Source organism: Mercenaria mercenaria, chromosome 10 (assembly GCF_021730395.1).
Source record: "Mercenaria mercenaria strain notata chromosome 10, MADL_Memer_1, whole genome shotgun sequence".
NCBI lineage: Eukaryota > Metazoa > Mollusca > Bivalvia > Venerida > Veneridae > Mercenaria > Mercenaria mercenaria.
Window position 1 is genome coordinate 33623141 of NC_069370.1, and position 120901 is coordinate 33744041.

The window sequence follows — 120901 nt, forward strand, 5'->3', positions numbered from 1 at the left end:
GGTTGTGACAGATACGCCCTTCTAAAATTCTATAGAAATAACAGAAGAGCGACCTTTCTAGTACTACATTTAAGTGCAGATACGCCCTTCTATTACTATGATTCTGAACAACATTTTACTTACGGCCTTTTATTATTGGTGAATTTGGTCAACACAGCAGTTTGTGACAAACATTAATAGGATTATGTCCCTTGGTATGAAGTTTCAAAAAATGTATAATTCATACAAGAGGGCCTTGATGGCCCTATATCGCTCACCTGAGTAGAGTTGCTTGCTTGAACAAATTTCTTAGCTAAAGCTTTAAGATCTAGGCCTTCTGAGCTTTATTTAGCAAATTTATGAAGATTTCCCTATGCACAATCAAGTAACCCTGTGGCTGGGTTAATTTGACCCTGGGGGGGGGGTCAAGATTTGAACAAATTTTGTAGAGATCCACTAGGCAATGTTACATGTCAAATATCTAAGCTCTAGGCCTTCTGGCGGTTTTTTTTAGAAAATTTTGAAGATTTTTCTATGTACAATCAAGTAACCCCATGGGGCGGAGCCAATTTGACTCCGGGGGTCATGATTTGAACACATTTTGTAGAAGTCTACTAGGCAATGTTACCTGTCAAATATCTAAGATCTAGGCCTTCTGGTTTATTTTTAGACAATTTTTGAAGATTTCCATATGTAAAATCAAGTGACCCCTGGGGCGGGGTCAATTTTGATCCCGGGGGTCATGATGTGAATAAATGTTGTAGAGGTCCACTAGGCCATGCTACATGTGAAATATCTAAGCTCTAGGCCTTCTGGTTTTTTTGTTTTTCTTTTAAATGAAGATTTTCATATGTAAAATCAAGTGACCCATAGGGCGGGGTCAATTTTGACCCCGAGGTCATGATTTGAACAATTTTAGTAGAGGTCCACTAGGAAATGCTACATGTCAAATATCTAAGCTCTAGGTCTTCTGCTTTTTGAGAAGGTGATTTTTTAAGATTTTCCTATGTAAAATCAAGTGACCCCTGGGGCGGGGTCAGTTTTGACCACGGGGTCATGATTTGAACGAACTTGGTAGAGGTCTACTAGGCAATGCTTCACACCAAATATCTAAGCTCTAGGGCTTCTGGTTTTTGAGGAGAAGATTTTTAAAATATTTCCTTTCGGTTGCCATGGCAACCAGAGTTCTCCATGGAATTCAATTATTTGAATAATTTTGAAAGGGGGCTACCCGAGGATCATTCCTGCGAAGTTTGGTTTAATTCTGTTCTGTGGTTTTCAAGAAGAAGATTTTTTTACAAATTGTTGACGGATGACGCACGACGCACGACGGACGACGCACGACGCACGAGGGAAATCAAGCGGTCACAATAGCTCACCTTCTCACTTCGTGACAGATGAGCTTAAAAGGGCGTAACTAACATTAACGCCCTTCTTATTATGGGTCGTCGATATCTTTGAGCCAAACATATATCTTAATTAAGTTCCGTAAGTTCTTTTCATCTAAGGTCTATTTCGCTGTCTTAGACAATATATTCAATTCAACATAAATTATATATGTTTCATTTTATGTTAAGGCATATTAATGTTACATCGTCAACACGGTGGCAAACCCACGTGACTTATGAGCTAAGGTTGCGAGTAAAATCGAATAAAAACTGACTTGATTCAGGTAACATTTTTTTGTCGTTTATTTTCTTAATACTAGATGGGTTCTAAAAAACTAAAGACGAACGTCTGTTCCATGCAAAGATACACCCTAGACAGCCGGAAATATCCTTGGAAATGTTGAGATTTATTTAAAGCAAATAGGTTTTCTGAGTGGAAGATGCCGTGGTATGGTTGGGTGTATTTTCAGGGATAATGCGTAAATATGCCACATCTTGCAACTGGCAACTTGAATTGCACATAATTTCCTTATTATATCTCAGTTATGGCCCAAAGGAAAATATGTAAATGCTAGACTCGTTTCTGGAGAACACAGCTTTGCTATTGTTCGGAGCATTTTCAGAGTGCTATAGCCGAAAGCAATCAAAACTTTTGTGTCGTTGAATTGACATTTTTGAAAGTGAAACTGACGTTTGAGCAGCGTTTGTCACTAATTTAACTCTAGTTAGCATATCTCATGACCGGACTGAGTCTCAGTGCAATGCCAAAGTTGGTTTTTATAAAGGTTGTAATGGTATAATTATGTTTATTTCTCGTAAAACTGATCCAAAGTATGTTTAATATAAATAGTACGTTCTTCTTTCTAATTTCAGTTTAACATATAGTCAGTCAGCAAGTAAACCCATATTCAAGGTAAAACTTTAGAGTACTGCTTAAGCCGGTGCTAGGGGGCGTGAGAAGTGTTGCATTTTCCATTACTGCTCATGAGCAGACTCAATCAAACCGAGTCTGCAATTTTCACTGTTTGCATTGTTCTCGGTGCTTCCGAGGGATCTACTTTCCAGATTTTATTTAGTACTTAAAGAGACATCTTCTACTGAGTCTCATTCATATTTTAATGTTATATGTTCACTTCGAAAAGAGAGAAAAAAAATAAATACACTGGAGAAAATATGTCGGGGGCCTTTAACAGCCTCTAAACAACCATATTACATATGCTATATATAATAACATTGCTGTATACAGTGTTGCCTACTATTATTCGAAAAACTTATTTTATCATTCTGGCGATTCAACCAATACAATTTTTCACTATCTTAACGTGAATTTTAACGCTTCGAGAAATTTTGTCTACTACAATTTTCAGGATATTTTATTTACTAAAATTTCCAAAGGTTTATATCTTCAGTTCGAGGGTTCAAAGGTAAAAGGTGCTAACTTTCATTGTTAACGTTTTGAGAAAATCGCAAAAAAATGGATATTTTGAAATTCCACCTTTTTTCCGAAAGTAATAAGCTTTTATTTTGTTTTGCCTGTATGTAATGACCATTAAATATTCTGTTGTGAAATTACTGAGTTCAAGAAGATTGTATAAACAATTTTATTTGCAGTTTGAAAACGGCCATTTACACAAAGTTAAGAAATATTGAGGAGTAAAAGTTGCTATCTTGCGTTCACACAGTTGAAAGTACTTGTTCGTCGTAGTAAAAGGTGCCAACTGCAACTTTTACCGCTATTGTTTTCTTACATTCATTCGAACTTGTGAAGAGGTAAAAGGTGGCAACTGTTATTGAACCCTTTTACCGCTTGTAAACAAGTGAAATGCTCATTAACTGTAAGTTCATTTATTCAGTGTAGCAGTTCTAAAGTAAAATGTTTTGTAATCCAAAACAATATTACTTTGTGATTGAAATAACTGTCTTAACTGACTCACTGCACTGTTTTAGTTTGCCTCACTTTCATCACTTTTGCTCACTGATGGAAGCTTGTCCTTTACAGTCTTACTACTTGGCAGTGATTTATAGTAGGGTTCGTATTCTTTTGGAATTGTGCCAGATGTTACGGGCCTTCTTTGCAGTGGAGATTGGTACCTTCTCCTTATACGCCTGTCGTGGTCGCTTAAGAATATTTTTCTGCTTGCTTCTACCCATTTTTGGAAACCACTTGCATCTCTTTCAAATGGCTCAACTCAAAATCGTAGCACACAAAGATGCTACTAGGGCGGTTTCCGCGCCCTTGTATCCATTTTGTTTTTAACCAGTTAACATTCTCCCCATCCACATCATTTTTCATTCTACAAAAGTTCTGGTCGTTGAATATTTTACAGTCTAGAAAGTGTTCATTTATCAAATAGAACAACGACATATGGCTCGTCAAAGTTATTACTGATTCCCATTGTAAGGGAATATATACTTTTATTTTTGGCATGTTCAACGGAAGCATGAATTGAATCACATTTCCATTTCAGACTGACCACTTTCCAAGAACTTAGAATTAATGATTTGAGCCACGCCATGAGAAAACCAACATAGTGGGTTTGCGACCAGCATGGATCCAGACCAGCCTGCGCATCCGCGCAGTCTGCTCAGGATCCATGCTGCTCGCTAACAGTTTTTCTGATTGTAATAGGCTTTGAAAGCGAACAGCATGGATCCTGACCAGACTGCGCGGATGCGCAGGCTGGTCTGGATCCATGCTGGTCGCAAACCCACTATGTTGGTTTTCTCATGGCGCGGCTCATTTTGAGATTTTAAATTTCCTGAATACAGTAAGCGAAGCAGCTGGCCACATACTGATTTCGGTTTTGCCCTCCGCAAGTGTCGCTGTAAAGTGTCACGTCTTCAACCGCAGACGTTTTGCTTGCAATAGAATTTTAAGTGTAAAAATGAGTACGTTCTGACATCACAAGACCCTCTTTTTCCTTGCATTCTTCAACAAAGAGCGAGTATATTTTTCTGATACTAAGATCTTGTGGCAGGTACTTCCTGTTTGTGTCTTTTCTGGTGTAGTGCGAGTCTACCGTTGCAAAACTGTCATTGTGTTCCTTGACAAACGTTCTGTCACTTTCAGATGTCTTATTTGGAGGTGGTGCCCTCCCTCTCTTATCCTTCTCAGCAAACATTCCAGACTTGTTTTGTTTCATTGCATTTTCAACTGTCTTTTTGCAAATATCTAAAAAATAATTTCTGCAAACCTTTACTTTTTTTGAAGTTTTCCTCTTGAACTGTAAAGAGGTAAGGGTTTGAGACTGTTTTCTTAATCTTTTTCTAGCTTGTTGCTACTAGTGAAAGGTTCCAAGTACAGATATTAAGTGCAGATAGCACCTTTTACCATTATAAAATATGTAAAGTGATGAAACAAGAGGGTGCCAAGTATACTTGGAACCTTATACCGAAACAAATTTAGCCAAAAGGAAGTTGCCACAATATAATTCTTAATTTTTGCCCATAAAAGGATCGAATATAAACACAAAATTTTTACCAGATATAAAGGACATCAAGTATGCTTAAAAAAAAACACAAAATGTCATTTTTGACCAAAATTACAGTTGGCACCTTTTACCTTTGTACCCCGTGTTGAAACTCGGTATCTTTAACTAAAAAGAATAAAGCGGTTTACTTCAAGATGACCAAAGTTCGACTTAAATGGATATTTTGTTAACATATTTTCGGAACAGGACTTGAAAATATCTTCGAGATAGCCGGAATTTCAACATAAACGAGTTCGAGATATAGAGTCTCATCTGTATTTCATTCTTTGTAGAAAAAAGATAAGCAATAAACCTATACTTTGAGAAAAAGTGATTTAAAGGCCTAGATCTTGGCAGTGGACCAAGGGATTTCTGTTTTCATTAGCACAGTTGGGGGCTTATGACTATCACAGTATGGTTCCAATAAACAAGGGTCATTGTTTATTGGAGAGTCAGTCTACCTTACAAGTGTATCAATTAGTGAGAAGTGAAAACAGTTATTTTCATTTAATAAATATGTGGTAACTTTAAAAATTATACCAATTTTGGGCAATTTTTATGAAAAGGAAAATATTTTTGATCAAACATATTAATAAAATAATAAAAATCTTATTCAGAAATATTTTACAAATTTCATTATGTTTTTAGGGAAAAGGCAAGTTTTTGTATTTTTTCTACAAGTTCTGTCTCAAGACGTGCACAAATTCAAATTTGGTATTTTTAAAAAAAATGTGACATTCACTCAATCTAATCTAAAAGTTTTGTTTTAATGCCTGCTGAATGTGCATACCAGTGTTATAAAGTAAAGATACTGCCCTCTAATCAGCTACTGTTACATAATCGCTGATAAGTAGCAGATAAGACAAGAGTTGTATATTGGATTGGGGGACACTTTTATAGTAGTGGATCTAGGCCTTTAAATCTGCAAACGATAAAAACAAGACTGATCAGACTGATCATAGAGCTTATGTCCGAAAATAGATAAAAGTCACTAAAGGCAATTAGTATCTTTTGAAAATAGTTTTCCGCTAGGGGAAGGATACCCTGTACCAAAATGTTTTAGTATTCCCTGCTTGGAAGAAGCGTGTTAGTTTTATGCCATTATAGCTGCACTGACAAAGGGTTATCTCGTAATTAAAAAATAAAAATCTTTTTTTTTCTCTCTCAAGAAATAACAGTTTTACCTTTGATAATGCATTTTATTTGACCTAGATTTTGTAGACACAAATATTCTGGAAAAGTGTCAGAAGGCCTAGTGCAAGATGTAAGCTCTAGGGCGTTAACAGTGAGTTTCAAACATTTGGCACAGTGGCCTTGAAATCTATTTATATAGCCAAGATTCAAACTTGACATTGATTTTATATTGACACACATTCGGATGTAGTATTATGTATATCAAATATATAAATTGTTGCATTTAGAGTTTATCAACGTTTTCTATGACTTAATCTAGTGACATATGTTTCATCTCAGGTAACACAGTTTTAAACTTGATATAGGTTTAAACTGTGGCATCAACAGTATTAATAATGTTTTTTTTCTTTCTATTATTTACCGTGGTGCCTTGTTTAAGATTTCAGGTAACCCAGTTTTTAAACTGACGTAGTTGTTTTTCACAGACAACAATTCTGACAATCATATTTGATGATAAATTGGAAAAGTTGGCCCTTCAGCATGTTGATAAGGTTTTTTCTATGATTTGACTTAGTAACCTAGTTTAAGACTTCAAACTTTGACCTTGATTGCATAAACAAACAGTATGACAATTTATTGATGATCAAACGTTATGATGATTCAAAGTTATACGTCTTCGTTTAAAGACTCGGGTAACAATGTTTTGAATCTGACTTTGATTCCATCGAGACACACATTTTGACAAAGATTTATAATGATTTAAACGTGTAGCTTTGATCTCGGGAAACCCAGTTTGGAACTTGACATAGATCTTATAGTGATAAAAAAAATTCTCGAAAGTATATTATTATTTAAATAGAATGACCGTTATGGAACACCAACTCACAAAAGAGTGCTTACGAGTCATTTTACTCATCTCATGCCTCTAAGTGGAAATGGAAATACTTCAAATGTGTCATGCATTTTACTTACAGATTTTTCCTGATTCTTGAGTCATTATAATTGTGTGTTTTAAACATTAAGGATAGTCGCTGTTTTGATTACGAGTAAACATTGAATGTGATTAACCTCTTTGTAGTTAAATATGAAGGGAATAATTTTACTATCTATTTCAATTCTGTTGGCTGTGTGTTGTCAAGGTAAGTATCAACGTTACCAATAATGTTAACTTTACATGTATATTTATGGTACAGAAATATATATTCAGGGTCTTTAAAACGACCAGTCTATGCATCTGGAAAGTTTGATTCAAGATGATTTTTTAAAAATTAATCTATTTATGAAATATGTGCAACAAAATGTTGGAATTCGGGCGGTAACGTTTTTGTGCTAATCGAAAAAGAAGCTCATATTCGGATTGGATTAGTTTTATTAGGATACATTCGTTACTCATGGGATGTCCGTATAAGTCGTTACACCGTAAGAATTAAAGTTCTTCAAGAACATAGGTGGCTAGGTGAAAATGTTCTCTCAGTGGAATAAGAGCCACAGCCCGTTCAGTATTCTTTCGGCGACTCTGTAATACTGAAGTAACTGGATAGTGTTGATCGACATTATCGTTTTATAGCGGTTCAATATATTTGGGAAGAATAAAAGTCAATACCGACTTTTGATGAATAGGCCTTTGTTTAACAAAAGTCTGGAAATTCTGAACAAATGGTTGTTCATGAGTTTATATTCGAATTCAGTATGTTATGCAATAGACCCATATTTCATACACTTACTACACGTACTTTATGAAGATAGGCACTTAATACATGTATAGTTAAACCGTCTAGTAATGTCAATCTGACTAAAGTACTTGATCTTCTAAACGAAGATCTGAGAACGACCCATTCACATTCGTCTTCTGTATATTTTGGATTTCCAGTATTGCTATTTTTATTTTAACCAATCAGACGACTTGTTCGAATGTCAGAGGGTAAGAAAAATGTGCAGTCATTCCAGGGTTCGAACCCGGGACCCCTCGCTTACAAAGTTAGTGGCCTACCGACTGAGCTAACCGGTTATCTGACACATTATGACATAAGAATTGTAAATATCAAAAGTCAAGGCTACAGGTAGATTTGCAAGATATTGTAAGTTAAGCTCTGATTGGCTAGCGAAAGGGTCGTCAGAACGAGGCTATGAATAGGTCGTTCTCAGATCCTATGCGTAGCGTTATAGGAGATGTACTTTAGTCAGATTGCTAGTAATGTGGACTGCTACTTTAAAAAAACAAACAAAAAAAAAACATTTAACAGCCGACTGATACAGTTTGTCATTTCATGATGAATGAAGCTCTACATTAACATTTAGATTTTGAATTTAGTTAAGTTATTGACATGATGTACATTTGATAAGGATTTTCTACATTTGAAGCAAAAACCTTAAGATAAAATATTTTTGTGGAATATGACAAAATTGGATATTTATTTATTTTCAAACAGGCGCGCTGTGACTGTTGTATGACTTTAGTTACAGCACGTGCTACAAATACGTACATAATTATGGTCGCACGCTTGATGAATAATGATAAATGACTGAAAACAGTTGCAAGAATGAAATAATTGCCATATATGGATGAGATGATTTCATAGTCCATGAGTGTACAAACGGAAGTATAGATACTGTAACAACTAAATATAACTTTCTATATCAATATTTAAAGTGGATGTGTAGGGGAAACACAGATAACGTCTTGAATTTAAACCATATCATTTACTTACCATTGTAAATATTAAAAAAAAATGTATAATACTTAAGTTTCGGTATCTAATTGCCGCATAAGAAACTATTCACTGAGATAATTAAACTGGAAAACATTAAAACTGTAATAAAAAGGCAACAATCTTATACTACTCTGAAACCAGCAACCATCAATTCTATGAATTAAAATGGGTTTAGTTTTGCTCTTATTTAATAATTTGAAATAAATCATGACGTTTTTAAAATGTATACGAGACATCCAAAATGTTATGTGTATTGTTGTCAAATAGTGTCATACGTTACAGCGCAATTTATATAAACATTCGAGACAATCCTAACTTTGAACAAATTTCTCTGTTAAAAGGTATTTCTGTTTTATTCGCAAGTCATTGCAAATTAATTTTTACAGACTGGTTTTAAAATTGTCAGCAGTCAAATACACCATTTTAATGTATCTTGAAATATGCCATTATGTACATACACAAATACCCCTAAGCTTGAATCTTATTTTAATCAATCCCGCTTCCTAAAAAACCGGTACTGGTGTCATATAAGGTGTTGTCGTGACTCCAGTAGGGTTCAACTCATCACCTCGAACCATGACCAGTCTTGATACTTGCTCTTGCTATTGGCCTGGATCACAGTCTCTTTACTGCATGTTCTAATTATATAAAATTTTAGGTGAATTTTACATATCTACGGTGGAATCACATTGGTCCGATGCCTCTTCCCACTGTACAATGGCTACTCCTTCAGTCACCTACAGGCCCACAGGCCATTTGGACATCTCGGGAATAGATATACCAGATAAGGAATCTCTATGGATTGGTTACTACACAGTTGTTAGAGTTTTTGAATATCTTGGTAAGTATCTGAAACATTATTGATTACATGCGTGTTTTCAAGAATGCAAATCGATGGATTATGCGAGTTTCTGAAAATTAAAACAAAGTAAAGATTTACCTGCACTTTTGTTGGTTTGAATTTGTTTTGGCTCCTAACAGGTGGATAGGAAATATTGTTCAGCAGCAAAAGGACAAATTAAAGGACACTCTAGTTGAAAAGGTAAATAAAAAAATGTTATGTGCAGTTTTTTCTATGAATAGTTATTTTTGTGGAATAACTCGCATGTTTTATTATAGCACATCAAGTAATGTTAATGTTAATGTACTTTACTGTGTGCTCGGCAGTATACGGCCAATGACCGACATTTTGTTTTTAAGAGGCTTAGAACAGTCACAAGAGACGAAATAGGTTATGCATCGTTAAATAATTTTTAAAAAAAAAAATAAGAAAAAAATGTCTGTCCAGAAATTTGATGAAAAGTTTTGAAAGACAAACTGCCTGCTGAGTTATACTTTCTCGGTGGCCACGATACATGACTCTGAGATTTAGCTTGACCGGTGACCTCAGCAAGTAGAGCATGGTGCGGCTGTAGGTTCGATTACCGGACGAAGAGTACATGTCTGCAGGTATTAGTGATTTAAGCTTTTCTTTTCTAGTAAAGGACAGAATGGTACAGAAATTGTTTATTCCAATTCTGTTGTTTCTTGGAAACGGTAAACATGTTTTAGATATCCATATCCGGGATACACAAATCAACAACACAACCAAATGCATATATTGGAGGTTTTCAAACGTTTTTCTGTTGTTGTTTTTTCTTTTTTCTTCGTTTATTTTTTTAATTTATATATTATTATATATTTTTTTTGGTTTTTGTTGTCGTTGTTGTTTTGTTGTTTGTTTGTTGTTTTTTTTTGTTTGTTGTTTTTTTGTTGTTTATTTTTCGTTTGTTTGTTGTTGTTGTTGTTGTTGTTGTTTTTTTTTTATCAATTCTCGATATTACAAAATGATATTACCCATAATTTTGCATAATACTAAAAATTCGGTAAACAGGAACATGATTTCAAGAGTAGTAATTTTACATTCGAGTTATTTTGAGTGCGAACACTTATTTAGAGTACGGATTAGTACGACAAGCTTTCAAGAAGAACATGAATTTTTGTAAGAATTAAGAAAAAAGATACCGACTGATACTTTCCAAAATAATTGCTTTTATTCCCGCAAAGTTACAAACGATTAAATGCATTGAAAGTTACCGACAAAAGCTGAATCGAAGCTGAGTTCAAATGAGAGTAAACAATGGAGATTGTTGACTCTGTATAGGAGAGGGCAGGGCGTTTGACGTTTGTGATTGATACAGAAAAACACACCATGGATTAGATTGCATCTTTTATTCAACTAGAGAGGTTATTATAGAAGAAACAAGACGCAGATGTTACATGTCCATCTGTCACGATCTGGGAAGTAATATAAATACGTCCATGTATTAACAGCACGTGAACTGTTGTTTGCACACGATTTTTCTTACGTTAATAAATGGGTGGGTCCAGTGAAAAAGTAGTTTTTATGCAAGAATGTCTTGAACTGTGAATACGGAAATTTCAAACCCTGAAGACAAAACAAACACAGTTTATGTTACACCTGCATAATTTGGCGTGATTTAAGGTAAATGTTAAAGGCCGACATTGGTTCTCCTGGAGAACTTTTCTTGTGATTGACAACCTTAATTGCTTCTTGTAGAAAGTGCTGATAATCTAATGATAATGTGGTCAGCAGTGGTCACATTTTACAAGACTGCTGTAGGTCATCAGGTCAAGCACAATTTATGATCAGAGAGATACACAGGTAATGTGTAAAAAATAAATTACTAAGGCATTTCTATCTGAATTGTTTTATTATCTAAAATGTCTCTTCCTTTTTGATTTAGTTTATATTATATGTCTTTTGTATGTATAACCACATAACTGAAGTAGACATGAAATAATAATAACAATGATAATTATAATAATACTGTCTATATGATGGGAAAAAAATCATCTAAAAAACAGCAGCCAATAGGATTCCTTGCTTTCAAATTTGACCTATGATTTGAAATCTGAACATTGCGCCTAAAATTGAAACACACTCACACTCACATAGGTTTTGAACAAGCTAGTTTCTTTACAAATAAGTGGAATAGATAATAATGTTATAAATGAATTGATATTAACTTGGAATTTTTATTTTGGATTATCACTAAGGATATGAAATAGTGACTAAATTGCTGTTATATGAAAATATTAATTGTCACACTGAAATACAAAAAAAATGAGCCTTAGAGATATAACTAATTCCAGCAGTACTAAAGTAAATAAGAAGAAACGTTTGAGTGACGGTACAATTAAAGTATATAGTTATACAAAAAGCAGAAAACAGTTTGATATAGCATTTGCTGACGACAAGGAAAAACTGATATTTGAAAACAAACTTGAATTATACAAAACAAAGCATGGACTAAAGTCAGTGAAGGACTTTTTTGATCATGTATTGAATCATCCAGACACAAATGATAACAGAAAAAAAGAATTCAGCTCGGACTACAATACTGACAGTATTTTAGGAAATTCAAAATGTTCAAATTTTTTATGTGAGAATAAAAAGTTGTTTGATCTAGTTGACTGCTTGGGTCATCACCACAGAAACTGTGGATTAGAACTGAGACCTTCTTCCCTTTCCAATTGTGGACATGTTGCAGAGGTTGTTTGGAGTTGTCAGAATGGACATAAAATTCAGTGGGAATCTTCAAGTAAACTTTCAGAAAATTATGCAATAAATTATCGTGTAATGATGTCTTATCTATGCTCTGGAATTACACAAATAGGTTATGAACGTTTTAGCCAGTTTGCAGAAATTGGAACACTGACAGAACATTTCCGAAATAAAGCATCAAATACATTGTCAGCCATTATTTCTGTTATTGCAAAAGAATCAATTCAATATGCTCTTTATGACGAAATACAACATTCCAAAGACAAAGGTGAAAATGGAATTTCAATTATGACAGATGCTCGTCACCACTGTAGGAAAAATAGCTATCACACGGATCATGTGACACTTGGGCAACATTCTCATAAAGTTATTAATTTTCAGCACATTAATAAGAACCAGGAACCTTCTACCCAAAAACATGAAAAAAATCGGTTGTGAACAAATGTATAACGATTTCGAAAGACAAGGTGTAAAGGTGAATATCCACTCTCATGATCGTAATCTTTCTGTCAATAAATTTGTGAGAACAAAGGATGATGTAAGAAACTGCAACGAGCGGTGGCATGCAACAAAACCAGTAGCACAAGGTCTCAAAAAGATATCTTCGGGTGCAAGGCGCAACATTGGAGTAACTTGGCATCCTCAGCTCGCAGACAAGGGGCTCGTATCCGAAACCATACATACTATGCCATTGACAATTGCCGAAACGATCCTGAAATACTACGTCAAATAATTGACAATTGTGTACCTCATTTTCAAAATAACCATAACAACTGTGCTATAGATTCTGAATGTAAAACTCCAAATTATGTTCCGGATTATGTAGTTATTGATGATGCTTCAGCAGTGCGCTTGTTGACACAGTTTTTACATTCCCTGACACTTTACAAAAATGCACAGGATTATGCCCTTTCAAAAGACACGTATTATGTTGAAAGTTTCAATAACACTTGTTTGATTTACCTGGACAAGCGTGTTCATTACAAAGATAAAATCATACATGATACGTATTAATTTGGCAATTATTTCCTGGAATGAACACGTAGACAGGCCTTTCACATCACGCTGGAACCCAGAAGAAGTGCATCACAACAGGCGTCAGTTAGGGAAGAAGAGGTATAAGAAAAAAACTTATAATTTTGTGAATGACATTTGGGTACTGCTTGTCGAAGTGCTTGATGGAAGACAGCAGTTGCCAAACATTCAAGGAAACGATGATGATGATTCGGATCATTACCAGGAGGACAGTGATGATGAATAAAGAAACATTATAAGAACAGAAACACAATTTATCTAATATATTTTATGAGATAGTAAAAACATTCCAGACTTTATATAAATGTATGTTGAAAATGTTATTCAATACACTGTAAAACTTTTTCACCTAAACTTATCTTTATTTTTCTTTCCTTTTATAATGATATATGTTTATAATTATATTTTGTTTCTAATTTATCCTGTAGCAGCCAATACTAGAAAAAAGTCAGTGCCATTTATGTCCCATATAGGACTGTCCTTCCGGATTAGGATATAAGCCTCTTACTTCATTTAATACACACAGTGGCATAACCTCCCTGCAAGTCCAAACTGTATCATCTTCACATCTGTCCCTGTTTAATAATTGCTGTTTTTTCGAATATATTGTGGAAGATTCCAAGCCCTGCATTTGACAACATATTCCAATATTTCTTGTATCTAACTTTCCGTGTTTGACTATTTCTTATATGTGGTTGTGCTCCCCGACCTAACCACAGGGGTTTCAGAGAAGTAATGCAAGGAGCCAGAAAACAATAGTTGCATCTGGTATCTATTTCATCAGGAGGCAAGATATTAGCATGTCCTTCCTCATTTCCATGATCACTGTCATCATCATCATCATCATCATCATCACCAGTATTGGTGTGATGGTTACCTGTTGGCTCAGTCTGATCAGTTCCTAGTGTAATTTCCACGTCCTGTGGCTGTTGCTGTTGCTCCCATTCCGACCTAACAACACAGTTCTCAAAATTCCAGTTATTGAATTCAAAAAAGTGAGATACAGTTTCATATTGCTCTCTAGTAATCCTCAGTGTAATTTCACGAGTTTCAGACATTTCGGAGGAAACTTTTTCAACTGTTATCGAAAGTCAAAGGTCAGTAAAAATGTAACAGATCCCTTCAGAAGGTTGTAAGAAATTCATATGACAGACATCTGCATCTTTTGTTTGATACACACTTATATTGCTGTATTCTAAAAGTGATTTTTTTTTTTCAAATTATACAGTCAATAATATCTGAAGTGCACTTGAACACAACTTTCAGAAAATCCCAGAAGTAACAGTAATGCTATAAAAGCAATGAATATTTCATGCAGTCTGACCAAATAGTAAATACTTCATAGCCTTGAAAACCAGAGTCTGCAGTAATAAAACCCCCTAAACTTCAGTGTAGCAGTGTGTAAACCTTCACTGATTCCATAGGATCTTTCAGAATGATTAATTGCCCCTAGAGAAAATACCAACATTTTATAGCCACTGCGGTCACTCTCCAAAGGTTATCCAGGGTCAGCAAGGTCGGTCTTTAACAGAGATAAACGTGTGCAATTTATATTACATCAAAATTTTATTACTTATAAAGTTAATTTCTTTTATTGAAAGACTGTGTAAAGCTTGACGATTTCACAATGGACAAACAGCTAAAAACTTTGAATATCAAAGGTAGTCCAAGCCAGTGCTTTCCGGGTTGCGGTAACACCTCGATCATTGGAGTCACGCTTTCTAAGGTAATTTGTAGAATCAAAATATTCTCAAATAATATCATGTAACAACTCTTTTCAAAGTTGCAATAAATATGACTTATCTTATGACGCATTATTATAAAATCCATTATCTTATGTTATGCTAATTTGTAACCATTTAAATGGTCAACTGATGTTAGTTGAAAACCGTATATTTCATACATAGTAGGCCGATCTAATAGAGCCTTCCATACTTGGTTTTCGTAAAAACTATTTCCCTTGCAGCATTGTATCGGAATGCTCTACAGAAGAAAAAAAAACAGAGTATCAAATACAGTTCAAATGTCGCATCTGAACTCCACAAAATTATTTTATTTAAATACAAAACAAAGTCTGGTATATGTAATTTCGATTCTTACACGTTTTCAAGGTTTATTATGTTCGTTCTTGAGGACATCCGCCAAATGATTTTTTGCCTGTTTTGTTTAGGATTCTTTTTCAGCGCATCGCTATGAAGTTTGACACTATGGCGTAATAATTGTGACGAACAAACAGTAAATTGTTGCATAATAACACGCTCTTTTCAGTCTTTTTTGTTTAATAAGAAAATAATTCGGGTCGTGTTAGAATATAATATTGACAATACAATTTAACAGGAACGCGATGTGTCATTACATCCTTCCACTTTTGCTGATGTTGATTTTTCGCGCTTTGTGTAAATTAGCTAAAGAGTAGATAATTTAATGACATTTAAACACAGAAAACAATCATTATTTATTTATTTAGATGAAATGTAGTCAGTAAAATACATTTTTACATGTTATGAAGTTTACCTTATATGAAATATACACTGTACATATGCGCTCTCGTCCCGGCATTGTATATTCCATATTAGATAGACTACGTATTGTGTAGCTAATACTGTGTAGTTATAATTGAATAATATGAGCTTTTTTTTTATATTTAAAATATTGGTAAATCCACTAAAATTCCGTACAGTCGAGTCGATTTAATTTCGATCCTTACCGTCAGACAAAATAGTTAAAGCTATAATTAATAATTACATTTGCAATTCTGTTACATTTAAATAACTAATATTTTATAAGCTTTCTGACAGCATAATCTCATTTTCATATTACAGTAACTGGTAATAGATATTTATGCCCCCTTCGAAGCAGGAGGGGTATATTGTTTTGCAGAAGTCGGTATGTCTGTCTGTCGGTCGGTCGGTCTGTCGGTCGGTCGGTATGTAGACCAATCCGTTTCTGGATGATAACTCAAAAATGCTTAGGTCTAGGATCATGAAAGTTCATAGGGAGATTGGTCATAACCAGCAGATGACCTCTATTGATTTTGAGGTTAATAGGTCAAAGGTCGAGGTCACAGTGCCACGCAACAGGTAAACGGTTTCCGGATGATAACTCACGAAAGCTTTGGCCTAGGATCATGAAAGTTGACAGGGAGATTGGTCATGTCCAGCAGATGATCCCTTTTGATATTTAGTTCAGTAGGTCAGAGGTCAAGGTCACAGTGACCCTTAACAGTTAAGCAGTTTTTGAATGATAACAAGAACGCTTGGGCCTAGGATCATGAAAATTGATGGGAAGGTTGATCATGACCCCTATTGATTTTGAGGTCAGTAGGTCAAAGGTCAAGGTCACAGTGACCCAGAACAGTTATTTGGTTTCCGGACGATAACTTGAGAATGCTTGGGGCCTAGGATAATAAAACTAGATAGGGATGTTGATCATGATCAGCAGATGACCCCTATTGATGTTGAGGTCTAAGGTGAAGGTCACAGTGACCCAGAATAGTTAAACGGTTTCTGGATGATCACTCAAGAATGCTTGGGCCTAGGATCATGAAACGTAATAGGGAGGTTGATCATGACCAGCGGATGACCTTTATCTATTTTAAGGTCCAAGGTCAAGGTCACATTTACCCAGAACAGTTGAACTTCTGTATACAATGACCAAATAATTTCTGTTCCTTATGCAGTTACTGAATGCATCAACGGGGGCATTTCGTGTTCTATGAGCTCTTGTTTCTTTTGATTCCACAGTGTTTTTGTATTGAAGAAAATTATAATGAGGTGAATAGATTTATGGAAAAGACCTGTACTACTCCATGTCTTCATCCTCGAGGCACAGCATGTGGATTGGAAAATAAGAATGGATCATATCTGTCAGTGTATAGGGTCAATGAAAATGGTAAAAAATGTCATTGCTGCTAATGTAACGTTATATATCATATGACTACGTGTAATATCATATTAGCAAAAGATCACGTTTAGATAAACAGTTTTCACATTATGACTTCAACTTATCTAAGAGTTGGTAAATCATTTAAATCATGCCATTTAACCCATCTAGTATTTTATTAAATCAAAACACTAATTTCAGCAACTCGGTTTTCGTTAACTGTCCCAATACATAAAGATGAAAAAAATTGTCTCGTTTTCAACCGAAGTTATCAATACTTCGCATGGAAAGACTGCAGTCAGTCGTTTGAGGTTGGCTGTGATACAGGTAAGACATTCACTGCCTTCAGTTTTCAACTAAACTGACATGTCTTCAAGATCTATACTTGTTAACTTGCACTTAATTTCTTGTGTGTAAGATTTTAACATATTATATAGAATGGGATATTACATTGTTATGTATAAGAATTAGAATGCCAATACATGGACAGCTTTTAACGAGAATTTTCGAGAATTCTCTCCCTTGTATAAAGCTAATCCCTTCAAATTGGATTGTCTCCCTTACATTAGCTAAAGCCGTGTCATTCATGGCCCAAATGGCAAATCAATAATTCTTTGTTGAAGATTTTGCATTGATTTTAATAGCTCGCATATTACACCATAGAAAGAAACAAAACATGTAGGCAGTTTTTGATATAAATCATGTTGTTTTTATAGATTCATATAGAAATATCATTCTTGTAACGATATAAAACATTTCTGTTAAAAAAGCGTTATGTTAGCTTATTATATTACGGAATTCATGTTGTCATGTAACTGAAAATGAAAACATCTAAATATTTTTTTGTTTCTTTTGTTTTCTTTTGACCAGAAAATGACGGCTAAACACTGAAATCCGAGGATAAGTGTAGGTTACTAACCGAGTAGGAGGTGTTCATGAAATGAAAATACCCGCGCTCGTGCGAATCGTGACACCGAGAGCGCGTAGCGCTCGAGGTGTTACCGCACGAACGCCGGTATTTTCATTTCATGAACATCGATCTAAGAGGTAAGTAACTGACTTACACAACGTCATTTTAATTTGTTAGTTTTTATTTATTTATTCATTTATTTATAAGTCTTTCCTTCTCCCAGTCAGAAAATAAATCATATTGGGAATTACTTTAACTTCAGCAGGTAAATTGAAATACGTAAAATGATATTTAAAAAGTTTATGAAAGTTCTGCTAATTTGCCAATGTAAATGCATTTTTGTTCACCAATTATTTGTTGGGAGTTGTTTTTTTTTATCTTTTAATGCACAACTTCACACTTCGGTTGCATGTTTATAAAACATTTTTCATGATAAACTTAGTTTCGGACGGTTTCGTCGTGTTCGTTGTCGTTATCATCATCATCATCATCATCTAACAACATTAATTAAAATGATTATCTTCTTCTTGTACTCCTCCCTGTTAAGTACTGAGCCGTGAATGTATCTTGAAGATGAAAACATGACGATCGTGATTCAAAGGTCAAAATATATGATATTTAAAAAAGAAGTATATATTTGTAAATGCTACTTGACGCAGGTATTGTCTATTTTCCGTAAGTATTGACCTGGCACTCATTAATCTTCACCAGTATTTTCGGGGGTTTCCATTATTTTACGAAATATTTGTATCCTAAAATAACCAATATAAATAACCAGTGGCACGGTGGCATAGTGGTAGCTATCTGACTGCCACGCACGATACCACGAGTTCAAAATCACCTGACCATTTTTTTTAATTCAATGTAATGTTGTTATTGATGTTACTTTTACCCTTACAATATCTGTGTAACATATTTCACGAAATCTGATTGTTTTCTCTTGTTGATCTAGTATTCATTTTCAGGAAACGCTGGTGAGAAATACTTTGTCTTTATCTAAGATACTTTTAAATATGTTTTATTCAACATTTCCTATAACGTTTATAGACCATAATGTTTGATCCGATAAATATGGCATTATTTCTACCGATAAAATTTGGGGGGAAATGGTCAGTACGCAGGAGTTGAACCAAAAATGCAGTTTAGCAGCTAAACGTCTTGTCGACATAGCTATTTGCACATGTGACATTATGAAAATTATAAAGAAATATATACGCAATATTTATATCGCTATTTAACTTCAGACACCGAGAATCAATTTACGGAAAATATACGGAATATTCTTGAGCGTCAGGTCAATACTTATGGACAATAACATGGCATTAAATAAACATTACAGTTTGAACTCATCTAACTTTCTTTTCACGTGTTTAGGTATGGTATGATACTTGTGCACGTGCGCAGGTATGGTATGTAGGTATTCATTTTGGTTATTAACCTGCAGAGAACAATAGAACAGTTGTGTAATTTTATAAACGAACTTTCACACAGTATCATAATTTTGCTCGAGAAAAACGAGACTTGTGTGATGATACATGTATTCCCATTTTGTTTGAATGTCCTTGTCCATATATAACAGTACTTTTGTTCAACATTACATGCCTATAGGTTTGCTCTTTAAGCATGAAAAATAAAGAAATAAACTAAGCAATAAGGTATTTGACATAGGCAATGGCAAAACAAACAAGCAATTTAACAAACTTAAAGAAAATACATGTAAGTAAAACACGCACGCACGCACTTGTTTTATTATCTGGCCTTGATCCTTACTGTAAACTGCAATGTTTTCCGTAGAAACCAAGGAAAGAAAGAATCTTTTATAAGAGAGCTGTCCGTAAGACAGCGCACTCGACTTTTCTTAGTGCTTGACTTTGAATTAGAGCATTGCCAGTAAAACCTTTATAAAACTTTAACCCAAAATCTAAGTTAAAAGGGGTATAACCCTGTCAAAATTCAAACCAGAGATATGGGTTTTTTTTTTTTTTCGTGTAGACTTTGATAGTTTCAAGTCAATAGCTTTGATAGTAACAGAGATATTTCACTTAATCAAAAACTTAAACCAAACATTCTAAGTTAAAATGGGCATTACTTTATCAAAATTTAAACCAGAGTTATGGGGATTGTTTCTCCTGGTGTAAACTTTGATAGTAAATAACTATTTTAAGTTTCAAGTCAAAAACTTTGATAGTAACAGAGAAATTTGATTTTATCAAAACTTTTAACCAAAAATTCTAAGTCAAAAAGGGGCATAACTCCATCAAAATTCAAATCAGAGTTATGGGGATTGTTTTTCCTGGTGTCTGATAGCAAATAACTATTTTAAGTCAATAGCTTTGATAGTAACAGAGATATTTTACTTTATCAAAAACTTTAACCAACGGCGACACCGACGCCGACGCTGGGGCGAGTGCAATAGCTCTACTTTTTCTTCGAAAGGTGGAGCTAATTATGAATCAAGTTTCTAACTTTTCTTATCAGCACTGGTGTATGTGTATTATTGAGATCCGAACTCAATTTTTTTTAAAAGAATGTACTGATTCATCCTGTCGTCTAAGTTTCTTAGTTTGTATAAACAATGATATATATAAATCAAATATGCCATTCAGATATGTGTTTCTGCTTATTATACAATTAAAACATGAAATCAAATTTACCCGTGTTAACTAAAGTCTCTTTAGGTGTAAAGGTGACTATTTTGCGTGCTTTCCACGAACAAAACCATGACAAAAATGTAGGTCCAACTAAAGTCGTGCAAGCTCATGTAAAGCACGCTATTATAAATGTGTGTTTTTTGTGTTTTTAGTTTGTTTGTTTGTTTTGTTTTCAAGCTTGAATTTCATTTCTAAAATAGACATGATATTGCTCATCTGTAAATTTTCCCTTTTTCGTACAGCGGGGAAATCATGCTGCATGTATTATCTTTTATTTAAATAAATGCACCCCCACAGGTTTCACTAATCGCCAAACTTGCAGATTTCACTATTTTCTAAGAAATGTTTTCTTATTGACGTCGTTTTTCATCTGTCGTCGAATGTTTCAATATTCAAAAGATGTTTAGATTTCTGTCGGAACTAATATAATTTATATTGATTCGTATCGTTCTCATGCCACACAGTTGCGATTACTTAAACAGTTGGGTGAAAAATAAAATCTCTGTTCTATTCTGTTTACTCATATTTGTTTCTATTTTTGTCTAATGAGACAATTATGAACGTTATTATTTCCAAAATCTATTTTGAATCGTACATCAAGTGCTGGTATATGAGTTCCGTATTAACACCGTTTAAACAACATCAGAACTTAAGAAATCCAACAGTTTTTAATTTCTTGATACATTTTGACGTTAAATGGAAGCAAGAAGCTTTTACCCTATTACAATTATAAATATACTATTGCATTGTTTATAAAGTCAAGAACACCTAAATATGTGTTAATAAGTTATCATGTTTTGGAAAATATAATTTATTTGCATCTAAAGTAAAAGAAATTTTTTAAAAAATTTGTGATTTTCACTATGTGTTCAATATAAGCGATGGTGATACTTTTAAAACAAAATTGGAAGCAAGAAGATGTTCAGTTAGAATAAATATTTTCACATGAAATTGAAGAGGAGAAATTGATGTATACTGCCATATGTGTTAAAATATTCACAAACTAAAATACATAATTATCTGAAATTAATCATTGAAAATAAATTTCCAATATAATTTATTGCTCAAAGTGATATCAGCAGGGAAACCAATATTGATCATCGGATAAATTTCATGGGGGGGGGGGCAACCTATTATGATATGACAGTCAAATATAATAAAAGCTGGTGATGCTACAAATAATAATAATAATAATAATAGATATAAATAATTATTTATGATATTGCCGTGCTTGTACCAAAATATCCTGTATATGATTGCTTTATAAGGATTCCTGACAATACTTGTGAAAGAGAAGAGTACATTGCTCGAAGCTGCAAATAGATGTTTCCAACATCGCTCACACCCTCGGTTGGTGTTAATCTTAATTCTCAGTCAATGTAAAGAAAATCAGTTGGCTGATGAAGTACATAGTAGATGAATGAAAGCTCCCAAGGGTAGCTTTCAATACATTTTTGTGTGTGAAAGTAAAAAGATATAAATATTTTCATAACCCTGTATATAATATATTGTTTTATAAGGACACAAGGCATTAAATGTGAAAAGGAAGAGTACATGGCTCGAAGCTACAAATATATGTTTCGAACACAGACTTTACCCAACGTCATATGAGACATCGAAAACAATTTGGAACTATTCGAAAACTTCCTTATGGACAAGACTTATAAAGAGTCAACTTATTCACAAACATGCCGAAATCAATGATGGTATTTAAAAATAAGCTTATTTTTCTCCCTGCCAGTGGTAGGAGCTATATTGATTTATTTATGTCCGTCTGTCTTTCAGTCTGTCTGTCTCAAAGTTTGTCCGCGCAACTCCTCTAACACACAAGACGAGTTTACACAAAAGTTATGGTTGCCAAATCTAGTTGTGCTATTGTCGGTATGTTCCGGTTTATTGATTTTAATGGAGTTATGGTCCTTGATTTCGAATACGATGTTTTGGCACTTTTCCAACACATTTTTTCCACTAAACCTTACAGTAGTTATCAGTGCCAAGCCCAGTTATGCATATCATCGGCATGTTCCGGCTTAATGATTTTCAGCGGAGTCATGACCTTTAACTTGTCAAATTTATATGGTATTTGTGCTACTTCTATACCAATGTCTGGAATACTTCACAGGACCGATTGATCAGTGCCTATTTGTATGTTGAAACGATGTGGTTCAGTGATTTTCACTGGAGATTTAGCAAGGTGGCACTTTACAATGTCTGCATGTTAAGTGGTGGGAGACTGTAAAAACAATCTCTTGTTTTCTCTGTTTCCTCAATTAAATTTAGTGTGTTATGACTGCACAAGAATTTTAATTCCCCAGTAAACATGTTTGTTACTAACAGTACATAAATACAGTACATTTATGAAATTTCTCACATGTTCAAAAAACTATTCGGTAATTAATCAAGTAATGCAATATCATGCTTCTTTCGAGCTCCATTCATTTATAAAAAAACAAACACAAAAATACACATAAGTGTTTGTATCAAACGAGCAAATATCATCTATAAGGATACATGTGTAGGTATTTAATTTTCATTGATGTTGAAATGTGAAGTTAAAATACGTTTTTTTAAATATGTCTGAATAAAGATGTCAAGATTTTCCTGCCATATAACGAAATTCGCTGGTTTGTACATTTACATACCTTTTGTGACGTTTTAAATTTGGCAGAGGTGTTTGAACGAAGTAAATCATCCCATACGAAGAGTGTTCTGAAAATAATTACACTGGGCCTCATAACTTTACTATAACTGATGAAGTCATTGGCAAGATACATGAAAAAGTATGTTTCTAACCTTTGAAACGACAATCAAATACATGTATGTGTATCTATGTTGTACAAATTAGTAGAAGTACAAGTGTGGTGCATTCAAATGAAGTTGCCTTTTTGTCTCCTCACAGTTGTAAATATCCCATGTGTGTCTTCATATACACCGGAACAGTTGCTTCAGATTTTCTTTTGAAAACTTACATGCACTACAATTAGGTTATGCTTTATCCAAAATTATAATCAAAATATTAACGTGTTGATTCTTGTTTTAATTTCAAAACGTTATCTTCAAACAAAACGTTAATCATGATCGGCTCTAAACTAAATTAGTCCGAAACTCAAAACGTTCGTTATTCATTTCTACAATTCAAGCTAATGAATATGTAGTTAAAGATTCAATTTTAAGCGATTCAAAACTTAACAGAAGTTATAAATTGTAAGTAAAACTCGGATACTATCAGGCATACATATAAAGGAAAACACCCAAAGTTACGTTGTATTTATTCTGCCACGTCAACCTAACGTTGTGCAAGTACTGATAATCGTCTTTATCACGAACTACGTATTATCATACATTTTAAAAGCCTTATAAATGGAAGATTATTGAACCCATTATTTACATTCATAACCACGTTTGTAAGATTTTCACGTTCACAACCACGAGTGTAGGTTTTTTACGTTCACAATCACGTTTGTAGGTTTTACATTCACAACCACGATTGTAGGTTTTTACGTTCACAATCACGTTTGTAGGTTTTACATTCACAACCACGATTGTAGGTTTTTACGTTCCCAACCACGATTGTAGGTTTTTACGTTCACAATCACGTTTGTAGTTTTTTTTACTTTCACAACCACGTTTAACTATAGATTTTTCACATTCACAACCCCGTTTAACTATAGATTTTTCACATTCACAACCACGTTTAACAATAGATTTTTCACATTCGCAACCACGTTTGTAGTTGTTTTTTTCACATTCACAACCACGTTTAACTATAGATTTTTCACATTCGCAAACACGTTTACAGGTTTTTTTTCACATTCACAACCACGTTTGTCGGTATTACATTCACTGTAACGTTTATTCGTACAGTATATACTGTAGGTTCAAACGTGGTTGTGATTGTAATAAATGGGTTTGATTATTATATTTACCTGTGCCGCTGTTCTGTTGATGTATCTTGCATATGATTCCGATATATGATGCTACTATCATAACCTTCGGAACTCCCATCGGAAAGATACATCTTAATGTTTTATTAACAACACTTGCTTCTAATGCTGTAATCAGTTTCGTCAATGTACTGTTAAAGATTAGAAAGATATTGTCAAATGTCGATGGTGCATTGCCTATTTGTTAAGACTGATGTATTTTAACTGTTATTTCACTGTTGACCTATTCATTTGTTTACATTTAAACATAAAGCAATTAATTCAATTGTATCAAGATGTGAGAACCTTCTGAACAATCTTGTAATGTATTGACTTGATAAGATGGTGTAGTGTATCAATTTTATTGCAACTGAATTAATTCAAACCCTTTCAATTATTTAAACGTTCTTTTTCAGGTGTGGGCCTGCATGGGGACACAGGGTTTGGTGTTTTGACAAAGACATCTAAAGGCTATTTACTAAACTTCAAGAGAGATTCTGAAAAAAGAAGGATTCTGTGCCAAGGGCAGAAACCTTCCAAAACCGATATTGAGCAAATAAGTAAAGTATTACATCATCATCATCATCATCACAATATGGCAAAACAAAACACAACTTGTAATGTATAACAAGATACCCTATATTGCGATTGTATCTAATGTGCTTAATATCCGATTTAAAATGAGTGTTTGGGTCAGGCAAAAATAATGCCAAATTCTACATTTTATTTTTTTATCCCTGAGATTAGTATAACTATGCGGAAAATGTATTTCTTGACAAAAAGAGAAAACCATACAATAACATAGATACAACAAATAAGATATTAAACATGATTGATCAAGCATAGGAAATAGAAGTCATTGCTGAAATGAAGCTACATTTCAATATATTTCAAAACATTTTAACACCATTCTAAATTGTTAGAAACTTTAACAGGCAATTAAGCAACCTGTCGATTAACTTAAAGGATTATATTACGAAATTTTAGAAGACATAGAAAACAAAGGTTTGAGTTAAGGATCATGAACACTAACACGTCTTTACAGTAAAATTAAAACATCATACTAGTCTTTCCCACTAAGACATATATTTTGAGTCAGAGTTATTTGTCAATAAATCGAGGACAAAAGGCTAAAAGGGTCTTTATGTATATAGATACAGAGGTAGACTGGCCACTTTTGCTTTCAACCTTTGCATTGAAACTTGAACAAAGCTGTCAAAGCCTCACACTCCTTTGCTTTCACATCTTGAAATGAAAATCGAACAAACTGTAATAGCTTTAAAAGATAGATATTTTAATTTGCACTTTAATCAAGTTGGCCGATACATGCTCATGCCTCTCCCAGCACAGAACCTATCCTTTATTTGAAGGTAGGAATATTCACCTTAAATTAGGAATGTTAAAACGTTATTTGTTAAATAATGAACACTTTTTGCGTTTATATAGTGGAGAGGCCGCTAAAACTTTACAGAAAAGCGGACGTTTTTTACCTTGAATTTGGCGATAGTGGCTTTTTCTTTCAGCTCATGAGAATATATAGTAAATGGATATCTTTACGTGCGGTGACATAAGATCATATCTGTATAAACACGCCCAATTACAAACTATTTACTATATCAATACATCCAGTGACAAACCGCTTCTTTGAGGCCCTACTTTGAGGCCCTTATATTACAATTAATTGTATTTCTACATCCATTGACAAACTTTAACATTTCTTGAACCCGCGGCCTTTGTGTTACAATTAACTGTATCATTTCTTCCATTTCTACACCGTATCGATCTTTGAGCTCACAGCCCTTGTATTACAATTAATTATACTAGTACGCCCATTGACACACCATTACAATATTTGAACCTTTGGCCTTTGTATTACAATTTATTATATCAATACGTCCACTAACACACAATAACAGTTTTGAAGCCCGTTTCCTGTGAAAAACAACTAACTTTATCAATACGACCATTTACACAATATTACAACGTTTGAACCCGCGGTCTTTGTATTACAAATACCTGTATTAATTCGTCTATCATAACTCTTTGTTGCATGAGTCGTGTTCCTGTATTTGCTTTGTTTATTCAGGTTACAGTGTTACAGTCAACATAATGATAGCAGTCGTCAGTGTAATTGCTGTGGCCATTATTGTCGTGGTGTTGACAGTGTTTCTGGTGAAAAAGCGGTATATCTTTAAACTGTAAAAAATAAAGCTATGTTAGCGTTCTTGTACAAATATCCTGATAACGGCATTATTAAGTATAGATGTAATTGAATCACATATTTCTATCACATACATGTGAAAAGAAATAAATAATATACGCGCCCGCTCTCCTTATAACATCAATCACTCTCTATTTAAAGACTGTGTTGTCGTTGACCTGTTATTGCCAAGTTGTGCTATGAGTTCATGTATCATGTTGTCTCGGTTGCTTGCAACTACTTATCAACAGATAAAGAATTATTTTATCTTACGTCAGTTAGCAAATAATGTCTGAACACTTGCACGAAAGTAGACGCATAGTGGTCGTAGGAATTAAAATCATCTTGCTTCTAAAAGGGCATTACAATTTATAATACAACATATACCTTATTATGTTATTCTTAAATAACATTAAACGAAGTCAGCTTTTAAAATTACTTTCATACGTCATTTTAATGGTAAGGTTTATACTAAAACAAATAGTTTATTATTACTATCATTTTTGGCATCAGACAAGAGGCGCTAACTTTTAACTATTCATTTTACAAACAGGCGAACGAATCAAGGAACACGTCTGACAGATGTTGGATACGTACCCGAACAAGCCAATTACATAACACCTATTTCTGATGAAGCAGTAGGAGGGAAATACTCATCAATACAAGACAATGGCACAGGAGAAACCAGTGAAGAAATAGGAATACAAAATCTACAAAAGATTGTTTATGAGTCATTGGGTGAACGGAACGATGAGGAACCCGGCTATGAAACAGCAAATACAAAAATGGGTGCTTATGAGTCATTAGGTGAAAGAAAAGATGAGGAACACAGCTATGGAACACCAAATACGCATAGGAGTGCTTATGAGTCTTTGGGTGACAGATGTTATGTGGAACACGGCTATGGAACACCAAACACACACAAAAGTGCTTATGAGTCATTGGGTGAAAGATATGACGAGGAACACAGCTATGGAGCATCTGCCCAAGCAATAAGCGGATTTTATCAGCCATTAGAAGAAGAACGGTTGGCCACGCACAACTATAAAATAGCTGGAAAGTCCAGGGTGTTAACATATGACTCGTTAGGAGATAAAATAAAAGGAACACACTGCGATGAAACATCAGGCCAAACAGCTAATGTTAAACCTTATGAATGGGTTTAGTAAACCTACAAAATGTACTCATGAAAAGAAATGCAATACACATTTACATATATATGTTAAGTTAAAGCATTGGTGTATATATACCTATAACAAGCATTTTTTTTCAATTGTTTGTCATGTGTCATATTTGCAAGTACTCGTTGTACAATGTACGAATTCAGACCAATCAGAAATAACTTCTATAAATCACAACATACTTCTTTAGATAGCACAAGAGTGCTAGGGTATACATAGGTAGACTGATGATAGTGAGATCATTCTGTATTCAACGATTGACGTAGGCACACCGGGGATTCAACTAATACATTGTCCTAGTACCTTGTTAAGAAAGTTATTGCAGCTACACCGTCAGGGCGGATGAATTATATAAAAGAAGGCATTTGTCCTTCATAGACGAAAAGATAGTTGCGGTATTGTAACTAGATTTCAATCTTTTGGATTGAAGTATAACTTTACGGGGTAGTCGAATGCTGTAGACTATAGTAAATATAGGCTGAGCATTGGAAAACCGAAACAAAAAGGCACATGGTTTTGGATTCAATCGATTAAGAAATAAAGCAACTAACAAAGAAAGTGAAACTATTGGCATTGCGAAGTTTGAAACGAATCATTTGCTCCTACTAAATGATGTCTGACATTATGCAAAAGATAGGTAGATTATGCTTTGCCTGCTTTCGTATTAATGGGAGGCATAGAATACGCCTGTCATATAATTGGTTACATTTATTTATGTAAAGATAATTGAAACAACTATTCTGTATACTTGCAGGACGGGAGTAATATGTTTATAAACATGTATGGGAGATGAAAGAAACATAAAGGCAAATGAAATGCTTTTAACAAAACAACAATGAAAACATTGCGTAGTCTATTATATAACATGTTATTACTATGTAGCTTCCATTATGCATTTATACTATTTCATTATTATAAAGAAATTGCTTATTTAGGTTATACACTGGAAGAGAGTAACTTTAAACATGTATGGATGTTAATAAACGTAAATGTAAATGTGCTAACGTTGGCAGAACCATGATGAAAAAAAGACTTTGTTCACTTTTTGCGTGGTATATTATGTTATTGCTGTGCATTTTAAATAATGTATTCATTGTACATATATCTACTTTTTATTAATAGAAAGTAAATACTAATCTAGCTAATCTATACACTTCACAAACTTAATTACCGGTCGGTTTCAAGTCGCAAATATTCAGTTCACGGTACGCATTCTTCCTGTGTTTCTATCGTTAGTGATGTTTAGGAATTGTCATTCTAAGGTTTTTAGCGAGATCGATGCTGTTTAGTTCCGTGCCATGTGGAATGTATTGGAAAAAATTAATAGGAGTTCATTTTCTTAGTTATTCTCAACACCTTACACTTATTTGGGTTGAATGTCTTCCTACCGTTAAAGAGCAAGTCGATCATTTTGTAACGTTTTGTGGTCTAGTGATGATTTGACTATCAGATATACATTTGTTCCATCTGTACATAAGAAGTCTGTTGTTTTGCATTTTTATGGAGACAGAAAGGTCATTAATGTAGGAGAGAAAAGGGCATTGTACTGTTTGTTATAACTTGGCTTAGTTGGCATGCAGTTCTCAACCGTAGTAAATGATGGAATTTTCTGCAGTACAAATAAACAGACAGAATGACAACGGCATGGCATGTCTCAATGCTCAAACCTATTTATTGAAGTTAGCAAAAGAGAAAAATGGTGCAGTGGAATTTTAAATTTGCACTTTGTAAATGTTTCAAAGGACACTCTCAGCAGGAATTAACCCTGTTACACTGTGACAAATTACCAATAGCAGAAGTTTCTTTATCGCCTATGGCATGTTGAAGATCAGTTAAACGAACATTTTAATAGCCAATCTTTGTTTAATTACTATTTTAGAACAAGTGTTCTAGAACTAGTATATATAAAATTTGATAATATAACTCTGCTTATTTAATTTCGCCACCCACTCATTTGCATAAATAAACGTCATCCCTGATTAGAAGAAATATTTAATGATTTATTTTCATATGTCTCTCATTGAGATGCCAGAATAGTACTTGTCGCGGACCATAGAATCCATAAAATAACCACGTGCCAAAATTGAGTTACACGGTATAAATACGTTTCAAGACGGATGGGCGGCTAGTAGTCTAAGAATAGTTTACCGTTGAGTTACATGAAAGAACTACATTTTCAAATGACAAGTCACGGAAAGGTGGACATGACATCACCATAATATGCAAAAGCCAAGGCTGAACTTTGAAAACTAAAGGAAATTCGAAATGGAGATGTTGCCTTTAAACACACTCTAATAAAGACCAAAGCGCAATTTGATTTAAACAATGACATTTTTAATATATTTCCTTGAGTGGATCAATTCTTTCTACAGGTAAGGTTTTTCAAGTTGAAGAACATTAGTTTCTAAGACATTTAAGAGAAGAAAAAGCACAAGTCAACGTGCTCGTTTTTACTTAATAGGGGATTTTCTTCTTCCACTGTTTAAGCAATTCTGAAACTAAGTGAAATTGAAAAGAATAGGGGATATAACATCCCACTTAATGTCCCACTTAATGTTATGGGGATTTCAGGTATTGCAGGTTACTATGAATACATGGTGATACCAGTATCATGTAAGCATAAATGTAACAAACAAATATCTTTCGTTTTTTACATTTTGACATTATCCCACCCACTTTCTTCAATGGAATAAACATATTTAAATCTTCAGAAAATAATCTGTAGTTAAGATTTTAAAAATAGTTTGCTGCTTCAATGACACAAAAAAGTGCTTCAAAATGGATAGAAAAGGTTAGGGTCACCGTGCATGTAAGGGAATTATTTAGAAAAAAAAGCTGTTGAATTTGGATACTTTTAGCTATTTTGTTTCAGTTTCTTTTACTAAATGATATAAAGAGATATGATAAAACAAACTTTATTTTCAGCTGTAGCACATCATTATATATATATAGTAGAGAGAATTTTTATACGAACGAAATCACCACCACAATATACCAGACCAATTACGGCAAAGCGCCTAGCAGTACAAACGAACACGCACATGCCACAGCAAGTCCACTAACCCAATAAGATTAGTTTCGATGCTGCTGTATATACGAGCCCGAATTGTACTACACGTTCGTACTGGTTCAACATTTGCATATATATGGGCCGTTCCATGAGGAAACCTGTATTAGTGACATGATATAATAATTACATAATTAGTAGTTTAAAATACTGGAAAATCATTGTTTTTCTAATGTTGTTACAAAAAATAGAAACTAATATATTGTAATTCGCTCATCTAAGACAATTCAAATTCTACCATATTTTTGATATAAATGTTGTTTCTGTTGTCATGGCAACGGAAATTTCAAAGCACCCATGCTCTTGAAAAAATAGAGGTCTATAGATAAAAGGCCCGTGATGAAACCAAAACTGTACGGTTAAGTTATTTTTCCGTAAAATCACTTTAAACTGTTCCGACGTTCTTAACGTGACGTCAAAAAATGTCCGCGGTGACTTACTTAAAAACATTGTAGCTCCTAAAATAGTGAAGATAATCACTTCAAATTTTCAGATTTGAAAGATAAATGAATGTTCTTCATGAATATTTGTTATCTCAATTCTGAATTTTTTGTCACTAATACAGGTTTTCTCATGGATATAGAGATAGTTTGCATTAAGGTATATAATTAAATTCAGAATACAAGGATACAGTTCGCATTATAAATTATTATGTAGTAGAGAGAATTTTTATACGAACTAAATCACCACCACAATATACCAGACCAATTACGGCAAAACGCCTAGCAGTACAAACGAACAGGTACATGCCACAGCAAGTCCACTAACCCAATAAGATTAGTTTCGATGCTGCTTTATATACGAGCCCGAATTGTACTACACATTCGTACTGGTTCAAAATTTGCATATATATACTCAAATCTCTGTTTTCATGTCTCACAAATCAGTAGTGACATTTGTGGCATGTGCGTGTTCGTTTGTATTGCTAGGCGCTTTGCCGTAATTGGTCTGGCATATTGTGGTGGTGAATTATTTCGTATAAATTCTCTCTACTATATAATAATTTATAATGCGAACTTGTATCCTAGCGGATCTCAAGTATGGGAAAGTCAACTGTTCTGAATATAATTATATCCCTTAAAGCAAATTATCTATATATATATTCAATGTATCTTCGAGATCCAGTTAACTTTCTGTTCTGAGAGAGAAAATATAGCTTCTCTGGTCTCAATCAGGTATAAAGACTAAAAAGTTGAAACTAATCTCATTGGGTTAGTGGACATGCTGTGGCATGTGCGTGTTCGTTTGTACTGTGAAAAGTAGTAAGAAGATCCTTTGAGAGCATAGAATGTAACCAAGCAAAATAATATAAGACTCGGTTTAGCTGACTCTGTTAATGAGAGATGATGAAATGTGCAACACCCCTCAGGTCCCCAAGCACCGGCTTAAGCGTAATTCTACTAAAGTAAAATTAAATGTTCTCAACGATAACAAAGGGCCAGAAAATGTAACAACACTGAAATCTTTTACCATACAGTTTGATAAAAGAAACGTCAAAGTATTGGTAAACAATGATAAAACACAAATAAAACTGTCAATATCATTTTTTTTCTAGGGTGCCTCAAGTAAAAGGATTAATGAGACAGAATTCTAACTCCCAACATTGATAAATTAAGGCCGAGTCTTGTGGAACTGTTTTAAATTTTGCTAACTTCATTCAAAAATAACATTGGGGGCAGAAGTGAAACCTACCTACATTTCTTCCACAATATGTAATCTAAAGAGTAAAGGCAAAATAGAGAACTTTTACCGCATTTTACTCAGTATTTTTAAAAATGTCTAACTCCGTCCCCTTCTGTTTCAGAGGTAAATTCACTTTGAACAGCAAGAAATCACTTATCAAATTAAACATTTTCACTTTTGTACAATAAATCAAGTAAAAACGTACTAGAAAAAAAAGAAAATAAGGAAAAAATATTTGGTCTCGGTGGGGCTTGAACCTATGCCCCTGAAAAATTTAAGTCAAAGAAGGTTTATTGTAGGAAATGACTACTCTTCAAAAAGAGGTACACTATTACATGGGTCATACCTTAAATACAGCTAAAAATCTATAAAAAATTCTTCCGGAAGCATAGAATGCAACCAAGCAAATACCGGTAATACTAGTAGCAGACTCGGTTTCACTGAGTCTTTTCTAAGACTTCTAAAATTGTATATATTTACTATTTGCTTCTTGTGTTAAAATGTTTTAGATATCAGCACATCATAAAGTGGCTAATAAATTGAGTTTGTGTTCAGTTTTTAACATGGGGCCGTTTCATAATTTTATCAAGTGCTGCACCTTAGAAAAATAAGGTTGAAACAACCACTCGACAGAGGTCAATAAAATGCAGCACTTAAACTTACTTATCTCATTCTCTAAGTGGAAATGGAAATACTTTAAATGTGTCATGCATTCTACTTATTAATAAAGATTTTTCATGATCTTGAGTCATTAAAATTATGTTTTGTAGACATGAAGTATAGTCGCTGTTTTAATAACGAGTAAACACTGAATGCGATTAACCTCTTTGAAGCAAAATATGAGGGGAATACTTTTACTATTTGTTTCATTGTTGCTTGTTTTGTGTTGTCAAGGTAAGCATCATCGTTAAAAATAATGTAAACTTTACATGTATATTGATGGTATATATAAATATACTCAGGGACTTAAAAAACGACCAGTCTGTATCTGAAAGATTTGATTAAAGATGATTCTTTAAATGTTTCTATTTAGTTAATATTGGTATTAAGGCGGCAAAGTTTCTGTACTAATCAAAGCGTCACTATCGTTGACGAAGCTCATATTCGGATTGGATTAGTTTTACTCGGATATATTCGGTGGTCGTCGAAAAGATATATCGGATACCCATATAAATCGTTACAACATTAGAAGATAAACAAACTGGTCAGGTTTTCCACTGATAAAAGGTGAAGTTCTTCAAGAATATAGATGCCGCTTGCGTAACTTAAAATGTCCGCTCAGTGGAATCAGAGACGCAACCTCGGTGACTCTGCAACACCGAAGTAACCGGATAGTGTTGATATTGTCGTTTTATACGGTTTCAATATATTTTCATTGGGGAGGAATAAAAGTCAACACTGATTTTGATAAATAGACATTTGTTTTAACAAGAGTCTGGAAATGGTTGTGTGTACTTTACTTCAGTATGTTATGCTCTAGACCCATATTTCATACACTTACTACATGTACTTTATGTAAATAAGTACTTAATGCATGTATAACTAAACAATAATGTGAACTGCCACTTAAAAAAATCAACAGCCGACTGTTACGGTTTGCCAATTCATTATGAATATAGCTCGAATGTAGCTCTATATTAACATTTAAACTTTATATTTAGTAAAGCTACATACATGGTGTACATTTGATTAAGATTTTCCACATTTGAAGTAAATACCTTAATATGAGATAAAATAATTTTGTTGAAGATGACCATGGGATATTTATGTATTTTTGTAAATGCGCGCTGTGAATGTTGTATAATCTGATTTACAGCACGAGTTTCAAATACATGCGTAATTATGATCGTGCGCTAACTAGATCAAATTTGATGAATAATAATAAGTGAAAGTGAATGACATTGAATAATTGCCATATATGGATGAGATGTTTTCATAGTCCATGAGTGTACAAACGGAAGTATAGATACTGTAATAACTAAATATAACCTCCTGTTTCAATATGAAAAGTAGATGTGTAGGGAAAACACAGCTAATGTCCTGAATATTAAACCATTTATAATGGTAAGTAAATATAAAAAATGTAAATACTCACTGAAAATAATCAAACTGACCACATTAAACCCGTTATAAAAAGGCAATAATTTTATACTACTCTGAAACCAACAACCACTAATTTTATTTATTAAAATGGGTTTAAGTTTTGTTCTTATGTACTAACTTTACATAAACCCTAACGTTCTTAAAATTTATCCGAGACGTTCGAAATTTTCAAAAGGTGTCATACGTTACAGCTTAATTTGCATTCACATGCGCGACAAACCTAACTTTGAACTAATTTCTCTGTTGCAAGGTATTCCTGTTGTGTTTCCAACCCGTTGCAAAACGATTTTAACAGATTGGTTTTAAAATTGTCAGAAATGAAATACACGACTGGAATGCATCTTGAAATTTGTCATTATGTATATTACATAGAAAAATAACCCTAGCATAACAGGCCATTTTCTTTTCTGTAATTTAATTTCAACTGATTTATTACAGCTTGACTGTGATGAAAGTTTGAAGCTTACTTGAATCACTCTCGAGCCCGCTTCCTAGAAAAATGTACTGGTGTCATATAAGGTGTTGTCGTGACTCCATTGGGGCTCAACTCATGACCTCGAACCATGACCCCGTAAAACCCAACTCACTCACTCGAACCATGACCTATCTTGATACTTGCTCTTGTTATTGGCCTGGACCACAGTCTGTTATCTGGGTGTTCTAAATATATCATTATATGCAATTTAAGGTGAATTCTACATATCTACAGCGGAATCACATTGGTCCGATGCCTCTTCCCACTGTACAATGGCTAGTCCTTCAGACACCTACAGACCCACAGGTCATTTGGACATCTCGGGAATAGATATACCAGATAAGGAATCTCTATGGATTGGTTACTATAGAGTTGTTAGAGTTTTTGAATATCTTGGTAAGTGCCTGAAACATTAATGATTAGAAGTACATGTATCACTATTATCTTCATCAGCAATTCTTTTCTGAAAAATACAATGGAAGCTGTTGGATTACGTGAGTTTCCGAAAATTAAAAAAATGTAAAAAATACAGATTTAAATTTATCTGTACTTTTATTGGTTTTAGTTTGTTTCCTAACAGGTGGATAGGAAATATTGCTCAGTGACAAAATGACAAATCAAGCGAGCTATTATTGTTCGTATTACAAACAACTTAATTGAAAAGGTAAAAAAAAATAGTATGTACAGTTTTTTTCTGTGAATAGTTATTTTTGTGGACTAACTCGCATGTTTTATAATAGCACGCCAAGCAATATCTTAATATTAATGTATTTTACTGTGTGTTCGACAGTATACAGCCAATGACGTTTTGTTTTTAAGTCTTGAGTAATTGCTCCTTGGAACAGTCACAGACGAAATAGGATATGCATCATTACAAATTCAAGAAAATAAGAAAAAGTGTCTGTTCAGAAATTTCAAATTGATGAAAAGTTTTGAAAGATAAACTGCCTGCTGAGTTATACTTTCTCGATGGCCACGCTACATGGCTCTGAGATTTAGCCTGGCGGTGGCCTCAGCATGTAGAGCATAGTGTACCGAATCGAGAGGCCGCGGGTTCGATTACCGGACGAAGAGTACATGTCTGCAGCTATTAGTCCTTTAAGCTTGTCTTTTCTAGTAAAGGACTGGTACAGAAGTTTTAATCCCCATTCTGTAGTTCTTTGAAACGGTAAACATGTTTTCGATATCCATAACCGGGACCTACAAATCAACAACACCACCAAATGCATGTATTTAAGGTTATTAAACGATTTTTTTTTTTTAATTTCTCGTTATTACAAATATTACCCATAATTTTGCATCTTACTTAATTCGGTAAACGGGAAAACGATTTCAAGAATAATAATTTTACGTTCGAGTTATTTTGAGTACGAACACTTATTTAGTGTGCGGATTAGTACGAAAAGCTTTCAATATTATTTTCAAATCGTTAGAAAGTGCTGAAAATTGATTCCTCATTAGCAAAAAACAGTCCACGTGCTTACATTTAGACGGGGTGACCCCTGCGCGTGAACTTTGACTATAAAACTATGCAAATGCGACTTTCGTTTTCAAGTTTAACCTAATGTATAAGCCCCAGGAGAACACCATGCGGGTAAAGAAATATACAACAAGCACGGATGAAATTTACCCGAAGAAAATTGACAACTGAAAGAGGTTGGGCCCTTTGGAGTTGATATTGCTATTTCGTAAATATGGTAAATGCTTGGCCATATAGAATCACCCTGGCGTTGATTGCAAGCTAAACTTTTGGGTCCTAAATTCGGGTCGAAATCCCTACTTTCTTATGTGAACAAGAAATGTCCGTTCTTGGCACTATATTTAATGTAATGCTGTTCATCTGCTCAAAGGCACATTTCAAAGGACTTATTGTCGTTTGAAAGAAAATATGCCAAGCTACAATTTGATACCTTTCGAAAGAATTCTACCAATCATATACCTTGCGAGACTGTATAAAAATGTGCTGGCCGTCCTAAGGATATTAGGGCATCCGAGGAATATACTGACACTTTTAGACAACATCAGAAAGGACCATTTGAACGATTTGACGAAGTTCCAAAAATCTCCATATACCCTGGCTCCGTTACGGACGCTTGTGGGATTTGTGTTTATTCCGAGTGCAAATATATTGTTTCGTAGATGAAATGCTGACATGTCATGCTAAAGCCCGGGTCTTTTTCTTTACTTTCGAGAAAAGCTGAAGATCATCTGACATCATTTTCTGTGTTGTCACAAACATACGTATGCCTGGCGAGATTGTATAAAAATGTGCTGACCGTCCTGAGAATATGTAAATAATTATGAACAAGAAATGTCTATAATTTTGATTTTATATTATATATTTATAATATTTAGTGTAATGCTGCTCATCCGCTCAAAGACACATTTCAAAGAACTTAGTGTCGTTGGAAAGAACATGTGCCAAGCTACAATTTGATACTTTTTAAAAGTATTTGTACCAATCATAAGCCCCAGGAGAACACCATGCGGGTAAAGAAATATACAAACACGAATGAAATTTACCCGAAGAAAATTGTCAAATGAAAAACGGAGGGGCCTCGGATTGGGTTGGATATTGCTATTTCGTAAATTAGGTAAATGCTTGGTGTTGATTGCAAGCTAAACTTCTGGGTCCTAAAAATCCTTACTTTCAAAATCCTTACTTTCTACATATATATATGTATATATGTTGTGAACAAGAAATGTCCGTTCTTGGCGCTATATTTAATGTAATGCTGCTCATCTGCTCAAAGGCACATTTTAAAGGACTTAATGTCCATGGAACGAATATGTGCCAAGCTCCAATTTGATACCTTTCAAATGAATTCTACCAATCATCTGCCTGCCGGGATTGTATAAAAATGTACTGGCCGTCCTAAGGCTATTAGAAAAATCTTTTTCTCTAAAAACAAGTGTTTTACAAGATTTTTAACACGTTTTGTACGAAAACAGACGTATGAGACAAAAATAGCTATAAAATGAATTTTAGGATATCTGTATGTCCTTTCCGCGGCCGTAACGGAATGTAATATAACGTAATAGCGTCTGATGGCCCTTTCACGCTTCCGTAGAATCAACATTTATTACACGAAATTTATTTTGAAAATATTTCTCAAATGTCTAGGTCTGCAGCTCTCAAATACGGACATATCTGACATCCGAGGCATATACTGACACTTTTAGACAACATCAAAAAAGACCTTTTGAACGATTTGACGAAGTTTCAAAATTCTCCATATACCCTTGCTTCATTACGGACCCATGTTGGATTTGTGTTGTTTATTGTTTTGTTATTTTTTTTCCAAATGAGTTTTTTTTTTCTTTTTTTTTTTTCGTAGATGAAAAAGCTTTCAATATTTACATGAATCTTGTGAGAAATTAAGAAAAATCATACCGAATGATACTTCCAAACATAATTTCTTTGACTCCAACACAAGCTACACACGCGATTAAATACATTGACAGCTACCGACAAAAATTGAATCAACGCTGATTCAAGAGGTAGTAAACAAGAGAGATTGTTGACTCTGTAGGGTAGAGGGCAGGGCGTTTTGGGTTGATAACAGCAAAACAGATCATGGATTACATTGCATCTTTTATGCAACTAGAGAGGTTATATGAAACAAGACGCAGATACTAGATGTCCATCTGTAACGATCTGGGAAGTAATATATATGTATACATGTATTAATTAACAGCGTGTGAATCATCTTGTTTGCCCGTTAATACATGGCCGTGACCAGTGAAAAAGTAGTTTTAATGCAAAAATGTCTTGAACTGTGAATATGAAAATTTCATGGCCTGAAGACTTAACAAACTCTGTTTATGTTACATCTACATAATTTGGCGTGATTTAAGGTAAATGTAAATAGAGATAAACGTGTGTAATTTATTTTATATTGAAATTTTCATACTCATAAAAGGGCATATCTTTTATATGAAAGACTGTGTAAAGCTTGACGATTTCGCAATGGACAAACAGCTGAAGACTTTGAATATCAAAGGTAGTCCAAGCCAGTGCTTCCCGGGTTGCGGAAACACCTCGATCATTGGAGTCACGCTTTCTAAGGTAAAATATGTGTATAGAATCAAAATATTCCCAAATAATATCATACCTGTTTTTCCTAAGAATTATTTCTCTTGCGGCTTTTAGGTACAGCATGGTATCAGGATGCTCTACAGTCTTAACTCCAAACAATTATTTTACTTAACTACAAATCAAAGTCTGGGATATACAATTTCGATTCTAACAATATTATGTTCATCCTTGGCGGCATCCTGTTTTACCTAGGATTTTTTTCAGCGCAGTGCTATTATGGTTGACACTATGACGTACAAACAGTGAATTGTAACACATAATTTTCAGTCTTCTTTGTTTAATAAGAAAATATTTCGGGTCGTGTTAGAATATAGAATAGACAATATAACTTAACTGGAACGCGATGTGTCGTTACGTCCTTCCTGTTTTGCTGAGGTTGATATTTCGCGCTTTATCTAGATAAGCTACTGTAAAGTAAGAGTAGACAATTTAGTGACATTTAAACACAGAAAACTACCATTATTTATTCATTTACATGAAAATACATTTTTACATGTTATGAAGTTTACTTAATATGGAATATACGCTGCCAGTAAATTCCATATGTTGACCCGAGAATTTTTCGAACGATGGACTGTTCATGTTTTTGTGAGTGACGTCAGATTATACGTGCAATCTCTCGGAAAAGGCCGCCCTTGATATTATTATACGCAGTTGTATAGTGAATGTAAATACCAGTATTTTTCAATAAAAATATGTTGGGTTTTTTTTTGTTCGTTTGATTGCTTGTTTTTTGTTGTTGTTTTTTTGTGTGACTTTTACTTTCTTTTTTTTTTCAGTTAAATAGTTGACGTTGTTTTAACTTTAGTGCCACTGTTGAATAATGAATATAATATTTATATTTATATGTAAGATGCAATTTTGATCTTTGTTGAAAGAGTTAGTTTCTTTGTGTATTTAATGAGTAAAATATATTGTTTCGTGATACAGTTGTACACGGCTTCATCTGTCACATTTGAAATAACCTTACATAAACTTTCACACTGCATGATTTCATTTTCAAATCACAGTAACTGTTAATTAATATTTTATTTCCTTTTCATTTCGCAGTGTTTTTGTATTGGAGAAAATTATAATGAGGCGAATAGGTTTAAGGAAAAGATCTGTACTACTCCATGTGTTCATCCTCAAGGCACAGCATGTGGGTTGGAAAATAAGAATGGATCGTATCTGTCAGTGTATAGGGTAAATGAAAATGGTAAAAGATGTCATTGCTAGTAGAGTAACATAATATTTCATATTACTTTGAGTAAAAGATCACGTTATGAGATTTTTTTGTGGGGAGGGGGTTAACGCCGTTTTTCAACAGTATTTCAGTTATGTATCGACGGACAATTAACCTAACCAGTGTTCCTGGATTCTTTACTAGTACAGACCTGTTCTCACAAGTAACTGCCAAATTCCCCACATGAATCAGAGGTGGATGACGATGTTTTCAGACACAACGTCTTTAATTAAATCGTCACGGAGAACCTACGCCTCGCCCTGGGCTTGAACTCACGACCCTGCCATCCGTAGATCTGCGCTCTCCCTTTTGAGCTAAGCGGGCGGGCTTACAGGCTTAATTACACTGGTAAAGATGTCATTGCTGCTAATGTAACGTAATATATCATATGACTACGTGTAATATTACATGTTTATTCTATACCTATTTTATACATCCAATCGCGAACGTTCATTTGCAACACGTGACCGTACAATATATTACGGTATTTGGATGCACGTGCGTACAAAAATCCTGTATTTTCTGTATTTGGACGCACGCGCGTACAAAAAAATCCTGTATTTTCTGTATTTGGACGGTTCAGCAGTCCCATGTTAAACATACGATAAAGCCCGAAACGCGTGAAAATGTTCCGAATGTAAATCGGATGAAGTAGGCGCTCTATGTACAGAGTTTGATTATGCGTCTTGAAATCTGGATTTGATTTGAGTTTTTTTTGTTTACAACACACAAAAACGATTCAAGGGATAACAATGCTATCTGATTTAGATATTAAAACGTTCGTTAATAATCAAAAACTTAAAAATACAATAAAAAGGATCATCAGATGTTGGAATATTTGAAAAGTCGCTTAAAGAAGCCGTTCCGGACGAAACCTAGAAATTGGTATCAGCCCTGACTGTCTGAATAGCTACCTCAGCAGTTTTTATTTAACGGTTAAGAAACAAAATGGAGAAGATTATGAATGGCAACGGACGGGCGGTCAGCATCCAAAACATGTCTGCTCTATAATTCAGTTTTCGTCGGATCTTTACCAAACTTGCTGACAATGTTTGTGGGCATTACATCTCGGCCAGTTTCGATAACCAGCCAAATTGTACCAGACACTCTTTGATTATAGTCCTTGAATTACTCGAAAAACGAGGAATTTAGCCTTGTCCGCTCTTTTAAGTCGAACAGTTTTCATCCGATCTTCACCAAACTTGCTGACAATGTTTGTGGGCATAATATCTCGGCCAAGTAATATTATCACCCAAATCGCCAAATGGCTGTTGTAGGGAGGTTGCACCATATACTTTTTTATGCCCCCGAAGGGAGGCATATTAGTTTTCAACTGTCCGTTTGTTAGTCACAACGTTAACTTTTTGCATGAAGGCACTTTACTCGCGAACCACTGCACCCAGGACCTTCAAACTTCACATGCTGATAGTACTCATTGAGTATACGATCCCTACATTGGGGTCATCAGGTCAAAGGTCAAGGTCATACGGGCCAACGTTAACTTTTTTGCGGGGGGGGGGGGGGGGGGGGGGGGCATTTGTCACCATTAGTGACAGCTCTTGTTTAATGATGATACACAGAAAAAACAACATTCAATGAATTGCGTATATTACGTATGAAGTGAAATAAATATAGAATAAAAAGGTTATTTAAGGTCTAACATTGTTCTGTATAATATATATTTGCACTCGTACCAAGCTTGGAGAAACTAGAAAAGGTAGGAATACAATATTCAGTGAAACAGTTTTAATTTAAACTATTATTATATTAAGATAGAATAGATATAGAATAAAAAGGTTATTTAACATTGTACTGTACAATACGAGATATATTTGGACTCGTACCCAGCTGAGAAAACCATATTGAACTCGCCTAGCGGCTCGTCCAATATGGTTTTCTCGGCTGGGTACTCGTCCAAATATATCTCTGTATTGTACAGAACAATGTTAAATAACCTAATAATATTAGTAAAATATCACGTTTAAATAAACAGTACTCATATTATGACTTCAACTTATGTAATAGTTGGTAAATCATTTACATCATGCCATTTAACCCATCTAGTATTTCCTTAAATCAAAACACTAATTTCAGCAACTCGGTTTCTAGAAACTGTTTCAACAGGTAAAGAAGGAAATAACTGTCTCGTTTTCAATCGAACTTGTAGATACTTCGAATGGAAAGGCTGCCGTCAGTTGTTTGAGGTTGGCTGTGATACAGGTAAGACATTCGAATTCACTGCCTTTAATTTTCAATTAAAAAGACATGTCTTCAAGATCTATACTTGTAACTGTGTGTTACAATCCATCATATCAGTATGAAGAAATGGGATATTCTGTAAAAGAATTAGAATGCCAGTACAAATAACAAAGATAAATAACAATAGGTATGGATTATTTATTGAATCGTCGTGCTTACATAAATTGTGTACCAAAATATCCTGTATTTATTTGAATGAAAATTCAACTGTGTGGTTTCAGTCATTATGAAAATGTTTATATCATTTTAATTTCACACACAAAAATGTATTGAAAGCTAACCTTGGGAGCTTTCATCCATCTACTATGTACTTCATCAGCCAACTGATTTTCTTTACATTGACTGAGGATTAAGATTAACACCACCTGAGGGTGTGAGCGGTGTTAATGCTGTGTCCCATGAACAGGGACGGGGGCCGTTTTCAGTTACCGCACATATGGGACACAGCATTAACATCGCTCACACCCTCGGTTGGTGTTAATCTTAATTCTCAGTCAATGTAAAGAAAATCAGTTGGCTGATGAAGTACATAGTAGATGGATGAAAGCTCCCAAGGTTAGCTTTCAATACATTTTTGTGTGTGAAAGTAAAAAGATATAAACATTTTCATAACCCTGTATATAATATATTGTTTTATAAGGACACAAGGCATTAAACGTGAAAAGGAAGAGTACATGGCTCGAAGCTACAAATATATGTTTCGAATACAGACTTAATCCAACGTCATATGAAACATCGAAAACAGATGGGAACTATTCGGAAACTTCCTTATGGACTGGACTTATAAAGAGTCAACATATTCACAAACATGCAGAAATCAATGATGGTATTTGAAAATAACTATATTTTTCCTCCATGCCAGTGGTGGGAGCTATATTGATTTATTAATGTCCGTCTGTCTGTCAGAAAGTTTCTCACAAAGTTTCTTGGTCCAAATACTCTGACACCACAAGATAAATTAACACCAAACTTCGAAAAAGTGATGATTGCCAAATCTAGTTGTGCATATCGTCGGCATGTTCCTGTTTATTGATTTAAGTGGAGTTACAGTCCTTGATCTCGAATGTGATTTTTTGGCAACTTATCTTGCACTTTTCCACCAAACCTTAGAGTTATTAGTGCCAAGCCTAGTAGTGCATCTTGTGATTTGTCGTTGAATGAAATTATTGTTTGGAGTTCAGATGCGAAGGAATTATATTACTAGGGTGCATCTGAACGACAATGATTTTATTCAAGAGCAAATCACAAGATGAGATAATTATTTCGATTCAAGACATTACCAAGGATTTTTGAGAACATCCTTGACGACATCCATCAAATATTAGCCTGTTTTCGGTAGGGATAATACACGTTTTTTTGTGTGCATTAACATCTGCAGAAGCCCGCGGGATTGTTTGTGACCGAGACCGAAGGATTAGATTGCATCTTTTATGCTACAAGAAGAGAATATTATGGAAGAATCAAGACGCAGATACCAGGAGTCAATCTGCGCAGAAATACATATATACATCCCTGACAAAGCATGTCAAAAAAAAAAAATCATGTATTAACAGCACAAGAATTGCCTTGTTTTGCACACGATTTTTCTTCCGTTAATACATGGGCGGGTCAAGTAAAAAAGGCAGTTTTTATGCAAGAATGGTGGTTTCTTTTCCAGCGTGCCGCTATGCCGTTTGACTCTATTACGTTGACTAATACTTGTGACGTCAGAAAAATGAATTGTTGTAAAATAACGCACAACTTTCAGCCTTCTTTGTTTAATAGGAAAATTAATCAAGGCATGTTAGAATTATGTATCTTGCACATGATTCCAGTCTATGATGCTATACCATCATAACCTTCGGAACTCGCCTCAGAAAGTTACTTTTTTTATGATTTTAAAGTTGTATTATCAACGACTGTGACTCACTGCAGACCTGGAGAGCCTGTGATAAATTACAGAGTCCGGTATATACCGGATTCAAGTTATTTGAGAAAAACTTATGTTTAATGTATATATTTTGTAATCATGGTAACACTAACCCTAACCTTTAGTCAGTATATTATACATATTAACACTAAATGCGTGCGGGCATGCAATAACTTGGGTATTTTGGTCTAGCACTCCCATGGACACGCGCAGGAGACCGCTCCTGGTCTGCAATGAGCAATATCGATTAACAACATATGCTTCTAATTTTAACAAGTTTCGTCAGTGCACTGCTAGTGATTAGAAAGATATTGTCAAATGTCGATGGTGTGTTACATATTTGTTATCTTTTCACTGTTATATTACTTTTGACATATTCATTTGTTTTCCTTTAAACGTTGAGCAATTAATACAACTGTATCAAAATGTGAGAACCTCTAAACAATCTTGTAATTTATTGAATTGATTTGATAAGATCTAGATTATCCCTTTTATTGCAACTGTAATAATTCCCTTAAAATTATTTAAACGTTCTTTTTCAGGTGTGAGCCTGTATGGGGACCCAGTGTTTGGTGTTTTGACAAAGACATCTAAAGGCTATTTAGTAAAATTTGAGAGAGATTCTAAAACGAGAAGGATTCTGTGCCAAAGGCGAACACCTTCCAAAACCGAGAGTGAGTAAATAAGTAAAGTATTTATCGTCGTCATCACAATATGGCGCAACAAAGCACAACTTAGCATGTATAACCATGGAAGTGATATATATACTACCTCCATGGTATAACAAGATACCACACATTGAGACAGTATTTACTGAGCGTTTGTAGACACCGTTATGGCAAAATAATGCAAAAATTTGATTGATGAAAGTTTATATTTTATTATCTTTATCCCTGAAATCAGTATGACTGTGTGGAAAATATACTTCTAAACAAAAATGAGAAACACGTACAATGACATAGACAGGACAAATAAGATATTGAACATGACTGATGAAGCGAAGGGCAGAAAAGAAGAACATCATCGTTCAGTTGTTCGAAAACTTTAACAGGCGAATAAGCAAACTGTCAATTAACTTTAGAGGTAAATTTTGAAATTTTAGAAGACTCAAAAAACAAACTTTTAAGTTAAAGATTATGAACTATGGCATCTTTTCAGTAAAATTAAAACATTATACAAGACTGATATTTTGAATAAAACAACTTGGCCCAGATATTGTTAGGATAAATCTCACTGTGCACGCAGAAAATCGGGCCATGCTATAACGACTTGGTATGTGTATTGTTAATGGAATGATATTTAACAATTTTAAGCATTTCCACAGACAAATTAGAAAATTGGTGTATTCTGCATCGGTTTCTCCCCAAAGCATTTTAACTTACCATCTTTATTATAGATTCGACTAACACTTCTATTGCGATTGGGGTAATACTGGCCGTCATTGTTGTTGCAGTTGTTTTTGTTGTTGGGATTTCCTATAAAAAGAGGTAAAGAGACTGAAATCACCATGAACGTTATCTGTGTTTCTTGTGTCTTAATCTCTATCAAACCATAATATGGATCAAATGTACAGGTTTCTGTCTATTTGGCCTTTTTAGAACAAGTGAAAAGTTTCGTATTTAATATTTCTTCCTTACATGAAGAATGTTATACCCCAAGCGAGGTTTCGAACCAACATCGGTGAGGTGGCAAGTATTTTCGAGTCAGCGACCTTAACTATTCGGCCATAGAAGCCTTTCATAATATATTACTGTTCGTATTATGCTTAGATATACTGAATAGAAAATGAACTGCCACGGACTAACAATTCATTTAAAACGTAGGTAAATAATTTTGAAAAAAAAATATCTAGAAAAACAGGCTGGTACATGTATATAAAAAGCATCAGAAGATTACATGATAAATCAAAGCCTCGAAATGTCTGATGGTTGCGGGTTTTTGGTGGATTTATTTCTGTTTAAATGCCAGTCCATGAATATACATGAATGAGAAACAAATACAAATTTAATGTGCCTCATATCTAAGTTGAACTCTGCCTGACCCAGCTTGTGATGTAACCATGGGCTGGAATACCTTATCATTGATAGATCGTATATAATCTAAATGGTCAGTGCGAGTGGATACATGTTAAATAAGAACTGCTTGTTCATTGATAATTCATTCGCATTGTTCATGAATGGGACTATTTTGTGTAGCACATGAACATCCTTTGGATGTGATTCGGAATCAAATAAAGATGGTATGATTGTCAGAAATACACTTTAACTTTGGTAGCGGGATAAACGGTTTTCTTTTTAAAAAGCATTGATTCTTTTTTCTTGTCTCTAGAAAGATGCCGAAACTGCAACAAAAGAAGATACATACTGCCTCGCCTGAATACAGCTATGCTGAAATTTCGGTATCTAATGGGTCAGAAGAACCTCACCAGCCTAATAACTACTATATTCTTGAACCACATGCTAGGGAATTGCCGACTTCCGATGTAACTAGCAATGATGTAATACATTTGAATGATAACATAGCTGACATCTCTGATAGAAGAAACTGTGATAGGAAAAGAAGTAATACAACAAACGAATATGACAAACTTGGTTCAAAGCATCTTGAGGAAAGGAGAGATAATGATAGTGTGTACAACAGACTTTATATAAGGAATGGCGAAAGAGGAATTCGTACTGATAATGTGTACAACAGACTTGACATAAGAAATGGTGTGTGAGGAAAGTATATTGATAGCGTATGACAAACTTGACATACCTTGCAGGTGTTTTAAAATATTTAACGTTTTGGTATGGAAAATGGTGTGAAGACAGAATTATCTTATACAAATGACGGGTAATAATGCTGAACCTATGAATTTCAAGAAGAATAAATATAGGGATAAAGATTTGTGGCATTCATGATTTACTTGACTACATCGTATTTTCTCCTATCCTATTTTTTCAAAAGTTTATATGTTTTATTTTAAAAAGCGCCCGATATGTTAAAATTCAGAATGTTACAATATTAATACAAATATATGTTACAATATTAATACAAGAACTTACAATATTAATACAAGAACTTACAATATTAATAGATGTTACAATATTAATACAAGAACATACAATATTAATACAAATATATGTTACAATGTTAAAACAAAAACTTACAATATTAATATAAATATATGTTAAAGATGTGCAGTTGAAGTTTGAATTTGAAGATCAGGCTTTGTACGATTGTAGCGGGCAATCTGCTAAAAATAAATCTGAAAATGAAGCATTTTCAACCTTCGATCGCCTGTAACGAGACATGCAAATCATAGTTCTTATTACTTTAATACTTTTTTTTAAATTCACTGTTCAAAAGAAAACTTTGCCTCTTTGTTTGTGTGTTTGTAACATTTGTATTAAATGATTGGTCCTGCTCATTCCATGCACTCAATGGAAGTTGTTCCATTTCGATCTTTTCAGATTGTTCAGCGCGACAAATGTGTTGTGTTAAAGTAGTTTTCCAATTTAAACATTTCGGATTAGTACCTTTCGTAGTTTTGGGTATTGTATAATCACCCTTTAGATACGGTGCCTACTTTGTCTTTTGACAGTGTCTCCTTAACCTCGGATTCCCTTTCTGAAATTTAGTTTGTTTAGTTCTGCCCATAGTTTTCTAGCTTAGGATAGTCTTACTATTTTAACAGGGAACAATACGACGTTGTTTATCGTCGAATGGCGCTCCTGTGTGCTATTTAAGATTCCATTTCATACTACCTTATGAACACATGTACGGATGTCTTGTAGCATGTGTAAATGTTGAATTCTGCTGAACCCGCGGCTAGAGGGCATGAATGATAGCATGCACTTGCAGTATCGTCCATAAGTCTGTGCGTTTCCACTTTTCAAGCTTTATCATTTCCGTAATGTAAGACATTTGTTATGTCCCTACGAGATTGCGCTTAAAATCTATATTAATTGATGAACTTTATCTAAAATTGCTAAAAATATTTAGTATGCTGGGCAAATTGGAGTTTAAAGAGTCCTTTAATAGTATGAATACCAAGGCAAAACTGCGCTCAAAACATGCACAAAGAAATGTTAATAAAATCTGTAAAATGATTCCTTTGGAATCATATAGAATGCAACCAAAAAAGAAAAAAGTGCTAGCGTGAGAGACGACAGGTATACTACCTCTCCGCAAGGTGTTGCGACTTCTCCTCCGTTCTCTTTCCTTTACTGTGCATCTGCTACATAGTGATGTCACGTTCAATAGTAACTTCCTTCAAAGCATTGTAAAATCTGAAGACTACGAAAGGGTAAATGTTGATGTTGAAGGTGAAGATCCATGCCATCTCTTATACCGTTATCTGAAGAACCCCTTTTCGCATATGGAAATTCTTAATGAAAAGGACTTATACTTGACAAAACATTTGTTTTCACATAGTCATGATTAAGCCACATACCTCAAGCTAAAATAATGTTTTACTTGACCTTAAGCCTGTTGGTGGCAGGTGAATCTGCTTTTGCGAACAGTGCAGACCAAGATCAGCCTACTTATCCTGGTCCGCAGCGTTCGAACTTCAGTCAGTAAATTTTCCCTTTTGAATAATAAGTGGTATTGTCCAAATTGAATGATAGACCATTCCATTTTAGAAATTTAGTAGGGTAAAGGTTAAAGAAAAAATCTTTGCCTACTTCACCGTTCATAAACATTTTCCTGTCCCAAATGAACCTTTTTCACTTCAGAATTGAGTAATATAAATAACTGAATGGAACTTTTAGTAAATTTGCGTTGATAAAAAAGAAGACCACATATCCAACTGACATTTTTATCAAATATTTGTCTTACATAAACTTTTTTTCCACGGAAAACGAGAAATTATCTCTGAAAAAATATGCATTTTTCAAGTTAATGCATCATCGAACATGATTTTATAAACAATAACTGTTTAATGTTACATTTGTACTTTTTTTATTTCAGTAAGAATATCATATTTATTTACAAACTGAAGATCAAATAAAGTCTTCTATCGTAGGTCGATTGTGATTTAATTGATGTTTAAGGTAGTTCTGCACGTTTGATTAAACGGAAGTAATAACATAACGTAGAAATAAACCTGGAAACGAAAATCATTTTATAAATTTTTGACAACCTGTGATTTAAATTATTACAACGGCAAAGTTTCTATCTTTCTCGATATAAGATATGATATTAAAAAGTTTGAAACTTTCAAAAAATCTCAAATATAGTCTTAATATCAGCTTGACTGTTCGGAGGCAAATATACATTTCACCATAATTATGCTGTTTATAATTATGTGACGTTTTGTTTTCATCTTCATTGTTTCATTGTAGAAAAAATGTAATTGCGAAAATGCCATCATCATTATCATTTTTCCATAAACTCCAATCATTACAACTTATGAGAAGTCGAACAATTTTCAAATCAACCTAGCAAAAAATCAATCATATGACCCTACGTCTTTTATTTGCCGAATTTTTCTAAGTATATTCTGAAGTTTTGAAAAAAAAATCAGAATTTAATTTCATAATCAAATTCTTTAATGTAGAAAATCTCTGATCCGAATGTGCAGAACTACCTTAATTGGATAACCTTGCTATCTACTTTTATCTGTGATAGATATCCATTATTTGGGTGATACTGTCTGCTTTGATCTTAGACCATTGACAATGCGCCATGCACTTCAGTAGACGTTTATCACCTTAAGTAATTACAATTCAACGCTTAATTAAGTTAATGTGGCGGCTTACTTCCAGGAATTATAACGGTAAGTTGCTCCAACATATACTCTAATTTGAGAAATATGAATAAAAATGAAACAAGTATGTGTTATATTTGTACTTGTGTGGAAGTATTAGAGCGGGCGCAGTGCTCCAGTATACATAGTAACACTGTCTGACTACGAAACCAATTACTGTGGGTTTGAGCCCAACATCCTCCGGCAAAAAATCTCAATAAATATGAAAGTTATGAGGTAAAATACATTTTTTTAAGAAATTGCTAAAAAAACATATTTGTTTATGCATCTTCTGCTTCAGTTTCTTCATAATTTTCCAAGCGTCGTTGTATCGGATTCCGTGTGACAACGCAATATGCACGACAGTAAAATCTACTCCATTATCTATTGTTAAAAATCTTTGGTATATTAATAGCCAAAAGTCATACCTACATTTTTAATTGATGATGTATATCACACTAATGTCAGACGATATTTGTGCAGATTTTATAGTTGTAAAGTGTTTATACACAACAAAAATCAACTTTCTAACAAATGTGTTAACACGTACCCTTTGCCCTCAACACTGCTGACTTCCAAGTTATTGCTAGATCTGTCTCATCTGCAAAAAAAGACAGTTTTGTTTTCGATCAACAACTACAGAATGCTTAGTCTCCCAATGCTCAAATTTGATATGATGACTGCATGTGGTCAGTAGATGGCTGTAGATGGCCTCAGATATAAGAGCTGTATTTCAAAGCTCAATGTCACTGTGACCTTGAGACTGAATACAGTTTCTGCTCAATAACTTATAAAGACTGTTTTGGCATATGGTCGACAGACTTTATATATCGTCGCCTGAGTGGAACGATGCTCTATCTACCATTTTTTAAACGTGGTGAAAATCGCTTCCAAAGTTTAACTCTCGTCTAGTTTCTTTATTTCTGGGCGAAAACGATAATAAATATATCTACTTGTTCCTTGCGCTTAGATCTTTCAGACTATAAATGCTTTTAAATACATTTCGTTTTTACCTTTCTGCATTTATACATTTTTCACTTTGGAGATAGAGCAAATTTGACAAAAATAGAAAAAAATGTTAAAGGTGTATTGCTCTATCGGGAGATAGAGCACTGTGAATTTACAAAATTGGACATAGAGCAAGATATATTTATTACAATTGTATATTGAAAATAGTGCGAGAGCTCTTAAACAGTACTTAATGACAGTCACTGTACTCATTTTGAAATAAAAGGACGATTAGATTTGGTTTTAGTATCATCAAACTGACACAATATTATAGGCCATATTGCAACTTTCAAGATTTTCTTTGTGGAGGAGGACTCTAGGTGCATTATTTTTGGCACGCACGGATACCTGGGTATACGACTTTCTTCGTGTCAACTGGATGGCTTCCTCACACGAAAAAGCGAGGATTCAAACAGTGGTGAGAGGCAGGTGTTCAAAGTCAGAAGATTTGGACTGATTTGCCAATTTTTTACCATGCTGTCCGTATTCTTCAGGGTTAACTGAACTGCTACGCTATACACAATTGGCTATTAAACTAGGCACATTGGTCCTACTTATTTGCAGATGGGTATTCGTAAACCATATCGTAGTATTGTGTTAAACAACAACAAAAATATTTTGAAGTTTAATTACTCAGTAACCACAATAATTATTGTCAGCAATGAACAAAGATCTAAAATCATTTTTAGTCGTAATTATTCTATTTGCCAAATACAACTAGCTTTTCATTACGCTGAGTAAGATTTTCCGTGTTTTGTTATCAGTAACTATTTTGGCATTAAGTTTGACATAATACTAAGCATTATAACAAAACCTAATAACATTTCCTTTGCAACTAAATATTCTCAGTAATAACTATATTCTTTCACAAAACGACAGTTTTTATATTATGTTCAATTTTTGCATGTAACTGTACTTTTCAGTCATACCAGTTCTCTTTTACACAACACAATCAATGTTATATTCATGTCTCTTTTTAGCTATTAGTATAGGTGGATTGTACGGCGTCCATCGTCCGTCTTCCTGCGTCAACATTATACTTAAAATTTTTCTCCTCTGAAACTACTGGTTACATTTATACCAAAACTTGGTCAGTAGAATTTTGGGATAGATCTCTATCAAGTTTGATCAAATGGTTAATCTTGGCCCCTTTAAGGGCAGCTAGAGCAAAAAATAATAGGGAAAACATTTAAGGAACTTCTCATGAACCGCTTGATGGATCTTTATCAAACATAGTCTGTAGCATCATTATAACATCTTCTCCCAAACTGGTTCAGATGGGGACGATTGGCCCCTTTGAGGGTTACCAGAGCTAAAATTAGAAATACCTTTAAATGATGTTATCTCATGAACCACTCAATGGATCTTCTTCAAACTTGATGTGTAGCATCCTTATAAGAATCTTCACCAAAATTGTTCTCTTAGGGGCACTTGGTCCCTTTCAGGGGCTGTTAGAGTTCAAAATAGAAATACCTTTAAACGACTACTCATGAACCATTTGATGGATATTCACCAAACTTGGTCTAGAGACCAGTATAAGGTCCTTTCTCAAATTTGTTTGATTAAGGGCACTTTGCCCCTCTAAGGGGCAACTAGAGCTACAAATAGAAATACTTTCTGGTCATGAACCGCTGGACGGATCTTCATCAGAGATGGCCGGTGGCATCATTAGAGGGCTGTCTCTCAATTTTATTCAAACGGAGACTGTTTGTTAAAAGGGCTAAAATCAAAAATACCTTTAATGACTACTTCTAATGAACCACTCATTTGACTGTCATCATTCTCGGTTCGTAGCATCATTATATTGCCCGCTCCATTTTTTTAATTGTGGGTTGGGGTGGGGGAGTGCATGGCCCTCTAAGAGGCCACTAGACCTAAAGCTACAAATGCCTTTAAATGACTACTTCTCAACCGCTTGATGGATCTTCATCAAACTTTTATTAGGTCCTTTAACTAATTTATGCAATTAGTGTGGCCTCTTTTAGGGGCTGCTAGAGCTGCAAAATAGAGATACCTTTTACTAAATTCCTCTCTAATTCCTTCATAAAACCTTGTCCGGAGAATCATTATAAGGTCCTTTACCATGTTATGTCTTATATCAAATCTATTCAAATAGGGACACTTTGGCCCTTTTTGGGGCCACTAGAGTTGAAAAAGAAATAACTTTAGATGATTTCTTCCGATGGTTATGTGCTTTGGTGCGTGACAGCAAAATGATAATAAAAAATAATGAACAGGTTAAAGGATTTTCACCAAACTAGTTAGAAGAAAAGTCAGATGATTAAGGCTTTCTTCTGTTGAAGGACTTAGGCCCATTTAGACTTTCCACATAATTCTGACATTTAAATTAAGGCTCAAAGATATTACATCGCAAATAATATGTCCCGGTCATACCTTTCATACTAATCTTATTGTATATATTCCATTTAGTTTCTGCATGTCGTTCTCAAATCTGGTGGCATACATTTCAACTTAATACTGAGTATCATAACAAGAATTCATAGCATTCATTTTGCAACTAAACATTTGCAGTCACAGCACACATGTTTCATATTCGGTACAGTTACATCATGTGATACTTTAATAGTTTTGTGGCATTGATTTTGATTCACACCAACCATTTGTAATAAGTATTGACTACTTAAAATTCTAAGAAACATATATATCTATTCTCTCTCACAAACACAACCATTATTTATATTCCTCACAGTTTCTTCATGTACGTACTTTCATTTAGTGACTTGAATTTAAGCATTACATTCCTTGTTTGATATTTGTCCTTGTTTTTTAAATATTTAATTTTCAATTTTCTCTGTTGTCAAGGGTTGCAAGTTTAACGATAGGATTTTTGCGTCTGGAAGTAAGGATATTGTACTGCCAGTTCCTGTTGTCTTACGAACACTGCATTCAGCAAAATTTGCATAGCTAAAAAAAGTGATCAACAAGAAAATTAGTTGTCGCCTTACTGTAACTTTGTAAAGTAAAATATGTTTTGTTTATTTTTTTCTACTGCTCTTAATAGACAATAACTTACTATCACAGATTTGCTTCTCGGAAACATGTTTGCAAATACCGTTGTTATATTCAGTGGTATTTCTTAAGATCCAGCTTCAGAATGACGAAAATAGTTTCTATCCGAAATACACATCACTACAGGTCTGTTGCAAATCTTGCATGTATTTTCTTGCCTATGGCTTGACAATGCTATGTGTTTGTATAAGTAATAAAATGATAAAATAACCTGTATAAGCAATCTCACCTATGCATGTCGTGTAGATATGCATTCTAAGTATATTTCAAACATGCTACAACTATGCCTATCCGCCATATTTTGTTGTGATCACATGCATGTAACTGTGCATTCTATTGGTTAAAATGGAGTTAGAGCAATTCTGGATTAAGTTAAATGGAGATAGAGCACTCCTTTACAAAGTCTAATGATGATCACATGATGTTAGTTTATGTGTATGATTGGTCAGAATAATTTTAAACATTACAGTGCTTTAAGTCCTGCTGATAGAGTACTTTAATCGTTACTGTTACATTCAAACAGAGGACATGGAGCAAAGTATTACGCAGGATCTTTCTCTATGACGTCAAAAGTTACGTTTTCTTGCTCCAGAACGATAGAGCTCGGCGAGACAAACAAAATGATGTAAAAATCTCATTTTTTCGTAAAATGGAGATAGAGCACTATAAGAATCAGGCGACGATATGATGACTGCTTGCGGTCAGTAGATGGCCGTAGATGGCCTCTGTTGTAGGAGCTGTATTTCAAAGCTCAATGTCACTGTGACCTTGAGACTGAATACAGTTTCTGCTCAATAACTAAAGACTGTTTTGGCATACAGTCGACATACTTTACATATGATGACTGCATGTGGTCAGTAGATGACTCCTATTATAACAGGGTTCAGTAGGTCAGAGTTAAAACGGTTTCTTCTCTTAATATGTGGTCATATGTGTTTATTTCGCTTAAGCCAGTACTACGGGGCGTGAAGACTGTTGCACTAGCCATTACCTTTCATGAACAGAATCAGTCAAACTGAGTTATGTTCTATGTTTCCAAAAGATCTTCTTATAGATTTGATTTAGTAAAAAGTCTCCCCGTACTTGAATTCAGTGCTGTTATATTTTCTGTTCCTTTGGGATCATGGAATTCATTCAATACCTTTGTAATAGAATTCCACTTAAGCCGATGCTAGGGGTCGTTAGGGGGTTGCACTGTCCATTACCTCTCATGAACAGACTCCTCTATTATTTTGCTTGCATTCTATGCTTACAAAGGATCTTGATTAACTACTACAACAGCAATCCTTAAGTGCCGTATGGCGGCCATAAAAAGTCGGTTTTGTTATATTTTCTGTTCCTTTAAATAAGATCATGGAGTTCATTCAATATCTATAGAATAGTGTGACAGTGAATTAATGAATTAATTTTCATAAATGGTGACATTTCGATCAGCTGTTTTTCAGTTTGTCAATTGTTTTTAAATCGTAATTTCATAGAAGTATTTTCCACATGTAGCTTAAAGTTTTCTTTGCTTTTTAAATACTTGCATTTGCTTTTATTTTATTTTATTTTGTTTTATGTTGCTATAGCTAATCCGGGAATCGTGTGCAAGATGCATATACAAAGGTCTGTTTCAAACCTTTAAAGTGATTCCATATGCATAAAGTTCCATGTTGTAAACATTTGTAGAAGTTCTCGCGTGGTCAGCCGAATGCACTGTACAGCTGTGAAAATACAAGGTGTGGCTTTTAAATCACGACTGTAATTTTAAAACACAGATGTAAAATTTTGTACAGGTTTTATAGTTGTAAAGTGTTTATACACAACAAAAATCAACTTTCTAACAAATGTGTTAACACCCTTCAACACTACAGACTTCAAGTTATTGCTAGATCTGTCTCATCTGCAAAAAATATGCTCGTGTTCATTTGCTTGCTGTATCCACTGCATTCCTAACATAATGGAAAATATGTATATAAAGAGTACAAAGAACACAACCTTTATCATTATTATTTTGTGACAAATTTTACCCCCAGATTTATTTGCTCGGCAGGAAGCGGCTTTATCATAATAGAATCCCGCTTATATAAGCCGGTGCTAGCGGAGTGGGGGCGTGAGGGGTGTTGCACTATCCATTACCTGTGATAAACAGACGCAGTCAAACCTGTCATGAACAGACTCGATTTGGAAGCACCCTATGCTCACAATGACCTTCTTATAGATTTGGTTTACAAATCGCTCTTGTTATTATTTTTAATAAAAATCTATTTCTATGGTGGCATCTTCAGTCTTCCAACCACATAATACAGTTTTCTTTTAAAAAATATCCCATATGCAGTTATTATCTGGAAAAGTTAAAAAGTGGAAAAGTTGCGTGTTATCCAGATAATTTTCTTAACAGGATAACGTTCACTGCCTGTTAGTGATACTTTTATAAGTGGATTACTGTACATGAAACTTTCCCCATTTTTAAAAGGGAAAAAAATCAAGATAAATAAGTGGATATGTTGTTGGCAGAAATATGCCACCATTCATTCCTATGTATACGTGTTGGTATGATATAACTTAATGATGACTAGAAAAGCATTTGAACCGAATCTGGATGCAACCTCAGCGCGAGGAATAGTGTCAAGGATGCTGACAACGACGTTGCATTTTAAAGTCGTAAATAATAAAACTTTGCCAAACATCCAAGATGGCGGCAACGAAGAACCAGTGCATGAACTTTCCAAAATATCTCCATTTTTAACCATTTTATTCAACTTTTTTCAAGACAAGGTACTTCATTATCGAACCTGCTCATTATTTAATATCAATTTTCCAAAGCTATCGTACGACATGCTGGTAGGAAGCCGCCAAATTTAGTCAGTTCCGGTTCATGATAAAATTTAGGGTTCCGGATCACAGTACTGTTTGCACTTACATGATGAAGATGTCACTGTATAGAAGCCCTTGAATATTAAAATGGGGTGAAAATGTGTAGGCGGCCGGATAGCTAAGTCGGTAGAGCATCAGAACAGTATTACGAGACCCTGGGTTCGAGTCCAGATCTGGTTGCACGTTTTTCTCACCCTGTGACTTTCGGCGCCCAACGTAGGGCTGTAGCGGCATTGCACTGGTTAGTCTCGGACGACTGTAGTTACTTATATATAAAGTACCTGCTGAAATTTAGGACAAATTTTCGAAATGGTGGGGAAAATATGTCCTGGTATAGAACTTGAATATTAAAACAGGGAGAAACTTGTGTACGTGGCTGGCTAGGTCAGTCGGTAGAGCATCAGAACAGTATTCCGAGGCCACAGGTTCGAGTCCTGATCTAGCTGCACATTTTTCTCACCCTGTGACAAAGATAATGATTTAATTCATAGCATGAATATTTGCTTTAATAAGGGAAATAACATACCAGGGCCCTCTCTACATTTTGGGGGATTGGGGCCGGGGCCCTTGGAGGAGGGAATTTTGCGTCGTTTTCAAGGGAGGGGGGAATTCATTCTGGAGATATGACATCTGATCATAACCCCTTAAATTAAGGTCAATTGAGTATTACAGATAGCAAACTAATGTGAATATATCTGAAGTATTGTACAGAACATAATCTATTAAAAACAGGCAACTTTTATTTTCTTTTTATTAAATCAGTTATGTGACATCCAATCGAGGTTCACATGTCGTCATTATCGGTAGCACTAGCAGTATCCACGGACATTGTCTCAGCAGCAGCCAGAGCAGGGCTTCCCTTCATCGTATCTACCTGATTGTGCATGTCTGGCCCTGATGAAACAGCGGTGTCCGTGACAGTAGTTTTTTTTTTTTTTTTGAGAGCATGCTGCTTAAAAAGCAAATCTATTTTTGCGCATTTCGCCCCTGTTGCATCCGTGATCTTTTTACGGTATGATGTGCATTATGCGACATTTTTTTTCAAAGGGAAGTAACTTTGCATACACGCATCCAGGGAACTGAAAAACGCGCGTATTATACAGATCAGTAAAACCAGGGGTTCCACTAGACCTGAAAACCCAAGAGTCCCGGGACCCTTGGGTCCAAATTTTAAGGGGCCTTTTTCAAAATACAAGAGTCCTGCCCCAACACATCGATACAATTGACTATATTTTCTTATAAAGTAATACTAGGTAATTAATAGCTACTACAACCAAGAACATGTTACAGCATAATAACAATTTCTGTTTCAGGTCATATAATCTCATATTGTAAATAAATTTTTATTAAAATTCATTTTAATTTGATGAGGTTACCGTTTTTCTTCAATATTTTTGTTTGTTAGCAGAAAAGTGCTAAAACACTGTAAAAATGTATCCAAAAACGTACTATCCGGATACTGGTACACTTTTGGAATGTCGTCTGAAATGTTATTTTTGCCAGTTAACTTGGTCCACTTAGGTAAACCAGAGATAGTTCCTCAAATAATGATGGCACATTATGGCAGACCGGAAGTGATCTACAGGACTTGACAGAAACAGTAAATGCTGATCTTGAGGTTATTGCAAAGTGGACTTACAGATGGAGGATGAAACTTAATGTTGACAAGTCAGAGTACTGCATCTTTTCCAAATCCAAATATGTCATCGGGTGTAATTAGAATCGTGAACGGACATTCTAAACTTTTTTTTACTTTCCAAATTCATTTAAATTTGTGGATTTTCTCGTTGATATTAAGGTACAATCATTAAACAATGATCTAATTTAAAGTTTGCATGAAGAAATCATGCAGGACACTTTTCACATGCTCGGTAATCAGCTGGTCGCTTAATTACGATAATAATTGGCGCCTTTTTTGACAGTATGCAGGCTCAATACGGGTAACGCTTTATCAATTAATGTTAACACTTCATTGATTCTCATTACCTATGTTCACTCGCCGTGACGTAACTTGCTGATAAAGAAAAATCAGCGTGGCATGTCCACAGGATAAAGGGCGGGAATTTAGCAGAAGATCAAAGGCAGGAGGGCATGACCGCGAGTGTTTATTTTGAATACACGTATTTATCGTGGACATAGTTTTACTGTAGGAAATGACTGATAAGAGGAAGGATTATCAAAGGAAAATGTCTCCGGGTCCCGAGTGACGCACAGGCAATTATCATGCCGGGTCCTTTGAGCGTCTTTTGAAAATCTCCCGGACCCGGGTTCCCGGGTCAAATGGATCCCCTGAGTAAAACTTTATCAGGCCCATAAAGTTACGAGACGCTCCTAAGACTATCGGGTATCGATTTTTTTCTTGATTTTTTTTTCTTTCGAGGGGGAATTTTTCTACACTTTGGGGGGAAAAAAGCATACTATTTCGAGGGGGGAACGGGGCCGAATTTCGGCCCCAAAAATCGGCAAACGAGGGCCCTGCATACCAAAACAGAAGTTTTGCAGATCGCAGGAATGTGGAAAAAAATTTGTATTCTGTCAGTCCCTGTGTTCCACAACTCACACAACAGGAACACAACACAATCAAGAAATTATTTTTAAACAAGAAAAGTTTTTTATCTTTCCAGCTAGCCATTATGTCATGATTTGGTCGGAATCGGATGAGAGAAAACAATTGTTATTTCACAGGTTAGTGTTTCCTGCAGACTCTAAAAGGGGCATGGTGCTTCCCTTGAAAAAGGGCACTTTTAATGTGCGGTTTGGCACTGAAAGGGCATTCGTCCAAGTACGCTTGCTGGCATCATTTTACAGACACCATTTTACATACTATTTTCACATTGCATAAATTTGAGAATCTTTCATATCTCAGATATGGGGTAGATATTTTGTATTATTCCTTAGATAATGTTTACCATACTTTCAAACATTCTTATTTTGTTACCAACATGAAGTGCTTGCTTGCATTTTCAGAGACAGATATCAGGTGATAATTTAATAAGCAACAAGTTTTATTGAACAACTGTCAATGCGCAACTTTATTTTGTCAATCATTACATACCATTTCACCATTGAATTACATTAAGAGCATAGGCATTTCGTCAAATCTACATGTAATCAATGACTGTGTACCTATATCGCTGATTAAACCCATTGTTCTTCGTTGTCAGTAAGATTTAGAAGACAAATCTACATGGAAAGTTACATTTTTCTGTTGTTTTGGGCATACGAAAACGAAAGTAGAATGCTACGTAAAAAGTACATGCTGCGAAATTTGCTAGATTAGATCGTCTGCCACTATTTTTATCAAGTTTCTGCGATACATACACTAGTTTGAATCAATGATTGACTATGAATCTGTTTTTTTTTCTATCTAATCATACAGTATTAAGTAAAATAAACATACATGTGAATACCTATGGTTCATTGCGAATAATAACTCAAACTTTCGGCTTGCTTGAATGTGGCCGTGCACTTTCAACTTAAATTTCGGCCTTATAAAATCATTTTGACAAATTATTTACTAAAACAAAACTAGGGCCTTGCATTTTTAGTTTATTGATTTAAATCTCGATCAGGTTATATAACTTAATCGCTAGGTTATCGGTTATTTTCATACCGATGTACGTTTTCAAATTTTCAAGATGGTGGCGACTTCTGCATCTGCGCGTCATGAATGTGTTTTGGAAAGTACTACTTCGTAATTAACAAGACATTTGTCGATTTTAATGAATTTGGTATCATTCTGAAGCTTAAATGTTTATCTTATATTATTTTTATAAATGATACCCGTGAAGGAATAAAATATATCTTGTAGATAAAATCGATGTAAAACATTTTGAGTCTGGTCATTTTTCATGGGTTAGTCGGCGATCGGCAAAGGGCAAACATTCAACATTTTATTTTTAAAGGCCTAATGAGCGCATCAAAAATGTGCGACAATCAATCTACATTTTAATTGATTACAACCTTTTAAAATAATTATCCTTTAATCATGTGTTAACTGACCATTTTCAATCATCTCTTCCGTAAAAAGGCTAAATGTAGCTTCTCCGCCGACGTGCTAAAAACAAATTTTCATCTACTGTTTCCAATTAAAGAATCATAAAACAGTAATTGATTGCATAATCCTGTCAGTTCTTAATCGGGTTCATTCACGGTTGATGCACCCACGTGTCGACCTGTTGATCAAAGCCACTAATTGACGGTACAATACACGGAACATGCCCCGCTGACATTAGCTATCCAGGCTGGTTTTGAAAGGGCACTTTTCAAGATAAATACAAAATAGAAGGGCACATGGCGCAAACGGGCAGCTTGAAGGGCACCTTGGCGGCACTTCAAACGGGGCATGGTGCTGCGCCATGTTAAAAAGGCCTGCAGGAAACACTACAGGTGCCCCAGTGCGTTTTAGTTTTATTCTAAAATGATCTGAGATAAACCAAAATTATCCGTAACTGACCAAAGTGGTGACACCACTGTTGCTTCTACAGTTTAATTATTTACTTTGCATTTTCAAACCAAATGTGGTAATTTAAAAAGAAAAAGGGTTTTCCTTTCTCCATGTGCAAAAATGTGCTTTAAAAATATATTTCCGAAGCTCAGTAACAAATATAGCCCTTAGTTATCTGGAACTGACTAATCGACTGTACATATCTAATGATCGCAGGTCGAGCCTCCCATATCCGCCCCACAGTGCAACACAGGGATCCGTCATGTGCTATGATAGACTTTTAAACTTTTTTTAATGAAATTCAAGAACATGTTTGTAAAAAAATAATCACACATAAAACATATAATTATAAAGAGACAATGGGGATAACATGGTGGGTTTCAATTTTGACCCCTACGTCCGTTTACCTCTTGCTATTGTGCTACATTTTAGTTATATCTGACTCATAACTACTAAACTACATGAGCAAAGAAAATGCATACTTTTCCCACCTAAAATGGACCAAAAAGTTGTACACGATTGCGTAAAACATTGACACTGTCATGTTCAGGTGTAAACTGCAATAATTTGAATAAATAGTGGTAGAACTTGGTGAAACAAGTTATGATTCATAATAATGTTAATAAAGACACAAACTGCAAACATTTACCCACCTCGAAAAGCTCTATCAGAGAAGACTATGTGTATTTTGTCTTTCTTGCTCCAACGTTCCTGCATTTCTCGCCATGTTGACATCTGTCTAACTGTTGATGAAACCTGTATTCTGATTGGTTGACCAATGCAAACAAGAGCTGTCGGGGGAAGTTTTCTATCGGTGTCCCTATATTGAGTTTGTTCAAATTATTCAAGTTTGTCAAAAGCATGGCCACCTGTGGAGGCTGTCATTTTAAAAAAGAATGGTCTTGTGATGGCTCATGCATCAGTCCGTCATTTCTGGACGTTTACTTAAGAACGCTTGGGCCTAGGATCAGGAAACTTGATAGAGAGGTTTGTCATGACCAGTAGATGACCCCTATCGATTATGAGGTCAGTAGGCCAAAGGTCAAGGTCACATTGGCCCAGAACACTTTCCGGATGATAACTTGAGAACGCTTGGGCATAGGATCCTGAAACTTACTAGGAAGGTTGAGTATGACCAGCAGATGACCCCTGTTGAATTTGAGATCAATAGGTCAAAGGTCAAGGTCACATTAAACCAGAACAGTAGAACTTTTGTTTACAGTGAGCAAATATTTTTTTTTTTTGTGTGCAGTTATTGAATTATCAAGGGGGGCATTTCATGTTCTGCGAGCTGTTGTTGTGTAATTGAATCTGTCGCGCATTTTTAGCTCGACTATACAAAGAGCTGTCCTACTCAACCCGGCGCCGGCGGCCTTCGGTGTCCGCACCTTGGTTAAAGTTTTGATGCACTTTCTTTTTATCTCTGTAATTACTTGATGGTCACTGAAAGTCAGTTTTAAGATCGTTGTGCAAAACTGTACATGTCATCCAAATTTCAAGGCTGTATCTTAAAAACCAAAAAAGCAGGCCAGGTTCAGGTTAAACCTTTGATGCAATTTCACTCTATCTCAGTTATTACTAAATGGATTTGATTCAAACTGAAAGTAGTTTTTCCACATCATCTCCCACATCATATGACACAAGGTCCATAACTCTGGTAACAATATTTCATGAATTATACTCCCTTTTACATGTACTTAGAATATCAGGTTAAAGTTTTGATGCACTTTCACTCTATGTCAGTTGTTACTAAATGGATTTAATTCAAACTTAGTATAGTTGTTCAACATCATCACTCACTTGCACCAATATTTCGTGAATTATTCCCCCATATCATTCAGGGGTGTTACTGTTTTAAGTTATGTAACCTATTTCAGTTACTTTTTCAAGCATTTTATAACCTGTATTAGTTATAAAATATAGTTTACTTGGGTAAGTTATTAAAAAAAAAGTCTTCTTGCTGTTCTCACAAAGTGACTTTTCAAGTGAAATTAGTAGCAAACTGTGGTTAATCAAATTCTCTTTTAGTAGTATCATGAACTGATAAGCATAATGGGATGTTAAGAGTTTTACAGCTTTAAAACTTTTGCGTAAAACTTTAGCAGCCTTGCGTAAAAAAAATTACTGCATAGCTGGAAAGATAAAGGTCAAGGGTTCAGGAAATAATTGCATTAGTCTCATTCAAAATGAGGAATTGATACAGGAGGGCTTTGTAATATTTTATGATAACTGAAACAAGTTATGAAAGAATAATCAATAACTCAAATGGGTTATAAACTGCGATAACTTGAAACAGTTACACCCCTGACTGCTTATAACTTAGAATTTCAGGTTAATTTTGATGCATTTTCATTATATCTCAGTTATTACTGAATGAGTTTAATTCAAACTTAAAATAGTTGTTCCATCACCCACATCATATGACACAAGGTCCATAACTCTGGAACCAATTTTTCATGAATTATACCCCACCCCCCCCCCCCCCCCACACACACACACACCTTTACTTAGAATTAAGGTTAACTTTGATGCAAACTTGATGTAGTTGTTCCACATCATCACCCACATTGACAAACATCCATCGCCTCGCACCATCATTCATATACCCCTTTTGCTTAGAATTATATTATTAATTTTGATCATTACTTTGATGTTTTGTTCCACATCATCAACATGCCAAATCATTTACATTGGAGTCATGATAAGGTTCATCGCTCTTGCACCAATATTTCATTAATTATGCCCCCTTTTTGCTTAGAATTATACTTATTTAATGTTTTGATACACTTTATCTTTATCTCTCTTATTACTTAAAACTTTTGACACAGACTAAAGCTATTGTCCAATATTTCCATCTACATTGGAGTCATTAAACACTCCAGTGACAGCTCCAGCTTCCTCAGGTGTGCCCAGTTTCACTATCCAGCATCGAAATAATCGTACGCACTGTCTCCTGTGACAGCTCTTGTTACATAACTGAATTGTGGTTGAACTTCTAGTTAGTTAACACTACAGAATAGAATATATACTTATTGACACAAATTTGTAAAAAAAACAATATTCTTTTGCTTCAGATTGATAGATTTGCAGCTATGGTAACAATTCCAGCAGAGGCATTATCTGTGTTGATGCTTGTAGTTGTCCAGGGTGCGTCTGTGGAGATAGTGAGACCCAATATTGTTCTCATTGTTGCTGATGACTTGGTATGAATTATACATTATCATTTGTGCTTTTAAGTCATATATAATATATATCTTTTTTGAACCTTCTTGTGTGTCCTGGCACAGAAATATAGATATAATTAGATTCATACTCCTTGAACTACAGTACATTTTTCTTTAAACAAGTGTGAAATAGACAGCTTTTTTATAAAATTATTGTGTAAATATTTTCATGTTCGTTATTTACTTCAACTTTATTACTGTTAATACTTATGTAAAGTGTCCTCTGTGACCAAGTGGTAAAGTCTTAAATTGCATATCAATTGCAATAGTGATAATTTGATTGAATTCTTTGTGTAAGGAGTTGGTCAAGATGGCATTTTTGAAGATCAGCTCGTGGTCCTACTGTACCTAGGTACCTGCCTGTAAAATAATGCCATGATGGGCACCTGGAGTAATCTTTCACCAGTACATGTATATATAAAGCTTCATTGTTTCCATATGATCTTAGCTGTGGGTTTGGCTAAATATGAAACCTCCCCCTCTACTACTCCCCTCCAAACCAAAAAAAACTACAACGTATCGTTTGAAATTTAACACAATGACAGAAAAACCTCAGATTACTAAGTCTACAATTATTTACTTTATATTCCTTATTGGGTGTTTCACATTGCAAAAATTGGTCATTCATTACTCATTAGAGCCCGAAAAGATTTTTTTGCACTTTTTTTTTTTTTAGAAAATATAAATTCTGCTTCTAATAAAGGAGTTGTAACAATTATAGCAACATCATAGTGCTGGTATTCAAGTATTTTCAAAAAATTACTTTTATTTTTTTTTTAAATATGGTGGGTGTTGATTAGGGAATATGTGGTGGCATGTTGCAAGTCACAAACTGAACTAACCATTACAGGGTTGGAGTGACGTTGGTTTCCATGGTTCTGAGATTAAGACACCAAATATAGACAAGTTAGCATATGATGGTGTGATACTAAACAACTACTATGTGTCGCCAATTTGTACTCCAACAAGGGGCAGCCTGATGACTGGACGACACCCTATACATCTTGGTAATATACTTCATTTGACAATAAATATCAGTCATGTTTGAAAAATGCTCACTATTGTATTAATTTGTAAACCTGATTTAAGGTGGTTGGTCTGTAATGGCAGTCAGCAATTTTTGTGCGAGTACGTATTTTCTCCCTATCTAATTACGACATTTTCTAGGTGTTACAAAAAACGAATTTCTGTTATGGCCGAAGAATGCCAAGATGGCATACTGAGGATAAGCCGTTGCACGGAAATTGCAGATTGCTGTTACAGGTCAATTACCATGATAGTAAGAATTTCTGTTTAATATGTTGCCCAAAATCATAGACTGTGTTCGTTTGCATGTACATGTATATATACATGAGTCAGCACAACAAACACCCTGCTTAAAATTTGCGGAAATTTTAATTTTCCCAGTTTCTAAATTTTAGGGGTTTATAATACAGGCCAATTTGTAATGAGTTTTTTAGCAGAGATATTTCGAAACTTCAAGAAACAAAGTATTAGATTTTTTTAAAGAACAAGTGCATATTTCTCGATGCAGAGCTAATAATAATTTCATTTTATACTCATTTGCACTTTGTAAATAGAAAAAAAATATGTTCTTAAGCCACAGTAAAATTGAAAATATTGAAGTAAGTGAACTTTTTAATGCAAAAACACAAAATGACATCACAGTGACACAATGAAAATTACATGTCAGTTTGGAAAATGTTTGATGTTTAAGGTTGCATTGTAACTTAACACAGGTTTAAAATTATAATCTGATGTAATAATATGAAATATAGAGTCGGTATTGAAAATTTCTTATTGCATGACAGTAACCGACAGCACAGCCCGAAACTACTTTAACTATATATATAATGATATAGATAAAGAACAACATACAATAGTTTTGCTCTGAGCCAACAGTATATATTTAATTAATCCCCCGCCGTGGCGGAGGGATCATAGGAATGGTCTGTGTTCGTCCGTCTTTCCGTCCGTCCGTCCTTCCGTCCGTAACAAAATCGTGTCTGGTCCATATCTCCTAAACCCCTTGAAGGATTTTCATGAAACTTGGGTCAAATGATCACCTCAGCAAGACGATGTGCAGAACCCATGGGTCAGCCTTGTCGGCTCAAGGTCAAGGTCACAACTCAAGGTCAAAGGTTTGAGCTTTCCATTTTGTGTCCGCTCTATATCTCCTAAACCCCTTGAAGGAATTTTCAATGTAAATGATCATCATTGGGTAAAATGAGTATCAGCCTCATCAGGTATGGTCAAGTTTGGTTTGGCATGAACCCATTGATGTCCAGTCATGAGTCACAGCGTCAAGGTCAAGGTCACAACTTAGGGTCAAAGGTTTGAGCCTTCCATTTCGTGTCCGCTCTATATCTCCTGAACCCCTTGAAGGAATTTTATAAAACTTGGGTAAAATGATTATCTCATCAAGACGATGTGCAGAACCCATGGGTCAGCCTTGTCGGCTCAAGGTCAAGGTCACAACTTAGGGTCAAAGGTTTGAGCCTTCCATTTTGTGTCTGCTCTATATCTCCTAAACCCCTTGAAGGAGTTTTATCAAACTTGGGTAAAATGATCACCTCATCTAGACGATGTGCAGAACCCATGAGTCAGTCATGCCGGCTCAAGGTCAAGGTCACAACTTAGGGTCAAAGGTTTGAGCCTTCCATTTCGTGTCCGCTCTATATCTCCTGAACCCCTTGAAGGAATTTTATAAAACTTGGGTAAAATGATTACCTCATCAAAACCATGTGCAGAAATTATGAGTCAACCATGCCAGCTCAAGGTCAAGGTCACAACTAAGGGTCGAAGGATTGAGCCTTCCATTTTGTGTCCACTCTGTATCTCCTAAACCCCTTGAAGGATTTTCATCAAACTTGGGTCAAATGATCACCTCATCAAGAACTCATGAGTCAGCCATGTCAACTCAAGGTCAAGGTCACAACTGAAAGTCAAAGGTTTCAGCTCTGTATCTCCTAATGATTTTCATGAAACTTGGGTCAAATGATCACCTCATCAAGACGTTGTGCAGAATTCATGAATCAGCCATGTCAGTTCAAGGTCAAGGTCACAGCTAAAATCAAAGGTTTACTTTCACTATCCATAGCAGTGGCGTGGGATTTAGCTGTCTGTCAGACTGCCTTGTTTATATATATATCATCTTCAATATATATCATATCTTGCACCAAATGATTGCCTTCGTCTCACCTTTACTGTCAAACCTGAATAATTATTGTAAATCAAAAACCTTGGAAAAATAATAATTTGGCTTTTTTACGATGAAGTGAAAGATCAGCATTTTTCTTTTTCCAATAATCTACAAAGAGAGAGAAATACTTCTTGTTATGAGCAACTGTCTTTTTAACAAAAACCTCCTTTCACTTCCTATAAGAGGTCTTTGTAGACAGGTTTGGATGTACTGTAAAACCATTTAATTTTGTGGTATGAAATTTCGTGGTTTTGGTCGAAATGGCAATTTCGTGAGGATATGAATTCCTGGATTTCAACTTTCGAACATAAATTAAATTTGAATTTTACTTGTTCATTGGGATTAAATTTTGTGGATTGACTCAACCACGAAATCAATGAAAAAAAATTAGTTCCCCACAAATATTAATGATTTCACAGTATATCGTATTTTAGTTTTTACTGTATTTATCTTTTATGTTGAAAGGTCTGCAGCATGGTGTAATAACAGCCCCGGCCCCATGGGGCTTACCCTTAAACCACACTACAATGGCCCAGCACATGAAATATCTCGGATATGCTACGCATATTGTCGGAAAGGTACAACATTGTATTATAATAGAGGGTGTAACTGTACTGTTGTGTCACTGTGTGCTTCCTGTATTCTACAACCTTTGAAACATTCTCTCTGCACTGCACTAACTCTTTCTATTGTAAGTACAGCATATTGTTCTGTGTTTTTATCACCGGTTTCCTGAACAAATTTGAAAACAGAATTGATCTGTCTTAGTAAAGTAAAGCTGGATATGTCATTAAATGGTGGGCACGATTCATACAACACTGGACTATCAGGATCATGTGATCAGTACACTGAAATGAGCTGTGATGTTTCAGTTGGGCTATTTGGCATGTCATGCATGTGTACTGGATTGCTGGTGGCAAGTGAGTCTGCCTTTGCGACCAGTGCAGACTAGTGATTTCTCGATTGTCGCCGACAATCAAATAATCGTCCTTAATTTTTCCAGGTTGGCGACAATCGATTGTGTGCGAGACAATCGATTGTCGGGTAATAATAGATCTAATTTTCCATGTATTAATTTACTTAACCTCATAATAAGGCTACACATATTCAGGACCCGATTCCGATGGCGGGAGTTGTTCCGCCATTTTACGAAAATTTTTGGTCAAGGAAGAGCACTCGTTTGCATTTAAATACCGGGAACTTAGATAATTTTCTGTTCCTGTAAGTTCAGATAGTATGTGAAGCAATTGTTTACCAACAAAAATGTGAAAAAATCGAGGGGAAATATAATTACATTTTTGTTTAAATGAATTTGTCACACATCACAAAAGATAGAATCAACAATTTGAATGATCGTAAGATGATATTATTCTGTCAACTGCGTATATGTTACAGTCGTGAATTTATTACAATCAAAATTTCTCAAACAATTATACAAACATTTATTAATTTCAGTTTCAATCTTTTTTCACTGCATAATCTTTTTAATCTGCCCAGAGGATAAAAGTACACTGATATTTCACAAGTCAAATAAACATGTCAAAAATATTACACAAACAAAATTTTCTTACCCAAAAATTTTATAAAAGTTTAAACATCCTATTAATCCAATAACCAAAACTGGCGAAAGAGATTCATAAGATTCGTAATGTTTGCAATACACAGTGTTACATCACACCAGATGTAACCACTTCTACCCTTAAACTTCAAACAGTGTACCGCTTTGATCTTTGACATGAATGGACTGCTGATGTGATGCACTATTCTTTTGATATCTCTGTAAGTCACTCGTGGTGTGATTTAAAAAAAAAAAAAGTGGACTCGTTGGTTTTTACAGGCAGAAATATAATTCCTGATATATGTGCCAACAGCTAGTGTGTGTTCTTTTTTTTGTTGCTGTTGTTTATTTTACTAAATATTTTTGTTTTTTGTTTGTGTACAAACAGTTTGGAGGAAATAGAAAAATAGGTGTATGAAATAAAGATCACAAATCACTATTTTTGTTTTGGAAAAATCTCCTCTTCAAGATTTTTCTTCTTCTTTTTTTTTTAGATATTTTGCTGATTTTGGCTTTTTTTCAAGTGGAAAAAGCTCTAAAACAAGAATGGTGACCAGTGTATTTCATTTCATATTTTCATTTTAATTATTATCAGGAGTTAATAAGATCAATATACCAAGTCTGAATAAAAATGTTAGTTGAAATGTGTAAAAATACAAATATACAGACAGATATTGATTCTTGTTGTTTTGAATGTTATTCATGTCATTACATGTACATTTTGTATACATTTCCAACTGAAATAAATTAAAGAACAATATATTGGCATTACTGTTCTGGAGTGTAGACGGTGGTGAAACCAATTAACATGAGTGTTTCGATTAATAATCAGACGATTGTATCCTTCCGATTCGATTTGATAATCGATAGCACTTTGGGTCCGATTATGAAACACTAGTGCAGACCAAAATCATAGTCTGCACTGTTCATTATTCAGTCGGTAATTTTTCAATGAACACTCCTTTGAAAAACAAATGATTCTGCCCAAATTGAATGATGAACCAGTCCATTTTAGAAATTTAGCAGGCCAAAGGTTAATAACATAAATGTTATTTTACATAATGTCATGTTGTCATACATCTGAAGACATTACTCCATTAAAATCTGTAGAAAACTATATATAACTCAATCTTTCTGGGCTGTCTTAATTCCCTTCTAGGACTAACATTCTTTTGTAGGACTAACACATTTGAAATGATTATATTCTTTAGGCTTACAACATTATGTGATATCAGCACCTGAACCATGGGGTTTGCCTTTGAACCATACAACCATGGCACAGCATCTCAAACATCTTGGATATGCAACTCATATTGTTGGAAAGGTACATACTTCTCCATACCAGTATCCATAACACAGAGGCAGTTATTATATTCAGTAGTTTGTTTTTACAGCCCAGGTGTCAAAGACATTGAGGTATATAGTGTCAGAACTGTCTGTCTATATGATCAACTGTATGCTAAACTCCTGCAGTTCCCATCCAACTGAAATGAAACCTTGTGTCAATCATGAATATGAAGCAGGCTTGCTAATTTCACCCCCTTTTGACCCCTGGCTCCCCGTACACACAGTAAAACAAATGATGCTTTTAGCTCATCTGATTTTTTGAGAGAAAAAAAAGATGTTATTGTCCTCACTTGATTCGCGTCGGCGTTGCCTGGTTAAGTTTTATGTTTAGATCAGCTTTTCTCCTAAACTGTCAAAGCTATTGCTTTAAAACTTGCGCCACATGTTCACCGTCAATAGCTGACACTTTACAGCATGAAACATAACTCCATCCTGCTTTTTGCAAGAGTTATGGCCTTCTTGCACTTAGAAAGTATCAGATTTCTTGGTTAAGTTTTATTTTTAGGTCAACTTTTCTCGTAAACTATCAAAACTATTGCTTTAAAACTTGCAACTCTTGTTCACCATCAAAAGCTGACTCTGTACGGCAAGAAACATAACTCCATCCTGCTTTTTGCAAGAATTATGGCCCCATTTGGACTTAGACAATCAGATTTCTTGGTTAAGTTTTGTGTTTAGGTCAGCTGTTCTCCTAAACTATGAAAGCTATTGCTTTAAAACTTGCAACACTTATTCACCATCAAAAGCTGACTCTGTACAGCAAGAAACATAACTCCATCCTGCATTTTTGCAAGAACTATGGCCCCTTTTGGACTTAGAAAATATCAGATTTCTTGGTTAAGTGTTGCGTTTAGGTCAACTTTTCTCCTTAACGGTCAAAGCTATTGCTAAAATCGGATGAGTGTCTGCACTCGCAAGGCGGTGCTCTTGTTTAGCTCACCTGTCATGTGACACCTGTCACAAGGTGAGCTTTTGTGATTGCCCTTCATCCGTCCATCGGTCGCCCATTCACAATTTCTTGTGAACACGCCCCATGTGGGTCTGGGACAATCTGTGTATGAAAAGAATTGGAACCACTGCCTTACCTTTGCATGATCGTAAGAGGCGACTAATAGGGTCTTAACACTTGGTTTTGCAGTAACTCTGTGATTCCAGCAGGTATGCAAATTTTGATTCCATACCTCATGTTTTTATTTCGATATAAATGAGATGTGGAACCAAAATTTATAGTCCTGTTTGGCACCATATAACCTATACTGTGTTGGTGCGCCGTAAAACCCAAATAAATAAATAAATTCTTGTGAAAACGATAGAGACCACATTTTGCAATTGATTTAAATCAAACTTGCACACAACTTGTATTGACATAATATCTCAGTTCCTTTCGAAAACTGGCCGTTCCAGTTATGGCCCCTTAAAGGGCCAAAGTTTGCTATTTTAGCTTGTGAAGAAGATAGAGACCACATTTTGCAATCAGTTTTTATCAGACTGGCACACAACTTGTAATTGCATGATATCCCGGATCCTTTCGAAAACTGGCCAGATCCCATCGTGGGTTCAAGAGTTATGGCCCCTTAAAGGGCCAAAATTTGCTATTTTGGCTTTTGCATCCATATAGAGACTTCATTTATGGTTTGATTTGATGCAAACTTGCAAAATATCTTAAACAACAATAGATCTCGAATTCATTGATGAATCCATCAGATCCAATCATAGGTTCTGGAATTACGGCCCCTGATTGACCCCTGAAAGAGCCAAACTTTGTTAATAGTTTGTAAAGTACAGATTTTATTGAATTCCTGAAACTTTGAACTGTGGTAATTTCAGCTGCAGATTTGTGTATGGATAATAGACTTTAAAAGGGCAAAGGCTTGCTTGTAACTTTAATTAGGGCTCTCAAATTTTCATTTTCTTTCATTTATATTGTTTACATTTTTTCTTTGTTGTGTATTTTTAAACTTTATATTTCTCCCAAAGGGGGCATTGGGATTAGCTTCTGTTCTAAAACTGCATCCCAACAAATGCTCTTTATGAGCAGAGTCTGATAAAATGCATATAACAGCCATATATGCAGTGTGACATATAGAAAGAAAATGGCCAGTTGAAAATATATACATACTTGCAAAAAAGCCCTATGGTTCAGGTGTGTTGATACTAAACTTGAGTAGTATTTTTAAGCAAAGTTACAAAAGCAAAACTGTCAGTTATTTAGGTTACCAAGACAGAAAATATGTTACTAGGCAACTTCTCAAATTTCAAGAGCCAGTGTTACACATGATGGCTTATAATTTGTGTTCTTGTGAGGACGTTTTCAGTAAATTGTATTTTATGGTTTTTAGATTCTCATACTGTTATATGATGTTCCAACAAATTGGTGACAAGTCTATAAACCACCTTTAACATTAAAATGTCATGAGTTTTCACTCATTGTCTAATGCTGTTTTTTGATCCCCTGCCACAAGTGATGGGGGAGTTATAGGAATGGTCTCCATCCGTCCTTCCGTCTGTCCGTAACACTTTTATGTCCGCTCCATATTTCCTAAACCCCTTGAAAGATTTTCATGAAACTTGGGTCAAAATGATCACCTCATCAACACGATGTGCAGAACCCATGAGTCAGCCTTGTCGACTCGAGGTCAAGGTCACGACTTAGGGTGAAAGGTTTGAGCCTTCTATTTTGTGTCCGCTCTATATCTCCTAAACCCCTAGAAGGATTCTATCAAACTTGGGTCAAATGATCACCTCATCAAGGCGATGTGCAGAACTTATGTGTCAGCCATGCCGACTCAAGGTCAAGGTCACAGCTCAAGGTCAAAGGTTTTAGCCTTCCATTTCGTATCCGCTCTCTATCTCCTAAACCCCTTGCAAGAAGTCTATAAACCACCTTTAAAATTAAAATGTCATCAGTTTTCACTCATTGTCTAATGCTGTTTTTTAATCCCCTGCCACAAGTGATGGGGGAGTTATAGGAATGGTCTCCGTCCGTCCTTCCGTCTGTCCGTAACACTTTCGTGTCCGCTCCATATTTCCTAAACCCCTTGAAGGATTTTCATGAAACTTGGGTCAAATGATCACCTCATCAAGACGATGTGCAGAACCTATGAGTCAGCCATGCCAGCTCAAGGTCAAGGTCACGACTTAGGGTGAAAGGTTTGAGCCTTCTATTTTGTGTCCGCTCTATATCTCCTAAACCCCTTGAAGGATTCTATCAAACTTGGGTCAGATGATCACCTCATCAAGGCGATGTGCAGAACTTATGAGTCAGCCATGCCGACTCAAGGTCAAGGTCACAACTCAAGGTCAAAGGTTTTAGCCTTCCATTTCGTATCCGCTCTCTATCTCCTAAACCCCTTGCAGGAATTTTATAAATATTGGGTCAAATGATCACGTCACCAAAACGATGTGCAGAACTTATGAGTCAGCCATGCCAGCTCAAGGTCACATCTTAGGGTCAAAGGTTTGAGCCTTCCATTTTGTGTTCACTCTGTATCTCCTAAACCCCTTGAAGGATTTTCATCAAATTTGGGTCAAATGATCACCTCATCAAGAACTCATGAGTCAGCCATGTCAGCTCAAGGTCAAGGTCACAACTCAAGGTCAAAGGTTAGAGCTCTGTATCTCCTAAACCCCTTGAAGGATTTTCATGAAACTTGGGTCAAATGATCACCTCATCAAGACGTTTTGCAGAATTCATGAGTCAGCCATGTCAGTTCAAGGTCAAGGTCACAGCTAAAGGTCAAGGGTTTACCCTTTCATTATTCATAGCAGTGGTGGGGGATTTAGCTGTCTTTCAGACTGCCTTGTTTGTGTGGAATTGGGAGTATTATTTTGCTGATACGGAACTTTTCTCTCTATCTTTGTCAGACAAGTTTTCAACCTCTTATCTATGGACAAAATTTCTAAAAATCCCTGTCTGAGCTTACTTTAAAAGTGCATGGATTCATTTATTTCTTTTGTTCGTACTGGACACATCTGTGATATTATATCTGCTTTCTTTCACATCGTCTAAATATTACAATGTATGGATTTTTATAACATTTTTTAACAACAGTGGCATCTTGGTTTCTTCCGCAAGGAATACCTGCCAACAAGTAGAGGGTTTGACTCCCACTATGGCTACTGGGGTGGTAAAGAGGACTATTTTAATCATCTTGAATTCGATGTAAGTTTTTCAGATTAAACATTGAAGGATATCTCTTTTTTTTTGAGAGTTTCAATTGTTTTTGTACTCTTAGAACCATTAATCCATGAAATATTTTTAGAATAATTTGAAATGAAGTTACAAAAGGTCTTATATTACTAAAAAAAATTGAATGGTAAGAAAGCCAAGGTGCCACTGTAAATTTTCAATGGAAATTTTTAATACAAAATTTCATGTATGAAAGAAAATATCTGAAAGCATGTCGATTTTTAGAGATTTTTTAAGAAGTGTTACTTTTGGTATAGTCCTTAAGAAGAAAGGCAGAAATTCTCTATTTTATCATGTGAAATTGTTTTTATAATACAGTGGCACCTAGGTTTCTTTAAGGAAGAATATATACCAACAAGTCGAGGGTTTGACACCCATTTTGGCTACTGGACAGGCAAGGAGGACTACTATAATCATTATGAAATTACAGGAGTGAGTAGATTTTGTACCATATGCTTTTCATTCCCATAGACCCCTCTGGTAGCTAGCTGCTTATTACAGCACAATACTATGAATTGAGTCTGCCTGCTTAGTTCAGTAAGTAAGCACAGATCTACAGATCGTGGGAACATTAGTTCGATCCTCAGGCGGGGTGTATGTTCTCCATAACAATTTGATAGGGACATTGTGTCTGAAATCATTCGTCCTCCACCTCTGATCCACCTCTGATTCAAGTGGGGAAGTTGGCAGTTACGTACTTGCGGAGAACAAGTTTGTACAGGTACAGAATCCAGGAACACTGGTTACATTAACTGCCTTGCCGTTATATAACTGAAATACTGTTGAAAACTGACATTGAACCCAAAACAAACAAATACTATGAATTAAGAAGTTTAGAGGTCGGTCCCAAGTAGACTGGTATGTTCCTAGCCACAGTGGACAGTGTGTCTACAGTACTGATTTATGTGGTGAAGTTGTCAGGTACTTGAAGAGAACAAGGCGGTACTGGTTAAGTAACCAGGAACACTGTTAGATCAACTGACTGCAGTCACATAAATGAAATACTGCTAAACCAAACTTATACCAGTGAGCTTCTATCCTGTAGGGAAAAGGTAGTAAATAGGGTGCAAACTCCCAGCAGCACTTACCTCCCCTGGTACTGCATTACTGAAAGGGGAGACCACCATGAAGGAGATCAGGTAAGGTGCTTACTGTTTGACAAAAAGTCACTTTTAAACATTGATTAATAAATAAATTGCATTTTACAAGCAGAAATTGTGAATCTCAGTGAGGGAGCTGGGGCAGCAGAGGTGCAGGTGGGTTAAACATTTCAATGTCAGACGTGTTAAACTATTTTAGGTCATAAATTGAATTAAAACTTTTTTTGCATTTCAAACTTTGCATGCCTTTGCATATTCACAATTTAGACATTAACAAATAAGTAAATAATTAATTAATTAATATATTATTAAATCTTCTTAAATAAGTGGAGGCCTCCATGGCTGAGTGGTTAAGGTCACTGACTTCAAATCACTTCCCCCCCTCATCGATGTGGATTCTTGCCTCAGTGCGTTGAATTCTTAATGTGAGGAGGCCATCCAGCTGGTTTACGGAAGGTCGGTGGTTCTACCCAGGTGCCCGCTCCTGATGAAATAGTGCACGGAGGGGCACCTAGGGTCTTCATCTACCATCAAAGCTGGAAAGTTGCCATATGACCTATAATTGTGTCGGTGTGACGTTAAACCCAACAAAATAAATAATAAATCAGTAATATACATTTTTGTAGGTTTACAGAGGACTAGATTTTCGACGTAATCTAAAAGTGGTCAATTATACAGCGTATTCTACAGAAGAGTATACAAAAGAGGCTGTTAATATCATCAGTACACATAATAAATCAAAGGTATAGTGAAAAAAACAAATAAAAATGAAAGTTTGGGGGGTATATTGGAGTGAGCTTGTTGGTCAGTTGGTCCGTTTGTTTTCATGGTTTCCGGACAATAACTTATGAAAGGTTTGACAGATTTAATTAATTTTTGGTACACAGAATTTTATGTAATGTCATAAAATACAGTCAAGTTTGACTGAGTTCTGTAGGTCAAAGTTCAAGGTTACAGTGACCTGGTAGTTAAACGGTTTCCAGATGATAACTTGAGAATGCTTGGGCCTAGGATCATAAATTTTGATACACAGGTTAAACATCATAAAATACAGATCAAGTTCGACTTTGATGTCAGTAGGTCAAAGGTTAAGGTCACAAAGACCCAGAACAGTTAAATGGTTTTCAGACAATAACTTGAGGATGCTTGGGCCTAGGATCATGAAAGTTGATAGGAAGGTTGGTCATGACCAGCAAATGACCCCTGTTGATTTTTAAGGTCAGTAGGTCAAAGGTTAAGGTCCAGTGACCTGGAACAGTTAAACCATTTCCAGATTAAACTTGAGAACGCTGGGCCTAGGATCAGTGTGACCCGGAACAGTTATTACTTCTTTGACAAGGCTGTTACAGTGTATTGTGGGGGTATAATTTGTAACTCCAATGACAGCTCTAATTTTGTTGTTTTTTTCCCACAGATTGCAAACAAATAAAAATACTTGTGGTAATTTAGAAAGAATTTATGTAACTGTTACTAAGATTTTCATGTGTCATGTGACAAATTTTACTGGGTGAGTCATCAGTGTGGTTAAAGTGAGTTGTATCGGTCGGTAGGTCGGTCGGTCTGTCGGTCGGTCGGAATGTAGACCTAACCGTTTCCGGATGATAACTCAAGAACGCTTGGGCCTAGGATCATGAAAGTTGATAGGGAGGTTGGTCACCACCAATAGATGACCCCTATTGATTTTGAGGTCAGTATGTGAAAGGTCAAGGTCACAGTGACCCTGAACAGTAAAACGGTTTCCGGATGATAACTCAAGAACACTTGGGCCTAGTATCATGAAAGTTGATAGGCAGGTTGGTAATGACCAGCAGATGACCCCTATTGATTTTGAGGTCTGTATGTCAAAGGTCAAGGTCACAGGGACCCTGAATAGTAAAACGGTTTCCGGATGATAACTCAAGAACACTTGGGCCTAGGATCATGAAAGTTGATAGGCAGGTTGGTAATGACCAGCAGATGACCCCTATTGATTTTGAGGTCAGTATGTTAAAGGTCAAGGTCACAGTGACCCTGAACAGTAAAACGGTTTCCGGATGATAACTCAAGAACACTTGGGGCTAGGATTATGAAAATTGATAGGGAGGTTGGTAATGACCAGCAGATGACCCCTATTGATTTTGAGATCAGTATATTAAAGGTCAAGGTCACAGTGACCCTGAACAGTAAAACAGTTTCCGGATGATAACTCAAGAACGCTTAGGCCTAGGGTCACGAAAGTTGATAGGCAGGTTGGTCATGACCAGCAGGTGACCCCTATTGATTTTGAGGTCAGTATGTCAAAGGTCAAGGTCACAGTGACCAGGAACAGTAAAATGGTTTCCAGGCAATAACTCAAGAATGCTTTGGCCTAGTGTCAGGAAAATTGATAGTTAGGTTGGCCATGACCAGCAGATGACCCCTATTGATTTTGAGGTCAGTATGTGAAAGGTCAAGGTCACAGTGACCCTGAACAGTAAAACGGTTTCCGGATAACTCAAGAACACTTGGGCCTAGAATCATGAAAATTGATAGGGAGGTTGGTAATGACCAGCAGATGACCCCTATTGATTTTGAGGTCTGTATGTCAAAGGTCAAGGTCACAGTGACCCTGAATAGTAAAACGGTTTCCGGATGATAACTCAAGAACACTTGGGCCTAGGATCATGAAAGTTGATAGGCAGGTTGGTAATGACCAGCAGATGACCCCTATTGATTTTGAGATCAGTATATTAAAGGTCAAGGTCACAGTGACCCTGAACAGTAAAACGGTTTCCGGATGATAACTCAAGAACGCTTAGGCCTAGGGTCACGAAAGTTGATAGGCAGGTTGGTCATGACCAGCAGGTGACCCCTATTGATTTTGAGGTCAGTATGTCAAAGGTCAAGGTCACAGTGACCAGGAACAGTAAAATGGTTTCCAGGCAATAACTCAGGAACGCTTTGGCCTAGTGTCAGTAGGTTAAATGTCAAGGTCAGATTAAACCAGAATGGTAGAACTTTTGTTTACAGTGAGCATATAATTTCTGTTGCTTGTGCAATTACTAAATGCATCAAGGGGGGCATTTCGTGTTCTACGAGCTCTTGTTTCTTTTGATCCTGTATATCCCTTAACAACTAGAACAAAAAAGAGAAGAAGAAAATATTTCAGACTAGCAAATGTTGTATGTTTGTAGTTCTAGGGATTATCGAAAAAAAGGAGTAAACCAATGTTAAATTTATAAGAAAGCTGAAAATTATTTTTGCATACATGTATAGTTCTGGCTGTTATAACACATGCACAAATACAACTATCATTATAACATTAAGGTATCCGATCAACAGATAAGCAAATTCTATTAAAATATATCAAATATTGATGCCTAGTAAGCTCATATAATTTTGGTATTATTTGAAAGTGTATTGTCTACTGAAAAAGAAAATATAAATTACATGACAAAGATATGTTATAGAATTTTTATATTTTTATTTTATAGCTTTCAGTGATCCAGTTACTAGTGTAAGATCATCATTTTGCAGTCAAGAAGGCATGACTGTTACAATAAGTGATTGATTTGTGCATATTATTATGGTTATCCTATTTACTAATTCTAGTTCAGCAGACTCAACTCTTTCCAAAAGAGTAATACCAAACAAAAACATGAGGTCACCAGGCATCTAAATGTTATCTATTTGTGGATTGAATACAAGTAGTGAGAGAAATAGCTGTTATCTTTCGTAGTTTAGAATGCAGCCCTGTCATTGGTCAGTTTTACAACTCGATGTTTACAACTATTCAAAAGTGGGGGCGGCTTTTGGACTGTTCTCTAAACTAAGGTTTTAATCTTTTGAGCAAGTTTTTTGTTCCACACTAAAAATTAGATTCCATATTTAAAGTGGCATTATGCGCATCTTACTGCACAAAGTGTGTTTCTGGTGACTGTTTCAGAAAAGCAATTTTAGGTTGCTGTGCATTTAAATGTGTTAAGTTAACAATCATAATGCAGCATAAGTATTTGAAGTTGATGCTTTAGAGATAAAGAAATCAGACTAATAAGATAACAGCTCTTTTCTTTAATCTTCTCTGCAGTGAAATCCCTTACCTATAGGTAGAGATTTCTGTAGTTGAAGGGAAGCAACTCATGCATGCAGTTTGTCTTTTCTTAAAATGACTGCCCCAGTCAAAATAAGAAAAGTCATATTTTAAAACTTATTGTTTCATACTGGTACCAGAAAGAGTTTGGTATATTGTGTTAAAAGCTATAATTTCCTCCACCCTATTTACACACACATCTACTTCAGCTGGATTTTACTTAATAAAATGCGCATATTTCCACTTCAATTGCAGCCATTGTTCCTGTATCTCGCCCATCAAGCTGTACATGCGGGTAATGGTAACGATCCACTTCAGGCTCCACAGGCGTATGTAGACAGGTTTCCATATATCATCAGCAAAAAGAGAAGGATATTTGCTGGTAGGTACTTCGACAGAACTTTGAAAAGGAACAAATTCGTTTTCAAATAGAGTTCAGTTTACCTTTTTCTCCCTGAGGTATGTATTACGATAGGTTTGTCTGCGTATTAGCAATTTATAGATTGGTTGGTCAAAGGTCAAGGTCACAGCAACTGTTTGTACAAAGACTGTTACCGCTCTCTTACCTACAATCTTCAAATTTGCTGGCATATTGCTCTTAGGTAGTGCATAATCACGTTATTTTTTATGTGACCAGGACTGTGTTGAGGTCAGTAGGTCAAAGATTAAGAGCATTTATCATAAGCCCCTTTTGAATTTTAGGTTTCTTAGTCAAAGGTCATGTGATGGTGCTGACCATCCAACCATCTGCATATTAATTATGGACAAATAAGCCCATCAACTAAATAGATTAGTATTCATCAGTACTTTTTCCATAGAAAATAGAAAGCCTACAGTTGCAACACTCCTGTTGGTCTTTATTTTTTCCGTAGATCAGTATTGATGAACACTAATATGTACCTAGGGACCACATAGTGTAGCTGATTTATACAAATCTGTCTTAATAAAATCTTGATCAGATCAAATACTGAGTCATCTTGATGAGAAGAAATAGTTCAGTATGGATTATATTGACTTGTTTCCCTTGTTTTATGACAGTTTTGTTTTCATGTATAGTAATTAGAATATTAAATAACTAAAATAAGTATCAAAGTATAACGTTCATTTTGATTGCCAGTTTATGTCCTTGGCTTTAGACTGTGTCTTTAAGGTTTGAGATTTAATTCATATGGAGAATAGTTAAAAAGCTGACTGTGAAGACCAGTCTCAAAATTTCAGCCTCTGATTGGTTCATCCTGAGATACATATTAAAATGGCCAATGGCAAGGTTGCATTACAAGACTGGTTTTCACACTCAAGTTTATTTTCTTGAAGCCAGGTGTCAAATATTTTCATGTGTAAAAGCCGATCAGCTAGTCTGTGGAAGGTTGTTGGTTCTACTCAAGTGCTGCTCTTCTTTTAAGATAATTTCTGAATGGATGGATAGATCTTCAGCTATTCAAGGTGGAGTAATGCCATAGGACCTTAGCTGACAAACTTATTTAAAAGTCAACAAAAAACGTCCTTGGCAAGCTGAATGTAACAAATATAGAGTATGAAAAAAGGGACCGCATTCCAAAGCTCGGACATGCACTTTTGCTGTGTAATAATCTAGCTGAATAAGATTTACAACAAAATTCGGTAGGTTCTTATTACCCTGCCTATGTTACATGTGTTTAATGTGTTAAGAGCAATTAACTTTGATCACTAGTACATCTGTACTGAGGATAAGTGCAATTTAATATTCAGAACATTATTACAAGAGTTATTGGGGAACATGACCTTGTCAGCAAATCATTCTTAATTCATTCATAATTTATTTCCATGAAATAATTTGAATATTTTATAATTCATGTATAAATTACAGTATAAGGAAAGAATCACTGCTGACTTTGCACCTCAATTAACATGTTATGAAACATGCATGTTAATTATTTTTAGCTCGACTATACAAAGTATATGGAGAGCTATCCTACTCACCCCGGCATCAGCGTCTTTCCGCGTCCCAACCTCGGTTAAAGTTTTTTCTTTCCTTTTTTTCTCCTTATCTCAGTAATTACTTGATGGATTTGCTTTAAACTTAAAATAGTTATTCCTCATCATCACCCACATCATCTGGCACAAGGGCCATAACTCTCACACCAATATTTTATGAATTATCCCCCTTTTTACTTAGAATTTCAGGTTAAAGTTTTGATGCACTTTCACTCTATCTCAGTTATTACTAAATGGATTTGATTCAAACTTAAACTAGTTGTTTCACCTTATCACCCACATCATATGACATAAGATGCATAACTCTTGCACCAATTTTTCATGAATTCTGCCCCCTTTTACTTAGAATTTAAGGTTAATTTTGATGCATTTTCACTATATCTTAGTTATTACTTAATGGATTTGATTCAAACTTGAAGTAGTTGTTCCACATCATCACCCACATCATATGACACAAGGTGCATAACTCTTGCGCCAATGTTTTGTGAATTATGCCCCCTCTTTGCTTAGAATTATACTTATTTAGAGTTTTTATACACTTTATCTCTCTTATTACTTTAGTGTACGAAATTCAGATTTGAATCCACTAGCCCGTTCGGGCGACCAGATAGGCAATTTTCAAAGCCCAACACCAATTTCACTAGCCCAAACTTGAACACCATAAAATATCTAATTTTTGCACCATAAAACATTTTGTTTTACTGACATCTGTGCATGTTTGAAGGGATAAAAAAGACCTATGTTTGCCATGTTTTCAAACAATTTTAACTCTGAATACTCTAGTCTGTATCATCATCGTAAGAGTCCCCATCATCGGACACATCACTCCACGAGTCAAATGAAATCTAACTTCAAAGTGAAATTCAGGTCGCCCGATTTTTAGGATCTGCACCTGCTAATTACCACTACTGGGACTATTGACAATATGCAAGATGTCAAAATGAGTACACACACACGCCGATAGCATAATTTAAGCTCCACCTACTTCAGGTACTTGTGAGATTTTCACGAGAAGTGTGAAAGCAAATCAAATTATCCATTACACCAGAGATGATTGTATTCAGCCAGATAGCACCGCGGTTACGTCTTTGACACTTTGCATTTGATTGTCAACATGTGCAAGTGCAAAAAAATGTTTCATAAAGAAATTGTTGATTAACCATGCAAATAATTGCAATTGTAGACACAATTATTTGGTATCCATGGTAAAAGAACAACATTGTAAAGTATTAACTATGTATAATTGACTTTCACCAATGAATTTATTTGAATATGTATTTCCTAGGTCAATAATTCAATAAATGTTCCTCAATCTGGATGATGCGTGATGCATTCTTGAAAATAAGCGTTTATAAATGGAGATCGTATCAAATCACGATGCCATATGCGTTTAATTAGCATGATTTTTAGCTCATCTGATTTTTTGAAAAAAAATGATGAGTTATTGTCATCACTTGAGCGGTTGTCGGCGTCGGCGTCGGCGTTGCCTGGTTAAGTTTTATGTTTAGGTCAGCTTTTCTCCTAAACTATCAAAGCTATTGCTTTGAAACTTGGAATACTTGTTCACCATCATAAGCTGACCCTGTATAGCAAGAAACATAACTCCATCTTGCTTTTTGCAAGATTTATGGCCCCTTTTGTACTTAGAAAATATCAGATTTCTTGGTTAAGTTTTATGTTTAGGTCAACTTTTCTCCTAAACTATCAAAGCTATTGCTTTGAAACTTGGAATACTTGTTCACCATCATAAGCAGACCCTGTACATCAAGAAACATAACTCCATCTTGCTTTTTGCAAGATTTATTGCCCCTTTTGGACTTAGAAAATCTGTTTTCTTGGTTAAGTTTTATGTTTAGGTCAGCTTTTATCCTAAACTATCAAAGCTATTGCTTTAAAACTTGCAACACTTGTTCACCATCATAAGTTGACCCTGTATAGCAAGAAACATAACTCCGTCCTGCTTTTTGCAAGATTTATGGCCCCTTTTGGACTTAGAAAATATCAGATTTCTTGGTTAAGTTTTATGTTTAGGTCAACTTTTTCTCATAAACTATCAAAGCTATTGCTTTGAAACTTGCAACACTTGTTCACCATCATAAGCTGACCCTGTACAGCAAGCAACATAACTCCATCCTGCTTTTTGCAATAATTATTGCCCCTTTTGGACTTAGAAAATCATTTTCTTGGTTGAGTATTATGTTTAAGTCAACTTTTCTCATAAACTATCAAATCTATTGCTTTAAAACTTGCAACAGTTTTTCACCATCATAAGTGGACACTGTACATCAAGAAACATAACTCTATCCTGCTTTTTGCAAGAATGATGGCCCTTTTTAGACTTAGAAAATCATGGGTAGGACAATATTTCTATTACAAAAAAAAAATCAGATGAGCGTCAGCACCCGCAAGGCGGTGCTCTTGTTTTAATCACATTAGGAAGAAACGGTAGCCTGGTCAGGCTTGTATCTGTGGAAAATCGGTAGCCCGAGCTGAAATTCAGTAGCCATGGGCTATCGGACTACCGCTAATTTCGAACGCTGTTACTTGATATTTTTGACACAGACTCAAACTATTGTGCAATGTCTTCATCCACCATTGGAGTCTTTAAACACTCCAGTGACAGCTGCAGCTTCCTCAGATGTGCCCAGTTTCACTATTCAGCATCGAAATAGTCAAGCGCCCTGTCTCCTGTGACAGCTCTTGTTTATTTCACCATTACCTATTAATAGTAACACATTTGTCCTATTGCTTGCTGCATTATTATCAAATTATCTACAGTAAGGGCCCTGATGTTAACACGGGAAGTTTAGCTTTGTAAACAGAAATGACATTATGTCCTTGGGGGATGGCATACCTATTTAATAATATCATCTGAAGCGTAACATGAGTTAATTTTGTAAAGGAACTTAATTCTAAGTACTACTGTGAAGACATTAATTTTTAGCTCGACTATACAAAGTACATGTAGAGCTGTTCTACTCGCCCGGGCATCCACATCTTTGTCGACACCTTGGTTTAAGATTTGATGCACTTCCACTTTATCTCTGTAATTACGTGGTGGAATTACTTCACACTTAAAGTGGTTATTCCTCATCATTTACCCACATCATTTGACACAAGAGTCACAACTCTCGCCCCAATATCTCGTAAATTGTCCCACTTTTTTATTTAGAATTTAAGGTTAAAGCTGTGATACACATTTTGCTCTATCTTAGTTATTACTGTTACTAAATGGATATATTCAAACTTAAGATAGCTGTTCAACAATATAAGCCACTTGATATGACAGACAAGATGTTGCATTACTCTTTCTGATATATTCCATGAATTATGTCCCTTTTATGCATAGTTAAGTTTTGATACACTTCCACTCTACCTTTGATATTACTAAATGCATTTGACTTAGACTTAACTATTGTCCAATATTGTCATCCATGCTGGAGTCCTTAAACACTCGAGTGATAGCTCACGCTTCCTCGATAGATGCTATCACACAAAAGTTGGCATACTAAACCTGTTTAATTTATGTTATAGGTAAACGTGTAATAAACAGGCATATACTGTAAAACCATTTAATTTCTTGGGCATGAAATTCGTGGTTTTGGTCAAAATGGCAATTTCTTGGGGATATAAATTTGTGGTTTTTATCTTTTGAACGTACATAATATGAATGGGAAATTTACTTGAGATTAAATTTCGTGGATTGACTCAACCACGAAATCCATGAAAATTAGTCCCCCAGGAATATTAATGATTTCACAGTACATGAGAGAGTGGTGTTTCTGATTGATAATAGCTATTATCATCTTCCAGGGCCATTATAACTGAAAAGCACCTCTATCCCATTCATTAACCTGTACTTATTATATTATTACTTCATAGGCACAGTCTTCTACTATGCTCTAACACTCTAAAATTTCATTCAGGTTAGTCTATGGACCATATTGGACCATCATGTCTGGAGTTCTTTTCATTAATTAGTTATCTATTAATTAATTAATCAAAAGAGGACATGTTTTTACCCTGTCTACATGCAAGCACCTTAAAGTTTATTTTTTCACTAAACCAAGTCATATTTGGATATAATATATAACTCCTTTAGGTTCTGGGTCAAGTTTGAATGTTGGCAAAATTTGATTATAGGCCAGTTATGGCTTGTAAGTCTTGATTTATGGCACCTTATTGCCCGTTCTACCACTAGGCTACCCAGGTGTTAAGAGTACACTGCTAGTACTGGTTTTCGATTTAGCACATAAACTTGTATTTCTAGGAATGGCTGCTGCATTGGATGATTCTGTTGGAGAAGTGGCAAGGGCATTGAGGAACAATGGTTTGATGGACAATACAATCATCGTGTTCTCAACTGACAATGGCGGACCAGCAAATGGCTATGATGGAAATGCAGCATGCAACTTCCCTCTGAGGTATTTAGATATATATGCATGTAGTCTGTGGAAGGTTGCTGGTTCTACTCCTAGGCTGATCTGCATCTGAAATGAGCACTCCTGCTTATATATAGAGAGAGAGAAAAGATCTATGAATCTTGGAGTCTGGAGTTTGATGCCTGGATGAGGTGTATGTTCTCCATGAAAATTGGTTAAAGACATTGTGTCTGAATCATTCGTTGTCCACCTCTAATTCATGTGGGGAAGTTGGCATTTACTTTGGAGAACAGGTTAATACTGGTATAGAATCCAAGAACACTGGTTAGGTTAACACTATGGTCACTTTTAGTATTTTTTGCAAGAAAATAAATTGATCTTTCAAAGATGTATTTGGAGAGGTTGTAAAATGTTCTTTGTGATTCTTTCTATATAATGCCAAAATCTGTATTTCCTCCAACTTAATTTCATGCTACACACCTGTGAATAAGCTGATTCTGAGCACTGCTAGAATAAGTTGCAGACATTACAAGTATATGCAAAACACTGCTGTAGAATAAAAAGCTTTAAATTCAGAAGTGTGATAAAACTGTAATAGGTATTTCGATTTTGAACTTGTTCAGTTATTTTATTGAAAAATATAAGTGCCCCTTTTGATAAAGTTCTTTCCAAATGTTGAAAAGTATCCCAAAAAAAGTGCAAACTAAGTATTTCAAAAATAGTTTCAGAAATGTGTCTTTCAAGGGTGGGCAAAATAAACATTCAACACATTTTATAAAAGGATATGTGCTCCAGATTTTTTTGGATGCAGGGTTCATACATTTGCCATTTTCCACATGTGTCTGTTCGTTGTATAGAGAGGCAATCCATAAACATACCAGTTTGTATAAAAAACCAGTCCATAGACATACATGTACCAGTGCATATGAAAAGCCAGTCCATAAAAAAACATACAAGTTCATATAAAGAGCCAATCCATAAACATACCATTGTGTATGAATAGCCAATCCATAATCATACCAGTATGTTTAAAGAGGTGTTTGAATAGCCAATCCATAATCATACCAGTATGTATAAAGAGGTGTTTGAATAGCCAATCCATAAACATATTAGTATGTGTAAAGAATTAATCCATAAACATACCAGTGTGTATGAATAGCCAATCCGTAAAAATACCAGTGTTGTATAGAGCCAGTCCATAAACATACCAGTGTGTATGAATAGCCAGTCCATAAACATACCAGTGTGTATGAATAGCCAGTCCATAAACATACCAGTATGTATAAAGAGTAAGTTCATAAACATACCAGTTTATATAAAGAACCAGTCCATAAACATATTAGTGAAATGAATAGCCAGTCCATAAACATACCAGTTTGTATAAAGAGCCAGTCCATAAACATGCCAGCATGTATAAAGAGTCAGTTCATAAACATACCAGTTTATATAAAGAGCCAGTCTATAAACATATTAGTGCATATGAATAGCCAGTCCATAAACATACCAGTTTGTGTATAAAGAGCCAGTCCATAAGCATACCATTAAGTGTTAAAAGCCAATCTATAAGAATACCAATATCTGTAAAGAGCCAGTCTGTAAACATACCAATATCTATAAATAGCCAGTCCATAAACATACCGGTATGTATAAAGAGCCAGTTCATCAGTATCACTGAGTATAAAGAGCCAGTCCATAAGCATACCAGAGTGTATAAAGAGCCAGTCTATAAACAGGCCAGTGCATATGAACAGCCAGTCCATATAAAGACCAGTGTGTATTAAGAGCTAGTCCATAAACATAGCAGTGTGTATGAATAGCCAATCCATAAACAAATCAGTATGTATAAAGAGCCAGTCCATAAACATTCCAATGGGTACTCTTGGATTATGGCCCTTGAATTAGGCCAAGTTCAATGACGGGTGTATTTTGTGACAGTCTGTCACTCTTGTTATTGCTAATACAAGTTCATATAGACAACTACTCATAAATGGTATTTATTTTCAGTGCCAACATGTAAAATAAAGCATTTGCCTAAATTTATTCTAAAATAGCTATTGACAAAATATACAATAAACATGCAAATTATTTTAGATATTTTTCAAAATATATCTAACATATTATTTTCAAGTGCCAATCTGTGAGAAGACACATGTACAGAGTTAATCCAGACTGTATACTATCATACTAATAAGTGCGTAAACAAATACACAAATATTTAGTTGCCATTTTGAGTAGACATGTGTATAGCAAGTCATAAATGGGATCATTTTATTGCTAATAATGTGTAAACAAATATGTCAGCAGATATTCTCAAAATATTTTTCTTTTGTTGTCATTATGTGTAGACATATAATTATACAAACAGTAAAACACTTACTAATCATGATTTTAATGCTTATATATGTAAACAGACCAAATATTCACAAAATATGTCTTCAGAATGTACAGGCATGCAGGTAAACAGCAAAATAACAAAATAAGTATACAAAATTATGTAAACAGATATTCTCAAAATGTTCCCTTTATTGTTGTAAAATGGCAATAAATCCATATCACACCATTTTAAAAACACTGTTGTAAAAATGGCAATAAACCCATATCACACCATTTTAAAAACACTGTTGTAAAAATGGCAATAAACCCATATAAAACAATTTTAAAAACATTGTTGTAAAGTAGAAATAAACACATATCAAACCATTGTAGAAATGTTGTTGTAAAATGGCAATTAACCCATATCAATTTATCAAACCATTTCAGAAATGATATAAAAATAGCAATTAACCAATATCAAACCACCCAGCAACATTGCCTTGTTCAGTTCAAGGATATTCTGCTTTAAAGCGTAACATTAATTTCATTTAAAACATGTAGCAAAAATTGAATGTATAAACTTCTTATTTTCTAAGCGCTGTCGTATATTCCACAACATGCTGAACTAAGTGATTTGTCAGGTTCTGAATGGTGTCTGTGAATGACTGTTATTGTATCAAAATTTCTGTCAAGTTAATTATGTCTCCCACACATATAGTGAGACATATTGAGTCTGTTTGTCTGTCTGTCACAGAATTTGTCAACGCAACACCTCTGACACCGCCAAGCAGATTAATACGAAATTTCACAGGAGTGATCAGTGCCAAGTCTTATTATGTGTATTATTTGCATGTTCTGCTTTTGATTTTCAGCAGAGTTACGGCCCTTGATTTGTCATATTTTACGGTGTTTACACTACTTTGTGTATACAATTAAGCTGAATTTCATCAAACCTCACAAAGGATTAGTGTGAAGCATAGTTATGCAGATTCTAGTCATATTCCGATGAAATTATTTTCAGTGGAGTCATGACCTTCTTCTATACCATAGGTTTGAATTCCACCAAACTTCAAACAAGTTACCACTGCCAAGCCTAGATGTATATACAGTCGACATCGTACTTGCGACCACCTCTATTAAGCGATTTTTGTATTAAACGACCAGTCAAAATACCTCCCGAACGTTTTCAGTATATAAATTCATTCCATTAAACGACTTTTCTATTAAACGACTAGCGACCACATTAATGTAGTCCTGACAGGTAAAATATTCGACAAAATATCTATTAAGCAACCGGGTACCAAAATTCTACTGGGCATTTCTTCATCTGTGTAATTAGCGAGTATGTTTTGCACGTGACTGAATGCAATTAACCTTTGTATCAGTCAAACTGACAAACAATCTAGCCATAATTTTCACATTTGTGGACTTGGAAAAGTGTTCACAATGTTAAAACAGATTTTGAAACTATACATGTATGTTCATAATAAATACAGTTACATTAACAGTTAAAAATAACTTTCCTTTTCATCTGACTGAAATTCATTAAAAGACCATTCCATTAAGAGACCACTTCTTAGCAGTCCCTTGGGTGGTCTCTTAATACAATGTCAACTGTATGGTTGGAAAGCTATGATTGAGTGCTTTTCCTTTCAGACATGGCCCATAATTTGTGGCATTTTACAATTTCTGCATGTTAAGTGGTGGGAGACATACGTTTTACAGGAAAAACAGCCGCTAGTTTATTTATAATCAACAGTAGTATATACAAAAAACATGGTTGCTGGGAAGCTTGGTGGGCATATCATTGCAATTTGCAATTTGATACATTACAAACTTGTATGTCAGTGTTTGTGCTGTCTCAAGTTTAAAGCTGCAGTATAAACCGACAGTGCCCTAATATTGCGTAAGGGCAAACTGAGACCTAACATCTGCTGCATAGTAGCTCTTTACTGTCTTTTCGGAATTCTTTTGATGTAAATGAATATAAAAGGAAATTAAGACTGTTGTTTAAGTATAAAGTAGATAAAGCTACAGAAATCAGAATTTCAATTTCTTTCTCAGATAAAGTTTTGTAAAAGATATATCTTAACATTGTTGGAAGCACAGAGATACAGTGAAGGATTCCGGTACCTAAGCTTAAGCGTGTGAATTTTGTCAGAATATTTTGTCGTCTGCCACCATGTATGTAAGATATTCTCCTCGTGCATAATTTTACGACAGAAATTGTGTTGCAGGTTGTTATAATTAGAAATGGTACGACACAAAACACATAGATAAATGAGATTTCATCTAATAGTTTGATTTCAGATAATATGTGGAGTATTTTATATTTATGGCCTTGAGCAATGAAACAAGCAATAGTCTTCAGCAGGTTAATCGCTGTAAGTGTAAGAAGGAAGAAAAGAAATGCTATTTTCGCTCTCCTGTGGGAACCTTGTGTATGAAATTTGAGAGGAAAACATAGACTCGCCATTCTTTCACCACAAATACATACAATGACCCAGGTCGAGAGCTGTGGTGCAAATGGGAAAAAAAAGTCATATAGGCAGTATGTGTCCCAAGAAAAAGGTATTAACTCTGTAAATGCCTGTACTGTATGAAATAAGATGAAGGATAAACAGAAAATTTCACTGGCTGATAGAAATTTGAAGTACGTAGAGCAGGCTAGTTTACTGCTATTTCTGCCCTTGCTCCAGATGATAAGTGATAAAATATTTCCTATTAGTCCAAAAATGCACTCTGTCACTCTAATAGAAAATATTACAGCTTGAAGAGTTTCGGGAAATGTTATATCTTCAGAAGAATGCTGTTTACTTTCATTCACAGAAGTAAAGTTCATGGTTTAATTTGCGAAAATTTAAGTTACAACTGTTTTTGTTTCAAATTAGATCTATTTAAATCTCAATTTTTACAACAAGGTTATTCAATTGGTAGAAAAATGTTCGCCCTGAAACACAGTGAGTTTATTTAACTAGTTTGTAGCAGTTAAAATTGACCCCCTCCCAACTACTCTAGGGAAATTATTACTTTTTGTAACACAATACCTCAGTAGTTTATATGACTAAATAGAATCAGAAATCAGTACTATTTTCTGTGCGACACAATATCTTAGTGAGTTTATATAAATAAATCTAATCAGAAATCAGTGCTGTGTTCTCTGCAACTCAGTATCTTAGTGAGTTTATATCACTAAATTGAACCAAAAATCTGCATTATTTTCTCTGTAACACAATAATTTAGTGAGTTTAAATGACTAAATTGATGCAGAAATCAGCACTTTTTTCAGCAACACAACATATTTGAGAGTTTATCTACAAGTAAATTGAACCAGAAACCAGCACTGTATTCTCTGCAGCACAGTCTCTGTGTCTGTATGATTATTTTCCAGTTGAATGATGGAAAAGTATTAATATTTTCTATGCAGCACTGTATGTTGAAATGTTAACTGTAGCAATAAATTAGTAAAATTTTTCAAGAAGCAAACCTTTTTTACAGCAACATAACAACTTAATTTACTTGGTTAACAGTACTTTTCAGTTTGCATATAAGTTTTCTCTCTTAGGAAGTCAGCTAGCAATTCAATTACTTTGCAGTGTTTTTTTCTGTAAGAACAAACTAAACAACGAAGATTTACTTGCAACATGTTGCTGTTACAAAATTCAAAATATTTCTGTAATGCGATGGCTGTATTAATGAACAGGGTTTTTCAGCAAGACAATTTCTACATCCATGAACAGGATTTTTCTGCAACACAGTTTTTGAGTCAATGTGAAGGATTTTTCTGCAAAATAATTTCTACATCCATGAACAGGACTTTTCTGCATCACAGTTTCTACATCCATGAACAGGATTTTTCTGCAACACAAATTCTGAATCAATAAACAGGATTTCTGTGTGACATAGTTTCTGAGCCATTGAACAGGATTTTTCTGCATATCAAGTCAGTGAAAAGGATTTTTTTGTGACATAAGTTATGAATCAGTGAACAGAACTTGTCTGCAACACAAGTTTTTGTTAGTGAACAAGATTTTTCAGCAACACAATATCTGATTCAATGAACAATTTTTTTTTTCAGTACAATTCTTCATCCATGAACAGAATTTTTCTGCATCACAATTTCCGAATCATTGAAAAGATTTTTTTATGCAACACAATTCCCTTGCATCACAGTTTTCAGACCATTGTCAGCGATTTTTTTCTGCAGCACACAATATTTGAGTCAGAAGTTTGGTTTTTGTAACACAATTTCTAAGTCATTGTTAACCACATTAAACAGTGGCTTATGATGTTTTTAGAAGTCTAGTGTAAGATTATTGTATCCTCTTAGATAAGTTACCTTGCCTGATGGTCCTCGTGGACAGGTTTACCCCTTTGCCATTGTGCTCATGTCAAAGTATACTCGAGATTTATTCTGTAATCTGTGTGTATTCTTTCTCTTTGGTACTGTCAAAGAAATGTTGTTGTTTTTTTCCAGAAGAACAACTTTACTTTCTAGGCTAGTTTATTTCCAATAAAAAGCCAAAATCTTCTTCTTCCAATATTATACTGACACCTACTGGCATATCCTCCTCTTTCTTTTAGGAAAGTGTTAATATTATGAAAACTATAGTTAAACAATTGAAAAAAATCCTAAATTTACTGACCTCAATTTTTTCAAAAACAATTTTCTGAAAACTAGCACAGCGTTAATTCATATATTTAAGAATTAATATCACAGTTTCTTTAAAATCCTAAATCCTATAAACTGTGAATCACACCACAGAGCTGCTCTTTGCAACAATTTTAGGCAGGGGCATAATGAAATAATACCACATTGTGAAATTTACATAAATATCACCATCATTCCATTTTCTGATAATTATAGCTCTGCTAATTTCTGAAAGTAGGAAAAAATCTCACATTCTCAAAAAATATTTATTCATGAAATTAAGTAATTAGTCCCTGTTTTATGGATTTTCTTGATGAAATGGCAGACCAGAATGTCCTAACATGAATGTCAAAGTAATCATAAGAGAGTTGGATTGTCAGCAATAAATGTTACATAAATTTTACTAAATGTTAACCTCCGGACAGCTTGTGTTCTGTCCAGGTGCTCAGCCTTACATGTAGACTAGCTCCTAGACTATGATATATCTTTTTTTTACATTTTTATGATTAAATGTATTGAACTGAGCCAGTCTATATTCTATGTCCAATATCATTCCTCTATGTCCAGTATCATTCCTCTGATAATTTCAACATCATTCCCCTGTGAAAATCTATAAAATAGACTGGCTTTTGTCTCTGTGAAATTAAATTCATCAAAAAAGGAAAAATGTAGAAATATATTATTATCAGTCTAGTGGCTAGTCTACCTTACATGCAGTTGTACCTCATCTTCATACACCTTAAATGAAAATGAAAAATATGTCATAATTATGATCTCATCTGTGTCTGTGATGGTGTAACCTGAAAGTGAACAAAAAAGCTGCAGACTATTAAAATATAATAACTTTAATTCAGTATACTGTTAAAGATGTCATTATTCATCAGAATTTTTTCTTGCATATGAATTCATGGAATTCAACTTTTGAACATAAAATGAAGGGGAATTTTACTTGTTCGTTGGGATTAAATTTCGTGGTTTGACTCAGGCTCGAAATCCACAAAAATTAATCCCCCGCGAATAATAATGATTTCACAGTATCTCAAAAAGTATTTTTAACCTAGGATCATGAAGTTTGATAGGAAGGCTATATTCCGCATGTGAATTTGTACATTTGGTCATCACTTGGCCAGATCTTAGCTATGGCCCTTGATTTAGAAACTTGTCTTACATGTATCACCAAAAGTATTTCACATAGAGTCATTAAACCTTGTAGAAGTATTGTTTAGCATGTGAAGTTGTGCACCCAGTGTTTTGTTTGGAATTTCTCTCATTAAGCCCAGAGTTATGGCCCATTAAGCCCAGTGTTATGGCCCTTGACTGTTAAAAATACCAGTATGCTTCAAAGGGCCTTAAGGTTTGTGTTACATGTATCTCAAGAGGTATTTGACCGAGAGTCATAAAACATTAGGGAATTGTAATATAGCCTGCAAAGTTGTGCAGATTATGTTCTATTTGGGGTTTCACCCTGCCATACCACTCCTATGAATAGTCTATGCATAGAAGACTTTTAACATATATACCCCATATATTTCAAAAAGTCTTTGACTTTGAGTCTTGAAAGGTAATAGGAATATTATAAAGCATTTGAAATTGTGCTCCAGGGGTTTTGTTTGATATTTTGGTCTCCTTGATGGATCATCACCTAACTTGGTCTGTAGCATCCTGGCATGTTTTTGTCTCAAATTTATTTAGATGGTTCTGCTTGGCCCCTTTGAGAGGCTACCAGAGAAAAATATGAAAAAAAATCTTTTTACAACTTCTTCTCATGGATAATTTGATGGGTTGTCAACAAACTTGCCCAGTCCTGGGTTGAACTAAGCCAGTTTTCACTACATATGCAGATTACTAAATTTTCTAGTTTTCCTACAATATTTTTTTATGCCCCCGAAGGGAGGCATATAGTTTTTGAACCGTCTGTCGGTCTGTCGGTCTGTCAGTCTGTCCGCAATTTTCGTGTCCGGTCCATATCTTTGTCATCGATGGATGGATTTTCAAATAACTTGGCATGAATGTGTACCACAGTAAGACGACGTGTCGCGCGCAAGACCCAGGTCCGTAGCTCAAAGGTCAAGGTCACACTTAGACATTAAAGGATAGTGCATTGATGGGCGTGTCCGGTCCATATCTTTGTCATCGATGGATGGATTTTCAAATAACTTGGCATAAATGTGTACCACAGTAAGACGACGTGTCATGCGCAAGAACCAGGTACGTAGCTCAAAGGTCAAGGTCACACTTAGACATTAAAGGATAGTGCATTGATGGGCGTGTCCGGTCCATATCTTTGTCATCGATGGATGGATTTTCAAATAACTTGGCATGAATGTGTACCACAGTAAGACGACGTGTCGCGCGCAAGACCCAGGTCCGTAGCTCAAAGGTCAAGGTCACACTTAGACGTTAAAGGTCATTTTTCATGATAGTGCATTGATGGGCGTGTCCGGTCCATATCTTTGTCATTCATGCATGGATTTTAAAATAACTACGCATGAATGTGTGACACAGTAAGACGACGTGTCGCGTGCAAGCCCAGCTCTGTAGGTCAAAGGTCCTAAACTCTAACATCGGCCATAACTATTCATTCAAAGTGCCATCGGGGGCATGTGTCATCCTATGGAGACAGCTCTTGTTTTGTAAATAAATAGGGCCAAGAGTCTTCTTTTATTTGTGAGCAGTACCATGCCTGTGACCTTGCTTATGTTGAGGGGGTATGCGTGCCTGTGACACATTCCTAGTTTTTAGCTCGACTACTCGAAGAATAAGTAGAGTTATCCTACTCACCACGGCGTCGGCGTCACACCCTGATTAAGTTTTTCGTACCAGTCCACATTTTGAGAAAGTCTTTTGAGATAAAGCTTTGAAACTTTCAACACTTGTTTACCATCACCATGTCCAGTTATAGGCAAGAGTACATAACTCTGTCAAGCATTTTGACTGAATTATGGCCCCTTTTGACTTAGAAATCTTGGTTAAGTTTTTCGTACCAGTTCATATTTTGACAAAGTCTTTTGAGATAAAGCTTTGAAACTTTCAACACTTGTTTACCATCACCATGTCCAGTTATAGGCAAGAGAACATAACTCTGTCAAGCATTTTGACTGAATTATGGCCCCTTTTGACTTAGAAATCTTGGTTAAGTTTTTTGTACCAGTTAATATTTTGACAAAGTCTTTTGAGATAAAGCTTTGAAACTTTCAACACTTGTTTACCATCACCATGTCCAGTTGTAGGCAAGAGTACATAACTCCATCAAGCATTTTGGTTGAATTATTGCCCCTTTTTGACTTAGAAATCTTGGTTAAGTTTTTCGTACCAGTCTACATTTTGACAAAGTCTTTTGAGATAAAGCTTTGAAACTTTCAACACTTGTTTACCATCACCATGTCCAGTTGTAGGCAAGAGTACATAACTCCATCAAGCACTTTGGCTGAATTATGGCCCCTTCTGACTTAGAAATCTTGGTTAAGTTTTTCGTACCAGTTTATATTTTGTGTAAAGTGTTTGACATATGGCTTTGAAACTTTTATATCTTGTTCAGTATTATAGTCTCTATCAATAGGCAAGAGTACATAACTCTGTCATCTTTTTTGGCTGAATTATGGCCCTTTTTGAACTCGGAAATTGGTTCTGTTTTCGTATATGTCCATGTTTTGTCAAGACTATTTGATATATGGCTTTTAAACTTTTAACACTTGTTTATCATTATGATTTACATCTGTAGGCAAGAGTACATAACTCTGACAACTATTTTGGAAGAATTATGTCCCTTTTTGGACTTTGAAATTTTTGTCAAAACTATATGAACTGTGGCTTTGAAACTTTTAACACTAGTATATCAATATGATTTCCATCTGTAGGCAAGTGTACATAACTCTGTCAACTATTTTGACTGAACTATGACCCTTTTTGGACTTGGAAATTAGTTAAATTTTTCATACAAGTCCATATTTTGCCTAACATATAACTTAACTTATTATATACCTATATAAATTCTGTAAAAAAACGGCTTGTATTTCACAATTAAATATGAACAGACAGACAAAAATTCCGTATTGTACCTTTTAAATTCCGTATTGTACCTTCCGTATTGTAGGCTGCCGGACTATTTTCATTAATATGCATGACCCGACAAATTTTTATAAATAGCGCACATAAAAACTTCCGTAAGTTCCATTTAATATGGATAAACATTGAGGATTTCGTTCAAGAACAAAACAAGAATCAAAATAGTAAAGGTATATAATAAAAGGGTCATTATAACAGTAGCTAGATCTGGGACTTTGTATTCGGCTCTCGTGGATTTTGCCAGGTCGGATCACACTAGGCGCTTGCGCGCCTCGTGAGATCCAATCTGGCAAAATTCACTCGAGCCGAATACTGCATCCCAGATCAAGCTACCGTTATAATAACCCTATTATATTTGCCATCATGGTCACACATTGCCATTTAGTGCAAGACTAATCGAAATCCACAAATACAGGAACATTTTTTGTTTAATCCATTTTTTTTCTTTTGTCTGAAAATATATGGAAATATTTTGACCCCATTCTTCAATCAATTCTTCGAATAGTCGAGCGCGCTGTCATCCGACAGCTCTTGTTTTACTGCTTTTGGTTTTACCTTCCTCAACTTTATTAGCTCACTTGAGCAAAAGGTGCTCAGGGTGAGCTGTTTTGATCACTCACTGTCTGGGGTCCATCAGTCCGTCCACACTTTTCTTTTAACAACATCACCTAAACCATCAGGCCAATTTTGATGAAACTTCACAGGGATGATCCTTGAATGGTCTTTAAAAATTGTTCAAAGAATTGAATTTGATACAGGACTCTGGTTGCCGTGGAAACCAAAAGGAAAAATTTTATAAAATCTTGTCCAAAACCGCAAGGCGTAGAGCTTTGATATTTGTTATGTAGCATCATCTAGTGGGTCTCTACCAACTTGAAGATGGTTCAAGTTATCCCCCTAGGGTCAAATATGGCCCCACCCCGGGGTTCTTATGGTTTATATAGACTTATAAAGGGAAAAACTTTGAAAATCTTCTTGTCTAAAACCATAAGGCCTAGGGCTTTGATATATATTCTGTAGCATCATATAGTAGGCCTGTACCAAGATTGTTCAAATGATCCCCCTAGGATGAAATATGGCACCGCCCCGGGGGTCACATGGTTTATATAGACTTGTATAGGAAAGAAACTTTAAAAATCTTTTTGTCAGCAACCACAAGACCTAGGCTTTTGATATTTGGTATGTAGCATTGCCTTGTGGTCCTCTACCAAGATTGTTCAAATTATTCCCCTGGGGTGAAAAGAGGCCCTGCCACAGGGTTCCTTGGTTTTACATAGACATGTATAGGAAAAAAACTTCAAAACTCTTCTTGCCTGAAACTGCAAGGCCTATGTTTTTGATATTGGTATGTTGCATTGCCTAGTGGACTACTACCAAAATTGTTCAAATTATGCCCCTGGGGTGAAAGAGGCCCTGCCCTGAGGGGTCCCAAATTTTACATAAACTTGTATAGGAAAAAAAGAAAAGTCTTCTTGTCTGAAATTTCAAGGCCTATGCCTTTCATATTTTGTATGATCTCTAACAAGTTTGTTCGAATTATGCCCCTTGGGTGAAAAGAGGCCCCGCCCCAGGGGCCACTTGATTATGAGTTATATAGGAAAAAATACTTCAAAAATTATCAGATCATATTTCATAGACTGTTTAATTGTAATTACCTGATGACCCCAGGTGATAAGGGTCACCCAACTGTGACCTTGACCTACTTTCTTGTTTTTTTTAAGATACAGCCTTGAAATTTGGATGAAATGTATAGTTTTGCACACCGATCTGAAAACTGACATTCAGTGACCATGAATATGACTTACTAACCTACTTTCTTGTTTTTTAAGATACAGCCTTGAAATTTGGACGACGTGTACAGTTTTGCACACTAATCTTAGAACTGAGTTTCAGTGACCATGAATATGACCTACTGACCTACTTTTTGTTTTTGAAGCTTTAGCAAAGAAATTTGTTTAAGATACAGCCTTGCTTGAAATATGGATGACATGTACAGTTTTTTACACCAGTCTTAAAAGAGAAAATATCCAAAACCATTTAAACAATGAATTATTCCCATCTTTTTCAGAGGAACAAAGAATACAATGTGGGAAGGAGGAGTTCATGGTGTAGGTTTTGTACACAGTCCGTTATTGAAGAAACGGCATATCAAAACAGACAACATGATCCATGTTAGTGATTGGCTACCTACATTGTACAGTGCGGCAGGAGGCAACATATCCGACCTCGGATTGATAGATGGAATTGATATGTGGGAAATGTTGCGCGAAAATGGTTCAAATGTTCGAAACGAAATTTTACATAATATAGATCCGAAATCAAAATTTTCTGCAATTCGTGTTGGTGATTATAAACTTGTTCAAGGTGATATATCAGGAGGGAGAGATGACGGCTGGTATCAGTGCGATTTCCCATTTGCTAGTAATGAATCACTTAAATTTGAGTCTTCTGCATTTAATGATACTTATAAGACAGAGATGTCAAAGCAGCTCAGTAAAAGGCATGCACCAAATACGCCTTATAACATAGATTGTGGTAAACGACCAGAGAATTACATAGACAGTTGTCAGCCCACCAAGTCGCCATGTTTATTTCACATTCCAACAGACCCTTGTGAATACAACAACATCGCAGATGCATATCCAGCTGTAGTAGAGAATTTGTTAGGCCGTATTAAAGAATTATCTACCTCAGCAGTGGAACCAGTGAATAAGCCCAATGATAAATTGGCCAATCCAGCACTGCATGGAGGAGTGTGGGTACCTTGGCAAGGGTCAGACCACACAGTGCATTAATAAAACTTAGTAATAGAATTTTTGGTTTGGCTGAGCGGATTGCTCAAGAAGGCATGAGCCATGCCATGAGAAAACCAACATAGTGGGTTTGCAACCAGCATGGATCCAGACCAGCCTGCGCATCCGCGCAGTCTGGTCAGAATCCATGCTGTTCATTTTTAGCTCATCTGATTTTTTGAAAAAAAATGATGAGTTATTGTCATCACTTGAGCGGTTGTCGGCGTCGGCGTCTGCGTCGGCGTTGCCTGGTTAAGTTTTATGTTTAGGTCAGCTTTTCTCCTAAACTATCAAAGCTATTGCTTTGAAACTTGGAATACTTGTTCACCATCATAAGCTGACCCTGTATAGCAAGAAACATAACTCCATCTTGCTTTTTGCAAGATTTATGGCCCCTTTTGTACTTAGAAAATGTCAGATTTCTTGGTTAAGTTTTATGTTTAGGTCAACTTTTCTCCCAAACTGTCAAAGCTATTGCTTTGAAACTTGGAATACTTGTTCACCATCATAAGCTGACCATGTACAGCAAGAAACATAACTCCATCTTGCTTTTTGCAAGATTTATTGCCCCTTTTGGACTTAGAAAATCAGTTTTCTTGGTTAAGTTTTATGTTTAGGTCAGCTTTTATCCTAAACTATCAAAGCTATTGCTTTAAAACTTGCAACACTTGTTCACCATCATAAGTTGACCCTGTACAGCAAGAAACATAACTCCATCCTGCTTTTTGCAAGATTTATGGCCCCTTTTGGACTTAGAAAATATCAGATTTCTTGGTTAAGTTTTATGTTTAGGTCAACTTTTTCTCTTAAACTATTAAAGCTATTGCTTTGAAACTTGCAACACTTGTTCACCATCATAAGCTGACCCTGTACAGCAAGCAGCGTAACTCCATCCTGATTTTTGCAATAATTATTGCCCCTTTTGGACTTAGAAAATCATTTTCTTGGTTGAGTATTATGTTTAAGTCAACTTTTCTCATAAACTATCAAAGCTATTGCTTTAAAACTTGCAACAGTTTTTCACCATCATAAGTGGACACTGTACATCAAGAAACATAACTCTATCCTGCTTTTTGCAAGAATGATAGCCCTTTTTAGACTTAGAAAATCATGGGTAGGACAATATTTCTATTACACAAAAAAAATCAGATGAGCGTCAGCACCCGCAAGGCGGTGCTCTTGTTTAAGCCTACTGCAATTAGAGAAACTGTTAGCGAACAGCATGGATCCTGACCAGACTGCGCGGATGCGCAGGCTGGTCTGGATCCATGCTGGTCGCAAAGCCATTATGTTGGTTTTCCCATGGCACGACTCACATACTTATTGCTTTATGTCCAGGATTTTTCATTTATCCTTGGTCATCCATCAAATTTTACTTTTCCTTGCGGATGCCACCATACTTTCAGCTCCACTGTTGCATAGTGGTTCACCAAAAGCTGAAAAGACTCCTAAGGACCTATAATTGTATGACATGACTTAGGAAGAAAAAAATCTTATTATACTTTTACCTGTAGATTATTGTTCCTCTAAAGGCTCATAATAATTTATCATGTGGCTGTCACTTTTTTGTTGTAAACGTAAAATATATCATTTTTTGTTTCAGTTTTACTTTCAATAATTATTTTCTCAGATATTTGTTCAAGGTTTCAATATTTGTTGCAATTAGTAGGAATTATTATTGAATCCCTAGTTTTTGATTACCTCCCTTTATTATATGTTCATGTGCAATATTAATGCTTTTCTCACCATGTCATTATGCATACTGTCTTTTTTTTTGGACAGCTGCTTTATCTATTTTTAATATAAAATTAAAAGCCTTATTGGACTTAAATTGAAAAATTCAGTATTCTATTTGGTCAGGGTAATTTTGACATTTTTCAGTGTTTCATCCAAACATAAGCAACAGCTATTTTAACCATAAGAGTTCAGTACCTTTCGTAGAACAAGCCCATATTCTATTATAAATGGAAGAAGTAATGATGCTTGTAACCGTTATCATTATATGTCATGACATTTCTTTTTCAATGGATTTTGTTCAAGTTTGAGTAGTTGTAATAATTACGAGAGGTTTTCAGCTTACATTTTTAACACTTTTACAAACATACACATATGCTCATTGATCTGTATGCCATTGCAAAAAATGTTCATTTTTGGATCTCTGTGACAATAATAAATCATTCTGCACCCACCGCCTGAACTAAGACAGAAAAATTATTAATAGTTCATTGGTCTAGTTTCTTCCATTTGTTATTATTTTCTATATCACTCCTTACCATGCTAAATTTCTATAAAGAACTTGTCCATCTTTCACTTTGGACAGTACCATTAAAAATTAAAAGGGGTGTATACCAAAAAGTTAGTGACTGAATTGCGAACAGTGCAGATCATGATCAGACTGCAGGGATGTGTAGGATGATCATTATCTACACTGGTCACAAAGACGGAATCAGTTGTGTCCAGCATGATAAGGTTTAACATTACCTATATACCAAAGGCTATAGGGGCTGTGTGCAGATACTTAGGAATCCATTCCTTGAGAGTTATTAACTCAATTTTAGTAGTTTTAGGAGAGTCAGATGAATGTTTGTATGGAAGTTAGATGTGGTGAATTGATAAAATGTCACATATTAAGTGAAATCTCATGTTACATCCAAGCTTATTAGCTACTTTTTCTTGGCAAATGTTAAAATCTCAATACTGTGCTCCCTATTTTTAGCTCTCCTGTCACATAGTGACAAGGTGAGCTTTTGTGATCACCCTTCGTTCGTCGTCCGTCGTCAATCCGTCAGTGCGTGCGTCCATCTCGTGCATCCGTGCGTCAACAATTTCTTGTCTGCACGATAGTGGTTTCATTTATGATTTTATTTTAACCAAACTTGCACACTACTTGTATCACCACAAGATCATGGTTCCTTTATTGAACTGGCCAGATCCCATTACAGGTTCCAGTTATGGCCCCTGAAAGGGCCAAAATTAGCTATTTTGACCTTGTCTGCACAATAGCAGCTTATTTATAATTTGATTTTTACCAAACTGGCACACAACTTGTATCACCATAAGATCTCGGTTCCTTTCTTGAACTGGTCAGATTCCATTATGGGTTCCAGAGTTATGGCCCCTGAAATTGCCAGAATTAGCTATTTTGACCTTGTCTGCACAATAGCAGCTTCATTTATAATTTTATTTTAACCAAACTTGCACACAACTTGTATCACCATATGATCTTGGTTCCTTTCTTGAACTGGCCAGATCCCACTATGGGTTCCAGAGTGATGGCCCCTGAAAGGGCCAGAATTAGCTATTTTGACCTTGTCTGCACAATAGCAGCTTCATTTATGATTTGAATTTAATCAAACTTGCATAAAACTTGTGTCACCATAAGATCTCAGTTCCTTTCTTGAACCGGCCAGATCTCTTAATGGATTCAAGAGTTATGGCCCCTGAAAAGGCCAAAATTAGCTATTTTGACTTTGTCTGCCCAATAGCAGCTTCATTTATGATTTGATTTTAACCAAACTTGCACAAAACTTGTATCACCACAAGATCTTGGTTCCTTTCTTGAACTGGCCAGATTCCTTCATGGGTTCCAGAGTTATGGCCCCTTAAAGGTCCAAAATTGGCTATTTTGGCTTTTGCAGCCATATAGAGACTTCATTTATGGTTTTATTTGATACAAACTTCCAAAATATCTTCAACAACAATAAATCTTGGATTCCATGACAAATCAGATCCATTCGTAGGTTCCAGAGTTATTTTATATCTGATTACCTCCCCTGATTGTAATCAAAATGGCTTTATATCAGTAAGTACTTATAGGACTTATTTGAAATTTCATTATTGTCATTACTTGGACTGAGCCAATGAGGGTAGATAACTATGGACTGATTTTATGTCAAATTACCTCCCTTTATTTCAAATTAAAATGGGTATATCTCCGTAACTAATTACGTATGTCAATAGATTTATTTGGCAGGTTCTTTTTTTAGCCCACCATCATGATGATGGTGGGCTATTAAAATCACTCTGCGTCCGTGGTCCGTCCGTCCGTCATTCCGTCCATCCGTCCGTCCGTCCGTCCGTTAACAATTTCTCGTTATCGCATCTCCTCAGAAACTACTGGGGGGATTTTGACCAAACTTTGTCAGAATGATGTATTGGTACCCTAGTTGTGTCCCCCTGAAAATCAGACTGGTTCAACAATTTATGAGTGAGTTATGACCCTTTGTTTATTTCTATAATTTATATAGATTTATATAGGGAAAAACTTTGAAAACCTTCTTGTCCAAAACCACAGAGCCTAGGGCTTTGATATTTGGTATGAAGCATCATCTAGTGGTCCTCTACCAAGATGATTCAAATTATTTCTCCGGGGTCAAATATGGCCCCGCCCTGGGTGTCACATGGTTTATATAGACTTATATAGGGAAAAACTTTGAATAACCTCTTGTCCAAAACCACAGGGCCTAGGGCTTTGATATTTTGTATGTGACATCATCTAGTGGTCTTCAACTAAGATTGTTCAAATTATACCCCTAGGGTCAAATATGACCCCGCCCTGGGGGTCATATGGTTTACATAGACTTATATAGGGAAAAACTTTGAAAATCTTCTGGTCCAAACCACAAAGCCTAGGGCTTTGATACTTGTAATGTAGCATCATCTAGTGGTTCTCTACCAAGTTTGTTCAAATTATCCCCCTAGGGTCAAAAATGGCCCCGCCCCGGTGGTCACATGGTTCATATAGACTTATATAGGGAAAAGCTTTTAAAATGTTCTTGTCAATAACTACAACATTCAGATTTGGACCACATGTATATTTTTGAGTGGCAAGATGAACCTTGACATGAGTTGACCTTGATTTTGACCTAGTGACCTACTTTCACATTTCTGTAGCTACAGCTTTCAAATTTGGACCACATGTATATTTTTGAGTGGCAAGATGAACCTTGACATGAGTTGACCTTGATTTTGACCTAGTGACCTGCTTTCACATTTCTGTAGCTACAGCCTTCAAATTTGGACCACATGCATAGTTTTGTGCACTGGAAAAAACTTTGACCTTGATTTTGACCTAGTGACCTACTTTCACATTTGTGAAGGTACAGGCGTAAAATTTGGACCATATGCATAGTTCCGTGTTTCAAAATGAAATTTGACATTGATTTTGACCTAGTGACCTACTTTTACATTTCTCAAGCTACAGCCTTCAAATTTGGACCACATGCATAGTTTTGTGTACTGAAATGAACTTTGACCTTTACATTGACCTAGTGACCTATTTTCACATTTTTAAGGTACTGGGTTCAAATTTGAACCACATGCATAGTTTTGTATTCTGAAATAAAATTTGACCTTGATTTTGACCTAGTGACCTACTTTTACATGTTCAAGCTATAGCCTTCAAATTTGGACCACATGCATAGTTTTGTGTATCGAAATGAACTTTGACCTTTACATTGACCTAGTGACCTATTTTCACATTTTTGAAGGTACAGGCTTCAAATTTGGACCACATGCATAGTTTTGTATTCCGTAATAGAATTGATCTTGATTTTGACCTAGTCACCTACTTTTACATTTCTCAAGCTACAGCCTTCAGATTTGGACCACTTGCATAGTTTTGTGTACCGAAATGAACTTTGACCTTAAGATTGACCTAGTGACCTACTTTCACATTTCTGTAGCTACAGGCTTCAAATTTAGACCACATGCATAGGATTGTGTACTGAAACAAACTTTGACCTTGACATTGACCTAGTGACCTACTTTCACATTTCTCAAGCTACAGCTTTCGAATTTGGACCACATGCACAGTGTTGTGTATGGAAATGAAATTTGACCTTGAGCTAGTCAGTAAGTCTTGAAATTTGGAACACTCAAAAATGGCACATTGGTGGGCGCCAAGATCACTCTGTGATCTCTTGTTTGTTAAACTTACAATCATTTTTCTTTAATTACTTCCCTTTTACATACTATAAATAGCTGTTTTTTAGTAACTTTTTTATTATTGGCCGTAGGGAAAAACCGAGACCACTTTTCTGTGGTACAACATGGATGGTACCTCCAATTTTTAGGTGTATTTTGACAAATCTGTACCTTGTAAGAATTTTTTTTTCTTTTTGGTTTAATTTCTTCCCGTTGTTGTTCCTGTCCTTTGGATATCTTTTCTGAGGACCTTCTTGTCCTCAAGTGCAATGATAACAGGTGAGCGATATAGGGCCATCATGGCCCTCTTGTTCACCTCTTTTTGCAGGCAATACTACAAATTTTTCAAACCAAAGTACATGTTGTAATATTCATGATGTGTTCATAATATGACCAAACTTCAGTTTTAGATAAGGTCATTTTAAGTCATAATCTGGAAGTCAATGCCATTTAATTTGCTTTTCCTATATGTCTTTATAACAAAACTTTGAAAAACTTAACAAAATCAAAATATCAGAATTTAATAGGATTTCATAGAACTTTCTTGTTTGAATAATTGTTCAGTCAGGTGATTATCAACCAGTGTTCTAGTGAGTGATATGAGGCCGCTATGACCCTGTTTTATAATGTGATTTCAACTTATTTTAGGTCAGAATAGTTTTATCTTGGGGCCAAATGATGTAATTATTGACCTTACAGAGTATTTTATATAACAGTTTATAGATATATTTTTGATATTCTGTTTATATTGAATGTGATAGTTGACGACAAGACTGTAGGCTAGAAAATGTATTGTTAATATGTTTGTTTTTTCTTGGCAAGTTTTATGATAAATTCAGTGCATCTTGAATGTTTTTTATGGAAATCTGTCATGTTTAAAGCAGACTGACTTCAAAATTTTTTAAAAAAATGAAAACTGAGACAGTGTTTTCATAGGTAAGTAAAAAACAGCAAAATAATGTGGTTCAGTGACTTCGAGGCAGTTCTTGAATCAAAGTATAGTAAATGAATGTAGATACTTCGCATAAATCAGAGTGCGGTCTGCTTTAAATATGAATAAATTATTGATAAATATCAGAAATTTAAAAGTGTGATATTTGTTTTTACATTTTATATGCATGTAGTTTTCTATTTTAATATATGCCTGTTTTTGGAAAATGGATGTAATATGTGGTGGCACATATGACTGCCTGTTCTTCTGTCAATCCATCCCTCATTCTGTTTGAACATGGTATTTCATGTCAGGACCATAACTTAAAAACTATTCAAGGTATTGACTTTAAACTTGGTATAAAGGTAGGTATGAGACGATGTGCAGAGCTTGTGAAAACACTAGGTCAAAGGTCAAGGTCAGTAATGGAGCTGAAAGGTCAAATTTGTCCCTCATTGTTCATGTCTACAGCATAATTATGTCACCACCATGTGTGGTGGGAGAGACATATTGATTTACTCCTGTCTGTGTGTGTCTGTCACAAATCTTGTCCGCACTCTAAGTCAAACAGTTTTCATCCGATCTTCACCAAACTTGAACAAAATGTGTTTGACAATAAGTCCTCGGCCAGGTTCGATAACTAGCCAAAGCGGCTCAGGCACTTTGGAATTATCACCCTTGAATTACTGAAAATACTGATGCCATTGATACAGGTCTTCGTGCATGGTTGACTCAGATACATTATGAAAGGCCATTTACTCCAAAACTTACTCCAAAACTATCAAAGGTATATTTTCTGTGAGTAAACAGTATATAAAGACAGACTTACTATTCAGATGATTAAACAGTTGTGGGAGACATGCACTTTTCTCAGAAGCAGCTCTAGTTAAATATTTCAAACTTGGTATATAGGTAGAATGCGATGAGATGATGTGCATGAACCTGGTTGGTAGGTCAAACCTCAAGTCATATATTGAGTTTAGATGTCAGATCTGACCTTTGTATTTTGTGTCCGAAGCACAATTTCAAAACTATTCAAGGTATTGAATTCAAACTTGGAATATAGATGGGTGGTGATGAAATGATTTGAGTTCATCAATCCACTTTACTCCCCCTCCCATTCCCCCGGCAAACAGTCACTTTTGGTTTTATTCAATCACAGCCACTAACAACCCCCCCAACCCACTTCCAAAAAAAAAAAAAAAAAAGAATAAGTCGTAAAATTTTAATTCCTCCTCTGACCTGGAGCTTTCAGTGTATATTGTCCGACTTTTCAAGCTCTTGTTGACAGTTGAAATTAAGAATTACATTTATTGTATCACATTTTTAGTCAGAATCATTAAGAAATACATTTATTGTATCACATTTTTGGTCAGGATCATTGTAATCTCTGGTTTGCCAGTGTTTGATGTTTTCAGTCTAAATGTGTTCCTTTGATGGCTATATACATCTGTTACATTCCATTTACCATGAAATCTATTGACCTTATAGGCAGATATACCAGGGGTTATAATGCTTGATTGATTTAATGTGTTTGATGAGATACATGCAATTTCAACAGATGTTTCCACTGGAAAATCTGTCCTGTAACAGGAGCTGTTATTGTTTCATGACTTGTCATGTCAAATATTTATAGTATGTAACATTGGATCAGTGTCTCGGTACACTTTAACTGGGCTGATGTATTTCATTATTATATAATTCAACTAGATACTACCGAAAGACTTATATTTCTCAAATAGCCCCATGTGGTTATGGGACGATCTATGTATGAAAAGAATTGGAACCACTGCCTTACCCTTGCATGATCGTAAGAGGTGACTAATAGGGTCTTAACACTTGGTTTTGCAGTAACTCTGTGATTCCAGCAGGTATAGTCCTGTTTGGCGCCATATAACCTATAGTGTGTTGGTGCGCTGTTAAACACAAATAAACGAATAAATTCTCAAATAAATTTTGATATGTGCAGACGAAATTATTGGCATAGTCTTTATGCTTAATTGAGAAGAGGTTTGAACCTGTGACCAGTGGATTGATTTCAGTAAGTTATGGCAAGCTGTTACCTATTTTCTTTGACAATCATACATGTACAATCTTTTATTATGAGTTAATTTACGGTATCTCTCTAACTTTGTGTATGCATTATCTAAGTAACTAACAGAACACTATGATTAAACTTGTTAGAAAAAGGTCAAGGTCACTTTTTTTCTTTTGTTAAAGTCCGGTCCTATATCCTTAACATTTTGTGTAAATAACCTGTGTTTTGATAATACTCATATGCCTATATCTAATCGGTTTTCACTAGTAGAAGCCTTTTGGGATTTTAGATTATTATTTTTCGGAATACTGCCTCAGAAAATTTATCCAAAGTACTTTTTCCCATCTAAAAATTATTAAGATTTCTTTTCATTTATTAAACAGTCCCTTTACAGAAGATATGCAGACTACATGAGACAAAATTTTAGTTACATTTATTAATGTATGATACAGTGGTAATTCGAAACTTACAGATTATTATACCCCCTAAAAATGAAGTTGTTGGAGTCATCTTGTGGTTTATTTGCACAATCTATTTTGTCATCAAATGTAATTTAAATATAATATATCTAATATGTCTAATACATCTTATTTAAGTCTTTTTTATATGTTTTTATAGTGATTTTTGTTATCTTTCGGTGTCTTTCGATATTTATATACACCGTATGGTTTATAATAGTCATTCGGGCGAGAGCACAGGCATGCAGTCAGTTGACCTGTTGCAAAATGTTTGTGAAAGGTATAACTTTTGCATTTTAATTGGAATTTATGAAATTTTATACACTTGAATTGTAGACGTCACTGGCATATTTTTTTTCTAAAATGCACCTTCCCATGCCAGCCCACAGCAAACCAAGAATTTCCTTCTCTTGAATTTTGTATACATATAGACATACTGGGAATTTTTGCTGAGATAGAGAAAGGTAAGGGCATACATCCTCTGCCCAAATACCCTTTAAAATAATTTCTGTGTTCTTTTGAAACTTCATATCCATGATCTCTTTTGTGGAGAGGACAAAGGTGCAGTGGGGGCAACATGACCTGAAAAGTATCTTCTTTTCTCTCGAAAAAAAAGCGGTATTCGGGAGTATTGTTCACATTCTTGATAAATGAAATTGAATATATTTTATGCATATAAAAGACTTATATTTCTGTGATATTACAAAATATATTCTGATATATATTTCCAATTTTAGTTTAAATACTTGTATAGAATAACCTTAAGTAGCGAGCAAATGCATTTGAAGAATAAGTGGCTATTAAGCCCATCCCTGATCTTTGTTCAGAGTGAGCTATTAGTATATTAGTATGTTTGCTTTGCTTTAGGTTTAGCGCTGTTTTTCAACAGCATTTCAGTTATATAATGGCTGGCAGTTACTGGATTCTTTACCAGTACTAACATCTTCTCTGCAAGTAAATGACAACTTCTCCACAAGAATCGGAGGTGGAAGACAAATTGATTTCAGACATACTGTATTTTATCAAATCACCACAGAGAACATAAGCATCACCCAGGATCAAACTCATGACCCTGCAATCCATAGATCTGCGCTGACCCTGTTGAGCTAACTATAGGTATACTGAGTACATCTAGAAACGCAACACTTGGTCTACAGTCAGTATTTCTTTAACCGACTATGACTTGCATTGGTAAATGCAAATGGTGGTTTTACACATTATTAACTGTGTGCTCGTTTAAACGTGAATTTGGACCTTTGATATAATTCAAATATACATGTACAAGGAAATTATAAAGGAAAGTATAAAAAAATAGAGGGTAAAAACTTTGCGTTTCTAGATGTACTGAGCATATAAGCTGGACAGTTTCGCCTCGTATGAATTTCATGTTCTCTCTGGAGTTTCTCAAGGTTCATTCATTCGCTCCTGCTTCTTTATAGCCTATATGGATAACCTTCCAGATTCATGTCTTTTTTGCGGAAGAAACTATTGTCTGCCTGATGAAAAAACTGTCCTGTGTTTCTCAAATTCTATAAAATCAACTTGTCTGTCTAAAAGCTTGAAAAGAAGACTTGTCAATGGAGTTCAATTAAGGTAAGTAGTGGGTATTGATGATTACTCCAAAGAAGAGACCAATCGTTTATACATGTAATTATATACTACATATCAAAAATCTCAAACCAACAAAAGCTGTAGGCCTCGTCTCTGTTAGTCAAACAAACCTATAGCATAGCATCAACAATAAGTAACTCCCATCAGAAGGGATATGAAAATGAACTGAATTACCATTAACAAATGACTAGTAACCACTACTGAATTATAGGTTACCACTGATAAACACATCTGATTTATGGTACTGCACAGGGTGTGGAAACCCCAACCATTCAACAATACTTTATGATAACCCGACATCTATGGCTGATAGTGTTTTTAGTATATACTCATCAGACAGCAACAAGACCTGTTCTACTCCTAGCCACACCTCTGCAGCCAGACTAAGCGATTCACACTTTTGACTCCACTAAGTCATCCACCGGCAGTCCGACAGCTGCATCCTTACTCAAGCCTACCCCGCCTAACATCCATAACAATAAGAAACACTTCCGTATCGTTACAGTCAATTTCCAGAGCATACGTAAGAATGGCAAGAACATTGACATCCTTATGGAGATCGTTTCTCCCGACGTAATCATAGGCACTGAAACCTGGTTGAGTAGCGACATCAGCTCATCAGAATTTTTCAGTCCCTCTTTGGGGTACAACGTGTACAGGAACGACCGGAAATCGGATGCATACGGTAGCGTACTGGTAGCTGTGAAGAACAACCTAGAGTTCACGAATGTTACCTCTAGTGGTAACATCGAATTTATCTCCGGGTCCCTTCTGCCTAAGAAGATGCAGATGATCATCGGAGGCCTCCAGATGGTCATCACGGGCCTCCAGATAGGGTTGACGACCAGAATCTTCTCAACCCCTATGAGGAGATTTCTGCACTGAGGTCTACTCACAAGAAGGCTGTGTTCATTGTGTCTCAGCCAGGTGATTTCAACTTCCCAGACATCCAGTGGGCAAACAACATCATCACTGGCAGCAATTACCCACATAGAGTCAGTCAGCGCTTCCTGGATCTGTCACATGACCTTTCCCTCGAACAGATGGTAGACTTCCCCACGCGGAATGAGAATACCCTTGATCTGATCTTATCTTCCCATCCAGCCTTCATGACACGTTCGTCATGATTTACGCATCCACAAAGACTCGAGGCCTAAGTCGACGCAAGGCAATAGCCTACAAGAAGGCCAAATCAACCAGTACAAAGGAAGGTTGGGATAAATACAAGTCCTTGAAAGCTGAGACCCAGATGGAGGTGCGCAGAGCCCACAGTAACTACATCAAAACCACAGTCGATCAGGATTTGACCAATAACTCTAAGCGGTTTTATTCATATATAAAGAGTAAAAAGCAAGAAGTAACCGGCATCTCACCTCTTCTTAACCAAGATGGCTTCCTTCATAGTTGTAGTAATAGCAAAGCCGAGATCCTTAATCATCAATTTCATTCCGTTTACACCAGAGAGGATCTCTCCAGTATTCCTGATGTTGGCCCTAGTAACATACAAACCATGAAACCTATTAAAATAACAACTCCCGGCGTCAAGAAACTACTGAAAAACCTCAAGCCTAACAAAGCCTCAGGACCTGACGGCATCCCAAACAGGCTACTCACTCTTGCAGCTGACGAACTGGCACCAATACTAACACGTATATTTCAAACATCTTTAGACACTGGATCGGTACCTGCTGATTGGAAAGAAGCCCAGATTACTCCCATCTACAAGAAAGGCTCCCGGAACATCGCCTCTAACATTCCCTCACTTCCGTTGTCGGCAAACTTCTCGAACAAATCATCTTCAGCTCCACCATTAAACTTCTAACCTCCAACAACATACTTACTGCTAGCCAACACAGATTCCGCTCAAAACGATCTTGCGATACTCAGCTCATCTCTACCATCCAGGGTATAGCCAAGAGCCTCAAATCCGGAAAAGACAGGTGGACATCATACTTTTGGACTTTGCGAAAGCTTTTGACAAGGTCCCATTTCAACATCTCTTACTTAAACTAATTTTTTACGGCATAATAACACGCCTCGGTGGATATCGTCTTTCCTAAACAAGAGAACACAGCAAGTCCTTGTAGAAGGGAGTTCATCAGAGAAACTTGAAGTTCTTTCAGGAGTACCTCAGGGAACAGTGTTGGAACCCCTCTTATTCCTGGTATACATTAACGATCTTCCCGCTGTTTGTCAGTCGTCTCAAGCCAACCTAATGATATGCTACTGTATACACACATCCGCAACGATGAAGATGCCACCAAGCTCCAAGAAGATCTCTCAGCTCTGGAGGCCTGGGAGGATTACAACAAACAAACGTCACTGTCGGGAGACCAGCTACTATCTCATGGTCAGCGTCTCCAAGTTACCGACCGGGCCAAGTACTAGTACCTTGGTGTAACCCTCAGCAACGACCTTCAATGGGAGAAGCACACTCCAGCAACAGCAGTCAAGGCATCACGTACACTTGGATTTCTCCGTCGCAACCTGAGAGATTGCAGCAAAGCGGTCCGCGACACCACCTACAAATCAATGGTGCGACCCACAATGGAATATGCTGCAGCTACCTGGGACCCTTACAAAGCTGAAGATGCCAATCGTCTTCACAAAGTCCAGCGTCGTGCCGCCAGATACACGTGTAACAACTACACTGACAGGACTCCAGGATGCGTCACAGCAATGGTTAATGGACTCGGCTGGGAACCTCTTCAAGAGCGCCGAAGAATCTTACGATTGACCATGCTCTTCAAGATCTCCCACAACTTAGCAGCACAGATTGCCAGAGGCAGCGACAGCAGAACCAGGGGTTCCAGGAGGCTATTTTCCCCATACACGAACGTCATTGTGTATAAGCAGTCCTTCTTTCCCAGGACGATACAGGACTGGAACCGCTTGCCAACCACGGTCACGGACATCACAGACATCGAGGCCTTCAAGGCTGCAGCCCCGCCAGACAGCTCACGTGTGAACCATAGTTTTAATTGTATATAGTCAACTTTTAACTGTACAGCCTTTAGAGATGTGACTGTTTTGCCCCAACCTAACCGTGGACAAAGTACAATCCAGTTATTGGAGTCCTGTCCTGTACACGGAAGAAGAAGATAAAAGACATCGGACCATAGCAGACTGAAAATATATCATGCCATTACATAAAGTGGCATTTAACATCAAAGTGAAAGCTTCACTAACGAATGAATAGAAAGGAATAATTGTGAATGACAAATTAGCTCTGTCCAAGGTTAACAAGGTTTTTCTTTGATTTGGTCTAGTGACCTAGTTTAAGACCTCAGGTTACTCAGTTTCAAACTTAACCTAGATTTCGTTGACATACTTGTATGAAGACTAGGTAGAAAATGTGGCCTCTAGGATGTGTTCAAAGTTTTCCTATTAACATACCTAGTGACCTAGTTTTTGACCCCAGATGACCCAGTAACGAATTCTTCTGAGATTTAATTGGGGGTAATAAAGTTTCATTAAGATTGGACCAAAATTGTGCCCACTAGAGAGTTAACAGAAAATTGTTGCCGATGCACGATGGTCACAATAACTTAAATTGAGCATTTGTGTTCAGGTGAGCTAAAACGTTTACACAGCCAATTGACAAGTTACCACTACCGAATGACAATAAACAAAATCATGCTTGGCATTCTATAAAAAAAGCTCTTTATCCTAATCACAGGCTGGTCTTGAACTCGATAGTCTTTAGTTCCTTGGCTGTAAAATGAAATATTTTGACCGTATTTAAATTTATTAGATTTGCTTTAAGTTCGGCAAGGATGCAGAGGTTAGCAAAAACGTGTAACAAATAAAATAGCATGCATTTTGAATGCAAAAGCCGGGTAAATTAGGTTTTACTAGGAGAGTAGACTAGCTCCTAGACACCACCCAAGTCTGCAGTGCAGTGCACTTTGGAGATCATGAATTCAAATCTGTCGTTGAAGATGGTCCCACAAATGCCTTAGAACAAATGGCAACGCGACAGGTTGCAACACGTTATCGATGTTCCCCTAAGCATTTTCGACCGCTTTGATCTACATCTTGGTCCAGTAAAACGAGATATGTCTTGTTTTTCTTTTTATAAGTCTTGTTGCTGCTGATTCCTGTTTACACCATTGCTAATGCTCGTCCTCCCGTTGATGCCAATCACTCGAGCCAATCATGAGAACTATATGGGAAAACATTATTACACTGACCCACCTATTAAATGTCCAACGAGCATGGGCCTCTGCCCATCAAGTTCTGGCGACTCCACGACGAAACAGAAGCCGAGGTGTGCGGTACGATCGGCGGCATTGAAGACCAACAATCGGACACAGGATGTGATCGGGAACACACAAACAAATGGCTGCTTGTTGTTATGATAGTCTCGTTGATTATTCTGTAGAATCATTATTACATAACACAAACTAAATGATGATTTTGTGATTTTGTTTTAAAAAATCAATCACTTTTGTAGTCAATATGTAGTCGAATTTTAGATTAACCAGGTGCACTTTAAATTTTTGATATATTTAAAACGCCCTTTCAGTTTTGAGTGGGTGTGCACAAAATAAACAAAACACCGACACAGAAATATTAATCTTAAGAAGTGTGTGTCATACAAGTTCCGGACTAATGCTCGAATTGTTTCCTTCTTTTCCCTATGAATCATGAAATAACCTTCTGTTAAATTACAGTCTAGTCTTGTTATTTTCGACTAAGAAAATGTAATCTACTTTGTAGTTCAACTTCCTTTGCCTGTCTATTTTAGAATCAGGTATATGCATTGAAAACTCTTTAATTGTTAAGGTGTGCTAAGACTTGCATGTTTCCAGGAAGATGATACCTAGCTTGATATTTTTTAGCTGACTTACAAACTGAGTTGTGGTTTCGGTGGTAACTCGCACTAATTGTTTATTTTTAGCCCATTCATCTAAGTGTGTGTTTTTGCATATAAATTAAATAGCTTATAAATGCAGCATTTATCTTGACAAAAATTCGTAGTGCAGAATTTCAAAATTTATTATTCTAGTCTAACTGATATATCGGAATATCAGATCAACTTCGACAGGAGATGTTTTTGATGAGACTGAAGGAAACCTCACTTCTTGACTAGTAGAACACCAGGACGGTCAACCCATGGGACTTTTCGGTATCGCACACTCGGGAGCGGGGTGGGGAAGGGGGAGGAAATAGCTCGATTCAGGTCATAGTTTCATTTGTAATTCTCTTCTTATATCTAATGAATTTTCATAAAATTTTAATAAAAAGTGTCGACAGGCAGAAAAAAAAATGAGTCCATTCCTTGACACAAAACGTCTGCAACAGCCTTCAAACACTTCGCCCAAATTCCAGTGTGTACGTTACCTACACATTTGGTCTGTGAAAAAATTTAAAAAAAAAACATTTGGGCAAAGTGTTTGAAAAAATATCAAGAATGTTTGGCAGATGCTTTGTGGTTAGGAAGGCACCTATTTTTATTTTGTTAAAATCTGTCAAACTATAAGCAAAAGTTTTACCCGAATCAAGTGGTTTCGATACTGAATTGTCATACTAGGTTGGCCAGCTTGGAGTACTTTTCAATCTGATTTGCTGATTCTTTTCTTTTAACGTTTGAAATGCCTGAAAATACAATTTTGTCAATTTAGTGTTCACCCTTGTCCCAATCCATTCCCTCCTGGAAAAAGGCCTCGATATTTTTCCGATCTGGTTACGGCACTGCCATGACGTTTCACTCTGCGAACAAAAATGAATAAAAATGAATGTACAAAACATTTTATTCAAATAATATTTACTGAACAAAACAGTTAATTCTTACTAATATCCCTGTAGTAATCTTTTTAATTAATTTTATCAATTAATTCATTAAGCGTACGCTCAGAATAATGTGCTTTGGTGACATTTCAAACATTTAGAAAAAGTCCAATATTACGCAGTCATATAGATTAATTCATTTTACGATTGAAAATACTGAACTCTAGCGGAAAAGCCTAATGTATGTAAAGAAAACAGTAATATCTATATAGTAAATCAAAGCACTGAGAGTACTGATGGGGCGGTGCATTTCAGCTGTATTTGTAACATGGCAGAATTCACTTGCAATGACCGTTAAGACAGCTAACAAAATCAGAGCACCAGCGAAATTTCTCCAGGACTTCCCTTTCGTAAAGTAATGAATTTTTCGCTTTTTTTACTGACTTATTGAGGGTAGTTCTGCTAGGGTTTTCTTACGCTTCTTTATTTCGTTAACCAGGAATCCCTCTCTACCACTAAGAATTTGTACTTGAAATTCAGTACACCTGAACCTTTTTTAAATATAAATGAATGCAAGTCAAACTGTATACCATCAGAATATAGCCCTAAAGGCAATGACAAGCTTCGAAAGAAAGTACACAATTCAAATAGAGTAGGAACAACACCTAGAACATACTCTCATGCCTTGTCTGTTACGAGAATGGCTATCAGATAGGTAGAATTCATAACTTACAGCTACTGAAACACCATTAACCACTCTAATGAAATTGTTTTAACAGCACATGCTTTTAAAAAGGCGCATTCAAGGGTATGGCAAGTCTGCCCATCTGCAAGCGGATTTTCATTTAAAATCCCAGAGAATAACTCTTTGTGCCCAACAAACACTCCTGTACATTTGTATGAAATACGTTACTTATCTATAATTAATAAAGAAAATAACAGTATCATTGTTATAGATGTTTAAAAGTGTATTCAGACAATGGGAATGGGCACACGGCAAAGCATTTCGAGGGCTTGGTGCAAAACTATTGTAAGTATATATCAATAAAGAACAAGATACAATAGTTTTGCGCCAAGCCCTCGATTTGTATTCGGCTAATTTCGAACACAGTTTTACCAATATAAATTATTCTCAGATTTTGATACTGTACTTCCAATTTCCAAACATGCCAATAGTTTGCTTTAATTCAATTTGCCGATTTGTAAATATCAATGTATTTCCTGGTTCCTTTTTAGGATCTGTCTAGTCAAACAATAGCCCCAAGATTAAAGACGGATCTCTCTTAAGTAAATGGACGCGACCATCAGGTAATAGAAACAGCGCCAGACCAACCTTGCTATACAATGTATAAATAAATATATAATCATTCCTTTTGAATCTTTTAAAAGATCTGTGCGAAACTTGCGACTTATGCCCGGTCGTATGACAATGCAACAAGTTTAAGCTTCCTTCCAATATTGCGGCTTCCAGTAAATTGATCGCGTCTTTTTGTCCCTGTGACTTAGCATCTGTATTAGTACTCGTTTTATATTTCAAAATGATTAGCTTTTTTTTGCTTGGCTTAATATGAAATTATGTGCTACTTAAAAGGCAGGGCTCCTTGAAAAATCACCAGTGCCCCATAAAAGTTCAATGAAGCGGTGTTGTTGCAATGGCTGCAAATACCTGGAACTACGGATTACGGATCCGTTTTATGAAGTTTATGTTCTATCATTAAAAATAATGATAATCCATAATTTCTGAATGCAATATAAGTTTGTAATAAATCTTAGACATGTGAAAACTTGACAAATATTCTAAACAAAAAAAAGTACGGTATAGATACTTCTATACATATTAACATTGGAGCTACGGCTCCAAGTCTATTGTTTTCGGTTTTTTTTGCCTCACCAAATGTAGTCGACTACTTCCAGTTTCATCTTATTTTAATAGTAACAAAGGACTCTTGAAACTCTCATTTGGACTATAAATAGAACACGTCCGTGCGGATGCTTTTACACAATGTTTTCCGTTTTATGTGTACAGTTTTGGTGCCATACTTGCGGTCTTTGATATAGTTCCTAGAATAAAAAAACCAGGCAAGCCTTTCGTTTTAAAAGGAAACTTTATTTCGTATTTAAATTGCGTTCATGGAACTCATCGCTTTATGCGTATAGACTATATTCAACGGAGAGCCACGTGGTCTGTTCTAGGTAAACAGATGACCTGCAGATGAACCCTAGGCAGTATTTACAATAGCAATACACTCGTAACACTGTCATTAAGTGATTTGGTTTCTAAAAAAAACGTAAATAGGCCATGTTCATGCGCTTTGTTGTAGATGCACTTATTTTTCAGAGGATGTAGAACTGTGTAATTTGCCGTTTTGCACTAAAAAGTGCAGTGAGTTTAATTTTTCCGTTTCTAATTCCATTAGAGGAGGAGCAAAGCACCGCCCCAAAAACTCTGTAAAAAAATATGTATTTGAACAGGTTGAAAACAAGTTCCACATAAAGCCTCGGGGTGTTGGGTTTGAGTCCCTTTGTGTGTCTATATCATCTGCAAATTTTACACTTTTTATGGTTAAATACACTAGTGAACAACATTCTTCTATCACGGTTTTTGTTAATAAACAGCTGAAAAAATAGCGACTGAAAATCTGTAAAACTTATTACATCTATTTAGAAGACTAGCTTTTCCAAAACAGCGTTTCCAAAATAATATTTTCAGAAAAAAAATCAATACTGGACGATTTAAGTGTTCGTTCATTCACCGGACAATTTAATTAAGCAAGACTAGTGCCGTTAGCAGATGAAATAGTAATCATGAAAATAATACTACCGAAAAAACAATGGAAAAAGTGAAATATAAGACATAAAGTAATGTAAATTAATGAAATTACATAACGTTGAATTTCAAAAAAAGATGGTCTAAAAGGAATTCGAACCCATGGTAACGTTCACGGATGTCAGAGAGCTTCTGCCATCTGTTTTAAGGTATTAGAACTTAAAGTTGACAAGATATAAACATATGTTCGGTTTGTGAGTTAATTACACAAAGGTATTAGATCCATAATAGTGTACATCCTAATGAAGAGTATTCAATTCCTAGAATAGGCTTACATCATGTAATCAATACAGTTAAAGAATATACATAATATTGACACAATATAAAATTCTTACTGCGAAAATAGCTCATAAGTATTTGACAAATTACACATATACTTCAATAAAATTAAAACATATTTACAAAGAGACCACAGAGAATTACCTACTGATGAGGACATTTACGTACATAGGCAACAACAACAACAACAACAAAAAATGTTACATGTTCTAAGATTATATCAGTTATTTTTTTTAAAGTTTTTTTTTTTGTATTTTAGTCACAGAATAGATAGAGTAGCATTCACTAACTAACTTTATAGAACGTGAAAAAAAAACGTTCAAA

General features: G+C 35.4%; 3 protein-coding genes across 11 annotated transcripts; all 3 read left to right on the top strand.

The window, feature by feature from the left end:
• The first annotated feature begins 6936 nt into the window (after positions 1-6936).
• On the top strand, positions 6937-28938 carry LOC123559441 (uncharacterized). 2 transcript variants are annotated; one of them, XM_053552670.1, is made up of 9 exons: positions 6937-7110; positions 9341-9523; positions 14887-15011; positions 17029-17176; positions 17369-17494; positions 22249-22434; positions 25068-25211; positions 26738-26834; positions 27405-28938. In XM_053552670.1, the coding sequence occupies exons 1-9, from the start codon at positions 7056-7058 to the stop codon at positions 28015-28017; spliced, it is 1677 nt and encodes a 558-aa protein (XP_053408645.1). In that variant the 5' UTR covers positions 6937-7055; the 3' UTR covers positions 28018-28938. The 2 variants fall into 2 exon arrangements, with proteins under 2 accessions (XP_053408645.1, XP_053408646.1); XM_053552671.1 differs by lacking the exon at positions 22249-22434 and having other exon boundaries at positions 6939-7110.
• Positions 28939-33532: 4594 nt separating this feature from the next.
• Positions 33533-50672, top strand: LOC123559439 (uncharacterized). 2 transcript variants are annotated; one of them, XM_045351268.2, is made up of 9 exons: positions 33533-33676; positions 35574-35756; positions 39305-39429; positions 40510-40657; positions 42779-42904; positions 43584-43769; positions 45395-45526; positions 46249-46339; positions 47181-50672. In XM_045351268.2, exons 1-9 carry the CDS (start codon positions 33595-33597, stop codon positions 47569-47571), a joined length of 1464 nt encoding a protein of 487 aa, XP_045207203.2. In that variant the 5' UTR covers positions 33533-33594; the 3' UTR covers positions 47572-50672. The 2 variants fall into 2 exon arrangements, with proteins under 2 accessions (XP_045207203.2, XP_053408647.1); XM_053552672.1 differs by lacking the exon at positions 43584-43769.
• Positions 50673-57162: 6490 nt separating this feature from the next.
• On the top strand, positions 57163-105158 carry LOC123559437 (arylsulfatase B-like). Of its 7 annotated transcripts, none has more exons than XM_053552675.1 (9): positions 57163-57384; positions 65005-65133; positions 66005-66161; positions 68822-68934; positions 75313-75423; positions 77177-77293; positions 80854-80980; positions 86843-86996; positions 100052-105158. In XM_053552675.1, exons 1-9 carry the CDS (start codon positions 57175-57177, stop codon positions 100776-100778), a joined length of 1845 nt encoding a protein of 614 aa, XP_053408650.1. In that variant the 5' UTR covers positions 57163-57174; the 3' UTR covers positions 100779-105158. The 7 variants fall into 7 exon arrangements, with proteins under 7 accessions (XP_053408650.1, XP_053408648.1, XP_053408651.1 ...); XM_053552673.1 differs by lacking the exon at positions 75313-75423 and adding an exon at positions 75769-75882; XM_053552676.1 differs by lacking the exon at positions 68822-68934 and adding an exon at positions 71126-71238.
• The last annotated feature ends 15743 nt before the right edge of the window (positions 105159-120901 follow it).

Excerpts from the sequence above, each read along its gene's own strand:
- LOC123559441 (XM_053552670.1), top strand. The coding sequence starts at position 7,056 with ATGAAGGGAATAATTTTACTATCTATTTCAATTCTGTTGGCTGTGTGT. Across the intron at positions 7,111-9,340 it reads GTTGGCTGTGTGTTGTCAAG|GTGAATTTTACATATCTACG; the intron begins GTAAGTATCAAC and ends ATAAAATTTTAG. Across the intron at positions 26,835-27,404 it reads GTGTTTCTGGTGAAAAAGCG|GCGAACGAATCAAGGAACAC; the intron begins GTATATCTTTAA and ends TTTTACAAACAG.
- LOC123559439 (XM_045351268.2), top strand. The coding sequence starts at position 33,595 with ATGCGATTAACCTCTTTGAAGCAAAATATGAGGGGAATACTTTTACTA. Across the intron at positions 40,658-42,778 it reads GTATAGGGTAAATGAAAATG|CAACTCGGTTTCTAGAAACT; the intron begins GTAAAAGATGTC and ends CACTAATTTCAG. Across the intron at positions 46,340-47,180 it reads GGGATTTCCTATAAAAAGAG|AAAGATGCCGAAACTGCAAC; the intron begins GTAAAGAGACTG and ends TCTTGTCTCTAG.
- LOC123559437 (XM_053552673.1), top strand. The coding sequence starts at position 57,175 with ATGATGACTAGAAAAGCATTTGAACCGAATCTGGATGCAACCTCAGCG. Across the intron at positions 57,385-65,004 it reads TCAACTTTTTTCAAGACAAG|ATTGATAGATTTGCAGCTAT; the intron begins GTACTTCATTAT and ends CTTTTGCTTCAG. Across the intron at positions 68,935-75,768 it reads CTACGCATATTGTCGGAAAG|TGGCACCTAGGTTTCTTTAA; the intron begins GTACAACATTGT and ends TTTATAATACAG.